We start from the raw sequence: 132,738 nt of genomic DNA, 5'->3' as shown, positions 1-132,738 counted from the left end.
CCATCAGAGCCGGATTAAAGGATAGGGCCCAAAATGGTCAGGGGGGGGGCCCGCCTGAGCAGTAGGGCCATTTGGGCATCTCCCTCACCTTCGCTGGATTCGCAGCAGAGTCATAATTTAATTTCAGCTCGCCTTTCTGATACCTCATCCAGAAATTTACCACCAGTGGCTGCCTCTCCACCACTCCAGTCACTCTACTCCTTCACCTTCCTCAGTTCAAATAGCAGTTTTATTATTTCCACTTCCTTACAAAAGAAAAAAAAAAGAAATCTCTCAAGGTACAACCTTTACCACCTGCTCAAACACACCTGCTCCACCAACAAACTACACAAGATGTTGCATTACTGTTAGTTCAACTTTTTCAAAATATTCTCCAGTACTTTTCCTTACAACTGCAGGTGTAACCTTCCTAGCATGTGCCCCCAAGTCAGTCTCCTGCAATTCCTACTACAATGTCATCTCTCCTTCTTCACCCCCTCAGTGGCAAAACTCCCCTAACCACTCCATTTTATATTCCTCAGATGAAGTTTTCCCTACTTCAACACTCTAGAAGTCCTTCCATCCAGTTCTGACCAAATTTAACAAAGTCCAGTTTCACTACCCAAGATGTTTCCTCTGTGATTTCAAATTGTTAAATGTATTCAAAAAATATTTAAAAATCTGGCTATAACATCACAAGAAGGATTGATAGATCAAAGATGTTGAAGTACTAATGAAATCTTTTGCTCCTAAGGGTTCTATTTTAGTTCCTATTCCTTCCGTCCTTCAAGGTCTTCAAACTAAAATTTGACAGACACCTTATTCCAGTCATCTTAATGCCAAGTATAAGGTCCAGACAGCTCTAGGATATGAAAAACCTCAGTTTTGCATGCTACAGTAAATTGGATAACGATCCCACAGAGAATATAGGGTAATTGATTCTTCAGGAGTTATCCCATTATAATCAGCTGGGTGTCATTACAGCTAAGGAATTCAAGTTTTGATTACATCTAACACAAAAAGAATTTATATATACAGTACTGTATATTGTACCAAAAATCCATAAATCAGTTACAAACCCCCCCAGGCCGCCCTATAGTATCAGGCCACAAGTCAATCTAAGGGGGTGGGGTATTGTATTGTATGCTCCTGCGGTCTATATTATATAAGCCAAACTAGCTGTTGGATTAAAACATGTTTTGCAGAACTTTTTTTTTTAATTGAATTTTAAACATTTTCATAAGAGATCTCTTGTTCATGAAATACAGAACATTTATATTCATTACTGTAACCAAAATTAATTCTTTCTTAGACTACAAATCATGGAGAGGAGAGCATGAATAAATGAGGAGCAAAATATCTAGAAACAATAAAGGAAAAGCTTAACAGCACATATAGTCCCATCCTTAAAAAATGACTATGATAAGATCTCATTAAACTCTCCCAGTTGCTATTTTCTTCAAATCCAGGAATGCTCAGTTGTTCTGGCATAAAAAAGCCATATTTCAAGCCAAGAAATTTAATCAAGCATTTACAAGGAAATGCCAACAAAAATGTTGCTTCAATAGCCAATACCTCAGGTCTCATTACTAAGAACTTCCTTCTCCTGTATGTTCCTTGAGACATCAGGGAAAATGGCACTTTTTTCCCAGAAACAGTAAATGAGAGCATCGAAAATATATTTTAAGAATTGCATTTAAGTCCTGTTCAAAGACTAAGGAAACCAATAAGGTAGCTCTTTCTGTTTCTGAAGATAATGTTGTTTCCAGTAATTCAGTGATGTTTAAAGGGCTTTCTCACCAGTAGGAACATCTAATTGTTTCTTAGTAGGTAGATAATATATCTGGTTCAAAGGAGGTATGAGTTCAGGCGAGAATTTCAAAAATTTCTACCAAGTATTTTTTTAAACATCTCATGAGGTATCACTCCTAAAGATTTCAGAAAATTCAATAACCGCAAATTTAACCTTTTATTGTTTGTTCAATATTTCTATTCAAAAGCATTTTTTCCTTCAGCATCTCATTAGTTACATCTTGTATCTTCCCCACTTTCTCATTAACCTTTTTAAACTCTAAGGTGAATTCTTCCTTAGTAGAAGACAAAGATTTCCCCAAAGCATCCACTGTACTCACAAGCTTGGTTAACTCCTGTGAATATCCAGCACCTGTTGAGTTCAGCCTCTTGAGAACATCCCAAATGCTCTCAAGAGTAGCCACGACAGGTCTCTTCTTTCCTGGTCTGGTCAATAGACCAGCTCCCAGGACTTTCTGCTCTCCTATCAGTTGAAAGGACTCAGCCCCCTCCCAAATGGGGTTTCCCCTGCCATTAATTTCAAGCAGGGACTGCCCGGCTGAGCCCCAGATGGAGCAAGGCATGGTGGTGGAATAGTTTCTTGAGGTGAGAGGGAAACCTCCAAATCGAAGTTGCTGGCGTCAGTTCCTCCCGCCGACAAGAGCTAGGAAAATCCTCCAGTTATACAGGGACCATAGAGGCGGCAAACTCCAAAATACTTTCCTAAGTCAGAGTTGAAGTTCTTGCCGTTGAAGGGTCCAGGTGAACTGCTTCTTTTCGCTTTGAATGAGACATATTGCTGCCCAAACAGGTAAAAACATTTTCAGGCTTGAACTGTGCTGTTAACCCCTCCACCTAAACTTCCACTATCTTAACTCCCCCTCTTTTGCAGAATATTTAAGCATCATTTGGACACAGAAGTCAGAAGCACCACTCATTAACCATTGGTTACAGTACCATCATTTTGTGGATCAGCTGAGATACATGGTTTTACTTAAAATACATTATCAAGCTGGTGATATCTCCCAGTCACTGATTTTCAAAGAACAAAGATTGATTTTTGAGTGGGGAACAGTTGAGCCCCAGGAACTAAATTATGAAATTGAATGGCCTATGCTGTATCATTTCTTTAACCATAATCTCCCCAACCCCGAAATGTCCTGTCTAAATTAGACTGTAAGCTCTTCTGAGCAGTGACAGTCTATTGTATGTTAAATGTACAGTGCTGCGTACACCTTTCAGTGCTTTAGAAATAATAAATAGTAGTAGTAATAGAGGAGGGGTTTTGCGTCGGAGCAGTTTTCCCAGAGTTGCTGATTGACTGTGCTTGATAAGGTGTATGTCCCAGTTGACTGGTTTGATTTAGCAACGGCGTCTAGTGCTTAGAGCCATTTTTCATCCTATATAATAAAAGGCTAACTCGCGCATGCGCACTCCTATTTGCGTGTTCCGTGCGCTGTAGGTCTGTGGTCGCAGGAGTGCGCATGCATGAGTCCCCAGCCTTCTTCCCAGCACCTACCTTGGCTGTCAGCAGCGGCGCCTCATCTCCTGTGGGGACCTCATGTGTGCTGTGTCCGTCCGTGGCTTGAGGCGTATGTGCAAGTTAGGTGCATCGGGCGACAGGAGCAGCGCTGGCGGCGGATGACGGGAGGAGGGCTCATGGTCCTGCCGCCGCTGCTGTTCAAAGCGGCCTGCACGTCACCGACTCCCCCCCCTTCCCGCAACAACCACTACTGCTCCTGTTCAAAGCGGCCTGCTGAGGTTCGCGGCCGGCTGCAACGAACCTCGCAGGCCGCTCTCCACATGGTAACACGATCCCTCTGACGCGATCGCTTCAGAGGGAACAAGCTACTGAGGTGGATAGCGGCCTGCGAGGTTCGCTACAGCCGGCCGTGAACATGAGCAGGCTGCTTTGAACAGGAGCAGCAGCGGTGGCAGGAACCATGGATGGAGGGAGGGGAAGAGGAAAAAGAAGGGCCATGGAGCAGGCAGGAAAGGGGGCTGTTTTGGTGGGAGGGTTGTGCTGAGTGCAGACAGCAATCATGGGGGGGGGGGAAACAGAAAGGGGCCATGGAGCAGGTAGGCATTGCAGAACAGGGGGAGAGGGAAAGGGGGCTGCTTTGGGGGGAGAGGTGTGCTGGGGGCAGACAGCAATCAGGTTGGGGAGGAACAGAAGGGGGACATGGAGCAGGTAGGCATTGCAGAACAGGGGGAGAGGGAAAGGGGGCTGCTTTGGCAAGCAGGGGGGACAGGGAGACAGAAAGACGGACAGACAGGGGACCAGGGAGAGACACAGACACAAAGAATGACAGAAGACAGCGTCCAAGGAAAGAGAGACAAATAAAAAAAAACCAGATATACAGACATCTACTCTGGGCGGTGGGAGGAAGGCAGTGCGGAGCGCTGCTGGCAGTGGCTGCCAGGAGGAGAGCTTCGAGCGGCAGAAGACTGTCCCCAAAGCCCCTGCGGAGAGTCGGCCCAACCTCTCCTTCCTCACCGACGCCGAAGAAGCTGCAGCTGGGGCAGTCGGGGCCTCCCCCGCCGCGCCAAATACACCTAGGCCCTGCTCCCTCTTACGCTCTGAGCACTCACGATTGGCTGAAGGGTGTCGTGCAGGTGTTGCAGATACAGGGGGCTGCTTTTGTTGGAGAGGTGTGATGGGGGGCAGACAGCTTTGCTCGGAGGGGGGGGGAGACAGAAGGGGGCCATGGAAAGACAGTCAGGGAGAGGGAAAGGGGGCTACTATGGGGGGAAAGGTGTGCTGGAGGGCAGACAGCTTTGCTCTGCGGGGGAAGACAGAAGGGGGCCATGGAGAGATAGGGAGAGGGGAAGGGGTATGCTGGGGGCAGATGGGAATGACACAAGGACACAGACACGAAGAATGACACACAAGAGGTCAGAGAGACAGACAGAAAGGAAGACAGCCAGCCAGCGTCCAAGGAGAGACAGCCAGTGTCCAAGGAGAGAGAAACAAATAAACACACAGACAGACAGCGGCCAAGGGGAGAGAAAGAAAGAAAGACAGACACACACATCTATTCTAGTACCCGTTAATGTAACGGGCTTAAAGACTAGTAGTGGAATAAAGAGTTTTGTGTTGTGTCAAGTATCAAGATTACCTCCGGAGATTTGTATGTATAGCCTTCCCCTTCAAACACTAATGAGAAACTCAGCCTGAGTAGAGAAGCACCCACTGACTTCATTAAGGATTTATCATTTTTGAGTTTTACAATACAGTATTTTTTTTTTTGGACACACGAGATTTTTCAGCAGTCATGTGTGGGATTTTGGACCTGATTAGCATTACCAACAGCACCTGTGAGAAAATTTATTACATTTTGTTCGAGGAGTTTGCCACCACCAAGAACAGCCCTCCAGAAGCAAAGATAAGTGATAATTTATTGTTACTTTATGAGCGACTGCTTATACATTGTAGCAGGAATTTGAATACCTTATAGGCATTGGAAGAACTTGGTGGTGCTATGATGGTTCCTCATCATGCTGGTCCTTTCCCTATATGACTTATGTATTGGAGCACTGAGCACACCATAATATAATTTGGCTGACTTAAGTTTTATGATGTAGGTTATTTTTGTTTTTTGTATTTTTATACCTCTACACCAGTGGAATCACACTCAAACCCTTTGCAGGGCCACATTTTAGATTTGTAGGTACTTGGAGGGCCTCAGAAAAAATAGTTAATGTCTTATTAAAGAAATGACGATTTTGCACGAGGTAAAACTTGTTATAGTTTATAAATCTTTCCTTTTGGCTAAGTCTTAATAATATCATTGTAATTTATAGCTAAAGAGACATATGTTAAGAAACTTTTATTTTACATTTGTGATTATGATAAACATACTGAGAGTCTCAAAATAGTACCTGGTGGACCGCGAGTTTAAGACCACTGCTCTACACTATATATATATAGTAAAACCTTGGATTGCAAGTAACTTGGTCTACAAGTGTTTTGCAAGAAAAGCAAAACATTTTATTAAATTTTAACTTGATTTACAAGCAATGTCTTGCAATACAAGTACATACAGTATACACACACCACATCATCACAAGTGAGCCGATGGTTCTTCTCTCTCTGACACTGTGGGAATGTAGTGACTCTTCTAAACGAGCGAGATCTTGCAATACAAGTACATATAGTATTTTGTATTAAGGTTTTTGGGTTGTGGAACGAATTGTCTGAGTTTCCATTATTTCTTATGGGGAAATTTGCTTTTGATACACGAGTGTTTTGGATTACAAGCATGGTTTCGGAACGAATTATGCTCATAAACCAAGGTTTATATATATATTCTATTTATGGTGACCAAGTTTAGAGTCCTAAACTTGAGTGTGGCTAGAGAACAAACCATTAACAAATCGATCATGTAATACCACAAGGGATTGGCCTGTCAGCTGCAGATCGCAGTCTGCTTTTTCTCCACACAGGCAGAGCTGAATCCTCAAACACGGAAGCTCTTGGCACCAAAAAACAGAAAATAGCCGAAAAAAACTGACTACAATAAAGTAAAAGGTAGAGCAGAACAGAAACACTCCTTCAGGCTCATGTGCAGAAGGAAAAAAATATAGGTAGCAGTAGAGCCCTCTGTGAAGTAGGAGGGATTCAGAAAAAAATCTGGAGTGAATTCCTGCAAGGCTCGAGACTATGGGGAAATTAACCACTTGTCTAGAATAACACACCTATTTCACTAAAATTTAGAATTAGGTTTAAGCTTACATTAGCTCCTTTTTATTTGGTCAAAGCACTAAATCAGGGGTGAGTAACCTTGGTTCTTAAGGGCCATAATCCACTCAAGTTTCAGGATTTCCCCAATGAATACATGAGATTATCTAAATGCAAGGGCATGCAAATAGGTCTCATGCTTAGTCATTGGGGAAATCCTGAAAACCCAACTGGATTGAAGCCCTTGAGGACTGGAGGTTGCCTATCCCTGCACATTTTTACCATCTATCCTGTACATCAGGGATCTCAAGTCCCTCCTTGAGGCCGCAATCAAGTCGGGTTTTCAGGATTTTCCCAATGAATATGCATTGAAAGCAGTGCATGCACACAGATCTCATGCATATTCATTGCAGAAATCCTGAAAACCCAACTGGATTTTGGGCCTCAAGAAGGGACTTTGAGACCCCTGCTTGTACACTGAGATTGGAAGGAAGGCAACAGCTTGTAGTGCCTCATGTCTCTAAACTGTGTTGACACCAGAGATGCAGCTTTTCCGTTGCTGGGCCAGTATTGTAGAATCATTTGCCAGAGACTCTGTAGCTCCTCTCTGACTTTGTGTGCTTTAAGAAGCAGTTGAAAACATCTCTTTAGGCCTTTTAACTTGAATTGTGAATTGTAGATCTTCTGGAAACATACCAGTTTCTTGATTATTGATGTGATATTTTGTGATTTTAATTACATTTTATTATAACTCACCTAGTCAATAAACAGGATAGAAATATGAAAAATAGATAATTCTTTACTATACCCAATTGGAGAACTGGGGTTGCAATATAGTGTTAAAATTCTACAATGCACAAGAGCTGTTGATTTCTATAGCCAAGCAGACCTCTTCCACTCACCATTGTCTTGAGTCTGCACCGTACTGGTTTTCTGTTTTATCCCAAGCAGTTTTTGGGGCTTCCTGCCCTATAGGCTGGAGCTGGTTTACTACTATTTATTATTTCTAAAGCGCTGAAAGGCGTACGCAGCGCTGTACATTTTAACATACAATAGACAGTCTCTGCTCAGAAGAGCACATATTCTAATTTAGATAGGACATTTCAGGGTTGGGATATTATGATAGAGGAAATGATACAGTGAGTATAGGTATCTGACAGTAGTGAGTAGGAGTTGAAAAGATTCAAAAAAGTGAGCTTTTAGCTTGGATTTATCTAAAGAGTAATTTTTGAATTTTTGAAACTAATAGGTTGAAGTTCCCAAATTATGGGTCAGATCAGTGGATGGAGTTGCAGAATGAGATGCTTGTCCTTACTTTGATCCATTGCCTGGTGGTAGTAGTAGTAGTAGTATACATAGGGCCTTTGAGCCAGTGCAATGTCACAGAACTGCTACGAAGCACCAGGATCCGGTCCTCAGCTACAGATAAAGGGGAATTTGGAGGACCCATTCTGAGACATGGAATTTACTGCGAGCAAAGTCTACCAAGAATTATCAAAATTAAAAGTAAACAAAGCTATGGGCCCAGACGATCTACACCCTAGAGTACTTCGAGAACTGAGTGATGTCCTGGCAGAGCCGTTAGCTGTGCTCTTCAATCTTTCCCTAAGCAAGGGAAAAGTTCCCCTGGACTGGAAAACTGCCAATGTTATCCCACTCCACAAAAAGGGATGCAGGTTAGAGGCTGAAAATTATAGACCGGTGAGTCTCACATCAATAGTGAGTAAACTAATGGAGAAGTTGATCAAGAACAGATTGGACACATTTCTGGATGATGAAAGAATAAGGGATCCCCACCAGCATGGCTTTACAAAGGGAAGGTCTTGTCAATCCAATCTGATAAGCTTCTTTGACTGGGTAACAAAAAAACTGGATGAGGCTGAGTCCCTGGATATCATGAATTTAGACTTTAGCAAGGCTTTTGATAGTGTTCCACATCGTAGGTTATTGAACAAGATGAACTCGTTAGGACTAGGAAAAACAATGACAGCATGGGTACAAGACTGGCTTAGCTGCAGACTTCAAAGAGTAATGGTGAACGGTATTCCCTCAAAAACGTCAAAACTGACCAGTGGAGTACCACAGGGCTCGGTCTGGGGCCCGATGCTATTTAATATCTTTGTTAGGGATCTAACTTAGGGACTTCGAGGCAAAATTACATTATTTGCTGATGATGCTAGACTATGCAACATTGTGGGCAGGGCATCAGAACCTGATAACGCAACCAGGCCCAGCACTATGGAGCAGGACCTGCTTTTATTGGAACAATGGTCCAGTACTTGGCAACTAAAATTTAATACCAAAAAATGTAAAGTAATGCACCTTGGGAGCGGAAACCCATGCAGAACAATGGTGAAAACTTAGCAAGAACCACTGCAGAATGGGACTTGAGAGTTCTCATCCGGGAAGATATGAAAGCTGCAAATCAGGTGGAGAAAGCTTCAGCAAAAGCTAGACAAATGCTGGGTTGCATCAGAAGGAGCTTTATCAGCCGAAAGCCTGAAGTCATACTTCCGTTATACAGATCCATGGTGAGACCTCACCTGGAGTAGTGTCCAGTTTTGGAGGCCACATTATCAAAAGGATGTGAAGAGAATGGAGTCAGGACTTAAAGACATCCCATATGAAGAACGTCTGACCACTGAGCTTATATTCTCTCGAGGAGCGCAGAGAAAGGGGGGACATGATAGAAACATTCAAATACATCACGGGTCGGATTGAAGTGGAGGAAGACATCTTTTTTCTTACGGGTCCCACGGCGACAAGAGAGCATCCGCTAAAACTCAAGGGGGGAAGATTGCATGGTGACACCAGGAAATACTTCTTCACCAAACGGGTGATTGATCGATGAAATAAACTTCCACGCCAGGTGGTCGAGGCTAGCAGTGTGCTCGACTTCAAAAGTCGATGGAACAAACAGGCGGGGGGGTTAAAGAGTTATGCGTAAAATATGGATACTCCAGGGAGGGAGGGTTCTTGAGTGGGCAGACTTGTTGGGCCGCCTGCCCTCTTCTGCCGTCAAACTCTATGTTTCTATGCTACTTTGTCCACTGAGACCCCATGTGGACTGTCTCTACCACGCCTGCTGCCTGATTTTGACTACACCTGTGCCTGCTCAGTTGATTCTGGACGCTCACTTTCCCTGAATAAGGGGTAGAGACAGCTTTTACAATCACAGTATATTTATTGGTATTGAAGGTTTACTTTTAGTACACAGGTTTGTACATTGGTTTATCACATTTAATTCACATAAGGTAAGCCCAGGGATGTTTCACAGTTAATACCCTTTCTGGGTTTATCTCTGTGACAGCTGGTGCCTTAAGGGTCTTTTCCCCAGGCTAGCTGTGTGACTGAGGGCTTTTCCTTCACTATATTCTTGGTTTATTTATTTGTGCTGTGTTGTCCTGAGCTGCCTCTCCCTCTCATTCTATCACTTTTGGGGCGGAGGAGATGATCATTTTGATTTAAAACAGAGGGAGGCAAGGGGGGTTATTTTGTTTTCATCATTTTAAGTGAAATGAATTTTTAGACATTAAAGTGGGGTCATGTTGGATAAAAGTTCATAAAGCATCGAGACAGTTTATTATTCATTGAGATCTTTCTCCAGAAAAGACTAGAACAGCAGCCTTTAATGAAATCAGGCCTTAAAATGTTAGAGCTGTAATGATTAAGTGTATTACAAGTTTTTTTTTAATATACTCTGCCCTTTGCAAAGGTATCAGAGCATTTTACAATACACTGTCATAACTACCCTGTTTCCCTAAAAATAAGCCCTATCCCAAAAATAAGCCCTAGTTAAGATTGACCCCCCCCAAAGCCCCCCCCACTCCTGAATGTCCCCGACATTCCCTGACTTCATCTCCAACATTAGTGCTGTCTGATTTGCCGAAAAAATCTGACTCATCAATTCAATTACCCTCCACCCTGGTGAGACCTGACATACCTCCGCTCCAAAGCCTCCTAAAGCAGTGGCAGCGCTCTGAACAGGCTGCTTCGTGGTCTTCCCCGCTGAGGCTTTCCCTCGACCATGTTATAGTGGGAAGGTCAGTGGGGTTCTGCTGCAATGGGAGGGAGGGATAGAAAGATGCTTCAGAGGGAAGGCCTGGCCCCAGCAGGGAAGATCGTGAAGCAGCCTGTTCAGAGAGCTGCTGCTGTTTTTGGAGGCCTCTGAGGTACGGTATTTGTCAGTCTCATGGTGGGAGGGTCAGTGGGGTTATGCTGCACAGGGGGATGGGAAGGAGGGATAGAAAGATGAAGCACATGGATATGGGTGAGAGGGGAGGAAAGAGGCCTCATAGGGGGGAGGGGGAGAAAGGAAAGAGGAAGAATTGGGGTGAAGGAGTGGAAGGGAGAGATTGTTGTACATGGAAAAAAAAAATAAGACATCCCCCCCAAAATAAGCCCTGATGCATTTTTTGGATCCAAAATTAATATGACACTGTCTTATTTTCAGGGAAACACAGTATTAAACATAGCTAATAGTTTGACCTGGACTGGGGTGGAACTATACAAATCACATTATTACACATTATATACATAGTACAAAACCTTTTTGTATGCATTGGGTGCATGGTTTTGGGTGGGTTTTCAATATAGAAAATTACTTGGACTATCATCTGGTACTTCTTGTTGAATGGCTCATTGTTACCTTTTGTGGTTGTGCACTTTTCAAGTTAAACAGATTTTTAAAATATACATATTACAAAAAAAACCAAACAAGCAGGCTGTGAGCCCAGTAGGGACAAAGAAAGTACCTACATATAAAATATGTAAACCACTTTGGTTGAACCATAGAAAATACATAACCATTACACTTTCTGCATTGATGAATTTTAATGGAATGGTACAGATGTTAATGAACCCATGCAGAATAGGAAATGAACTGCTCTCAAGACAACAGAAGACCTAGGCTGCTATCATCATCTGGAAGGGAAAAGTACACAGCAGCGATAAATTATTCAGTACCTGCTAAAACTGAAAGGTGTGTATTATTGCATGCAGGATATTTTTAACATTTCATTCTTGCCTATCTACCAGTTGCCTTTCTTTGCCGATGGAAAAAAAAAAGACCCTAGAGATGATATTAAATGTGCTAGAGAGGCAGACAGAAGATGAAGCTATAATTAAAAGCCTGAGATATGCTGGTATGCATGGGTGCCTGCAGCCACAGAAAAAGCACAAAAGAAATATCTAATTGTATAGTTTACCTTTATTTATGATCTTATCACTCTGCTCTCCATATACATATTATATCAGAACATCAAGCAGCCTCTGTACAAGGGCCAAGCACAAGAGAGCTACTGTCACACTCCTTCCCAACAATTCATTGGTACAGTACAAAATCAAGGTCCCTTTCTGAAAATGGAATAAGACCAATACAGTGTTATCAGAACCAGTTCATCGTCTGTGGCTTTCTTTGGTGGCCTCTATAATGGGCCCTGCAGAGAGAAAGAAGAAACTGAGGTTATTATACAGCAAGAATTGATCACATAATACAGACATCCTTTCCTTCCCAGAGACTGGTAGGGTGTGTATCCAAACCTTTGATTCCAACTGGATATTAAGCTTTAAATTGTTTTGTTCTGGATCTAAAGTACTGGTAAACATTAAAAATCCCCAACACCTTAAATTTACCAGTACTTTAGATCCAAGACAAAAATATATAAACTAAACTAAAACTTAGCTTTGTATACCAGATCATCTCCAAACAAGGAGCTCGATTCAGTTAACGTTATTTTAAAAAAAAATTAAAATGAAGGGAAGAAAAAAAGAGCCAATGAGTGGGAGAAGGCAAAGCTAGGAAAGATTTCTAAGGTGGTTAGAAAAAAAAAATTGTTTTTAAAGCTTTACAAAAAAATTGAAAGGAACTGGAGACCCTTAGGATATGGGGAATTCCATTCCATAATTCTGTTAATTTGAAAATAAAGGATTGGCTGAGGTTCCTAGTTGATTTTATTCCTTTGACTGAGGGAAAGGAAAGCTTATTTCGTTGGGTGCTTCTTGCAGGACAGGATCTATAAGCATTCCAAGATAAAGGGACAAGAGGAGCAAAGATACCATAAAGGATCTTGAAGGCAATACAAACAGATTTGAAATGAATCCTGCAATAGACGGGAAGCCAGTGAAGTATTAAAAGCAATGGAGACACATGATCAAATTTACTTTTTCCAAATATCAGCTTAGCAGCAGTATTTTGTATTAATTGAAGTCTATGCAGGGAGGTCTTAATTAAGCTCAAATAGACTGCATTGCAGTAATCCAACCGGGCTAATATAATGGATTGGACCAAAACAGAAAAATGCAGCTGGTGAAAAAGGCCCCTAACTTTTCTCAACATATAAAGACTGAAAAGGCACATAAGGTCAATTTATTTTGAAGGTGAAGGTGGAGTCAGAGCCTGTACATTTTTGCCAACTCAGATTCCGTAGACCTGGTGTATAGTTGTTCAGAAGCAAGGTATATTGGAACAGGCAAGGTGGTTCTTCAGTATGTAGCATTTGCAAAGAATTAACATACTAGAGGCACCTGAACATGAAGCAACAACACAATGAAATAATACCAGTTATGGTATTTTCTCCTAAGTGCAAAACCCAAACCCTTGCTAGATTCATTCTCAACCTGCGTTCTGAACACTTTTCCAAAGCATGACATTTTCTTTAGCATATTCCTCAAGTATCCTTAATCTTGAGGGAATGTTCTGAAAACTCAGCTTCTAAGAATCTTCTCCAAACAGCCATGCAGAACAAGGCTTTCCCTGCCAGTGAATCTAAAGGACCATGGTTTAAATTGTAGCACACTATGCCAGTGTAACTTACAAGAGGAAATGGAAAGCGACCCACTTCAGAACCCATTGCAGTGAATTTAATGCCATTTGAGACCTGTGCTAAAAAAGGATGAAGGATACAGTGGCCCAAGGAAGGAAGGCTCAAGGGTTTCACAACATCTTTATTTTCTTAGGCTGGAATCCTCCCACTTTAATGATATGAGGGAAAAATGTAACTGACACTAGGCTGTCACTGCCTGGCTTCCAAAGCCCTTGTAGAATGATACACCAGGACTGATAACTGTGTGGTATCTCTCAAGTTTTTCATGCCAAGTACCCCCTAAGAAATATCAACTAAGTAGCCCCAACCAAGCTCCACCCCAAACCTGTCCCATAATAATAGTACTAATTGTAATGCAATTTATTCCATCCATTTTTCATATATACACAATCTTATTAACAATACATAAATACTCCAGTTGTTGAGGTCCCTCAAGCTATGCCAGCTGAGGACTTCATCTGAAGATGGCCAGGGGTCCCTTTTGCCAAGCTTGGCAGGCAGCAGCAGCATCCCTGAGTCACAGATGCTGGCACCCCAGTGTCTCAGGGATGCTTTCCAGTGACTGTTACGCTTGGTGGAGGAAATTTCTGGTCGCCTTTGTCCTCAGCTGGCGGTGTTTGGAGATCCCCACCAGCCATAGCAAGGGTCAGCAAGTACTTCAACACTGGAGAAATAAATGCATTTCCTTTTCTGCCGAACATAACACAAACTAAAGAACAAAGTTCTAATAGTGTCACTGAGAGACAGAATGTGAGGAGCAGCAATGGGGCTAATGAGTAAACAATAAATTATTAATTTGTGCATGAGGATCTCAATGTAGATTATATTACATTACATTAGTGATTTCTATTACGCCATTACCTTGTGGTTCAAGGCAGATTACATAAGCATTGTCATGATATTGCTAATACATAAGGCGGATTACATAATTGTCATATTGCTAAATAAATAAGGCGGATAACATAAGAGTGTCATGATATTTGGAAATACATAAGGAGTAGATTGAACCTTTTTTTTTTTTCCTGAGATAATCTGGTTGTGTTATATAGGTTTTATGTATTTTTTGAAGAGTAGGGTTTTTGTTTCTTTTTTGAAGGTTTTGTAGTCTGTGGTCGATGACAGCAGATTGGTGAGTTGTCTGTCCAGTTTTGCTGCTCTGGTGCCAAGTAGGTTGTCATACAGGTTTTTTTGTTTGACATTTTTGTTGGTATTTTTTTTTTTTTAAATTCTTTATTCATTTTTATGTTGAATCAATTTTTATTTTCAAATAACAAAGGACAAACCAACAGGTAACAACCAGAGTAACAGAAGAGAACAATCAGATACAGAATATCAGATCCAACAATCCCCACCCAAACCACCCCCACCCCAAACCCCCTAGACCGAAGCAAGAAATAACTGTAGTGCAGTAGGCTTGGACTCAGATAACCCACTGCCAAAGACGAAGAGTGAACTCCAACACTGAAGAAGAGAGAAGAAAGAGAGAGAAAAAAAAAAAAAAAGAAAGGGGGGTGAAGGGAAGTATACCTGGCGCCCCATCAAGGATGAAATCAAGCCCGGGTCTCAGAGAGAGTTACAAAGAATTCAGAATGTCACTTCGAGCCCGTGGTGATAGTGAAAAAAGGTAAGAATCCCAGATCCGAAGAAATTGTGGCTTTCTTCGCAAGCTATAAGACGCATCCTTCTGCTCCAGCAGCAGCAGAGCATGCAAACGATTCCTCCAAGCCCAAAAGGAGGGCAAAGTATCTCCAATCCAAACAGATAGAATCACCTTCTTCCCCAAGACACCCACCCGTCTCATAAACTGCCGCTGACCCGGATCAGATAAACAGAAGGCCTCATACTTATCCAGCAAGAGACCAGCTGTAGAAAAGGGAAGCGTATTACCTAAAACCCGCTCCACATAAGATAAAACCTGCCTCCAAAAATGTTTGATTTTCACACAGGACCAAAAGGCATGGATAAACGAATGGGGTTGCTGGAGACATTTAGGGCACAAAGGAGAATCCGTATAACCCGAATAATATAACTGACTTTTCGTAAAATAGCCCCGATGAAGTACCCTAAATTGACACTCCCGGAGATCTGCATTAACAGACACTCCCGGGATTCTTGCAATCAAGGAAGGGAGATCCAAAGCGTCCCGAGCTATCCCCAGATCTTGACACCAACGAGCGTGTAATACGGCACGATCAGTCGGTCCCAACAAACGATAGAAATCCTTATAAAGACCAGAAACCGTAAACCCAGCTTCCAAATATGGATTTCTTTATTCATTTTATATTTTACATCAAGTGCACAGAAAATATCAACAATTAAATTAATACATCACTTGAAATTCCACAAATTTCTCCTTGACATTTTTGGTTGGCAGGTGTGTGAATAGTGTGTGGGTTCTCCTGTGTCTGGTTGATATGGATTGAGTTAGTCGGTTGTAAAATCAAGTAAACGAATATTACAATCCATGTGAGGGCACGAACCCAACACACCACACCATCATGGAATCCTCATATGTGTGATTATCAAATAATTAAAAAGTGTAATAACACCAGTGTTAAACCAGAATAATAATGACTTGTTAATATACATACACCAGAGCTGCTCCAACAGTCGGTCAAACAGGAATACTGCACAAACGGGCTTTTTTGTCCCGCTTTACCCTGGGAGCCTTGATGTCTCACACAGAGCCCAAATTGAGATAAGTAATTTTTTACACGTTTGTGCAGTATTCCTGTTTGACCGACTGACTGTGTTGGAGCAGCTCTGGTGTATATTAACGAGTGTATATTAACAAATCATATTATTCTGGTTTAATACTGGTGTTATTATTTGATAATCACACATATGAGGATTCCATGATGGTGTGGTGTCTTGGGTTGGTGCCCTCAAACGGATTGTAATATTGAACGAATATTCGTTTACCGTATTTTCGCGGATATAACGCGCACCTGTGTAAAACACGCACAGGGGTATAGCGCGCAGAAATCACGATATGTACCAAAACTTTTCTATACCGCGCTCAGGCATATAACGCGCATGATGCCCGACGCTCCTTTCGCCCGCCCTGACTTTCCGTGCGCTGTCCCGACTCTCCGTTCACCCCCCCTGACTTCCGTGCACTGTCCCCCCTTGAAGTCCTGTCCCCCCTTGAAGGTCTGTCCCCATCCTGAAAGCCTGATGCCCCCCCCGACGTCCGATACATCCCCCCCCCCCGGCAGGACCACTCGCACCCTCACCCCGAAGGACCGCCGACTCCCCAACAATATCGGGCCAGGAGGGAGCCCAACCCCTCCTGGCCACGGCGACCCCCTAACCCCACCCCGCACTACATTACGGGCAGGAGGGATCCCAGGCCCTCCTGCCCTCGACGCAAACCCCCCCCCCCCCCCCAACGACCGCCCCCCCCCCCAAGAACCTCCGCCCGTCCCCCAGCCGACCCGCGACCCCCCTGGCCGACCCCCCCACCCCCCTTCCCCGTACCTTTGGAAGTTGGCCGGACAGACGGGAGCCAAACCCGCCTGTCCGGCCAACTTCCAAAGGTACGGGGAAGGGGGGTCGTGGGGGTCGGCCAGGGGGGTCGCGGGTCGGCTGGGGGGGCGGTCGGAGGTTCTTGGGGGGGGGCGGTCGTTGGAGGGAGGGGGGTTTGCGTCGAGGGCAGGAGGGCCTGGGATCCCTCCTGCCCGTAATGTAGTGCGGGGTGGGGGTAGGGGGTCGCCGTGGCCAGGAGGGTTTGGGCTCCCTCCTGGCCCGATATTGTCGGGAAGTCGGCGGTCCTTCGGGGGGGGGGGGGGGGATGTATCGGACGTCGGGGAGTCGGCCGGGCAAGAGGGCTTGGGCTCCCTCTTGCTCCGATCGTGGATGCGGGTGCGGGTGGGAGCGCGTGCGAGCGGTCGTTCGGGGTGGGGGTGCGAGCGGTCCTGCTGGGGGGGTGAATCGGGCGTCGGGCGGGGTGGGAACTATGTTTAAAAACTTTTCTATACCGCGCTCAGGCATATAACGCGCGAGGGGTATGCGCGGTAGGTAAAATCGCGTATAACGCGCGCGTTATATCCGCGAAAATACGGTACTTGATTTCACAATCTACAATGAGATCCTCATACACAAATTAATACTTTATTGTTTACTCATTAGCCCCATTGCTGCTCTTCACATTCTGTCTCTCAGTGACACTATTAGGACTTTTTCTTTAGTTGATGTCTTAGTTTATTTGGGTTTTGTCAATGTTGATGGAACACAACACAAAGACATCCGTTATATACATTTCGCAAAGCTAACATATTTCAGTCAAAAAGTTCCTTTTTTTACCTTTATTATCTGGAGATTTATTTTTTCATCAAGTTGGTTCTAGTTTCTCTTTTCTGCTTTCCTGTCTTCTGCAAACTCTTCAAGCAGTTGCTGTCCATTGGTTCCTCCTATCATGGTCCAGAATTTCTCTCTTCCCTCCCTCTCATTGTACAGCATCCTCACACCCTTCTATCCTGGATCATTTCCCCTCTTTTTCCCCTCCCCACTCCTGCACAGCATTTCTTCCTCTCTCTCACTGTCTACCATCTCTCTCTCATTCCCTCCCTTGCTGCAAAGGGAGTAAGTAGAGAAAGAAAAAGAGAGGGATCAAGGGTGCATCTATCCCACCCCTCTACTGCCACATCCAACATTTCTCCCTCATCCCCCGGACCATGTGCAGAATCTTTTGCCCCACCCACCATTTCTCCTTCTTTCTCTCATTTTATTCTCTCCACCACTATGTCCAATATTCTTCCCTCTTGTATCCCTTTCAATCTGTCCACACTGTTCCCTCTCCACCACCATAGCCAACATTTCACCCTCTCATCCTTCTCTTGCCCATGCATCTCTACCTCACTCCTCCCTGTGCCCAAAAATTCACCTCGTCTTCCTTTCTCCATCTGCACCATCTCTTTCCCTCACTCACACACTCATGCCCAACAATTCTCCCTTTCTATTCCCTCCCCATCTCAGCATCTCTTTCTCTCCCTCCTCTGTCCCAAGTTTGTGCCTCCTTCCTCCCTCCCTTGTGTCCCAGTTTCATTCCCCCTCCCTTCCTTCTGTGTCCCGAGTTCATGTCCCCTCCTCCCTCCCTTCTGTGTCCCGAGTTCATGCCCCCCTCCTCCTTCCTTCCAGCCTTTGTCCCAACATGCTCCTTCCCCCTCCTTCCTTCATCCCATGTTCATGTCCCCTCTCTCCCTTACTTATCCCAACGCACTTGATCCCTTCAGGGCCATCCAGGTGGGCCTTCTTCTTTATGCCTTCAGCCACAATTGCTTCTTCGCAGGGCCGCAGCTCCTGCACATGGCAGACCCAGAAGCCTTCGCTCTGACGTTGGAGGGAAGGCTTCCAGGTCAGCTTCAGCAACATGCTGGGAGCCTACATGCGGCTTTGTGAAGGGGTGCATGCGGATGTAGGGCAGGAAGAAGGAGATGCTGCTGAGGCTGCTAATTCGAGAGGGGTACAGAAACCAAACTGATGGCGGCATCAGAAGAAGGGCGGGATGTTGAGACAGCGGCAGAAGGGCAAGAGATGACTGTGCCGCATACCGAATGTTGAGAACCTTTGTACTATACCAGTTTCTGGAACACATTTAGCCACTTGTCAGGATATCTGCAATAAAATGTGCCTATCTCATACATATTTTTTTTGTGGCTACTCTGAACAGATTAGGCTAAGAACCCCTTCCCTATATCAATACTCACCTTCTCTGCTATTAATCATCATCATCGTCATCTTCAGGAACAAAGATGTCATGCTCTTCCAAAAGGGCAGCAAAGCTCTTGCTGATCTGAGTGCCCAAGTAAAGGAAAGGAATGACCACACCAAACACTTTGAGAAGGCCAAATGATGTCTGTAAAGAAACAATGTATCACTGCCAGTGTCAGTAAGCACAAGGAAAGTAGGGAGCATGTCAGTGCACTTTCAGAACCAAACATAGTTTTACATCTAGCATTTCCTGCTCTAAGTTCAGCTGATGAGCTACCTGCCAACTTCATTTCATTCTGACCCAAGCCCTCAGTAGCTACTAATGCATCACCTGGAACAGTGTGTCCTGTTTTGTGCCTCATTTATCAAATCCCTCATGTTCTTAACTTTGGAACATCCCACTTCAGAATCACGCACAGTACAAGAAATTGATGGTAAATTTTTTCATTTTTGGCATTTCATGTCTTACCTGATAATTTTCTTTCTTTAGTCACAGCAGATGAATCGAGAGACCTGTGGGTTATGACCATCTATCAGCAGGTGGAGACAGCATTAAATTGACTTCTATCAAACAGGATGTCATGCTCCTTGATCAGTACCCAGTGCACATATAGTTAATAATCTTGTAATTTTCAGAACACATGTCAAACTCGATATACAGTATACCAAATAAACTGCATGCCCCTATATTTTATACTTAAATATTTTAGGATCATCAGGCTATTCAGATGAATGAGACATGACACATAAGAGGGGTTAATACCTTGAGACAGATAACCTGAAACATAAATTCATGTCAATAAGACCCCCAAACATGAGATAAGTTGGTTACTTTAAATATGTCAAATGTGTGACACTAGGATGCAATTTATATAGAGTTTAAATAATAGTAAAAAGATTTTAAAAAAAAAGAAATAGGGGAATCAATTAAATGCTGGTGAACCTAGTTTCAAGAATTTTATATAAACGGCTCATTGGATACCTCTGATGATCCTAAAATATTTAATTATAAAATATAGGGATACACAGTTTATTTGGTATATGCTCCTTGATCAGCCAGTATTTCCCATTACAAAGCAGAAAACTAATTAGTGAAAACAATGATATACGAGGGAATGCTGAATAGTTCTCAGTCCAAACAAGAAGGGAATGACGTGGAGCCATGAACCTTACAAGTTATTCCACATATTCAGCCCTAAGTTCAACACCCTTGCCACATCATGTCTGAAGTTTCTGTAGCCCTTCTAAAAAAATACTGACATCTGGTCACTGAAATACTGCTTTGCTGCTGCAATCACCTCAGAATCACTTTAAAATTGTCACTCTTTCAATCTTTAAGGTCTGGAAACAGAAAAAAGTCAGATGGAACAAGATCTGATAAGTAGGGTGGATGGTCTATTCACTGAAACCCCAACTGCATCAAAAAATCCATCGTTTTGCATCTTGTGAGCAGGTGCATTGTCTTGCAAAAACAAAACTCCTTTTCGCAGCTTCCCTCTCCTTTTTTCTTTCAATGCCTTCTTTAATCGACACAACAAGTTATAATAGTATTCTGCATTAACTGTTTGGTCCCTTAGAAAATAGTCATTACAACACCTTCCTGATCCCAAAACACTGAGGTCATGACCTTTCCTGCTGACTTTTAGGTCTTGAATTTCCTTGGCCTTGGAGAACCTGAGTGCCACCATTGCATGGACTGTTGTTTTGTCTCAGGATAATAGTGATGCCATGTTTTATCAACAATACCTAGTTGTTACAAAACGTTGGCACCAGCTTGCTGAAAATGCTGCAAAATTAACTTGAAGTGTCCACTCAATGTCGTTTCTCATCAGCATTTAAACATTTAGGCACCCACTTGGCTGACAGCTTCTGCATACCCAGTTGCTTGTGGATTATACACCCAACATGTTCCCTGGATATCTGTAGTGTCTCAACAATTGTTTTAGCTCAGTGGTCTCAAATTCAAACCCTTTGCAGGGCCACATTTTGGATTTGTAGGTACTTGGAGGGCCACAGAAAAAAACAGTTAATGTCTTATTAGAGAAATGACAATTTTGCATGAAGTAAAACTCTTTATAGTTTATAAATCTTTCCTTTTGGCCAAGTCTTAATAATAATATTGTAATTTATAGCTAAAGCAACATATGATCAAAAACTGTTTTATTTTACTTTTGTGATTATGATAAACATACCAAGGGCCTCAAAATAGGACCTGGAGGGCCGCATGTGGTCCCCGGGCCGCGAGTTTGAGACCACTGTTTTAGCTGATATTCATTGCTCTGCCAAAATCAAGTCATGGACATGGTCAACAATTTCAGGAGTTGATCTTGCTGCATCGTCAGCCTTGAAATTACCATGCTGAGTTTGCACACCACTTCTTCACTTCTGAATACAGATTGACCACCTTGAAAATAAATTGTTCTTACAATATAATGTTAGTTTATCATTTTATACTTTAAATATATATCCGCTATAATAAAACCCTAAGAGCGCAAGCGCACTTCAATCTCCATGTCCCGTGCTGCATATGCGCAGTGCCTGCCTCAGCTGATTTCCTGCCTTCTGTCCCAATCTCAGACACCAGTTGACTTCCTGCCTTCCGAGTACACTGCTGCTGCCGGGACGCCTCTTCTTCTCACCACTGGACCAGCAGCAGCCGCAGTTTCATCAAGCAGCCGCAAGGCATTTGCTAGGCTGGCCCACTTTGATAATGCAAGGCAGGCCGGCCTAGCAAAAGCCCTGAGGCTGCCCGGGCTAGCAGATGCTGGACAGGGGGAGCAGGGAAGGGAGAAGGGGTACTACTGGACAGGAGGGAGGTAAAAGTAAAGGAGAAGGGCTACTGCTGGACAGGGGGAGCAGGGAAGGGGTGCTGCTGGACAGGGGGGAGATAAAAGGAAGGGAGAAAGGCTACTGCTGGACAGGGGGAGCAGAAGGCAAAGAAAGAAAAATAAATAAATAAAGGCCTCAGCGCCCCATTGTGCTAAAAATTTACAGATCTATTCTAGCACCCATTAATGTAACAGGCTTAAACACTAATATATATATATATATATATTATTTTTGTCTTGGAGTATGATGGGCATTTGTCACTCAATGTTCGCATCATACATTCATGGATTTCCTTTAGAGTTTTCTTCCACAGGAATAGGAACTTCATGACGGCTCAGAGTTCCACACTTGAAAATTCCACTTTTCGCAGACATGGTTCAATCAATGATCTGAAACAATGTCAAAACATAGCATTATATAATTCTGCAAATTAGCACTTTGCAAAATAACACTCTTTTCAGCTACAGTGGCAAAAGAATGCTCAGAATTTAGAAAGCTGGTTGGGCTGAGAACTTTTCAGCATCCCTTCATAAGTAGAACGCCTTCCTCACAGCCACTAGATATGAATCTGACAACAATCAGAACTCAGTGATGCCAGAAGGCCAAGCATCTAAGTAAGAAAAGGAAGTAAGAAAGGGAGGAACTCTGGATTCATCTGCTGTGACTACAGGAAAGAAAATTATCAGGCAAGATAATTTTTCCTTCCTGGTTATCAGCAAGCACATAGACTTATGGGATGTAGCAAAGCACTCCTCATTAGGGAGGAATAGTGAAAGTTATGTGTAGAAGCCAGTGTCGTCATAAAGGAGTCTAGCAAGCTAGCTGCCACTTTGAGAGCCAGTGAAACTAAGTGACTGCATACATATTCTGAAGGAAGATATCCTCCACCCACAGATATGGGGACTAAAAGGGTAGAATAGAAAGAAGCCACTCACTATCGCTAACCAGAAGAGGATAATGGCCCACAGCCACCACATAGTTGTGGGTAACCAGACTAAGAAGAGCACGGATCAGACCAGAAGTAGAGAACAAGGGTTGCAATCTAGTCTAGTTTTCACTATTTCCCCAACAATACACATGAGATCTATTTACATGCACTGCCTCCATTGTATGTGAATAGATCTTATACATATTCATTTGAGAAATCCTGAAAATCAGACTGGATTGTGGCCCTCTTTCCCCACAGCAGCATGACAGCTATAGAGGACCAGAGAACCATAACTGAAGCGAAGCCTGTGCTCAAGCAAGGAAGCATGGACCACCATATCACTATGAAACTGAACTCCAAATCCAATACTGCAAGGATCTAAGCTGAACTAATAAAGCAGTGCAAAGGACCTGTGCTAAGATGAAAAGTACTTCTAACCTGGAGAGGCAGAAACTATACCTAGAAATGGGGCAGCCAGTACCTGTAGAGTGGGGGCGTCAAATGTCGGTCCTTGAGGGCCGCATCCAGTTGGGTTTTCAGGATTTCCCCAATGAATATGCATGAGATCTATTAGCATACAATGAAAGCAGTGCTTGCAAATAGATCTCACCGACACCGTAAACAGGCCCGGAACTTCCTCTCCAATGTCAGAATTGACGTCAGGGGCAAGGTTGGTGCCCGGCGCTTCTACTGTCTTGTTTACGGCATTGGGAAGAAGGGAGAGCTCAGAACTTGGTGGTGGTGGCTTGGGGGCCTGTTCCCTGATGGCAGCGGCGGTGGCTTGGGGGGGCAGGGAGAAAGAAAAAGAAAGAAAGGGAGCATGGAGAGAGAATGACAGAAAGAAAGAAAGGGGGCAGGGAGACAAAGAAAGACAGAAAGAAAGAAGGGGGCAGGGAGAAAGGAACAAAAAATTGGGGGAGGGAATGAGGTCTGGAGGAGAGGAAGCATACAGAAGGCTGAAAGAAGGAAATACATTTTGGATGCACAGTAAGAAGAAAGCACAGACTCATGAAATCATCAGACAACAAAGGTTGGAAAAATGATTTTATTTTCAATTTAGTGATCAAAATGTGTCAGTTTTGAGAATTTATATCTGCTATCTATATTTTGAACTAGGCCCCTTTTACTAAACCGCAATAACGTTTTTTAGCGCATGGAGTCTAAGAGCTTTGAGAGCAGCGCAGGGCATTCAGTGCAGCTCCCTGCGCTAAAAAATGCTATTGCGGTTTAGTAAAAAGGGAGGGGGTATATTTGTCTATTTTTGTAAAGTTGTGGTGACATTGCATAAAGTCATCTGCCTTGACCTCTTTGAAAAAAAACCAGGAATATAAATGATAATTAACATTTTCTCTGCATACAGTGTGCTTTGTGATTTTTTAAATTTTATTGTTGGTATATCATTTTGACTTGGTCATTTTAAAAGTAGCTCGCAAGCCCAAAAAGTGTGGGCACCCCTGCTCTAAGCTGTGCATATGTGCGTATGCACAAGTCAGAAAGGAAGCACATATGGGAGCAGGCTGCTTGTACTGAAGAATGTAAATAATGTTTATGGTTTTAAGGCAAGCTCCCAGTGTGCACTATTGTATGCTTGGTGGGCTGAAGCCTCCCTCTCTTTTCTGCTCCTCTTGTTTGTTCTAAGTAAGACTCCAAAAATTGGAAGTCAGAAGAGTCAGTTATGGTTCTCTTGACTCCCCCACCCATCTCCTGCTGTAATTTTAAATCTTTAGGCAGCAAAGAAGTGAGCCTGCTGCTGTAGGCCTGCCCCAGAAGCCTTCATTCTGCAGTGTCTCTCCTATGTAAGAGGAAATTGCTGCAGAATGAAGACTTTGGGGCAAGCCAATGGCAGTAGGCTCACTTTGTTCCTGCTGTCAGCTGCCCAAAGATTTAAAATTACAGCAGCAGGCAGAGGTGGTAGAGTCGGGAGCTGGAGAGGTTGTGCCACAGGATGATGCTGAAGAGGGGGGAGGGGGGAATGGAGAGAAAAACATATGCTGAACGGGCTGGGGGGGGTTTGGGAAGGACAGATGCAACATGGGCTGGAAGGGAGTTGAGGAGGCAGGGAAGAATAAATGCTGCATGGGCTAGAGGTGGGAAAGCAGGTAAAGACAGATACTGTCTTGAGGATACTGTCTCCTTCCTCCTTGAGGAAGGAGAATGGGACAGCAGCATGAGGGAGGATGAGGTGCTTAGGGACCTGGGGGCCACCAAGTGTACCCCCTAAAGTAAGCATTGCTTAGCCTAAATACCCCCAGCTCAAATGATCTGAGAAACTTGGAACAGGAGCAAAGTAGCAAAGACAACTTGCAAGACACCATCCATCTGCCTGCTTGCTCCTGTATGACAGAGCTCAGTTTAATGCTCTATCTCAATGGTCTCAAACTCGCAGCCCGGGAGCCACATGCAGCCCACCAGGTACTATTTTGAGGCCCTCAGTATGTTTATCATAATCACAAAAGTAAAATAAAACAGTTTATTGATCATATGTCTCTTTAGCTATAAATTACAATATTATTATTAAGACTTAGCCAAAAGGAAAGATTTATAAACTGTAAAGAGTTTTACCTCATGCAAAATTCTCATTTCTTTAATAAGACATTAACTATTTTTTCTGAGGCCCTCCAAGTACCTACAAAACCAAAATGTGGCCCTGCAAAGAGTTTGAGACCACTGCTCTATCTCCACCTGCTAATAGATGGTTATATCCCAAAAAAGTGTTTGGATTCATCTGCTGCCAACTAAAAGGAATTGATTTTTTAGCTCTTCAGCACATATTTTATGTTTTCCCTTTGATTATCCATCCCTTCCTCCATCCCTGTTTCTTACCCTACCCCCACCATTGGAACACTTGGGTTCTACATATATTTTCTTGTTGTAACCAAGGTTAAAAGTTTAAAAGTTACTTGAGTGTGAAAAACAGGGTTTAAAGAAGATTTTGGAAGGGTTTTTGAAGCAGAGAGTATCTGGAATGTATGAACTGTTTTTTTTCCTATTTTGAGAGGTTTGGTTTTGTATCTTTTGTATTGGTGCAATTTTGGTATTCTGTTGCTGATCTCCTGCATAGGTTTTCTGTCCTAGTGCAGAGATCAGCATCAGCTGCTTGAACATTCTGTTAGATTTGACAGTTGGGAGGGTGACTTGGATTTGTGCGCAGGTAGTTTGGTTTCTGTGCCATGTGAGAAGGTAATTATAGCTGGTTTCATTGAATTTTGAATAGGAATTGGAGGTTTTGATTGGTTTCATTGAATTTTGAATGGGAATTGGAGGTTTTGGTTGAAGTTGAGGTTTAATTTATAGATTCTGGTATTTATCCAAGGGTGAAAATATTTCTTTCTGGCTGATGTGAAGAATTGTTTTATCTGTGAAACTGTTTGATACTGGAAATTTGTCTGTGAGATTACTGTGAAATGTAAGAGAAATATTGGTGAAGCAAAGTTGTGAAACTGTTATTGAAACCTGATTTTTGTAAAAATTCTTAGTCTCTATGTAACAAGTCTGTGGTGCTGATTTCTGGAGAAAGTTTCAGTCTGATATCCTGTGAGAATTTTCTGGGAAAATGTTTGAAAGATTCTCTGAGTAACAAATCTGTGGTGCTGATTTTTGGAGATGATTTTGTAAAAGGTTCTGTGACTGATTCCTCTGAAATGTGATAAATTATTGGTGAAGGAAAGTTTGTAAACTGTTTTCGAAACCTTTTTCTGAGAATATCTGCTGTAAAGTTTATTGAGAATTTTATTTTTTTGTGTGTTGATTTGAGAAATAAGAAATTCTGGGGAGGGAAAAAATATAGGGAATATCAATTATCTGGTTTTTTTCTAGCTTAGAAAGTATTTTAGGCAATTTTGGGGTTATTAGATGTAGGATAGGGTTTTTCTTATTGATTTGGTTTTAGTTATAGTAGTAGGCTGATTTCAGGAAGAGAAAGTCTACTATCAAGAGAGAGTCTGCTAGCAACAGCGCGAAAACGTGGTACCCCTACATAGAAAGGACATAAAGCCTCAGATACCCTAACCTGAAAAACCTCCAAGAACTATACAGAGTGGAAGTAGAATTTCTTTGTCTAGATTTGCTATATAGCATTTGTTTATCAAATATTATTTCTAATTTAAATTCTGAATCCTTAGTGCTTCTTTATATCTATTTTGTTTATGGTTTAATTAACATTTTTATTTACGGGTTACATTACATTTTATTATTACATTCATTATTATTTTTTGATGTAATTCACTCCTTCTCCTGGGGAAAGGTATCAATTTAATCCTCGGTGTGCATGACTACAAAACAAATCTTATTTCAAGAGGGATACCTTTTACCTCAGTTTGAGAAGGAGGGGGTTACATTATATTTTGTTATCTTTTGCTCTTATTGTCCTGATCCAAAAATCATTCTGGTCTTCAAAAGTTAAGTCAACAATGTATTCAGTCCAATACGTTATCATCTTGTTTTACATTTTGTTTTATTTCTATTTATTGTCTTTAAAGTGGATTAGGCCAACAGACATACTACTTAATGGAAAACCAGAGAAGATTGCTATCCACTAGCGTTGTTTTTTTTTTTTTTTAAATCATTTTTATTAAGGAAGCAACAAGAGAAACAAGCAGAATGCATAGGTAAAATAGCAAAGACACCAGCGGCAGATGTGGTTTTTTAGGGTAGCTGAGCCTGCTACCACTCTTCCAGCCACCAAAGCAAAAAAAAAAAAAACAGAGTATGTGCCCATACCCGGGAGGACTGGGTGAAAACCGGATTTCTTAAGTGTATTAAAGATCAAATCCTGGTCTCCATCTATAGGTAAAAGAAGCTATTCTCAGAGGAGGCCCAACCATCTGGCAAGATTAAGGAGGTCGTCTAGGTAAGCAGCTTCTGGGGAAAGGTGGGGAGGGCCATCAACAACGAGTAGCTGAAGTCAATGCAAAACTGATCTTGGACAGTCACACAATCTCAAGGAGTCATCAATTCATGAGTTACGTGAAGGCTGTGCAATTTTCGAGTCCAATTACCAGGGTAAATGGCTTTTGGGAACTACTCCCGTCTCCCATTATGTCTTATTTCCCCTTCCCCAGAATAATATTTAAAATCATGATGTTGAGGAGGAGAGGGCAGAAGGAGGAAGTTCAAATTAAAGGCTTAAAATTGAGGGACGTAAGGCTACACGATCCACAGGCTAAGAAGCTGGCCGTGATGTCAGTCACAGACCAGAATGCATCCTAGAAAGTGCAGGTGTTATACTTCCTTCCGAGTTTCGGCCCCTCTACTCACTTTCTCCGGTTTCGGCAGAATGGCCCCGGTGCGGGTGACAGTGGCCGTCCGGACTGGAGTCACGACGGTGCTGCAGCGGTTCGTCTTCACAGTCGGGAGGCCGTTCGGGCGAGCTCCGGTGCGCAGGGAAGAGGCTGCCGACACCAGCAAAAAGCGGCCCACGCTCGGCGCCATCTTGGAACGAGGACAACACACCGCAGCCCGCCCCTCTGACGAAATGAAGCCCCGCCCCCGGCCTTGTCTAGGCGTTCGCGAGCGTTGCCCATGGCAACAGTGGAATGTGACGCTCCCAACTGACTCTGTTTAAACTCATTCCAAGCCTTTCCAGTGACAGCTCCTCGAAGGAGCAAACGTTGAAGAGGAGATGGTGAACATTTATTTATTTATTTCGTTTTCTATCCTATTTTCTCCTCCTTGCAATCTGCAGAATTCGACTGCACGACTCATCCTCCCTACGCTCATGTCACCCCTCTCCTTAAGTCACTTCACTGGCTCCCTATCTGCCATGGCATACAGTTCAAGATCTTATTGATGACCTACAAGTATGTTCATTCTGCTGCCCCTCAGAATCTCATGTCTCTCCTTATACACCTCCCAGAGAATTCCCTTCCTCAGATAAGCTGCTCTTAGCTTTACCTATTTCCTCCACTGCCAATTCCAGACTCCTTCCTTTCAACTAGCTGCCCCTTTTACCTGGAATAAATTACCTGTGTTTGTCTGTCAAGCCCCTTCCCTTCCCTTGTTTAAAAGCAGACTGAAAATCCACCTTTTTTATATAGCCTTCAATCCTTAACCCTACTCCTCTGCTCTCATACCCAGCCAGCTGATTAGCCGTTTCCCTTTAACTGTATCCATGACATCCTGTTTGTCTGTCTTGGCTGTTTAGATTGTAAGCTCTTTCGAGCAGGGACTGTTTTCTTCTTTGTGACTCTGTACAGCGCTGCATGCGTCTGTTAGCACTTTAGAAATAACACATCATTTTCATCTGAGTTAATGTTGGGTGAGTTTTGTAGTACTTTTCATGCTGATTTCAAATCTGTGTGTATTTTTTCTCTAGCACTTCACATTTTTGTGATAAGGCTCATTATATAATTATAAACGTTAATTGGGTATATCATGCTTTTATAAGATAAATGTATAAGGAGGGTTAACGACAATTGTCTTTTGTTTTTTTTATGCTACAGACATTATTTATGGTGATTAATATCAGTCTTTATCATGCCAAGACATTGTACTAATCGTCCAGATAGTTTCTGTTATGTTTGTGGTTCATTCACAACAAAAGCACGTCGCCCAATTACCATAGATCTGAAGAAGGTATACAAATTGTACTTTGGTTGTCCACTGGGTGACCAGGATAAGCCTTGGGCTCCACATATCATCTATACCAGTTGTTCCAAAGGACTTGATGACTGGCTCAATCGACGAAAGGCAGCGATGTCATTTACAGTTCCAATGATCTGGAGGGAACTGCGAAACCATATTAAAGATTGCTACTTTTGCCTTGTGAACACAAGTGGATTCTCAACTAAAACTAAGCACAAAATTATATACAGTGTTTCCCCGGTCGTTCGTGGTCGGCGGTTTGCAGTCCCGGTCATTCGTGGTTTTTTCCAACTGTGAACTGCCAACAAGGAGAGGGCAGCGGGAGAGGCAGGAGTGAGCAGCCGGAGCGCCGTGAGTGCAAGAAATCACTCGCGGTATGCTCCGACCGCCTCTTCCTGCACTAAGTCGGGCCTTATCCAATCAGGAGCTGCTTTGACACGCAGCTCCTGATTTGATAAGGCCCAACTTAGTGCAGGAAGAGGCAGTTGGAGCGTACCACGAGTGATTTCCTGCACTTAAGGTGCTCTGGCTGCTCTCCTGCTGCCCTCTCCCGCTGCCCTCTTCAGGCTCCCCCATGAAAAATAGTATTTGCGTTTTTTTGAGATTTGCGGGGGTTGCTGGAACGGAACCCCCGTGAATATTGGGGGGAGTACTGTATCCTACTCTGGATTCTGCTATTAGGCCTGTTTCTCATGATGACTCACTGCCTGTCCCTGTACCTCCACAAGATGGACTTGCTTCTGTGAAACATGATGAGGAATGTGATGATGATGCAGCAGCTGGTCACAATCCAGAATTATCTGATCCTGATTATGTGAATAATGAAGATTCAGAACCAGAGACCTTTATACAAGCTGAGCTCAATGATCTTATTCGTAATCTAAATCTTTCAAAAGAAAAGGCAGTACTTCTTGCTTCAAGGCTTAAGCAAAAGCATTTGCTTGCAAAAGATGTTAATATAATTCATTACAGAAAAAGGAATCATAATTTAACAACATTCTTCACTGTAAATGGCTCATTGTGCTTTTGAGCCATCTTGCAACAGACGTCCGTTTAATAAGAACAAAATAGCAAACACACTCTAGCTACAGATTCAGTTCAAATGCTGCAACAGGTACTTAATTGTTATCAGTTGGGAGATTAACAGAGGTCCTTAGGGGTATGAGACAGCAAACAACATAGTTTGAATGGGTAAATTCTTCATTTGCCCCGTGGTACCTCCTCCTCCTTACTTTTTATGTATATATTATTTTAAGTTTTTTTTTTAAATTTATAGCTTTAGTTATTTAGCTTTTTCATATTAAATGTACTTAGCTTTTAGCTTAGCATTCAGCTTCATACTATTTCCCCGAACGCCAACGCGTTTCGAATTCTTTATCAAGGCGACATGGGGAACTGAAAGCAAAGAAGAAAGCAGTCAAAACACATGATTTGAAAACTAGAATGGTAATAAAGGATACAAAAACATTCCACCATTCTTATGTTCAAAGATACCCCTAAGGACCTCTGTTAATCTCCCAGCTGATAACAATTAAGTACCTGTTGCGGCATTTGAACTGAATCTGTAGCTAGAGTGTCATTGTGCTTTTGTCATGACATCAACAGCTCTTCAACGATTTGTCACAAGTGCATTGTCCAGATGAATGGTGTCTCTTCATTGATTCTTTACAGAGAAGCTTGAAGGCAGTGTTACTGCACAACGGAAATTCCAAACCAAGTATACCAATTGCCCATTCTGCTCATCTAAAAGAGTCTTATGAGAATATGAAGAATTTACGAGAAGCGATCAGTTATAAAACATACCAGTGGAACATCTTTGGTGATCTGAAGGTCATTGGCATGCTAATGGGAATGCAAGGAGGATTCACTAAATACTTCTGTTTCCTGTGCTTGTGGGATAGCAGATCTACAGCTAAACATTATGTCAGGAGTGTCTGGCAGCTGAGGAATACCTATAACCCAGGGACAAGCAGTGTGAAATTTATGCCATTGGTGGATCCTCATAAAATATTTCTTGCACCTCTTCATACCAAGCTGGGGTTGATGAAGAACCTGGTAAAGGCCATGGATAAAGCAAACTTGCCAGGTTTTCAATATCTTGTTATGAAATTTCCAAAAATCAGCACTGCAAAACTGAAGGAAGAGATATTTATAGGTCCTCAGTTCAAGTCTGTTATGCAGGATGAAGATTTTAAGCAATCACTTTGGGAGGTATTAAAATGGTTAGTGGAAAACTTTCTGGGCAACCATAAGTCTCCTTCATACAAGGAAGGCGTTCAGAATCTCCTTGTCTCGTATCAGAAACTTGGCTGTTGCATATCATTAAAAACACACTTTTTGCACTCACATCTCGACTTTTTTCTGGAAAATCTTGGTATGATAAGTGATGTGCAAGGAGATCATTTTCACCAGGACATTCAGTTAATGGAGTGTCGCAACCAAGGTTTCTGGAATTAGAGTATGATGGCCGACTACTGCTGGATGTTGTGCCGTGACAATCCAGACACAACTCACAAAAAGAAATCATACTCTAAGCATTTTTGAAGAAATATTGGTTGCTAAGTGACACCGTCCAGTATAATTATGCTATGCTATGTGCTTATTTGACTTTGGACTGAAGATACTGCAACATTTCTTTAAGTTGATGCTGCAATTCTTAAAACCCTATAAACTAACATTAGCCATAACTTTAAAAAGTTTACGTGACTGAAAAAAACTAATAACAGATCTGAAATCAGCATGAAAAACTGATTTAGATAAATGATTCCGAAAAAAAATTTTGTTGCCTTGTGTAATTAATAATAGTAGTAGTTTTTCCTAAAAGCTCAGAACAGGTTACAGGTTGACAAACATAATATGCAGTTAACAGGTTACAATTCACCATAGTTACAATACAAGTTTTTATCCTAACTCAACATACTAGGATCCAATACCAATATACAGTTTACAGGTTAAATTTGCCATGGTTGCCTAATGTGACACATACTGAGGATCTAGTACCAATATACATTTCTTTGTAATCCATCGGTTGTGGTGGGGGAGTTAAAAGCTTCAGTGTCCAGGGAGGGGTAGTTTGTTGTGTGTTTTGAACCTACATATTGAAATGGTGTCTATGATCATATATTCTTTTAGAACTTCTAATTATTATTATTACTATTATTTTTTAGTTTCAGCTGTAAATGTAGTTCCATTACCTGTTCTGGTTACACTAACATAAGATGTTTTCCTCTCTGATAATGTCAAGTGTATCTTCTCAAAAGGTAGAGGTGCTATAGCTTGATTGTGAGACTACCAGAACAGATAGGGCAAATACTTAAGAGTACCTGATTAGATTGTAAATTGGTTGTGAACTGCTCAGATAGCTTCATCAATGGGCAGTATAACAAATATCTCAAGATATACTTAACTGAGTGGTACAAATAGCCAGTATAACTTTAATATCATATAATCCACTCTATTTGGGGAGTCTTAGAGTAGTCGCAAATTTAGGGCCTGTTTTACAAAGCAGCGTGGTATCGGCCCCGAAGCCCATAGAGATTTAAAGGGCTTCAGGGCTGTTGCCGCATGGCAGCCGCTAGCGCGGCTTTGTAAATCAGGCCCTAAGTGTGTTAATTCATATATCTACAGTTAGAATCCACACATTTGCTCCACAATTCAATCATTGGCCAAAACACCTGATTCTCTATCATTTTTATTTTGTGACCTTCAACCAATTTGATAAAATTCTTCTTGTTCATTTAAGACCTAAATTTGCATCTACTCTGGACTCCCCAAATAGAGTGGATTATATGATATTGAAGTTATACAGTATAACAAACACAAATAAAACTTGGATACTTGGGCAACTGAACTGAGAATTAAAAAAAAGAAACCAAACCCCACTACAAAAAGATAAATGCTGCTATTTTCAGTGCAATAGGTGAGACATTTGAGACAGATGGGTAGTATCCCCTTGATCGTGTGCCATCTGCAGAATGAATCCACTCCAGATATTTTTCTCTGTGCCTCTGCTGTACTTCATTGTGCTCTCTAGCTCCACCTACAGTTTTTCCCTTCTGGAGTGTGTTTGTTCTGCTCTCCACGTTTTATTATTTTATTCAGTGTGTTATTCATCTCTTTTTCTGGTTTGTGGTACTCAGCAATTATTCAGCTCTGCCTGCTTTAAGATCACACAGACTTTGGTCTGCAGCTGAGAGGCCAATCCCTGGTGGTACCTATCAGCCAGCCTCCATTTGCTTCATAGGAGCTTGGGGCTATCCCTATCTTTCTTATTCTGCTGAATGAAGGTTTGAGTGCAAGCTATTTGGCATCCATTGGAGACTCAGCGGAGATCTGCAGGGTGGTAATGTGGCCCTCTCTACACGTTTGCCAAGTTTTAGAGTGGATGTGAAGTGAGACAGGACTCTCTGCCTTTGGGTCCTCAGTCTTACGTTGGGTGGGAAGGCACTCGCGCATGTGCGGATTGGGCAGTTTACGAACTTTCTCAAGTTCTTAAAGTGGCGATGCACTTTTAAAGCTGTTTGTACTGGGGCTCCATGGATGACACATATGAGAATATGCTGCCTGCTTGTCCTAGGATAATATGTAATTACTAGGATAAAAGATAAAGCATGTAGAAATTACACTTCTATGGAAATAGCAGTCCAATTTGTAAAATTTTATCAACATTTATATAGTGCTCAACCCATCGACTCTCAAGCTCAGTCCTCCTTTTTCTAGAATTTACAACTCCCCAAACTGCAACCTTAAACTGTAAACCAAACTGCAACCTTAAATGCCCCTATCACTGGTGTGGAATTACAGGAGGCTATATCTTGCTAAGGCCCCTGGATGGTCTGGACCCGATGGGCTTAGCCCGGAATGTTATAAAATCTTATCTACTCACATTGCTCCTTTATTATGTCTTTTCCATGGCATGCTGGATGGGACCCCTACTGGTTCTGTACTAAATCATGTGGTTATACTACCTAAACTGGACCATTCTTTGGACCAGATGGGCCCCTTTCGCCTGATTTCCCTGTTAAATCAGGATATTAAACTTTTAGCGATCATCCTTGCATCCCGCTTAAATGCTTTTCTCTCTTCTCTTATTAATGAGGATCAAGTAAGCTTTGTCCCAGGCAGGTATGCTTTATGAACATTCTGAAAGTATTGGCAGTGCTGAAGAAATATGACCATTCTTCTCCCAATGCCCAGTCTTGATGTGGAAAAGGCCTTCAATATGGTTTATTGGCAATGTCTGTTCTGGGTCCTGTCAGAGACTTTTGTGGAGTGGGTGCAGAAGCTGTATACAAACCCAACAGCCAAATTGCTTATTAATGGTAGTCTGACCACATCATTAGAATTGAATAGAGGCACACATCAAGGCTGCCCCTAATCCCCCCTGCTTTTTCTATTTTTATTGGAGCCCTTAGCTATTCAAATACGGGTGGACCCCCTTTTTCAGGGCTTGTTTATAGGCGACAAAGAGAACATCAGTATGTATGCTGATGACTTGCTACTAGATGTTGCACAAGTGGATCATACTATGCCACAAATTATTAAAACCTTTGGGTCCTTCGGGCTTAAGAATAATTATGACAAAACCGAGGCCCTGCTTCCTGGTAGATCCTCTCAATTCACTGGCCATTGGCATAGCACAGACCCAACTTATTAGGTATCATATTGTGCAGGGATGCTAAAACCTTATATGACACCAATATCTCCTCTACAATTCTTAAAGTGAAGTCTCTATGTTTAAGATGGACTGAACGCCCACTCTCCTTGCTGGGGCATATTACCCTGGTCAAAATGGTCATATTTCCTAAACTTCTTTATCTTCTCCAAGTGTTGCCTATATGGATCTCCAGAAAAGATGAACTCCAGTTTCAATCTATTATAAGGCAATTCATTTGGCACTCTAAATCTGCTAGAATTGGGTATACAAAATTGGTCAAGTCTCACATGCATAGAGGGGGTGCGCACTCTGACTTGTGTTTATCATCACTGCCCTAATGTACTGGAATTATGAGCTTCTTCTCCTGTAGGCTTTTTTTGATAACTGTTGCTGACCAATGGTAGAGCATCCTCTCGATTTCATGTGGATGGTAAATTTTCACCCATCCTTTCTCCACTCCACCTTGCATGGAAAGGGTGGCGTAGGTGTCAGGGAAAGGCACCTCAAGCTTCCCCATTTCTCCCATGCATGGAGAACCCTGATTTTCCTCCAGAGGTAGGGTAACTAGATTTTGTTATTGGGGTAGGTACTGCAGGTGGTTGGGGGCCTTTTTCCCTCTTTCCTCCAAGTACAGTAAAGATGGAACATCCCCTCCTCACATTATTTTACCCATAAGACACCTTCATCATTTCTATACCACTCTCAAAATATTATTTGGGGATTGCTGGGACTTGGGGACCCTAGACAAAGAATTGACACAGACACCACCCACTCATAATACTCGCTCTCTTTTGTATAAATTATGCCAGGACTATCAAGGGGATAATTCCTTACAGGTTTTGGCTACTGACTGGTCCGCAGAATTGAATATGGAAGTGTCTGCCAAAGATTTGGAAAAGTTCTTTTGTAATGCTTTCACCTGTTAAAAATGCTTCCCTACAAGAGACTCAATCCAAAATTGGGAGAGGCTGGACCACTGGCGGGATGACAGCTGTATTAAGTGCCATAATTCATCTGGAACTTGCGCCATACCTTTTTGACTTGTCCAAAATTGGATATGTGGAACTCTATTTTCTCCTTTCTAGAGAAGACAGTTGGAATGGAACTTTGCTGCATTACTGTTAGGAGATTTACAACTTCTGGAGGAGTTCTGGAGGAGCAACAGCTGTGACCTGTGGCACAGAGGTTCCTATACGCCTTTATAATGCTGTGGGAAAAGATGATTTTACAAAATTGGATCTCTCCAACCGCCCCAGGCTTGCTGAATGGGCTCATAAAATGCAGGAATATGGCAATTTCAAACTGCTACATTATTCTAGTCTGACCTCTCTATTATGGTCTCAATATAGTGCCATTTAGACCAGCTTCTTAGCATTGAGCGCCAGAGAGAAGCAGACATCTTTTTGTTGTCTTACTACCTTAACCAAAATCTACATTATATGGCTATATGACATGTTTGCTTATGTTTTGTATATTATGCCAACTTGCTGTAGACTTGTTTATCAGAGCCCTTCACCTGATTGGCAGGTACGGTAGTTCCATCTTACAGAGCATGTCATGATAAGGGAATTCGTTTTGCTGTAGAGGTGTGGAAGCCTGATGTGCGAGTGTGGTGTGTGAATATGAACTGGGTACGGGGGGGGGGGGTCAAATTGGGTGATTAGGGTAAGTTAAATTTGCTAAAGAAAAGTTGGTGCAAACCCAGAAGCTAGGAAAGTTAAAATTGTTTGTACCACTAGCACATACTGTGTATATCACTGCATAAAAACAAGGCATATAATTCAAGAAAGAAGCAAAGACACTGAATTTTATTTCAAGAAAATTCAATTTCTGCTTTTTTTTAAATAAAAAATACACCCACCAATTAGAAATAGAGGCTGTGTTATCTTCTAAAGTTTTGTTATACACAATATAGAAAACCAGAGAACATACACTGTTTTTACAAAGATTTTTTTCAATCCAATTATCTGTTGCCAGTTCTCAAACATTACTGCATTCAAACCCATAAATACATAATATTAACAAGATGAAATAATCATCCCTAAAAGGCATGGTCTAAGCACCCTGTACCACACAATGCTGCAATCTGATACTGGACAAATCATGTGTCTCAAAGTCTCGAGTCTGTCTGGGAGTGAGAGTGCTGCATTTATTAGTACTTCCTCGTCCCTTTAGAACAATGTTCCGCAAATTTTTTTTTTTGCTCCAGCACAGTAACAGAGCAAATGTTTTTCTGTAGCACACAAACAACTCTGCCCCGCTACCCCTCCAACCCTGCATAGCTTCACCCCGAGCCCCACCCCACATAAACCTTGTCTTGTTTTCTCGAAGCTTGGGGACATGTCTGGAGGGCCTCCAAACATGCGCAGATGTCGATGCGATGATATCACAAGCATGCGCATGTCATTATTACGTTGACATCTGAGCATTCTCTGAGGCCCTCCAGACACAGCCCTAAGGGGGTGGGGGGAGGGAGAGAAGCCGACACTGGAAGTGACACTCAATATATGTCATATGTCATTCAATCACTGGTGGCACATTTGGAATCTCACCATGGCACACAGTTTGCGATTCACTGCTTTAGAAGCGGCTAAGCAGCCAGCACCATTATTAGCCCTAAGCAGGATGTCTTATGTTCTACACATACTATAGCCATAAGCACAAACAACTATTGGGAAGAAAATGAAAACAAAATCTACTGGTACTTGGCAGCAATCCTGAGGTTATTGGGTAACAGGCCTGATAGACCAAGTCCCAATTCAAGTGCTCTATTTTTTTCTTCAAGAACGGGGGTGGAAGGGAGCACCAAGCAAAGCAATTAACTAGGACTCCTCCACCACCACCACCACCACCACCACCACCAGGAACCTGCCCTTGACAAACCTTCTTCAGTTAACCTGTGTGTTTAGGAAGGCAGTGCTCACAGAATTGCAGGTAGATTTATTTTTGGATTACTTATAATTTCTAAAGCTGAGTTCAAAATGTGTTGCAAATCAGGGGCTCAAAGTTATCTCTCTGTCCAAATGGGTTTACAATTTAAGATGTGCATGAAGCAATGGTGGAGGGCACAAAATCACTTGGCCCAAAGAAGCAGATCTGAGCATTAACTTCCCTGGCTCTCAACCCACTACTCTAAACATAATGCTACTCCTCCACTCCTGGTAGGCCCTGCTTTATCCCAGACTACAAAGCACATTTGAAAATTGACTTGGAGGAGGAGAGATGGTAGAAATACCACAGGATTATTCAAAGTCACTACAATGCCCTGTAATATCTACAGAAAGAGCACAGGGATACAGAAAACACTACCAAGCTTCTGGCCACATGGGGTAGACCCAGCACTGGCAGCCCAACACTGCAACACAGAGCCATCTAGAGGTTACACCAATTTGCAACATGCAATATCCAAAATAAATTTACCTATGCTTGGTGTCAGCCAAAAGGTTGTTTCTGATGGTACAAAAACAAACCATGCATTTAAAATGTCATACTAGTCACTATGCAAATCCCACTGTTGGTGTTTCTGTCTCTATTAGTGTGATGCATATATTTCTAATAGCACAGCAGAAATGAGCAGCAGTGGCAGCCTCACAGTACCTTCACAGCAGGTGACTGACTCCACAGCACAGCCCTTAAAAGATGACAAGCCTGCATTCTTCAGAGGCGTGACCTGGAAGTCATACAGCACACAATGGATAATGAAAGCATAAGCACCAATACTTTCTAAACGTCAGTTAATTATCTTATTTTAAGGGCAGAATCTATCCCAAACTTGATAGCCTTATCCAAAATCTGACTTTTGAATAAAATTGACATTCAATCAAAAATTCAAACAGGTAAAAAACTCAAGATAAAGTACAGGGATACCACAGGAACATCTTTTTTTACACAGGAAGTTGAACATCCCTGGGGTTAGAGAATGACACGGGAAAAAAATCTGTCCCCGTCACCGCCCCGTCACCGGCCCACCATCCTCTGCACCGCCCCGTCACCGCCGATCCCTTCACCGCCCCGTCACCGTCACCGCCATCCCTTTCACCGCCCCGTCACCGCCACTGCCATCCCATTCACCGCCCCGTCACCGTCCCCGCTGCATCCATATAAGCCTTTTTCCTTTCACTCCCTCCTTCCAATTTGAGCCGGGAACACTAGCGATCGCACGGTCCCCGCGGCCACTACCTGCCTGCCCGGTCGATCCTGGTGTTTGGCCGGCTCTCTCCCTTCTCCTCACCTGGTTTGTGGGTTTTCTTTTTCGGCAACCTGCGCGCTTTCCCAGGGAGCCGCACACGCGCGGCTGCTCAGTGTTCGATCTTCTGCTCTGCTGCAACTTCCTGTTTCCGGTTGCGTCAGAGCAGAAGATCGAGGCTGAGCAGCGGCGGGTGTGCGCGGCTCTCTGGTATCGTGCGGGTCGCCGAGGAGGAGGATCTGCGGACTGGGGTGAGGAGAGGGGAGAGAGCTGGCTGGACACTGGAATCGATTGGGCGGGCGGGTGTGAGCTGCGGGGACCGCGCGATCCTTCATGCCTCACTGCGGGGAACAAGACCATTCACCGCCCCGCGGGCGATGAATGGCCTTGTCCCCGTCGCCACAGCGACTGCTAGTTTTCTTCCCCGTTTTCGGCGGGTGACCCGCGGCTAAAATGCGGTGGCCGTGGGTAAACCGCCACCGTGTCATTCTCTACCTGGGGTATCTTAAAAACATATTGACTGTCTTAACTTCCTATACCTTCAAAGGGTACAACATATTGAAATATTCATTTTAATAGTTGTACTGGGCATGCATCCCAGTAATAATTTATATGGGCTTTTATCAAATAGCGTTACTGGTTACCATGGGCCAGCAAGGTAAAAGCTCTGATGCTCATAGGAACAACGAGTGTCAGAGCATTTACCTTCATTTTCAACCTAGTATAGTTTTAAGCTAAAATTCTAACATTATTGGGCAGTGTCTACCCCCCCAGTAATAATTTAAACAGCTATTAAAAATGCACTATTTGTGAAAGGGAGAAATTATTGTATGTGTGGTTTTGAATTGTAATTCCCTTGGGGCAAGATGATAGGGTAGGTAATCAAACTGAAACAAACTATGCCCCCCCCCCTTTTAGCGCAGACCGGCATGCTGATGCTATGCGCTGCTCCCGATGCTCATAGAAACTCTATGAGCATCGGGAGCAGCGCAGAGCATTCAGTGTACCGGCCTGCGCTAAAAACCGCTCTTGCGGTTTTGTAAAAAGAGGGTTAAATGGAATGCATTTTTAAAAAGAAAAATGAGGAAGGGTACAGTAGTGAAACATTAGCCATATTTCTTTTTACCCCCAAAGTACATTTTATTTTTAGAGCCTTCTTGGTCAATTCTTGCTAGCCTGACTGTATTGCCTTTGTATTGGAACTCTATATGAAAACTAATCATTGAACAGCAGCAATTTTTTTAAAAAATTACAGTCCAACAGCAAATTGTTAACCACTTACAGCAATAATTAAAAATTAAAAAATAAAAATTTTATCAGCAAAACCTACAGGGAACAGAAACACTTTAAATGACATGGGTTGTCACTGTAATTATTTTTATATTCTATTTAGATTACACTTTGATAAAAGTTATAAAGCTACTTGTAGTCAAATTTTTATGAGACAAAGATCACCTTTTTTTTAAAAGAAGAAATCCAATCATTTTCTAAGAGGCAAAATTTAAAAGAATGTTTTGAGATTACTCCCTCCCTAAACTGCATATCTCCCCACCCCCTCCCAGTTTTGCTATTAATCCTGGGTTTAGCTCACCAAGATCCCTAAAGCTATGTAAACCTGAGGCAAAGGCAGGAGAAAAAGGCTGCGGTTCATAAGGAATTCTCAGTCTGTATCTACAGTAACATCAAGACATCTCAAGAATAAAAAGCAAGAAAAATCTGATATTGATATGCCTTGCTTCTCAGAGTTTTGTTACATTATGTTGCAGTGCTTGCTGTATTTGGTTATGAAAACATTTTCAATAAAAAAAAAAAGAGAAAATGGTATCCAGTATCTTCCTCCTGGGTCAAAAATTTAAAGTGGTGGACATATCTCTTCATGGTTTATAAAGAGACTTACCCTGTGGGCTAGGGACAGAACAAGACAGCAACAGAAGTGGAAGGAGGACTCGGTATTTGTTCTGTAATACAACCCCCAACGTAGTAAACTATAATCTTCTGAGACAGGAACTATTATCCTGGCATCCAATTCTTACTAGGAGCCATTAAGTCCATTATAGATTACAAACCAACCCAGAAAGCTTGGCATGAACAGCACCTTGCATTTGTTTACTGTAAGCAATGGATGACTGATAATGCTGCTAAAGCAGAGCCTCATCATGGAAGATCCATTTCTGTGGTGTTTTCAACAGACATTGGCAACATTTGCAGAGGAGAGGGGAAAGCAGTACCAAGGCAGTCAACTTTGAACAAGTGAGACTGCATTTCAGCACTTGCAGTGATGCGATTACATTGGAAAGAATGTTAAAGAGATTAAAAAAAACATACAATCAGCAGCTGTGCATCACATCAAGTACCTCAGCTTTTCAGGCTATCATGAAGTCACTTTCTTAAAAGCAAGCAAACAAAAAAATCCCTCCCTCCTCCAAGCTTAGCATCAATACCCCAAGTTAGAACCACCCTATTACAAAGTTAAAATGACAGTGTACTTTCAAGAGAAAAGCTTCTGATTTAATAGGGGATGTGGTCAAATGCTGCACACTTACTCATATTGTATGAAAGTACAGTAGTAGACCAGGGAATAAAACAAAGCAAGCTTTAAGATCAAAGATGAAAACATAGCCCAGAAGTGGAGTGGTTCTTTTCAGGAATGCTGTTAAAACTGCCTGGTCTTTGGCACATGCCAAGAACAGTTCACTGTGTGTGACTTGTGTAGTGTGGACAGCCACTTTCACCCAGCAGCATTCTATCACCCTTCACATGCTGTCACTTAAAACCCTGATTTGATTAGGCCATAGGATGTTGGTAGCACTTTTTAATCCTGACTAAGCATCACAGAAAGCCAAACAATGTTTTTAAAGTTCATATGAACAAATTAAAAAATTAAAAAAATAAAATTTTTGAAAAGTAGTTAAAGCTGAGTTTTGGGTTTTGTTTTTAGCAAACTAAACCAAAAAAATTGAAACCAAGAAATAAAACCCAAAACTTCTCAGAAGAGTTAAACCTTTGTGTGAAGTAATGCACTGCATGTCTGAAACCGAGGCACTCGAAAACCTGTCTTATCCTTTTCAACCTTTTGGAGCCTGGAATGAGCCAAATCACATCTAAGGACCAATGGTAGCAAGTCAGAACTTGCAGGCGCCAAAGGGTTAAATAACAAGGAAGCACACCGAATTCCAGAAGGAAGACTGCAGCAGGGTGGAGTGGGGAGCCTGACCTGTTACTGGTCTGTACTGTCCTGGATTGTGCTGGGAGCAATGGTGCTCTCTGTACCAGTAGAGGATGGGGGTTGCACATTGTCTGCCAGATTGTGGGCATGTTCCAGGAAAAGGTCCTTCAGAACACTCAGCTCCTTGGTCAGCAGCTTGATCTTGGCTTCCAGCCGCTCGTTCTCCTCCTTCAGCTGATTGACCCTCTGTAGAGTGTCCTGCGCCTTCTGCTTGCTTTTTAAGCGACTCTTCTTCACGGCCATGTTGTTGCGTTCCCTGCGTTGCCGGTACTCATCAGTGTTTCTCTCCAGCGGGGCGTTCTTTTTGCCATGCTTGCTTGGGGGTGTAGCCTTACCACCGCCACTAGGGCTGACCACTGTGAGCTGTGGCACCTGCTGCAGCCCACTGCCCTGAGTGGGTAAATGAAGGGTGCCCAATCTGTTCGCCTCCATGGTGCCAGTCTGCCCCGGAGGCTTGCTCATCAGGACGTAGCCACTGTCTCTAACACACTACTGGTGATCAGCCTCAATCTGGGTAACTCCTATAACAAAAAAAAAAAAAAGAATAATATTTGAAAATTCTGATAATTTGAAAGATAGTTCTCCTCTCTCTCCTATTAAAATCAAATCTATTCCAATACAGACAGTAAGTAGTATTAAGCTTCTAGGTATCACTTTGGATAAATCTCTCACTTTCCATGATCATATAAAGCACAGTTATAAGAAAATGTTTTATCGTTTACAAATAATACACTCTAACTAAATTTTTTGATATATCAGCTTTAAATACTTTAATCCATTCATTCAGAGCTTACAGGAATGGGGCAGGGGTAGGGACAAGGATGGCGACAAAACTTGTGGGGACGGGATGGGGAAATTGAGTTCCTGCGGGAATGGGGACAAATTTGTCCCTGTGTCATTCTCTAGTTTAGATCTCCTAGGATCAGGTTGTGTGCTGACGATAATGAGTTTAAACAAAATCTTTAAATTCTGGTTTCGCAACTCCCCATTTCCCAGGCATTATGTAGCAGAGGAGTCAGGTCATGGAGCCTTTTAGCATTTCACCAGATAATTGGCAGATGAGTAGATCCATGCAGGGAGTGGAGGCTTTTTCCAGTATTTTTATGTTTGTTTTTGACTAGGCTGGCTAGACCTCCCCCTCACTTTTTTTCTTGACAAACCACCACTAGTTTGTAGCCTCTTGGACAGAATTCTGTTATATGGGGACCGGAGTCAGAGGCTAATCAGGTTTTGGTGAGGAATAGACATCCTAGCTTCTCAATCTCTAACCAGTCCCTTATTAGGTTGACCTTTGGACCTAGTGCTCTGATGTTCATGTAAGCACAGGCAATTGGGGTGTATTTCATTCACATACCCTTTTTGGATAGAGAAGGGTTTTTGGCCGTGGACGGGTTCCTTGGTATGTATGCTGGTCTTCTTTCCCATGTTGGGGAAATGCTGTTGTTCACATGGGAGGAGCAGTTTATTAGGTTTCTGTTTTTATAACTTTTCCTGACTGGGTGGGTGTGAGGTCTATTGGCTGTTAGAACTACTGAGAGAGGGAAGAGGTTGTTTCCTGCAAATTTTCAGTTTGTTAGGAGTAAGGTGAGCAGTGGGATAATGTACATTTGTTTTACCGTGGGAGACTTAATTGTGTTTGTTAAGAGGGAGGGGTTGTAGAGAGATGTTGGATGAGGTGGTGTGGTCTTGGTGTGAATAGATGTTGTGGGTGGCAATAGTTGTTGCTGAGACTACCGCTTCTTTATTTTTTGTTATGATCTTTCGTTAACCCTTTTACAGGGTTGAAGAGGTGCTGCTGGTCTTGAGGGGGCGGGACTTGGTTCGGCTCAGTGCAGCAAGGATTGGTAGTGCAGCAGAATTACAGAAATTTTATGGATCCCTTAATAATTTTGACCAGAATTTGAAGTTCCAGATATCTTTCAGTAAAATGCAAATTCTGTACTTGGATGTACATATCATTCGGTCTATAATTTCCTGATTCACCCCGGAACCCTTTTTGAAAATCGGCATCACACTGATCACCCTCCAGTCTTCTGGTACTATGCTAGAGAATACTACTGCTGCTAACCAGCAACCATTACTCCCTCATCCTCTTTCTGGCCAGTTCAAAGCTTCAATTTATATGGAAATACTTTGTTATATGGAATACTTTTAAAACAAATAGGAGGAAATATTTTTTCACTCAGTGAATAATTAAGTCCTGGAACTTATTGCTAAAGGATGTGGTAACAGTGGTTAGCATATTGGAGTTTAAAAAAAGAGGTTTAAACAAGTTCCTGGAGGAAAAGCCCATAGTCTGCTATTGAGGAAGACAGGGGGAAAGCCATTGTTTGCCTTGAGATCAGTAGCATGGAATGTTGTCACTATTTGGATTTCTGCCAGGAAACAGGAATTTGGGCTAGATGGACTATTAGTCTGACCCAGTATGGTTATTATCTTCTTATGACTATTTGCCCTCACTAAATAGAACGTAAACACACAAATAGGGACTTTAGCTTGGTTATAACTACACCTGTATTGTATACATTTTGTTCTAGCATTACTCTAATTCACAGGAGCCAACTCTGGATACCAATAGGTGCTGAGCACACCCAATATTGAGCAGGTTTCTTCATTATGTCTAGGGAGGTGCAATTTTTATTGGGTTTAGCTCCCCCAATAATTTTGAAATAATTTTGAAATGCACCTGTGTTTTGATTAAAATTTTTTTTTTATTATTTCATTTATTAAATTTTGCAATATATGACAAGCAATTAAACACTTGTTTAAGCAAAGCGAAAAGGACAAAACAAGAGAATTCCCAAATATAAATTTATAATACAAGAACAATTAAATTCTTCTTAGACCCCAACTAATTTGGGGGGATTGTCCTAGAACAAGAAGGGACTTAATTAACATAAGCAAGAAAATTAAATTCAATCTCATGTCATTAACGGTAATAGCTCAACTCTATATACTATTTTAACTCTTAGAGATATTTTTCAAGTCCAAAAAAGTCCTTAAATGGTCCGGAACAAAAAAAAGTGTATTTCAATCCTGCATACTTAATTATGCATTTACATGGGTATCCCAGTTGGAAGTTGGCCCCCAAATCTTTTGTTTCCTGCCTCATTGCAAGAAAATGCTTCCTCCTTGCTTGAGGTTCCTTGTTGAAGTCAGGATATATCCAAACACATTGTCCCAAGAAGGAAGTTTGTGCCTTTCTAAAATACATTCTCATCATGGCATTGAGGTCTTGTGTAAATACTAATAAGGTAAGTAAAGTGGCCCTCTCGTCAATTGTTGATAACATTGTCTCCAATATCTGGGAAATATTACCAAGATCCATTGAAGCCTTCTGGATTTCCTGATTTATTACTACTTCTGCTTCAATCCCTCTTTTTTTTACAGGACAAGGTATATAGTAAATTTTATTTAATGGAGGAATAGTATCAGAGGTGAAGCCCAAATTTTCTAACAGATATTTTCTAAACATTGATTAAAATTTAAACTGTGTTCTGTATTCTAGTAGTGAATTACTACCTTTCTTTTTTAAATTTATAATTGCACTGCAAGACAAAAGAGGTGATTCAAAAAGATGTTCTATTACTGCAATGATCAAAACGGAAAGCTCTGAAGATCAGATACTTATATGCTAAAGACTAACACATGGGTTTTTTTTAAATTCCAGATACTCTAGGTACATTTTTCCCTGCAATATTTTATATATACTCTATATAAAACTTAGGCTAAAAAAAAAGAGATTAGGCTCTTATGTTGCTAATATCTTTTCTAGTAGATAGAGGTGTGTCATTCTGGACAATAGAGTATTCCCCCCATACTCATGAGTTGTGTAGAAGGAAAACACTCCAGGTTTTCAACTCCTCCTTTTACCAAGGACTCTTCTGTCCCCTTCAGTTTGACCCAAAACAGGCAATAGCCCTATATAGATACACATAAGAAGGGGTATGGGGAGACTCCCCAAAATGCAGTACTGTTCTGGCTTTGACAGTACAGTACCACAAACATGTTAAACATCACAATGGAAAATCATACAAATCGGAAACATTTATGGAGTTCAAACATTCCCCCAATGTGCTATAGCAATACATTATTCTTTATACCCTTGAAGAATGACTGAGATCAAAATCTCAGCTTTGACTTGAACCGTCTAATTGAGAGAGCAGGCAGGCGGAGAAATAACTAACAGGGTGAGATTCCAGAATGACACCCCTCCACTAGAAAAGATATTAGAAGGTAAGAACCTATTCTCTTTTTCTATTGCAATAGGTACACATTCTGGACAGTAGGGACATACAAAAGCAAAAATCTAGAGTGAGACCTCTGCGCCTGCTCTTAATGCTGAGGACCCAAATACGGTGTCCTCCCATTTGCTACTTCCACTCTATAGAACTTAGAAAACATATACAGTGTGGATCAGGTTGCTGCTCTACAAATCTCCTCAGGCGAAATTGTCCGAGTTTCCAAGGAGACTGGCAATTGTTTGTCACAGGCAATACGTATAGTTTGACTGGTGAGCACAAACAGATGGTCAGACAGTTGGAATGGATTGGTGACCTCTAGACAATGTAGGAAGACTCTCCTTGCATTCAGATTTCTCAAGGCTAGATTCTCAAAAATCTGTGTAAAAAACCTGACGGGCTGTCATCGCAGCTGTTATAGTACTGATTAAAAAAAACAAAAACCAAACACAAGTCATTCTCCACAAAATGCTCATGCAAATGAGGTTGGCAGGGAGTAACAAAAATTCACTAAGTTTGCAATTGCCCATCGCTGTTGATAGCAATGGGCACATGCGCAGAATAAATGCAAAAAAAACAAAAACTTGAGCCACCAGGACAAGTAACCCTCCATTGGACAGCGGGAGAGATGCAACCCCCCCCTGTGCCTCTGATGACCCCAGCCTTCTCCCCCTTACCTTGGTTAGATGGCTGGCTGGAGAGATGTCTACTCCCTCAAGCTAGCTGGCATGCCTCTTCAAAATGGCAGGCCTTCTCTTCCCCGGTGCATCCTGGGATGCACTAGGGAAGGGCCTAAGGCTCTGATTGGTCCATGTTGTTTAAGGCCCCTCCTATGGGTGGGGCCATATGCATCTAAGCTAATCAGAGCCTTAGGACCCTCCCATGAATGACTGTTTAGCACTGAGGAAGGAAAAGCTCCCAATTTCTCTCTCTCTCTCTTATATACACTTCCAGTTTGGAGCAGCAAGAACACGCAAGTTTACACAATTATCTCATGCCCTAGGAAACAAAGCTGTGCCATAAGCTTTCTACTTCAGTGTGCCTGCTACCTAGTCACACACTCTTTGCCACTATAGATACCTGTACCACATGTATTAAAGTATGTTTAATTTTTGTCAACAAAGCACAATCTTCAGGGCAATTTATACTACCAACTGTAAAACAGATTAACACTTCATAAGATGCAAATTAACTCAGTACTTTGCATGTTCAAAACCCCATAAAGTAAATCAGAGGATGAACATGGACAACAGAACCCAGTTCCTGAGAACTTTTCCCCCTTTTTCTCTCTCATTTAAATAAGACCAATGGGAGCATTTGCTGACTAAATTGATCAAATTGCCCACCTTCTTGCTTCTGTTTAACCTTTAGCTCTTATTCCTAGTCCCTTTACTTTTTTGCCCAGTTATTGACAGTATACTCAATTAGGAATGGTTAAGCAAGGGCAACTTTGCAAATCTTCAAAATTCAAAACTACATGCAACTCCACCACAATAGCTTGAATAAAAATTTTAACATATATAACGATTAGAACAAAAGTATTATAAAAGGAATTCAAAATGGATCAGAGAGCACAAGACGTCTTCGTCAAGCTCCTAACTCTATTTTATCTTCTCTTTCTCTCTTATTGTGTTTAGCTTCCCTAACATTTTTTCCCTTATATGGCTTCTTTACTATTTTTTAATTTGTATTTCTGCACCTAACCCTTCCTTTTGTATTAATTAATTTTGTCTTGTCAGTCATATTTATATAATTTGTTTTCCTTTGATTATTGTAACCCAATATTTTTATCTTTTGTTCATCGCTTAGAAGTCGATATAAGCGATTAATCAAATACATAATAAACTTGGAACTAGGACCCTTTCCTTCCTACACAGTTCCTGTAGTTTGCTGGCACTAATAAAAACCTAAGCTTCAGAATAGAGAATGACATGGGGATAAATTTTTCCCCATCCCCTCGGGAACTTATTTTCCTGCCCCATCCCCGCGAGTTCTTTTCATGTCCCTGCCCCATCCTCATCTGCACAAGCCTCAAACACTAAAATTGTTCGAGGCTTCTACGGTTAAGGCAGAGCTTACAGGAATGGGGCAGAGACAGGGACAAAACTCAAGGGGATGGGGAAATTGAGTTCCTGCGGGGATGGGGACAAATTTTTCCACATGTCATTCTCTACTTCAGAAGATCTCCCTGATGCTGAAAAGGTAACTTTACCCCAGCCAGAGGAGGAGGTTCTGCTCAGCCCCAAACTCCTCTAATGTTTCTTGAATTCAATGGTGGGGCAGCTGTTGCGGAAATGCCAGAGAGTTTGGTTGCTTGACAGAGCTGGAGAAATAGACAGTTGTGATCATAAGTGCAACTGATCCACAAAGTGATGTGTGGGGATCCTGTAGTCTCGTGAAAATGACAACTACCAGTGCAGGTGGAATCAATTCAGCGAGTACAGAATAAGCACCTGGGGCTGATAGCAAAAATTGCAATCTCATCTACAGTGGTGTGCAAAATTCCTGAATCACATGGTGAAATTCAAATATTTAGTCATTTGAGTCTCGGTTAACAGAATTTAAGCTACTAACTGAACATGATTTTGTCTGAAAAGTATAATTCCATGTAATTTCATGCAATTTATGGTAGGTACTTCCTTGATAACTGTGACTATTCAGTTACATCAGATTGATCAGAATGTTTTTTTTAACAGGAATAAGAGTTTGTGTGAAAACTGAATCGATATTTACCAATCATTAGTGTAGCTTTTGCAGTAAATCAGAAGTGATATTTTTGCAGCCAATCAGTACTAAGCTTCACTACATGGTGGGAAGTATAAATTTCTGGGATTCCTGCAACTGGTTATCATTCAAACTGATTAACCAGCAACATCAATAGCAATGAAGTCCAAATTTCAGTTCTTGTCAGAGGAAAACCAGGTTCGAATAGTGGTTCTTGGTGAAGAGAGATATTCCAGCAGGCAGATTACACAGAGGGTGGGATGTAATCAAAGTACAGTGATCAGGGTGCTTCAGAAGAAGGAGACAGGAGGAACACCAGATAGACAGTGTTCAGGTCAACCAAGAAAGACAAGTTATAGACAAGATTGAGTCCAAAGACACACATCTCTTGGCAATAGGAAGCAGATGTCCTGCCACTCTCTCGGTAACGGAGGTGACATTTGCTCAGCCATAGTTAGTACAAGCACAGTGAGGCCTAGGTGGAGTTTGGTTTGAGAGGGTATAAAGCTAGGAAAAAGCCACTACTGACTGTGCAGCAAAGAACGGCATGGGCTGTGCAATACGGCAAGTGGACAAAGGAAATGACAGAGAACGTGTTATTTAGTGATGAGAGCACTTTCTGTCTCTTGGGTGATCAGTGCAGAACATATGTACACAGATATCTAAGAGAATTCAAGCCTGAATGCCTTAACATGTTAGTTAAGCATCCTACAAAGGTCATGGTATGGGGATGTATGGCGGCAAGTGGTGTTGGTCGGCTTCATATTGTAGAGCGCATGGTGAATGCAGTGAAGTACATTGAAATCCTGCAGAAACGCATGTTGCCTTCAGCAGAAAACTTATTTCCTGGTGATTACTTCTTTCAAGATGATAATGTACCATGTCATCGAGCAAAAACTGTACTCAAATGGATGAGAAAGAAGGGTGTGAAGACAACTGATTGGCCTGCTCAGCCACCATATCTCAATCCAATTGAGAACCTGTGGCACAAGCTGTCACCAGAAATATATATATATATATATATATATATATATATATATAAAAAACTAAAAAACAGCCAACAACGAAGCAAGAGCTGATTGTGTCATTGATTAAAGCTTGGAATAGGATTATCACCCATGAGCATCTAGTGAAGCTGGTTGACTCTATGCCCGAAAAGTGTCAGCTTGTCCACAAGAGCAAAGGCTGACCAATCAAATATTGAAAGCAATAGACAGGACAAAACAGCCCTATTCATTACATTACATTAGTGCTTTCTATTCCGGGCTAACTATAAAAATAAAAGTAAAACTAATAGTAATAACACAGAATCTGTTACTACAATTTAATATCATACAGCCATATAAGCACAATACATTATCATTGCCAATGTTCAACAACATTTCTCTGGACTGAATTTATTTAAAGGCACATCTTTATCAAATATACATGTATAGTAACTGAACATATGATAGCAGAATGAAAATGAAATAAGATAATACACAACAAATGGTTACATAGCTTAAAATGCATCAAACAAGTCAAGTGATGCAGTTTTTGCACACCACTTTATGTTCTTGTTTGGTCTAGAGAGGCTCAGTGTTATACTTGAGCCCATCTGGCAGACAAATGTGACCCAGGAAAGAACTACAAGTACAAATTAAACCACACAGAGGTCTCCCTTGGGGTAAAGAGCAAGTAAAACAGCTAGAAGAAACTGCAACATAACATTAAAAACCAGAGGTCCTAGAACAGGGGTGCCCAAAAGGTTGATCGTGATCGACCAGTAACTCGCAAAAGCAACGCGAGTCGATTGCATAGACTCACATTGCCTTTGCATTCTCCCTGTTCCCCGATACTGTAATAGGCAAGACTGCAGAAGTGCTGGGCACACCAGCCTTTCCCCCTCCCCCTGGCGTCAATTCTGACATCAGAGAGGAAGTTCGGGGACAACCAATCGCTGCCTGGCAGGACCGGAACTTCCTCTCTGACGTCAGAATTGACGTTGAGGGAAGGCTGCTAGCCTATTACAGCATCGGGGAACAGGGAGAACTCTGCAGCAACGGCGGCATGGGGGCCTGTTCCCAGACGACGGTGGTGGCAGCTTGGCGAGAAAGAAAGGACAGACAGAAAGTCAGGGACAGAAAGACAGACAGGGAGACAGAAAGAAAGGGGGACAGAGCGAAAGAAAGAAAGGGGAGGGGGCAGGGAGAGAGGAAGAAAAAGTTGGACAGTCAGAAGAAGAAAGTGCAACCAGAGACTCATGAAATCACCAGACAACAAAGGTAGGAAAAATGTTTTTATTTTCAATTTAGTGATCAAAATGTGTCCATTTTGAGAATTTATATCTGCTATCTATATTTTGCACTAAACTGCAGTAGTGGATTTTAGATCCTATTAGTGTTGAGAGCAGCGTGGGGCATTCAGCGCAGCTCCCTGCACTAAAACCTGCTATCACGGTTTAGTAAAAACGGAGGGGGTATATTTGTCTATTTTTGTATAGTTGTTACTAAAGTGATATTGCATATTTTAAAGTTAGCTGCCTTGATCTCTTTGAAAAACCCCCAAATATAAATGATACATCTTCTCTGTGTACAGTGTGCTTTGTGTTTTTAAAAATTTTATTGTTGATAGATCATTTTGACTTGGTCATTTTAAAAGTAGCTCGCAAGCCAAAAAAGTGTGGGCACCCCTGTCCTAGAAACTCTGTGTACAATAGCTCTGTATACTCTAGCTCTACTGCAGTGCTGGGCCAGAGCCAAATGCTGACCACATACAACCTTAGCCCAGGATGCAGATGCGAACTTGAGAGCTCAAACTTCTACAGAACCCTGCCCAAGGAAGATATATAAAAAAAATCTATTAGACACCCTCAAAATTCCAGAGGAAGTACAGTACTCCCTGCGAACTTCCGAGTTCACGGCCCCAGTCATTTGCAGGGTTTTTTCGTCAGCCTATTCCGTGAACCAGGTCCCCCCCCCACCGTGTGCATTCTCTGGCCCCCCGATCCTACTGCACCAATTCAAACTGCCCCATCTGCTAAAACAATGCAGGGAGTGCAGAAAGAGTGAGAGGGCTGAAGGAGCAAGAGGTTGTTGTTAGAAGTACCTCCGGAGAGATCCCCCACCCAAAAAGCAGCATAGTGGCCTCTTCCGCCTCCGATCCCTGCATTCAATATTTGCAGTTTTCTGAAACTCGCAGGTGCTCCTGGAATGTAACCCCTACGAATTTCGGGGGAGTACTGTACTATTCTATACTGATGGGAGGGGCCTTGGGCATCTGAGCCAATCAGGGTCTTAGGCCCCTCCCCATGCATCACATGATGGACCGAGGAGGGGAAGGCCTACCATTTTGGATTGGCAAGCCTCAGAGCTGAAGGGACCGAGCCTCCCTCCTGCTCTCTTCACACAAAGGTATTGGGGGGGGGGGAATGGGACTTCAGGGTAGCATCTAGTAGCAAGAGGGAATGCATACCTTCTGCTTATTTTGAGCAGTGGGAGGGGGGATGGTTTAAGGGGGTGGCGCCTGGTGCAGGGGGGGCCTCCATTGGTAGATAGGAGTGGGCATTCCTCCTGCCAATTTTTTCTCGTGCTGGGGTGAGAGTTAGCAAGGCAGGAGGTAGTGGGCATCCCTCCTGCCGATTTTCACTGGTGTGGGAGGGAGGGGTCAGCATCCCTCCTGCTGATTTTTGCAGGTGTTGGGGAGGGGAGGAGTCGGTCCCTGGTGCGGGTTTATTGGGGAGAAGTCGGGGAAGACCGTCATTGGTGGGGATGCTCTTTTCTTTTTTAATGGGGCAGATACTGTACATGTGTAAGACATGCACAGCATTTGTACCCATTAAAAAAAATACTGGTAAGAGAGGTAAGTGACTGGTCTTGACCAGTCGCTTTTTTTTGTGCATCATCAAGCAATGTTAGCGTATCAATCGTTCGGGTAGTTTACATGGGGTTTTAATATTAAATAGCTAATTTGCATGGCCGGATCAAAAAATGGGTGATCAAGGGGAAAAACACATGGTGAGCCATTTTGTGCATCAGGTCAGCAAATGCGATCGTCGCTAAAGCAGTCAAAACTGATTTAGTGATAATCACTGACTTCATCTAGGCCTAAATCTGACTTGTTGACTCATTTTCAAAATGTCCAAATTGCCATTTTCAAAACATTTTTAGATGTCTGAAGTGCATCTAAATTTCAAGTTTTGGATGGCATTAGGCCAGACCTATAATTTTGACATTTTTCTGCAATAATGGAACGTTGCAGAAAACATCCAGGGCAAAACTTGGACATTTGAGGCTAGATCTGTTTCAATATTGAGTACGTGTCAAAAAAAGTGGCCAAACTGATCAGATAACCTTTTGAGGCATGAAGGCATGCCCCCCTTACTCCCCCAGTGGTTAATGACACCCTCCAAAGATGTGAATGAAAAAAGTACATGCCAGCCTGTATGACAGCTTCAGACTTTATGGCCAGTCCTAATAGAGTAGTAAGCAAGTCTCTGGAACAGCCTGGTAGTTGGTGCAGTGGATTGTAATGAAGGGCACTCAGGCCCATATTCTACTCTAATTAGTACACTTGTAGAAGTGTGAGCCCTTCAAAACCTACCTGTACTGACATATAGGTGACACCTGCAGGCACAAGGGCTACTGGTGAGGTATATAGATAGGTACAATAGGTTGTAGATGAGTTTGAGAGTTCACCATACAATGTAGGGATGTTATGGTGAGATTGTGGATCTGGGACATTTTAAAAACGTAAAGGTGGTTAAGAAACGGTGGAATTTCCCTGTTGCAGTGGCCAGTGAAACAGGGATTCCGTGTCAGGAGTGAATTTCAACTCTTTGAATAAGATGTTTTGACACTGGATATAAGAATACTGATCATTGATGGCCAAGTGGATTTGACCCACTGATCTGAGGAAGAAGGGTTTACCTTTTAAGTTAGGCTAATAAAAATAGATTATTTTTTCCTTTATGTTTTTGTTTTATTTATGCATATTATCTTGAAGAGTGGACTAACAGGGCCACCGCACTATTTCACTCAAATATCTTTTTAGTACGTTTTCATTGAGGCGGGATGTTTTATGTATCTTGGCAGTTAATCTGTGTAAGATATGACAAATATGCCACTATAACCTGTCAAACTGTTTTGGTAAAGCAGGTTATAAATATATATTTTAAATTAAATTATGTCTGTGTGTCAGAGGATATGATATTCCCTGATATTTATAAGCAGAAAAATATGTAAACTGTTTATTCAGATGTAACAAGAAATAAATTTGGTCTTATGGTGTTTTTTTTAATTTGATATTTCTTGAAAAGTTCAATTATATTTTGTAATATCAGGTATATTTTAACTATTTAAGAAATTTTCTATTTAACACTTTTTTTTAGTATATTCAGTACATTGTATTGAAACCCACTGAGACCTTTTCACCTCTCCACCTTTCCACCTTTCCTTCCTCCAATCAGGTTTGACCTTTATGCAACAAAGAAAACTTCCAGACAAATATGACCCCCCAAGTTAGATTACAATTAAGATGCATTTGATAGCACAATCCAACTAATCTTTTATGTAGAAGTAAGGTCTGAGATTGATTAATAACCTCAAAGTTATAACAAATAAAACAAAATTCCAATAGAAACCTTCAATTTCCAGTCTGCAAACATATCCACAGAAATACCTCCAATCAAAAGATACAAAACGAAATTAGTATGCATACTCTTAGCATTCACTACTCAAATTCTGGTATTATGTTAACAGTATTGATACAAACCCCATTACCTGGTACTTAGGACTACATAAAATCCTAGGGGGAGGGGGGACCTACACAACTTCTACCAAACCAATTTCACCCCAATTCTAAACTACCAAAAGCAGCAAGCAGAAAATATCTTTGTATAACCCTAAGAGGAGAAACAACTAGACTCTAGCAACATATTACATACAATCTGCTGCCAGAGAGCAGCAGCAGAACCTGCAAGCAGTAAAATGAAACTACAAGCTACTATCTATTAATCCTACCTCAAATGCTAATGAATAGTTTCGGCAACACACGTACACACTTGTCAAGCCAATAAAGTTATTGGGACCTCCTCTTGAATAGAGGGCACGAGCAGCCCCACCCCCACCCCCACCCCCATATGACCTCATCCACAGAAGGAAAGTTGCCTGGGAATTGCATCATCCCCGGCGCAGGCAATGAGCCGCCCCCAGGGGAATCCCGATCCGCCACCCAGTCTCTTCTAATTTAGGAAAACAGCCTAACGCAAGCGTTGGAAATGTCAGTGTCCGGACAGCACTCGCTTTCTGTCAGAGTTCCCGGCGCTATCAGCTTTCTCCGTTTACGATGGACAATAAGTATTTCTAAGCGTTAGAAGCGCACAGTAACATGTCACGAACCCCCTAACTATCGACAGCTTTTACTCAATAGATTAACATAAATCAACCCTGTCCATAGCGTATGGATGCCTCAATATAAAGGGGGGGGGGATGTGCCCAAGTACCCATCGAGCCAACCCCTATGAATGCATCCAGCTCTGCCTCTTGGGCAAAAAGCAAACTTTTGTCCCGAAAGAAACAAAGGATCTTTATCCCCGCCCCGGAACAGCTAACATTAAAGGGAACCCCACCTGTTTTAGTCCTCCCATCCGCGCCCGTCTTCCCCTTACCTGAAAGCTCTCCTGGAAGGGGCTGCAGCGACCTTCGCCAACACAGATTTCTGAAAAGATGACAAAACAAAGAGGAGAATGAGAACTCGAACCCCGCGTCCTCTCTCACGTTCTCAGCGCTAGTCCCGCCGGGGATTCCCTGCCCTCGGGACGACCAGAACAGCACACCGTCCCTCCCCCCCCCCTCACCTGGCTCAGCAGGGCTGGGGTTCGTGTAGCCACCCTTACCGTCTCGCGCCGCACGCAGGCCTCCGCCCAAAGCCACTCCTTTAGCACCGATGGGACGTTCGGAAGAGAACGTAATCCCCTTCGTACCGCTTACGCTAATAGATGGATGTACGGAAGCGACGAAAAAAAAAAAACCCTAAATATTTTCTAAAAAGTAGCGAAACCCCCAACGAGGTATTGCGCAATACTTCTTGCACGCGCGCGCACTGCGTTACTGACCCGGTAACTACTGCGCGCGCCGGCGTGGGAGGCGGAAAGTGGTGAAGGTGATGCAATCCGTCGCCGAGGACACGCCTGAGAGCCAATGACAGGGCACGTAGAATTCGTCCGCCCCTCTCCCAAGCTGGTTGGATGAAAGAGGCCTGAAGTGGCGATCCATTCATTGTCAGGGGTGGCGAAGTCTCCAATGAGGGAGCAGTTTCCTGTTATATGTATTTATTTGTATAAGAATGTACTTCTTATTGGATTTTAACATTTCGGGACAGGCTTTATTGGCTTGCTTGTGGCCAAAGAGGGAGCCACGGTGGTGAGGAGAGTAAACTTTCTCCTCCTCCCCTTTGCTTTGCATCGATTAGGCCCAAACACTCAGCCAAACCAAGGTTTATTAAGCTTGTTTTCCACCACCCCCTCCCCAGCCTGACCCGCCCACCTGTTGCACTCCAGCAGTGCGATGCAATAACTTTAAACTTTTTATATCATTACTGTTGTAAACTCTGCTTACATGAATTCAGGGATTAATCCTACTACTACTGAGTAAAGGCTGACAAACTTCTTTTGTCAGTTACTGTAACCGGGTTTTTTTTTTTTTTTTTTAAAGTATGACTCCTGGGGTAGGGGAATACAGTTTATTCATGTTTGTCCTATAGCTGGTATGGTGAGGGGCTGTAGAATATGAAAGAAATTAGAACAGGCATACATGTGCCTCATGGTTGCCCTAGTAACCAGGGTAAACATTCTGGCTGCTGCTGTTTGGCATTGTCAGTTGGGAGGATTGAAGATGGGAGACAGACGTTTGACTGATGGGTGCCTGAAATTGGCTTGTTTTAAGAAATTTAAAAACAAAGTTTGCAAGTCTAATTAAAGATTGAGCTTCACAGGTTTACTGGGCTCAAGGTATGTGTGTGTTATGTACACCAGATGATGATAAAGGGGAATTGTGAAGTAAAAAAAAAAATCAGTTTTGTCAATGTTAAGTCTGAGAGGCTATTATAGGATTTTTTTAACTGACTGGGGGCAAGATTCCCAAAACTTTAAGACAGTCGCTAAGCAGTTTTCCATCAGTTTAGTCTGCACGCATTTTAGCGTCTCTGAGATTAGCGAGATTTCTAGCAGTCTCTGGCACTATGAGCCCTCCGGTGGATTCTTAAAAATCACCGAGGCATTTTTGAAGAGCGGCATCAGCTTTTGGTGACAAAGCAGCAACTGTTCCGGGGGTGCCGTTACAGTGCCAGCACTTGTGTTCTGACTGTGACTAGAGAGTTGCGCGGGGACAGAAATCCCACCCGTCCCCACCCGTCCCCGCCAAAATCCCACCCATCCCCACCCGTCCCCGTGAGGAATCCCTCCGTCCCCACCCGTCCCCGTGAGGAATCCCTCCGTCCCCACCCGTCCCCGCGAGGAATCCCCTCCGTCCCCACCCGTCCCCGCGAGGAATCCCCTCCGTCCCCACCCGTCCCCGCGAGGAATCCCCTCCGTCACCATTCTTCCCTATAAACTTCAGAAATAGTTATTTTATTTAATTATGCTACTGAATTAAAGGCTCTGGTAGAGACCCATTTACAAATAAGCAAAGAGACTATTAATTTGGAAATATTAATTGGGAAGAATACATACTTTGTAAATGGGTTTCTACCAGAACCTCTAATGTAAATATAAAATATAAATACTCAGCTGATGAGAACCCACAAACTGTCAGCTGAGGACTTCCTTTGCAGTTGGCCTGGGGTCCCTTTTGCCAAGCTTGGCAGGCAGCAGTAGCGTCCCTGAGTCACAGATGCTGGCACCTCAGTGGCTCATGGATGCTGCCAGCGACTGCTGCGCTTGGTGGAGGGGAGTTCTGACCATCTCTAGAGGAGGTCCTCTGCTGGCGGTGCTTGGGGATCCCCACCAGTCACAGCAAGGGCCAACAAGTACTTCAACACTGTAGAAATAAAACCAGAAATGCATTTCCTTTTCTTTTGAACACAAAACAAAGATATCTGCCATATACATTTCCCAAGGCAGATGACTCTATGCAATGTCACCTCGGTAACAAAATACAAAAATAGACAAATACACCCCCTCCCTTTTTACTAAACCACAATAGTAGGTTTTAGCACAGGGAGTTACGCTGAATGCCTCGCGCTGCTCTCAATGCTCATAGGCTCCCTGCGCTAAAAAACAATATTGCGGTTTAGTAAAAGGGAGCCATAGTGCAAAATATAGACTGCAGATATAAATTCTCAAAACAGACACATTTTGATCACTAAATTGAAAATAAAATCATTTTTCCTACCTTTGCTGTTTGGTGATTTCATGAGTCTCTGGTTGCACTTTCTTCTTCTGACTGTGCATCCAATCTTTCTTCCTTTCTTTCAGCCTCCTGTATGTTTCCTCTCCTCCAGACCTCATTCTCTCCCCCAACTTTTTCTTTCTGTCTCCCTGTTCCCCCTTCTTTCTGTCTCTCTGTCTGCCCCCTTTCTTTCTTTCTCCGTGCCCTCCCCCAAGCCACTCGGTTTGCTGCCACCGCCATCGGGGAATAGTCCCCAAGCCACCGCTGTCCCAAGCTTTCCCTGCAGAAGCGTCGCGCTGACCAGCATTCCGCTCCCTGACGTCAATTCTGACATAGGAGAGGAAGTTCCGGGCCAACAAGGCATTTCTCCTCATTCCATCCAGCCTGAGCCCCATCTCTCCTTGATCCAGCATTTCCCTTCTGTGTCTGTCAGAATTACCATTCCACCTATTTTCCAGCATCACCCTTCTTTGTGTCCATCTCACCTATATCCCTATCTCACCACTTTTTCAGAATCTTCATTTGTCTCTGTCCTTGTCTTTACCCCATATTCACCATTTGCCCTTTCAATGTCTTTATCTCCCCCCCCCACACACACTTTTTCAGCATTACTTCTATGTCTCTATTTCACCTCCTCTTCATGTCCCCTCTGTATCTCTATCCTTATTCAGAAGGTCCTGCTTACCCTTTCTCTTCTTTGTGTCACTATCTCCATTTTCAGCTTTCCCCCTTTTTCCTTTGTTAATGCACCCTGTAGCCAGAATCTTTCCACCCTCTCTCCACTCCGGCCCAGCCCAGTATGAAATATTTCCTTTTGTTTCTCTCCCCTCTCTCTTCTCCTCCCTCACCCACGAGTCCTGCATCTGGCCCTCTCCCTTCTACCTGCACCTGGCAACACCCCCCTGCTCCGCGGCTCTCTTAAGCAACTCGTCAGCAGCGGTGATCAAGACAAGCTGCCGACATCGAGGCCTTCCCTCTACGAGTCCCACCTTTGTGGAAAAAGGAAGTTGAAACAAGCGGGACTCGCAGAGGGTAGGCCCCGACGCCAGAAGCTTGTGTCGATCGTTGCTGCTAAGTTGCCGAAGAGAGCCGCAGGTAGAAGGGAGAGGGAGATAGGAAGGCTGTAGAAGCTCCGGAGCATGACACCGAACCCGGCCAGGATGATTTCTTTTTCAGGCTGCTGCTGCCGCTGCCATCCCCCACCCGAAATGACAAAAAACAGCCTAATGCCCGCGTCGGGAAATAGCCATGTTGAGCAGTGAGCTCAGCACGTACACAGATGAAAGCCTTGCTTGCTGATTGGTCCGGCGGCACGGTGGGGCGGGGCCGCCGGACCAATCAGCAAGCAAGGCTTTCATCTGTGTACGTGCTGAGCTCACTGCTCAACATGGCTATTTCCCGACGCGACGCCAGACTTGCATCGCCAGAATTTAGGTAGGTTGTTTTCATCCCCGTGGGAGTCCCGTGGGCAAGGGGGCGTCCCCGTGGGAGTCCCGTGGGTCAGGGGGGCATCCCCGTGGGAGTCCCGTGGGCCAGGGGGCGTCCCCGTGGGAGTCCCGTGGGCCAGGGGGGGAACCCGCGGGATCCCCGCGGGACCCGCGGGATCCCCGCGATCCCCGTTCCCGTGCAGACCTCTAACTGTGACTAATGAAAAAAAAGTGTATCTATTTTTAGTGGAGGTAGTAAAATCACTCTTTTTTGAGTTTTTGGGAGAGACAGGCATGTTTCATACATGCTTGTTAAAAGCCAACGTTTCTTCTTGAGTGCGTGTATGATACCCGTGTCTTGTGTGTTTCTGGCTGTGGGTGTTGATTACATTTTACATTAAAAACAAAATACAAGATTTACCTGAATTATAGTATTTTTTTTTTGAGAGAAAGGCATGTTTTATGCGCGATTGGAAAAAGTCGATATTGCTTCTTCCTTCCTCTCCCATTCGTCCACTAATGCAGCAGGAGAGTGTTTGATTTTTTTTTTTGGCGCTTTTCTACGCATGTGCCCATGCAAATGTAGGAAATCTTTGCTGCTGTCCGCCAATCTTATTTGCATGTGCGATTTTTAAAGAATGTCTCGGGTTTTTAGATTCGGTATCAAAATGGCTACAGTAGCAAACAGTCACTTTTTAATGCAGGTTTTTGAAAATCCTGCCCTGTGTGAACTAAAGTGATGGAACTGCATGTTCTAGTCTAGTGTAAAATTGAACATTTGTCAGATATGTGAGAATATGTGTAAAGTGTGAGAGCACAATCTGAGTTTTTTTTAATGGGAGTGCTAGATAGGAGAAAATAAAAACAATCTATTTATTTACAAGGGCTAACCAGAATAAAATCAAAGTAATATCAAACAGAAGTGGAATATAGGAAACAGTTAGAGAGGCAGATGCAGATGTTACCTGAGTGGAATATTTACCTGGATCCTTGAAGACATTACTGAAAGCAAAGGTACCCAACATCCAAGAGAGCCCTTGGAAGAGGAAAAACAGCTAAGTCACTGAGATTCTTGAGAGTACCTGATACAGAATCCTCAAGGTGTCTGAGGTGTGGAATGTGATAGAGAGAGAGAACCCCACCCCTTTAAATATTCTAGTATTTTACAAGGATTCTAGTATTTTACAACGTGAATGTTTTATTTATGTGACTAGCACTTATGTGATGTTCTTGATGACAAAGATGTTTGATCTTGCTACTCTGTAATTGAAAAGTATAAGTTAATTTGTCACTTGCAAGTTTTGAAATTAGATTGATGATTAAATAATTAACAAAATAATAAAACCATATTTATAATGTTAAATTTCCTGGTTTGGCATTGAGATTATTTGGAGAAACCACTGTGACATATTCTAATAACATTTTTTAAGTGTAAAATCTTGTTCCACCACCAGGGGGTTTACATTGGTCAAAACCAAAGTTTATCACTGAAACTGTCAAAGATTTTGGCCAAAACTATCTGCAGCTGAAACTTATCTGGTTTCAGCCAAAGCCAAAACTAAAACCTTAAGTTTGGTTGTGTGAATGTGGACCAGTGAGGGCTGCTAGGATTTGTCAGAACTTGCAGCCTGGGGATTCTGGAACTTGGAGGCACAGCGTATGGCAGGTTGAAATGTGAGCTCCCTCCCTTAGATTCAATTTAATAGGAATTAATTACTTGTTAGTCTCTTTTTTTATTAAATTTTGAAGATTTATTATTGAAGATGACGTCTATTAAACAAAAGGCACAAGATAACTCAGGTAAATCTTCAGTGAAATCAAAAAGAGTAAAAGAAGACGTACAATCGCTAGATGCTTTGGATGTCATTGAAATAATGGATAAATTGGAGAATATAAGTATAACAATACTGGAAATGAAAAAAGAAATGAACATGAATGGAAAATTAGATGTCATCAATCATAGAATGAATAAAATGGAAAACAGAATTGAGAATTTGGAAAAAACACAGATGGAAAATAAAGAAGAACATAAAAAAAATTATTATAATGCAGAAGAAATTAATTGATCTTGAAAATTTTTCAAGGAAGCAGAATTTAAGAATTTTTGGACTTAAGGAAGGATATGAGGGGAACAATATTATTTCCTTTTTGGAGGAAATAATTCCAAAGATTCTTTTAATTAAAACAAAAATTCCTATTGAGATAGAAAAAACACATAGGATTGGTACTAAACATGCGCAAGGTAAGCCAAGAGCAATTATTGTTAAAGTACTTAGATTCCAGCATGTTTTGGACATTATAAAAGCGTCAAAAGAAAGTAAAAATATATCATATAAAGATTCTAAATTAATAATTGTTCCAGATTTGGCTAAGGAAACAGTTCTGCAAAGACAAAAATTCTTGCAATTAAGACAATCACTAAAAGAGATGGGGGCTAAATATGGTCTTTTTTTATCCATCTCAAATGAAGGTTACTTATAAAGATAAGCTTTATATATTCAGTGATCCTGAAAAATTGAGGGAATTCATCTCCTCTCAAGAAATACCAATGGAATGATCAAAGAAAATATATAAAAATGAAGCAAATCCGTTATTTAAAACTTTATTAATTTAAAAAAGAAAGTTTTGTCATCTATTTTTTATTAGTTTATTTCTTTAGTTTTAAAATGGCTGTCACAAGAAACTGTTAACTGCTTTAGAATTTGAAGATTTCATAAATTCTTTGAATAAGAAAAGTCTTTAAGAAGTGAAAATATACTTGCTGACGTCTGAGTGCTCTGAAGTGGAACCTTGGAAAGGAATGTCTCTTGTGATGAGGTATAATTAGAATGTGGATGATGGAGGAATGGTAACTGAAGTTGTTAAGCAGGGCTGTTAATGTCTGTCTGGATATCCAGAGGGATACGTGGAAAAGAAGAAGATCGATAATACTTACATAGTACCGGTTAGATATTAAAAAGGAAACTTGATGGACTGCATGCCGGCGGAAGAAACATCGTGGAAGTGAGGGCTGTGAGATCAGAGGTAGGAACGGTATTGGTGTGGAGAGGGGGAAGTCAGAGGTAAAAGCTGAAATGCATCAGATATTCATGCTTCCTGTTTACGGGGTGGTCATGTTACCGGGGAAAGAAAACTACGAAGAGATCTTTGCAGTTGAAAAACATACTTGGCAGGAAAATGCAGTCGGATATGACATGAAATAAGTTACTTGAAAATATGACTTTAAAGTTTAAGATTCCCATTGGATCTGGGCTTCTCCTGGAGTGTAAGTCCTGGACCGGGCTCCATGAAGATTACTAGCTGATGCTTCCCCCCTCCCCCACCTCCCTCATATTCGGCGGCTTCTTTTGTTTTGAAATGCTCTTCAGGACACAAATTGCAAAGAAGTTAAAGATTTCTTCAATATTAATGATTTTTTTTTCTCTCTTCTTTCTTTTTCTCTCTGACATTAGTAAAGCAATGATATTTTTGTGATATGCTTTTATTTATTCAGAATAGCTATTTGAAATTTATCTAATTGAACTTATTAGTTGATATTTGGTAACTGAAATGTATTTATATATGATTTTTAAGTTTTTAGAATCAATATTTATTGTTAGCATTCTATTTTAAAGCTACAGTATATCTAATTTTTCTATTGATGAATGATAAAAATTGAAAATAACTCATAATCTATTTAATTTTTATTAAAAAAAAAGATTTTTAAGGAAGGGTTACTAGAAACTTGCTTGTTATGGTGTTTTCAAGTTATCGTATGATTGATTGGGATGGGCTGTGGGTGGGTTTAGGGTCGGGATCTGGGGGCTTCTTATTTAAGTTAATGAATGTTAAGTCAGGGGATGAAAAAAGGGGAGGTAAATTAAGAAGAAATTAAATATTAATGAAAAGGTTACAATATAACAGATTATTTATTAGGATGTATGAACTTAGTAATATTATTTAAATGGAGATAAAAATTTATTCACTAAATGTAAATGGCCTCAACCATCCGATTAAAAGAAAAAGAACACTTATTTCTGAAGCAGCAAGATATAGATATTTGTTGTATCCAGGAAACTCATCTGTCTACCATCGAATCTAAAAAGTTAAAATGTGACTGAGTAAAGCATTGTTTTTTTGCACTAGCTATAGGGAAAAAAGCAGGGGTTGCAATTCTAATTCATAAAAAATGTAATGCCTCTTTTAAAATGAAAAATGTAGATCCATTAGGAAGATGGGTCCTTGTGGAAATAAAAACTATACTCTTCAAGAAATCCCTTAATAAATCCCTTAGAAATACCATGATAAAGCTTAATCCCCCTCTTACCATCCCCTCCCTAACCCCAGATCCTACTTTTCCCTCTCTTGGAAACCTTCTTTGATCTAACGTTGTAACCCTTCTTCCATAACTCTTTTTGTAATCCGCTTTGAACCGAAAGGTAATGGCGGAATAGAAATCTGTAATGTAATGTAATAATGGGAAATACTACCTTGGCATTGTTCAATATATATGCTCCTAATTTGAACCAATTAGTTTTTTTTAGAAACCTACAACAAATTCTAATACCACTGGCCACTTCTAATTTAGTTGTGGCTGGGGATTTCAATGCTGTTATGGATCCAATAATAGATAAAAAACCTAGTAGATGTATGAAATCATTAGGACTATATAATCCTAGTAGATGTATGAAATCATTAGGTCTAAATATCATGTAAATTGTGATTTACATGATATTTGGTGAATATTTCATTTTAATGATCGGGAATTTTCTTTTTGCTCTCAAGTCCATAAATCTTTTTCTAGTATAGATTATTTATTTGTTTCAGATTCCCTGGTTCAACAAGTAACACAAGCCTCTATTGATCCAATCATTCTATCGGATCATGGTGTGGTATGGATCATAATGAACTTAACTGATCAAATTAGTAGTAAAGCTCTATGGAGATTTGATAATACATTGCTTGCAGAACCAAATTTTGTTGAGAGAATTCAATCAAAAATAAATGAATACTTTCAATTTAATAATACTGTAGATATCTCTATAGAAACGTTATGGGATGCATTTAAAGCTTCTGTAAGGGGACAAATTATTTCTTTTTCAGTGTTTACTAAAAATCAAATTAAAAAACAATTTTCTAATCTCGAACAAGAGATAAAGAGATTAGAATCAAATTTGATTAACAATTGGGATAATTCTACTTTACAAGAATTTCTAAAAATTAAAGGGAAATATAATGAGATTTCTTCTAAAATGATAAGAAAAGATTTATTCTCTCAACAAACAATGTATTAAGGAAATTCGAATAAGGCGAGAAGATTATTGGTGAATTTTTTAAAAGCAAAAAAAAGGAAAACAAAGATATTGATGGTGAAAGATAAAAAAGGAAATACATATTCTCAAACTGATTTAATCTTGACACAATTTTTAAAATTTTATAAATCCCTTTACTCTTCTGAGTCTTATTCTGATAAGGAAAAAGAAGGATTAGAATTTTTAAATATAATTAAAGGAACAAAAATTCCTGAGCATATAAAAGAAAGCTTGGAAAAGCCATTATCATTAAAAGAATTACAAACAGCATCGGGGTCCCTTAGAGTTGGATCTGCTACAGATGGGGATGGTTTCTCAGTAGAGTTTTATAAATCTTTTCAAATCATCCTTTTACCTTATTTACTGAATCTATATCAAACACAATTAGAGAATGGCAGTATAAAAGGAACTATGGCAGAATCGGTTACTATTGTTTTGCCAAAGCCAAATAAAGATCCCACCTTGGTTTCAAACTACAGACCTATTTCTTTAATAAATGTAGATGGAAAAATTTTGGCTAAAGCATTAGCTTTACATTTGGCTAAGGCTCTTCACCATTTTATTGGAATGCATCAGACTGGATTTGTAGCTCAGAGACATTCTTCTAACAATACCAGAATGGCCTTACATATGTTAAATTTATCTAAAGATATTAATGATCCAGCATTCTGTGTTTCGTTAGATGCAGAAAAAGCTTTTGATCGAGGGAATATATCAAGCAATGGAATGGTTTGGAATTGGTTCGGGATTCATTCAAATGATTCAAACGTATAGCTCCCCTATTGCAAGATTATATATTAATAATAATTTTTTCAGAATGTTTTAAGTTGCAGAGGGGGGTTAGACAAGGTTGTCCACTATCTTCTTTGCTTTTTGATATTGTATTAGAACCCTTGTTATTAGCAATTCAACAATTAAAGGAGATTCAGGGTATTCCTCGTAGAGATCAGGAATATAAGGTATCTGCTTATGCGGATGATATTTTGCTTTATTTGAGGAATCCTGAAACAACGCTTCCAAATTTACTGGATTTGATTAATAAATTTGGAAAATTTTTAGATTATAAAATAAATTGGAATAAATCAGAAGTCCTTCCACTTAATGTTTATTGTTCAAAAGGATTATTTGATACATTTTCTTTTGTCTGGAAAGATGAAGGAATAAAATATTTGGGTATCTGGATTAAAAATACATTAGAAGAGACAATAAAAATACAGTGGAACCTTGGTTTACGAACATAATTTGTTCCAGAAGCATGCTCATAAACCAAAATACTCGTAATATCAAAGCAAGTTTCCCCATAGGAAATAATGGAAACTCGCTTTGATACGTACCCCTCCCCGAGGCCAGCGGCGCTGCTCCCCCCCCACCGCCCGAACAATTTAAACTTAACCCCCGTCTGGCACTGGCACGCAGCCCACAGGACGTGCTGGTGCCGCTAGATCTTCCCTGCTTCTGCCGGCCTTGAGCATGCATCTGCACATGCTCAAGGACTTCTAATTCTCCCTCTCACCAGCAAAACTTCAAGACTCAAAACAGCACTGGCAGGGCCATGAGCAAACCAGGAGAAACAATGTGCGGGGGGGAGACAGAGGGAGAGCCAGAACAAGACAGGGGACACCTGCAGCATACAGTCACAGCTACGTAGAAGTCATTCTTGCCCCCTCCCCAGCACCAATCTAGAACCCTCAAATATGGCAAACCTATCAAAGATCGCAGTTCAATGGGGGAATAAACTTCAGCGGCGAGTCTAAGGACCAGGACAGGACCCAGATTTAAAGAGGAGAGGGGTCTCCTAGGCCTCTTTCCCTCCTCCCATGAGCAGATCCCCCGACACATTGCTGCTCCCTCAGACAGGCTCTATATTCCCCGTTCACTCCTGCTCCCCCAGGAAGCCTCAGTGGCGCCTACATTCTCTCCTCCCCGACCGATCGGATACGTCGCTGCTCACCTACAGGAGTGCTCCGAACCAAACAAAAGGGCACAGCTGACAGCGCCATGCCACGTCTAACCCTGTGGGATCCGCCCACAGTGCCCTACCGCTTTCCCACTGGCCGCTCTACCGCTTTCCCATTGGCCGCTCTACCCTTTCAATCGGAGCAGCCCTCTTCTGTTTACCACCTCACCATTGGTTGGGATTGAAGGGGTGGTGTCTCAACCGCTCACTAAAGCCCGCCCCCCAGGCTTCCTGGCCCTTGTGAAGGCCGGTAAGGAAAGACGATTGGTTCGGTTGAATGCCAATTATAATGGGAGGAGCCAATGGGTGGTGGAGGGGGCGGGAGTGCTCAAGGCCGGCAGAAACAGGGAAGATCTTCTAGCGGCACCTGCCAGATGGGGGGTGGTAAGTTTAAGTTGTTCGGGTGGGGGATGCCGGTTCGCGCAGGGGGGAGCGATGATGGTTATCGGGGGGTGCTCACAAATCGAGTCAACACTCGGTTTGCAAGATACATTTTGCGAGAATGTTTTGCTCGTCTTGCAAAACACTCGCAAACCGAGTTACTCGCAAACCGAGGTTTGACTATAAATGAAAAACATATATTACAGAAGGTTACAGAATTATGTGAGCAATGGAATCCTTTACATATTTCATGGTGGGGAAGAGTTCAAACAGTTAAAATGATGATTTCACCTGTGGTTCGTTACCAATTGGGAATGATACCAGTGTTTTTTCAGGGGTCTTTTTACAAAAAAATTAATAGTACTCTTACAAAATTTATTTGGCAAGGTAAAATAGTTAGAGTTGCCTTAGTGACTTTACAAAAATCAATTGTAGAGGGAGGGGTAAATTTTCCAAATTTTTATAGGTATCATCAATCTTATATTATGTGCCAAGGTATGTATTGGGTCCTCCCAGAACTCATGGAAAAATTACCTGATTGGTTAAGAGTAGAATGGCAACTCATGTCTCCTATAAGGCTGTGTCATATTTTAGTACTAAAATGCCTAGGTTGTACAAAGATAATAAAATATTAATTGACACTTGGAAAACTTTAAAATTGATTGATAATTTAACTTCTAATCCAATTCATAAATCGACAAATCAAACAATATGGTTTTACTCCAAGATTCAAATTGGCGGAAGTAAGCTTATCTGGAAGCAATGGATAATAGGAGGAATACATACTTTTGATGATGTAATGTCTAATGGTAAATTGCTTGATTTTTCACAGTTGCAACAAAAATTTGGCTTGAATAAATCACAAAGTTATAAATGGTTGCAACTGAAGCAGGCCATTCAGGCGGGGTTCCCTTAATGGAAAAATCTTAATAATATAGTTTAGAATTCCTTTGCTTTCAGGCAGACTTTCTGGGACAAATTAATATCTGGATTATTGAAAAAAAAACAAAAAACCAAGAAATGGTCTTGACATTGGAGCATTGAGATTAAGCACGAAATTACGGCATCTCAAAGGCCACGTATTTGGTCTTGGAGGATGAGATGTACAATGTCTGCATCTATGAAACAAACTTGGTTTTTCTTGTTGCATAGAGTTTCTGGACCCCTGTTCGTTTAAAAAAATTAGTCTGATAGATGCTGGCATTGTAATCTTGAAGCGGAGACTTTAGATCACTTGTTGTTCTATTGTCCTTATATATTAGAATTTTGGAAATCAATATGTAATCAAATTAACACCCTGTTAGAAAATCATGTGGCATTATCTTATGACACAGTTTTATTTGGTGTAGAAATGAGAGCGAAGAAACAAATATCATCTAATAATAACAAATTATTGTTAATTTAAACTGGGATTGCCATTCAACAGATTACTTATAATTGGAAAAATTGGAGTGGTCTTAATTATTGTTTTTGGTGAAATTCTGTTTGTCATATATATAAAATGGAAAGGGCGTTAGCTGTCCAAAATTTAAGGATGTGTGGAGGCCATTAATGGATTTTTGTAAAGATTAAAAAATATTCTTCCCTGAATTAAAAAATTCAAGAAAATAGGGGAGGGAGGGGGATGGGTATTTTTTGATTATAATAGAATGAATATATTTTTCATAATTATATAAGGAAGGGAGATATTATTATATTTTATAAGGGTTGTTTATAAGATGTCAAGTGTATTTGAAAGTGAAATTGATATTTGTATTGATTGTACTTGATTTAAGATATGAAATGATTAAAGTATTAAAAAAAAAAAAGAACCTGCAATCTGCATCCTTCTACCACAGCCACAGTATCCAAGCCAGAATATATATTTTTTCCACAGATTTTTAAATTGGTTTTGAACAGACATTAACATCCATACATAACAGTTAATAACAGAGATGAAAATTAGAACAATCATATATCGCTGTGTAATAAAGATGGGAAATAACTGAAACAAAGCCAACGTTATTTATTTATTGGGATTTAGTAACCGCCATAAAGAGATTTACCCAAGGCAGTGATAAGCATGGACCAGGAGAGGAACCTTGGCACAATAGCATCTGAGGATCTCAAGGCTACGGAACATGACAAAGTGGATGCTGCATACACAGAGGAATCACCAGCATAAAGAGTTGTTAATGCCCCTGCACATGATGGCGAGGCCCCATTTGGAATATTGTGTTCAGTTCTGGAGGCCTTATCTTACTAAGGATGTTTTGAAGCAGTCCAAAGGAAGGCAAAGAAAATTAAATTTAGATTGTGCCAAGAAAGGTATGAATATGTATACCCTAGTGCAGTGTTTCTCAACACGCAGTACGTGGTACCCTTAGGGGTTTGTGGCCTGGCTGCTGCGGAGGATATTCCCTGCCCATCAGTAGAAGCTGCTGCTACCGCCGGGGACCCCGCCTGCCTCCCCCCCCCCCTGCTGAAGCCGCTGCCAGGGATCCTTCCCTGCCTGTCTGCCCACAATCTCTCACCCAAAGTCGACCCAGTTACTTGTTGGAGCCGCACTCACTCCCTCCGCCCCAGCGAACTCCGTGCAGAAATGGCACAGGCAGTGACTTGCATGCTGCACATAAATAGCTGATCTGGAAACCTTAATCGGCCTGTATCTATGTACAGAAATTGCCTCAAGGTTTATTTCCTATTATATGTTGATATATATACTGTATATGCATAGTTGGTGGGTAGAGAATTGCTATGCGGAATCAGTTTATATGTTAATATTAAAGATAATATTGTGGATGAAGGTTACTACTTCACTCATAAGGGGGGTCTTTGTTTGAGTTGCACTTGTCAAAATGGTGATGTTATTTATGATAGATTTAATTTGTAATTGAAATTAATTTTAAATTAATGGGCTATTTGAAATGAATTAAATTATATTTATTATTTTTATGGTAGGAATGAAGATTTTTACTATTCTTTTTAGAATTTGATATAAAGTAATTTATATGGGATACTAGAAAATGACTTGGGTCTTTCTTTTAATTCTATTAAATTGATTTTCTTGTGATAGTTATGAATTGGGTGTTTTATGAATGGAGTTATTTTCCATTGTATAGTATTTTTATAAGATATGCAAGGTACGTTAGATAGATTGTGAGCCCACCGGGACAGAGAGGGAAAATGCTTGAGTACCTGATTGTAAAAACCGCTTAGATAACCTTGATAGGCGGTATATAAAATCCTAATAAATAAAATCCTAATAAATAATAAATAAAAAATCCTAATAAATTGAATGTTTTTTAATTGGTATATAGAGAGGATTCATTTTGGGACGAATTAGGGTACGTGAGGTAGGTTGGTTTTCAACTGACTGGGAGGTTTGCATACAAGCTGGCGTGTTATAAGTTGGGATGGGTTAGGGGTGGGGGTATTCTATGTTTTGGGTCCTGGATGTGTATGGAAAGTTTATATATTTATTTAAAGGGGAACTTAAGGTCTATGTATTATTATGTCTTAATCAATTAGATTGGCTATAAAAGTTTATTCATTAAATGTCAATGGGCTTAACCATCCCATTTAAAGGAAAAAAAATTCTTAATTTTTTTGAAACAACAGGAGGCGGATGTTTATCTTTTACAAGAAACATATTTATCATATATTGATGCTGCTAAGTTGGTAGGGGGGTGGGTTAAATACTATTTTTGTGTACCTGCAGTGGGGAAAAGGCTGGGGTAGCTATCTTAGTTAATAGGAAATGTTCTGCGGTATTTGGTAATTCTAGAGTTGATCCTATGGGTAGATGGCTTCATGTTGATATGACTTCAGGAAATGATGACCAAATTGAAATCGAGCCAAATTTTTTTAAAACGCCAACAAATAATTTTGTCACTGGTTACATCTAATTTAATCATAGCTGGAGATTTCAATGGTGTCATGGATTCATTATTGGACAAACAACCTAGTAAGCAATTAAAATCACTAGGTCTAGATAATCTTGTACAGTCATGCAGATTAAAAGATATACGGAGGCTTTTTCATTTTAATGCTCATGAATTTACTTTTTGCTCTCATGTTCATAAATCATTTTCTAGAATTGATTACATATTTATTTCAGATAGTTTAATTCAACGGCTACAAAGGCTAGCATAGACCCGATCCTTTTGACGGATCATGCTGGCATTTGGATTGAATATCAGTTTAATGAAAAAGATTCTACTAGACCTGTTTGGAGATTCAATAATACATTTCTTGCAGATTCAAACTTTCTGGAGGAAATTCAAATGAAAATGAACAAATTTTTTCAATTTAATTCCTCAGAGGAAATCTCTTTGGAAACCATTTGGGATGCTTTCAAAGCTACAATGAGAGGGCAAATAATTTCATATTTGGTGTATATTAGGAAAATGCTGAAATTTGAATTTTTCAATCTGGAACAAGTTATTCGGACTTTAGAGTTGCAATTGGCCTCGAAATGGGAACAAAATACTTTGCAGGCCCTTTTGAAAGCTAAATATAAATATAATGAGATTTCCTCAAAATTGGCAAGGAAAGATTTGCTTTCTCAGTAGGCTCTGTATTATGGTAAACTCAAATAAAGTGGGACGATTATTGGCCAATTATCTTAAAGCAAAAAATAAAAATAAAGATTGTTGCCAGAAAAGATGTGAAAGATAATAATCATACTCAAATTGGAAATATTTTAAAACAATTTTCGGATTACTATAAAGCTTTATATTCTTCCAAGCTTTATTCAAATAAAGAAAATGAGGGTTTAGAATTTTTAAAACTAATTCATGGGCCAAAAGTTCCCAAGCATATAAAAGGAAATCTTGAGGCGCCTATATCACTTAAGGAACTCCAGACAGTTTTGAAATTCCTCAGAGCTGGATCTGCTCCGGGTAGTGATGGATTTACAGTGGAGTTTTTCAAATCATTTCAAATTATACTATTACCTTATCTTCTAAATTTATATCAATCACAACTAACTAAGGGTTGTATTTCAGGTACTATGATGGAATCATTAACCATTGTTTTGCCGAATCCAAATAAAGATCTCATTTACCAAATTTCTATAGCTATCATCAAGCTTTCATTATGCGGCAGGGTATGTACTCAATCCTTCCTGAAGTCTTGGAGCGTCTTCCAGACTGGCTTATTTTAGAATGGCAACTTATGTCCCCTTTACAATTGCACACTTTACATCTTGAAGGCTTGAATAGTGAAATAGAATGGCAAGTTTTTTGTAGTTCTTCTGCAGTTAAGTCCAGTTCCAGGTTTTACTATTCACTCGCTGACAGTTTGATCAGGCTCAGCTGAGCTGTGCGTAGCCCCTCCTTTCTTGGGACTATGTCAGCACATTTACCATTGGTATTTAAGCCAGCAGTTTACTCGGCAGCTCAACAGCCGTCATATGAATGAAGCAGTGAAGTAAAGTTACGCTATTTATATGGCAAGTACCCTTTTTAACTTTTTCATGTGTTGCCTTTTGAAGAGTTGTATTATAGATTTTCTCTTTAATAATGGTTGTTGTGCAATCATACGTGAGTTACATTTTATACTTTAATTCACAGATTACAAGGTGTTTTGTCTGTATCACACTACTCTTATTTCCTTGGCATTTTGAGCAGTTTACATCACCCTCTGGGTCCCTTGAGAAATAATTTTGAAACATGGTCCATGTCGGGACCTGCTGACACAGTTGAAAGCTAAGTGGGAACTTCTTTCTCTCTTTTGCCATTGAAAAGTAGTTGAGCATTTAAACAGTATGTTCATTTCAAGCTCTTTTTCAAAATAAGTCATACACAGTGATGGGGCGGTGGGTTTGGCTTTAGGAGCTAATGCTCTTGGTCAAATTTCACAATTCTGAGTGTATGTGAACACCTTACTTACTTTATAAGCTAGTTATATATTTTGCTTATTTGTATACTGAGAAGTCTTATCCAGTTATACAGTATTACTTTGACTTCTTTGCCCTTTAAGCTACAACACACACCCTCTACTATATGCAGTGTGACTTAGTCTGCCCTTTACAATTAAGCCATATTTTGAGTATCAAGTTGCCCTGAATCTACAAGGACAATAGTATTCTTTGTGCCACCTGGAAAACATTAAAATTCATTAACAATTTAACATCAATACCAGTACAACAATCCACGTGTCATTTTTTATGGTTGAACTCCAAGATTCAAATAGGCGAGTCTAAAATCCTCTGGAAGCATAGGCTGCAGGCAGGTATACGTACTTTAGATGATGTGTTATCAAATGGGAAAATGCTTGATTTTTCACAACTGCAACAATTATTCAGTATATCACAGTCTCAAGCATATAAATGGTTGCAGTTTAAATAATCAGTATAGCTTGCTGGGCTGTGCTTCCAGAAAGATTTGCTAGGGCAACAGGCAGCCAAGTGGTATAAATTCATATCTGACAATATGAATAAAAAACCAAAAACAAGCTTGAGAAACATTTGGAGCATTGAGATTTCTGCATTTCAGCATCTATGAGACAAACTTGGTTTTTTCTGTTACATAGAGTTTTTTGGATCCCAGTTTGTTTGCAAAAGTTAGATAGTTCCAAATCTAACAGATGCTGGCACTGCCATCTTGATGTAGGGACATAGTAGTAGATGACGGCAGATAAAGACCCGAATGGTCCATCCAGTCTGCCCAACCTGATTCAATTTAAATTTTTTTTTTTTCTTCTTAGCTATTTCTGGGCGATAATCCAAAGCTTTACCCGGTACTGTGCTTGGGTTCCAACTGCCGAAATCTCTGTTAAGACTTACTCCAGCCCATCTACACCCTCCCAGCCATTGAAGCCCTCCCCTGCCCATCCTCCTCCAAACGGCCAAACATAGACACAGACCGCACAAGTCTGCCCAGTAACTGGCCTAGTTCAATCTTTAATATTATTTTCTGATTCTAAGTCTTCTGTGTTCATCCCACGCTTCTTTGAACTCAGTCACAGTTTTACTCTCCACCACCTCTCTCGGGAGCGCATTCCAGGCATCCACCACCTTCTCCGTAAAGTAGAATTTCCTAACATTCCTGAATCTACCACCCCTCAACCTCAAATTATGTCCTCTGGTTTTACCATTTTCCTTTCTCTGGAAAAGATTTTGTTCTACGTTAATACCCTTTAAGTATTTGAACGTCTGAATCATATCTCCCCTGTCTCTCCTTTCCTCTAGGGTATACATATTCAGGGCTTCCAGTCTCTCCTCATACGTCTTCTGGCGCAAGCCTCCTATCATTTTCGTCACCCTCCTCTGGACCGCCTCAAGTCTTCTTACGTCTTTCGCCAGATACGGTCTCCAAAACTGAACACAATACTCCAAGTGGGGCCTCACCAATGACCTGTACAGGGGCATCAACACCTTCTTCCTTCTACTGACTACGCCTCTCTTTATACAGCCCAGAATCCTTCTGGCAGCAGCCACTGCCTTGTCACACTGTTTTTTCGCCTTTAGATCTTCGGACACTATCACCCCAAGGTCCCTCTCCCCATCCGTGTATATCAGCTTCTCTCCTCCCAGCATATACGGTTCCTTCCTATTATTAATCCCCAAATGCATTACTCTGCATTTCTTTGCATTGAATTTTAGTTGCCAGGCATTAGACCATTCCTCTAACTTTTGCAGATCCTTTTTCATATTTTCCACTCCCTCCATTGGATCACTTATTCTATTGTCCTTTGATACTCAACTTTTGGAGATCTATATGGGGGCAAATCAACTTGATATTGGAATCCTCAATTCCATTGACCTATGAGATGGTAATATGCGGAACATCATTACAGACCATTAGATAGGCATAGGAGTAGGCTCTTTATGATTATGATTGGGATAGTCATTCAAATGGTCACTAAAAATTTGAAAAATTGGGACAGACTCCATTTTACCTTTTGGTGGGAATTTTTATGTTTATATTATAAATATGAGAAAATTAATTCGGAAACATCGTGTCATAATAAGCAGTTTAAATTAACATGGGTTCCATTGACAAATGTTCATGCTGATTAATTGAATTACACCTTTATTTTTCCTTTTAGATTGCATATCCAGATGGATGGGGGGGGGGGGTTATATACTTAACAAGTGTTGTCTGGGATTTTAATTTCATGTATAATAATTTAAAGCCTTTCTTTTTGTTGTCAGTCTAGGGTGGGAGGGGATAATTATTTTGTATTAATTTCTGATTGATTGTAAGTGCTATCTCTGATGATAATTGTATGTATAATTTGAAAGCAGTGTTCTAGATTTGAAAATCAATAAAAATTTAAACATTAATTTTCTGTTCTCCTTCCCCTACTGGTGCTTTGGAAGCTCTTATGTCTTCTGCAGCTAGAATGGAGGTCATGAGGGCAGGGAAAGAGGTTGGGACTTGTATACCGTCTTTTTGTAGGGTGGAAAATCAAATGCACGCAAGACAAAAGCACACGGACAATTGCGCGATAACAACTCAGCACAAGACAATTGAGCGTAAGATAATCAGCGCGACAATTGCGCTCACGACAACTTAGCTCAGGACAATTGCGTGCAGCGAACTAAAATACATGTGCGCATGCGCAGGAAATTTTAACACAATCATGCGCAGATGCTCACATAAGTATGTGAGGAACGTCATTGTCATAGGTGACTGCGTTTTGTAAATGCATTTTTATCACTAAGGTTACCTAGCCTCTTTGTGCTGAGAATATGAGTCACGTGAATGCATGTTCATTACTATGGTTATCCCAGGACAAGCAGGCAGGTATTCTCACTAGTGGGTGATGTCATCCGACAGAGCCCCGATACGGATGTCTCACAAGCATGTCTTGCTTGAAGAAACTCAGAAGTTTCGAGATGCCCGCACCGCGCATGCGCCAGTGCCTTCCCGCCCGATGGTCCGGGCGTGTCTCCTCAGTTCTTTTTCTTTCGCGGAGCTGAGAAGTTCAACTTCAAGTCTGCGCCCATTGAATCTGGTTTTTGCCTTCTATATTGCTGCGGGTTGGGTTCTTTTGGCTCTCCCGTGAGTTTGTTTCTTTCTTTGATTTCTTTTTTCAAAAAAAAAAAAAAATAAAATTTTTTCTTCCGACTCCGGGTCGGCCGGGTGGCTGGGGCCCCGCGCCTTCGACCTTGCGACGGAGCTTTTCCGGCCTATGTCCCAGCCAATCACTAGTTTCAAAAAGTGTAGCAAGTGCCAGCACGCAATTTCGCTCACGGACCGGCATCGACGCTGCCTCCAGTGTCTGGGTCCGGATCACTTTCCGAAATTGTGCCGGCCTTGCTCCACTTTGACGGCGCAAGCGTTTAAGCGCCGCTGCCTGCTGTGGGAGTCCATGTTCAAGATGGAAGCTTCGTTGGATCCTACAGCTTCGACATCGACTGGTGCTTTGACTTCGTCGACAAAGCCCTCTGCCTCCCCAGCTGCTTCGGGCCTTTTGAAACCGGCCTCGTTCACGCCGGTTTCGGCATCATCCTCGGCGCCGGTGCCTTCCTCTGTCTCCTCGGAGCAGGTACCGACCCCCATAGTTCCACCGGTGGTGCTTAAAGTGCCGAAGGCTGGCAAGCAGAAGCACGCTGCACCGAAAGAGCGCGGAGACTGTGCGGAAGGGCCCCCGTTTGGTGCGGATCCCTCCATATCGGCTTCGTTGAAGTCCCTTCTGGAGGCTCAGTTTGTGGAACTCATGCACACCATGGGTCCCCGGCTAATTACCTCGATCCAGGGTGACCTCCCGGTTCCGGTCCCGAGGGGCGGGCCGCCCCCTCCCCCTCCTCCGTGCCGCTCGACCTCGTTGCTCGGCATGGAGGAGCGGCGGGCGGTGTCCGGCTCATCGAGGCGGTCCTCGGTTAGTGACATGCCTCCCTTAGAGCTGATTCCATCACGGAAGGCCCCTCCTGGAGAGATGCCTCCCTTGGAACCGATTCTCTCAAGGAAAGCCTCCCTTAGTGAACTGCCTCCTTTGGAGCCTATTACTCCGCCCCATGACACAGTGTGGCGTCCACCTTCGAGGCCTCCCAGTCCTGGGCATAGCAGGGGGCAGGACGAGTTCTTCCGGACCCCCTATCAGGCCTGGGCGGCTACTGGGGAGGCATCGAACCTTCCGCCGCTTCGATCGACAGCGTCGAGTCCTATCTGCTCCTTGGAGGCTTCTGGGGACCAGTATTCTCACAGGCGGGCTCGATCCCCGTCCAGGCATCGAGAAGGGCATCGATCCAGACATTCTTCGAGGCATTCCTCTCGACACTCGACAGTCTCGCCACAGAAGAAGTTGCCCCGGATGGGATATTCTGCTTCGGCTGGGTCTCCTCCGGGCCCGGAGTTCGAGGACCCTGAAGTTTTCTATTCGCCCTGTTGTTCACAGGCCTCGGTGGAGCCCGAAGCCTCGACTTTGTCTAGTCCTTCTCGAAGACCGGCGCTGGCGGACCAGCTGTCTTTTTCCTCATTCCTCAGACAAATGGCGGATGACATGGACATTACTCTCGATGCAGGGTCTCGATACTCAAAGGAGTATCTCGATACCATGCACTTGCCTCGTCCTCCGGCCGAGTCCTTACGCCTACCCTTGCACAAGCTCCTCGATCAGACCTTCATGAGGTGCTTTGAGTCTCCTTACTCTATCCCTGCGGTCCCTGGAAAGTTGGATGCTCGGTACCGCACAGTGCATCATAAGAGCTTCGAGGAACCTCAGTTTTCTCATCAGTCCCTCTTGGTCGAATCCTCGCTCAAGCGGTCTCATCCAGGCCAAGTGTATGCTTCGGTGCCTCCGGGCCGCGAGGGCAGAACCATGGATAAGTTTGGGCGATGCATATATCAGAATGCTATGATGACGTCTCGAGTCCTGAATTATAATTTCCACTTTGCAACCTATTTGGAATTTTTTCTACCTGTGCTTCGAAAATTCACGCCATACATCGAGTCTCAGGCTCGATTTGAGTTTGAGGAAGTGGTTGCTTCGCTGTCCCAGCTTCGCCTTCAGTTGATGCAATCGGCCTATGATGCTTCTCTCGGCCAGAGCAGCGGCCTGCTCTGTGGCGATGCGCCGTTTGGCCTGGTTGCAGACCATTGACATGGACCCGAATCTTCAGGACCGCCTGGCGAACATCCCGTGTGCTGGGGCGGATCTTTTTGACGAATCCATCGAGACTGTCACGAAGAAATTGTCTGATCATGAGAAGTCCTTTCAGTCTATTCTTAGGCCGAAGCCTAAGCCTCAGCAGTCTCGACCCTCTCGACCGCCATTGATCTATCAGCGGCGTTATCAGCCGAGGCAAGCTCCGCCTGCAAGGCAACCTGCGAAGCGGCAGCCTCCCCAAAAGGCTCAGCAAAAGTCCAGGCGTCTGCTGTCCCTAAGGCTCCTCAGCCTTTTTGACTGTCTCGTCGAGGGCATAACCAGTCTCGTTCTGCCTCCTCCTGTTTTTCCCATCGGAGGGCGCATCATCGTTGGGAGGCCGTGACCACCGACCTCTGGGTCCTTTCTATCATCAGGGAGGGATACTCTCTTCAATTCCATCGGGTCCCTCCGGACCACCCTCCAAGAGAGTATCCTTCCAACTTGACTCAGACCGCCCCTCTTCCTCAGGAAGCTCCGGCTTTGCTCCGGCTTCGTGCCGTTGAGCCGGTCCCTGTGGACCAACACAACCGGGGGTTTTACTCCCGGTACTTCCTTGTTCCGAAGAAGACGGGCGACCTGCGACCCATTTTGGACCTCAGGGTCCTCAACAAATTCCTAGTCAAAGAGAGGTTTCGCATGCTGACCCTTGCTTCTCTCTACCCCCTCCTCGAGCAGAACGACTGGTTATGCTCTCTGGATCTCAAGGAGGCCTACACTCACATTCCCATTCATCCGGCCTCTCGCAAATTCCTCAGATTTCGGGTGGGACATCTGCATCTGCAGTATCGAGTGCTTCCATTCGGCCTGTCTTCGTCTCCCAGAGTCTTCACGAAGTGTCTGGTAGTAGTGGCCGCTGCACTCCCAGGGTCCACATCAAGGCTCCCTCGGCGTCGGGGGTCATCTCGGCGACCCTGTCCACGATTCTGTTCCTGCAGAGTTTGGGATTCGAGATCAACTTTCCCAAATCTCATCTACAGCCTACACAGTCGCTCCCCTTCATCGGGGCGGTCCTGGATACCATACGTCTCAGAGCCTTCCTTCCTCCTCAGCGCATGGATGCTCTTCTTCATCTCTGCCAGTCTGTGTCTTCTCGCCAGTCCATGTCAGCGAGACACATGATGGTCCTCCTGGGCCACATGGCCTCTACAGTTCATGTGACGCCGCTAGCCAGACTCCATCTCAGAATTCCTCAGTGGACCCTGGCTTCTCAGTGGACTTAGGTGTCGGATCCGTTGACTTGACACATCATCGTCACTCCTGCTCTTCGGCAGTCTCTACTTTGGTGGATGACCTCTTCAAATCTATCCAGAGGTTTGCTGTTTCACTCTCCTCCCCATCAGAAGGTCCTCACAACAGATTCCTCGACCTATGCCTGGGGAGCGCATCTGGATGGGCTTCGCACTCAGGGATTTTGGACCAGTGCGGACCGACTCCATCAAATCAATCTTCTGGAGCTCAGAGCCATCTTCAATGCTCTTCAGGCTTTTCAACATCTACTTCACGACATGGTGGTCCTGATTCGCACAGACAATCAGGTGGCCATGTATTATGTCAATAAGCAGGGGGGCACGGGCTCGGCCTCCCTCTGCCAAGAAGCTCTCAGAGTCTGGGATTGGGCGGTTCGCCACAACGCCTTCCTCAAAGCTGTCTACATTCAGGGGAAAGACAATGTCTTGGTGGACAACTTGAGTCGTCTACTCCAGCCTCACGAATGGACGCTCCATTCCACGCCCCTTCATCAGATCTTTGCTCAGTGGGGGACGCCTCAGATAGACCTCTTTGTGGCTCCCCACAATTTCAAGCTGCCTCAATTTTGCTACAGGATCTACACTCCTCATCGTCTCGAGGCAGATGTTTTTCTGCTGGATTGGGGGAATCGCTTTCTGTATGCGTGTATGCGTTTCCTCCATTTCCTCTCATACAAAAGACTCTGGTCAAGCTGAGGTCCGACCGCGCCACCATGATTCTGATTGCTCCTCGGTGGCCCCGTCAACCTTGGTTCTCCCTTCTACTTCAACTCAGCAGCAGGGAGCCGGTACTTCTTCCAGTGTTTCCTTCACTACTTACTCAACATCAGGTATCACTGCTTCATCCCAACCTGCAGTCTCTCCACCTGACAGCTTGGTTCCTCTCAACGTAACTCCTCACCAGTTTTCCCAGGCGGTGAGGGATGTCTTGGAGGCTTCCAGGAAGCCTGCTACTCGTCAATGCTACTCCCAAAAATGGACTAGATTTTCTTCATGGTGTATTTCCAATTCTAAGGAGCCTCAGCAAGCCTCCCTATCCTCTGTGTTGGACTATCTTCTACACTTGTCTCAGTCTGGTCTCAAGTCGACCTCTATTCGAGTCCACCTGAGCGCTATTGTGGCTTTCCATCAGCCTCTGCAAGGGAAACCTCTCTCTGCTCATCCTGTGGTTTCCAAATTTATGAAAGGACTTTTTCATGTAAATCCTCCTCTCAAACTGCTTCCAGTGGTTTGGGATCTCAATGTTGTCCTGTCTCAGCTTATGAAACCTCCTTTTGAGCCTCTGAGAAAGGCTCCACTGAAGTTTCTCACTTGGAAAGTGGTTTTTCTGGTAGCCCTCACTTCTGCTCGCAGGGTCAGTGAGCTTCAGGCCTTGGTGGCGGACCCACCTTTCACAGTATTCCATCATGACAAGGTGGTCCTCCGCACTCATCCAAAATTCCTTCCTAAAGTGGTCTCTGAATTTCATCTCAACCAATCCATTGTACTTCCAGTGTTTTTTCCAAAGCCTCATTCTCATCCTGGAGAATCAGCTCTACACACTCTGGACTGTAAACGTGCTTTGGCTTTCTACTTGGATCGCACCAAACCACACAGAACTGCTCCTCAACTATTCGTCTCCTTTAATCCAAACAAGTTGGGACGACCTGTATCAAAGCGCACCATCTCCAACTGGATGGCAGCTTGTATTTCTTTCTGCTATGCCCAGGCGGGATTACCCCTTCCCTGTAAGGTCACCACCCATAAGGTCAGAGCAATGGCAGCCTCTGTAGCCTTCCTCAGATCGACACCGATTGAGGAGATTTGTAAGGCTGCCACTTGGTCCTCGGTTCATACATTCACCTCTCATTATTGTCTGGATACTTTCTCCAGAAGGGATGGACAGTTTGGCCAAACAGTGTTACAAAATTTATTCTCCTAAGTTGCCAACTCTCCCACCATCCCATTGGGGTTAGCTTGGAGGTCACCCACTAGTGAGAATACCTGCCTGCTTGTCCTGGGATAAAGCAATGTTACTTACCGTAACAGTTGTTATCCAGGGACAGCGGGCAGCTATTCTCACGTCCCACCCACCTCCCCTGGGTTGGCTTCTCTGCTAGCTACCTGAACTGAGGAGACACGCCCGGACCATCGGGCGGGAAGGCACTGGCGCATGAGCGGTGCGGGCATCTCGAAACTTCTGAGTTTCTTCAAGCAAGACATGCTTGTGAGACGTCCGTATTGGGGCTCTGTCGGATGACATCACCCACTAGTGAGAATAGCTGCCTGCTGTCCCTGGATAACAACTGTTACGGTAAGTAACATTGCTTTATGTGAAATGGTTGTATTAGCAGAAAAAAACAGGTGAAAATCCCACAGCAATAGAGAAAGACCAGGAGGGGAGAGAGGAGGGATAAAGCCAGTTAGCTTGGATCAAAGGAATAGACACTGCGGGCATAGGAATAAGGCACTAGGAGCAACAGACCACAATACTGCAAACACAATATAGGCTTGCGCACATTTACCTTGCGCTATAAAGTCCTGCGCGCTATTGTCTTGCGCTACAAAGACTTGTGCGCATCTGACCGCGTGCATTTGTCTCTGCGCATTTGTATTGCGCGCTAATGACTATGAACCTTTTGCAATTATAATATTTTCCCTATCTGTCCCGATAGGCTCACAGTCTATCTAATGTACCTAAGGCAGTGGAAGATTAAGTGATTTGCCCAGGGACACAGAGAGCAGCACAGGGTATGAATCCAAAACCTCAGGGTGCTGAGGCTGTATAGCTCTAACCACTATGCCACACTCTCCTCATGCACTCAACCCAATTTTCCTTCCCCTCAAAGTGCTGGTACTCTCTCAGTGCACCTCCTTTCAGCCTTCATCACCACTTTGACCCAGATGCACTAAAGCCAGCAATCATTATTAAACATGTTTTAACAGCTTTAGCGACGATCACATTTGTTGACCCAATGCAGAAAATGACTCATTGCCTGGGTTTTCTGCACGATCGCTCATTCCCTGATCCGACCATGCAAATAAGCTGATTAATATTAAAATAACATGTAAACTAGTAGAGCGATTGATGCTCTAACATGGCTTCCCGATGCACTAAAAAAGTAATCGCTTTTAGCAGTCCCCCCCCAAAGCTTACCTATCCAACCTTTTTTTTTTTAAATGGGCACAGATGCTGTGCATATTACACATGCACAATATCTGCCCATTAGAAAAAAAAGCACCTCCCCAGCCAATGAGGGCCCTCACCAACAATCAACACCAGCAACTGAACCCCTCTCCCTCCGTGCCAGCGAAAATGGCAGGAGAAATGCCTACTTCCTCCTGCCATGCTGAACCCTTCTCCATGCAAGAAAGAATGGCAAAAGGAATGTCCACTCCCTCCTGCCATGGTGACTCCCCCCTGCAGCAAAACAGCAGGAGGGATACCCACCCCCGCGCTAGGCACCCCCCAAACATCCCCTCCCCTCCCCCTCGTACCTTTTTAGAGAAATTGGAATGGGAGGGAAGCTCAGTCCGTTCCACTTTTAGGCTGCCACTTCAAAATGGTAGGCCTTTCCCTCCCTGGTGCATCTCTTCCCTCCCCTTGGGAGAGGCCTTAGGCATCTGAGCCAATCAGGGCCTTAAGCCCCTCCATTTGTATCCCGGGATAAAAGGGAGAGGAGTCTAAGGCCCTGATTGGCTCAGTCAGTCTTAAGACTCTGCCCCTGGTATCCCAGGATAGAGGGAGGGGCCTTAAGCATCTGAGCCAATCAGGGCCTTAGGGCCCTCCCCGTGCACCATTTTGAAGTGCCGGCCTATGAACAGGATGGGCTGAGCTTCTCTCCTGCTCCAACTTCTCTAAAAAGGTACTTGGGGTGGGTGGGTTGGGTTTGGAGGACCTCCAGTGGCAGCAGGGAGTGGGCATCCCTCATCAATTTTCTTTCACCGGGGGGGGGGGGGGGGGGGGGTAGCATGGCAGAAGAAAGTGGACATTCCTTTTGTTTTTGCTAACATGGGGTGGAGGCCTGTTCATGGTGCTGGTTCATAGGGGGAGAGCTGTCATTGGCATGGGGTGCTTTTTTTTTTTTTTAAATGGGACATATTGTGCGTGTTACGCACAGCATCCGTGTCCATGAAAAAAAAAAAAGGGTTTCCTGCCTCTCAGCTGTTCGGGCTTCCCCTGCCGGATCTCTGCATGTGTGAGAGTCGCTCTCACAGCAATCATCAGACAGCAGAGTCAGGGATTACAACGAATATCCGTGTGAATCATTTGTGTGCAGACTCTTTAGTGTATCAACAGCTCCTTCTGAATCATCCATAAAATCAGATCGGTGTAGACCCATACAATCTTATCGATCCTCTTAGTGCATCTAGGCCCTTATCTTTTCTAACCCTTTCAAACCTCTTCAGTCGTCTCTCATACATACACATCCTGGTGCAACTAGGTCAGGATTGAGATATCAATCATGTCGTTATTCAAAGCAATTTAACCAACCAGAAACAGCTCCTGGTCTGTTAAATTGCTTGTTTGGGGCTAACTGCTTTTTTTCAGCAGCATTTAACTGGTTCATGCCACTGAAAAAGTCCAGTTAGTGCCTAACTGAAAATTGGCTTGCTTTTTTTTTTTTGGTGGGGGGTGGGGGGGTTACTTAACTGGCTAAGATCAGCGCATAAATAGGACCACATAAAGAAAGTCAGTCTTAACTTTATGCAGTGTTTCATAGATAGTTGAGTGCTGAATATACTATACCCGGCTCCACCAACCCAGAAATTCATTGCTGTTGCCTGGATATGGCCTAATACTGAATTTCCAGGCATAATGCCAGCACCAGACAGGAACAGAGTGCTGCTGGCTGAATATCAGGCCTAGCTTTTCTTCTGCTATAATGAAGAGTGTTTTCAGTAGATGAACGGTAGTCTCATGTTGTGCTTTTGTATACATGCTTTCTAACACCAGCATGTCACAGCCAGCAATGGCTGCATTTGTCTGTTTCTTATTGTGTTGCTGTAATCCCTATGGTGTAGTGGTCCTAATGAATTGTCTCTCTGTTTAAAGTAATGGCCCACCTTATTTTGGTTTTGTCAGAATGTGACGATTATCCTTTCCCTCCCAAACATACACAATTACGGGATTGTTTCAAGAAACCAAATAAAGAGAAGCATGTACTGTTCCAGCATAAAAACCTGTAATCAGGCCATTTATTGTACACAATCAGAATACAAAATGAAGTGTGTTTTAAATAAACATAGCTTAAGAAACCTCCGCATGCAATACTATAAGATATTTGGAATGCAAGGATATCAACAAATATAACAGATTTATTCTATACGAGTTATTTCCCTTTAAAAAAACAATATACATTCAAAAAACTAACATGCAAAAAACTGTCTTAAATACCGCTAACAGAATATTTGGACATGTCTGAGGATTAATATGAGCAAGATGCCTTTGGGTTATAGGCAGGAATCAACAGAATCCAAGCTCCTGGAGCATAAACCAAATTTAACAGATTCCTTGGTAAGAAACAGCTCTGTATGGGAGAAAATACAGGAGTCACCAAAATTGCTGAAATGAGTAACAGCATGTACAGCTGCCCTGAAGTGACTCACTTTAGTGTATTCTAGTTAGTACATGTAGACCAGGAAGAAGGTTCCCACACCAATGCATTTCTGGTACATGTAGTTCTGACCTGTCAAGTCATGAATGGAGAGCTCACATTGCCCAGTTGCGAAACAGATGGACCTGAGGAGCCTCTCGCCATGAGGCCACCTCTCCATTTTTTTTTATGGCTAGCTTTATCAGTTGCTCAAGACCCAAAGGCATCTTGACAACTCAAACTATAAAACACCATATCTGATGCCGTTACTGGACGACACATCTTTTTTATTATTATTAAAGCTTTACCAATGGCACAGATGTCCAGTAACATCTGCTAAAAACTATTATTTAGCAGCTGAGGAATCCAGTTATCCAACCTTAGCATTTGATAGTGGTGGAACCCCCCCTCCCCCAGAGGCATTATTCCCCCAATGTTGCTGTAGTCTGGGCTGGATTCCAGCGTTTCTTCTATAAACAATAAACATAAGACTGTTGATGGGTCGTAGTGTTCTTAATGTTGTAGCCGTTTCTGTATTAAGTCCATTGCAATTCAAAACATCTCATCATCCAGCTTCTAACCCCAACCTATCCACACTCCACTAGAAGTGTAACATGCCCTATGACCAACTGGTCATTTAATACCTTATCCTTAAAAGAACTGTACTTTTTCAGCAACTCAGGAATAAAACAGCCCCATATGCTACAATATGCTGAGCAGCTCCTTAGAACCAAATTCTTGTGAAAATGGAGCTTCTTGTGTAACAAGAGCCCCTGCTACCATAACTGTAAAAATCTTCCCTAAGGGCAATGCCACTGAGTGAAAAGACCAAGCCCTCACTCACAGTGACAGGACAAGCCAAGCCAAACTGAGGCCTATACTGCAATAAGTCTTTCAGCTGTATGTCCTGAAAACATTCATTATAGTTTATGTGTACCATCACCCCAAAACAAAAATACCAAAGGCACACATTAAAGCCCTTTTAGGGGGGGGCAGATGTGTTAGGTTTTTTTTGGCTCAGCTTGCTACCTGTTGCTGGTAAGAACTGATGCAGACAGTTTTTCTTAGTTTATTTTGCCCATTATTGATTTTGGAACTGGCATTTTGTAGTTGCTGTAGAGCCTCTCTTGAAATAGAACTAAAAACCTGCCATGGGATAGTCCTTAAGCTGAAATTGACTCCCTTTACACATTTACTATAGAAAGACAGAGCAAAAAGTGCAACAGTAAAGTGCCAAACTGTCAGGAAGCAGCACTAGAAATATAAAGGGACTAGTATACCACCTTTTCGTAGTTACATGTCAAAACGGTTTACATATACAGTATACCCCCGTGAATTTGTGGTCCACGATTCGCAGACTCAGTAATATGCGAGGTTTTCCCTCAGCCGGCGTGCACTCTGCAGTGAGCACAGCTCCTCCCCCTTCCAGCAAACAAGTCGCACAAGTACAACTCCTCTCCCTCGTGCGCTGTCCCAGTGGTATCAGTCACAAAGTGGAAGAGTTTCTTTCTTGCAAGCTCTGTCTTGCAACTGTCCCCCAGTCGACCTTCTCTCCCACCATCCAGAACTTGAGGTAGCACCGAGCATGCGAGTCTGACATAAAGCAGTGGAAAGGAGTAGACTACAGGGACCATAGGCCCACCAATCTTGCCCAGTTCAGCATCAGCACACCTTCTCTGGTGCCCGTCCCCTCTGACACAAGAGCTGTCCCCCAGAAAAAGGAAGCAACCTCAGAAGAGGGTGGGACCTCAGAGAAGGGAATGATATAGGTGAAGTAGAGGCAAGTTTACATTATTCACGGGTTTTTGGAAATTCATCGGGGCTACAGGAATGTAACCCCTGCGAATTTCAGGGGAATACTGTATACCGGAACTTAGTTTATACCTGGGACAATGGAGAATTAAGTGACTTGCCCAGAGTCAAAAGGAGCAGCACTGGGATTCAATCCCACAACTTCAGGGTGCTGAGGCAGTAGCTGTAGCTCTACCTCTAGGCCACTCCTCAGCTGGTGGTTGTTCTGGTAAGCTGAGCAGTGCTAAAAGATTGTGTTTTCTGACAACGCATTCATGTCAATTTTCCAGCAAATGAGTAGGGCTCATTGGAGCTGATATTCAGAGGTATTTATCAGAATAACAATGGCCATTAGCCAGATAAATGCCTTAGCTGCTGTTGGCTGTGGATACTTGGCAGCATTATTCTTACAATGCATCTCATTCTTACAACACTGTCTGGATAAGGCCAGACAGTGCATGAGTGGAGCCAATGGTGATATTCAGACAATTATTTGGATGGCTACTCATATAAAGTTAGGACAGAAAATGGATGTTCAGACTTTCTGGCTAGCTATTCAAATAGTGGTGATGAACATTGTGAATTTAAATGTCACAGCATGCTGGTGTCAAAAACCAACTTCCATTGCAGAGTTTAAATACTGTCCCAACTGCTGGAGCTTTGAATACAGCCGAGAAACTTTCAGCAGAGCTAAGTGATCTCATTGCTGGAAGGACATGCCCGACAGCTCCTAGCTTTCACTGAAGTTCTGTCCTGGTAACTCATGCTTCTTGCACAAGCATGAGCACACTGTCAGAGGGAGCTGTGTGGAAAGCTAGGGGTGGCCAGAAATCTCCCTCTAGAAACAGTCACTGCACTCCGTTCTGCGTTCAGTGGACTGCGCTGTGGAATGGGTAAAGACTGTTCTGTCTTGTGTGCTCTTGCTATGATTCTGCCAATGCAAGACCATAGGGAAAACTATTAAAATCTGTTAACCAATTCTCCCAGCTACCAACCTAACAAAATCAGGCCATCCCCAAAATGTGTTCTACTTGTATTCATTCCTGCTTATCTTCAGTTTGCTTGCATTATGCAAATGTTCTATCCAAGGAACATACAGACAAAAATATGGCACAGGAATTTTGTCAACTACTTTAGATACAGTTGTGGAGTTCCATTCACTTTATATGAGGAACTAACCTAACCCACATCCCTAACAGAGAAGCATCTGGTTGGTTGCAAGAGCTTACTCTTGGACAGATTCTGCTGCCCAATTAACTGCTCCAAACTCCATTGCAAAATGTGAAAACAAGATATGCGCCCCCCTCCCCCCAACCCATTTGGATGAATCCAAGCACATCTAATAGAGTCCTCAACAAAAATTCCAAGTTTTAAAAATTGTAAACATTTTAGTGTTAACAAAACAATAAATTAAAGACAGCCACCAACACTGAACCTGCAGTATGTTGGTGGCATATTAAGCTGTTTAAAAGGAGATCCCAGCAGCTTAGTATCCCTGCACCACCACTTAGTGAGATTGCTTGAATAGTTGAAGAGAGCATTGCTTACCCTCTAAGCTGCTGCTGGTGTACAAAACCATCACCCACAATGAAAATGCCATCTTAACATTCCTGTGCATTTGCTCCTCCCCCCCAGTTGCTCACTTTAGTGGAGAAATCTTGGCAGTCCACCACTGATTTCTGTGAATGTGAACATTTGCCACTTTGTACAGGAGAATGAGATTTTGCAAATGGTGCCTATTTAAATAAAAAATAACCAATTTTAAAATAAATTTTACAGCATGCTCCCGAGACTAGCGCCTGAATCTAACAGTGCCATTAGAACCCACTGTACCACTAGAATCCCATTATGAGACTTGGGCTCAAAACCTGTTAAAAACCAGGGACAGATTGAGAATTGGAGTTGAACTGAGAGCGTTTGCTAACGGTTATGCCGCTATGAAGCCCTGTGAAAGATCCTTTTCCAATCTGAAGCTGTTTCACTATGAATAAGAAAAGTGTTGAGCAGATCTTCCTCTTGAGAAAGCTGAAGAGGAAACACATATTGTGTTAAGTGACATATTGTGTTAAGAGGAAGCCCTGAAGAATAAGCAGGAGATTTCAGATGAAGTTTTGGAAACTGGATTGATTTGGATTATATGTGAACTTTGGACTTTTATATTTTTTATGGATTGAATGTTTTTTTGGGGGGGAGCATTAAGCACTTTTTGGACTTGGAGGCACTAAGCACTTTTTTGGATTTGGAGCACCTAGCACTTTTTGGATTAGCAGCAACAGAAGCCTGGGACTTTTAACAACTTCAAAAACTCCAACAGAAATAAGTACCCTCCTCTCTTTTGATGTTGATTTAAAGCTTTAGTCTTTTGAACTATAGCTGTTTTAGAGGTAGGGAGGAGTGCTATGATATATATAAGCCTGAACTGGCAGAGTCTCGTGCTCTTGGAGTTCGTATGGGCTAACACTGAGCACTATTAATTAATTATTTAAGTATTTATTTATTATATAAGAAGAATGTTTTTAGAATAAGGAATTTTCTCTTTTTGAAGAAGACAGATTAAGAGACACCATTTTCAAAAATCACAACCTCCTGCAGCAAGAAACTGCAGTGAACATTTCCAGCAATATTTCCAACAATCCCCTTCCAAATGTTTATCCATTCCCTGATCTCCTAAGGACTGGCATTACTCAACTGTCAGGCCCTTGGATGGGCTCTGAATTGGCCAGGTGCCTTTCTACACAGACTGCCAGTTATGTGACTCCTTGAAAATCTGGGAATCAAGTATTACAGTGATATTCCTGGTAACAGTCATAGAATGGAACTGCAACCAACCATTTTTCTGATATTTACCAGTCAGGTGAAAACTTTCCACATGTAGGAGAACAAATTCTAATGCTTTAGAGCAAAAAGAAATCAGTTCTTGGAGCCACAGAATCTGGTGACTTTTCATCCTACACTGATGTTCTGCTGCTTTTAATGCTTACTAGCTGAAATCTTCACTAAATGGCTTCATCACAAAGTGGCCCACAAGTGCCAAAATCTCTCTCAGCTGCCAAGAGACTCTTCCATCAGGAGGTGGGTGCAAAACTCCCAATGATGAGCAGAGCTGGAGGTGCATGTGGCTGGTGGCAGCTACAGGAGGGGAATTGATATATAGAACACTGACCATGGAAGGCACTACAGGCATGGAAGGTACACAGTCCATACTGACTGTGGTCATAAGGACGTGGGACTGCTGATGAAAGGGGAGGGGCAGGAGAAAGAGGAAGCATGAAACCACCTCCCCCTCACTTGCTCCTTGCTTGTGCCCTCTCCTCAGATGCTTTTCCTCCCTATCCTTTTGTCCATGGAAAAATCTCCAGAAAACTGAGGGTACAACCGTCACAACTCTCCAGGCCTTACTGGATATTTAGGAATCCCCTTCTCCCCAGCTAAAGGAGAACAAGGCTTGCTCAGCATTCCCAATGTTGCCAGTGCAGTACACATCTTTACCTTAGTCATCCTTGCTCTCCTGGCTTTTCTGCCACTCTCTCCTCAGTTCTTTAATTTCCTTTCCATACCAGTCATGTAGCTTCTCAAAACAGAGAGTACCAGGACAGAAGGGGCTCTCTAAAATGAGTACCGGGAGACCTGGCACAGCAGCACCACCACCAATTTCACTGCCAGACATCGGACGCCTCCGAGGTGGCAAAGGAGGCGGCTTGGAGTTGGATTCACTGCTATCATCTGAGCCCATCTTCATGTTTAAAGTACTGGAGTGAATATAGCCATTAGGAAGCGCCTCTTCCACTTTGGAGTTATTCCAGAAAGCATAGCCATTTTCCTTCACTGGAGAGCCACGGGGGATGGCTTTGTCCTGAGAGGGGTGAAGTGTGGCATGGAGAACATTGTTTGGACTGGAGACAGGGCGTCTTCGGTAAATACCTGACCTTTTACGGCTCCTCTGGCTTCCTGCCAGAGTCTCCTGCATCTCTTCCAGCTGCTTCTCCAGCTCCCGGACCACAATCCGCATATAGTCAAAGTTGGCACGGGAGAGGGATTTCACCCAAGACTCCATAGCTGCCTGGCTGTCTGCTGCCAGGATATAGGGTCGCGATTTGGCACCTTCAAACTTGATGGCAAAGGCATACTCCTCAGCAGCCTCACACAGCTCTACCGTGCAGCCTTCTAGGATGATCACCCCTATTGGCTCCTTGCTATCTTTTTCTTCAAAATAGAAAAGCATATTGCCCTTCAAGACAAACCAGCGCTTTTGATAGGCAGTGTGACGGTCTCCCTTCTTGTACAAGAAGCCCACATTGTCTGCTGGTGAATCACAGGTGGCATAATAGGCTACACTCCGTTCATTCAGCTTCATCTTGGATGCTGTCCGCAAGACCCTAGAAAAAAAGAAAAGAGCTTTTTTGATTTCTGATGTTTCAAACTGAGTGCCTTGGTGAACAGATGGCTTATTTGTAGGTGAAATGGGTATGGGGAAATTTCCCATTGTACTGCTTGTGGTTTTGTGTCCTTATAAAGACCCTAACATCGGAGGGGTAGGGCTATCTTCTCATATTTCTTAGCTTTTCCCAATTTCCTGCTAAGCTGATGTTATTTCCTCTACATTTGGGTATTTGGAGTCTGTAAAGAAATTACAAAACAAACTGCAGGGGAAGAGAGGAAGCACAGAGGACAATGACACAAGTGCCTCATAACTGCACTTCAGCTGAAGTCTGAACTTATGTCACTAATTTGTTAAAATTAAAGGGAAAAAGGTTATGGACTTGATTTAGCACTTTTCTGGTGAACATTTTTCTTTGTGCGATTTGGGGGGGTGGGGGAAGAGAGGGAATACTGGGTGGCAGACATGTAAGCCTAAAGAAAATTGCCAAAGTAATCTTATAAAATGGATTAACTTTTAAGAAAAAAAAAAAGTGGGGAAAGCATGTGGAACATGGCTCATGGAATTCTTTCGAACTCCACTGCATGTGCATACATGTAGCTATGCTGTTCATCTGTTTCTTTGACTTAGAGGAGAAAGAAAAGGGGGCAGCTTGAATGGTAGAGTACCCAAACATTTTGTCAATTTGGGAAGCATTATAAAATTACATAAAATATGATACCATGGTGCTTATTTTAGGTGTCATTTGCATTTTTGGGATTTAAACTGGCATTTAGATGTCTATCATAAATAGATGTCTAAATACCAATTTTACAAAAGTTGAGATATGGACCTCTACAACTGAAGAATGTTCCAAATGGCAAGGGGTGTGATTCAGGTGGGACTAGGACAGACCCCAAAAGAGAGGTTTACTCCCTATTTCAAAATGGGAGTGAATGTCTTATGTCCAAAAAGATGGACATCAGTTAGACCTGCTATATTAATAATAATAACAACAGTTTATATACTGCAGGACTGTGAAGTTCTATGCGGTTTACAATGATTAAAAATGCTACAAATTGAGTTGAACAAACAAAGTTAAAAGCTAGTGACTAACAGCTCTAGAGATCAGTTATTGTGGAATAAGATTGTACAAATCAGCTACCTAAGTACTTCAGGAACAGATATGTTTTTAGGTGTTTCCCCATTTCTACTCACTGACTCAATGTTTACTCCACAGCTATAGATGTAGTTTGGGAGGGCTGAATTAGCTCCCCCCCATTAGTATGATCTGTTTACTCCTTGCCCCACACTCTCCCAAAACTAATGGAAACATTAGGAAACTAATGTACATCAATGCCCACATACTTCCCTCAAAATGCCAGCATTCACAGGACTCTCTAATCACATGTGTTCCCAAACCTGCATTGCTATCTTTGCTTCCCAATCTCACTATCCTTTCTCACATAAGCTTTTAAATTCAGGGACAAACACAAGGATTCCATCCTGGCACTGCCTATCCTGACGTAATAGACAAGGTTCAATCTACAACACAATCTTATCTTAGCTGCCACAATACATTTCAGGATGATATCCAGAAGCTGTATGGAACACTCTCTCTTTTAGATTCAAACAATTTTTATCGATGACAAAAGAACATCAAACATCATGAAAACCAAAGCAATACACATATTCTTAGACTGGATTGGCTGTAGCTAACAAAGAGTATTCCAATCATCAAAGTTTTATATATAACATATCTCCCCCCACTTCCATCCCCATGTACCCCTCTCCCCCCCAAACCACACCGGAGGTAACACAGCAAATCCCATATTCAACAAGTTCAGAAACCAGAACTCTTGTGGTCCCCGAACTTAGCCAATACCCCCAAAGTAGTTCTCCAAGTAACCAGCTAACACCTTACAGTTCAATACAGATCCAGTCACACAACATATTCAAAAGTAAACAGTGTCCTGAAGGGGGTGGGAGGGGGGGAGTGCAGAGACTGCAAATAAACAAAACTTTTTCTCAATGCCTGGATGCCCCTCCACCATTCTTGCTTCCCAGGTAACCAAAAGATGAAGCTGATTTCTCCACTTCTAGAAAGATGGTGCTCTGGGGAAGTCCAAGACTGCAAAATGCATTTGCGGGCCAGGAGACACGCCTTACGACAGAAGAGACAATGCCCTCCTAGGAATACCCCGAAACTCTCAGGGCACATCCCAGACCGATTGTACCACTGTGCCTTCCAAAGGGCTCACCAAAAGGTTCTGCAAATAGTGACATATGATGGACCAAAAATTTTGGATAAGCCAGTAGATTCAAAAGGAATGTGAAAGAGTATTAGGCTCCCTATGATATTTTAAACACAGAGGGGACTCTAATCCTCACATCTTATACAATTGCTCTTGGGTAAAATAAGTCCTATAAAGCACCCGGAGATAACACTCCCTCAATCAATTTTGGTAAGCCCCGGATATTACCCAACAGGTCCCAATGATTCAAAGACATCTGAAGTTCCCTTGTCCAAGCATCCTTAATAGGGACATCCTTACTTCTGTCAAGATTACGGAGTTCCATATACAATGAAGAAATGGAAGTGTTCGCAGGTGCCACCCCCAGAACCCTTGCCCCAAGTTACAGTTCGTCTTTTCAGCTGGGAGGGAAGCAATGTTTGACCTGAAAATAAGCAAACGTATTACCCACCAAATGCCCAGAGTCAGTGTTAAATTGTCCAGTGATCTCAAAGTACCAGCGTCAGTCAACAAATGCTTCACCAGGACTCCCCCCTGCCACTCCCATGCTGCAAAAGCAACATTATCCATTCCAGGTATAAAAGGCTACCCCGTAGAGATAATAAAATGGAGATGCGAGGATCCACCCTGCAATTTAAGCACCAAAAACTTCCACACAGCCTGCAAAGATCGTAACAGGACACTCCTCCCCAGGCAGTCCTGCCAGGGAGGTGCAACAAAGTAAGAAGAGAGTACGGGGCATACTAAGCTGCTTCCAATGAAATTGCCATGAATTGATGTTTCAGGAGAATCCAATCTTTCAAATGTCTTAATAGGCAAGCCCAATTGTATAGACCCAAATGAGGGAGACCAAAACCACCCTGGGACCCAGGTCCTTCCAGATAAGAGTATCTAAGTCTAGGTTTCCGTCCCTATCAACAAAATCGAGAGAACAGTTTATCTAAGGTCTGGAGATCACTCCGCAAAAACTTAAAAGGCAACGTCTGTAATAGATACAATCATTACAGAAATATCACCATGCAAATCAAGGCAATATGCCCCATTAATGAAAGCAGCAAGGCCTGTCACTGGTCCAATTGCTCAGCCATTTGTTGCAATGCTTTAGGAACGTTAAAGGAATAAAAAACTGAGCAGTCATAAATGTTAAGCTGGATACCTAGGTAGCAGAAAGAACCCTCTGCCAAGCCAACAGAAAGGTAGAACCCCAGAAAGATTTTACATTTGTGGTGGACAGGAGAGCCTCTGATTTAGAGAGATATAGGCTAAACCCAGCGAAGTCTCCATACTCCTTAATATTCTCCAATAGGGCATCTAAGGATCTCCAGGGATCTGTAAGATGGACTAGAACAGTGGTCTCATACTCAAACCCTTTGCAGGGCCACATTTTGGATTTGTAGGTACTTGGAGGGCCTCAGAAAAAAATAGTTAATGTCTTATTAAAGAAATTACAATTTTGCATTCAGTAAAACTCTTTACGGTTTATAAAGCTTTCCTTTTGGCTAAGTCTTAATAATAATATTGTGATTTATAGCTAAAGAGACATATGATCAAGAAACTGTTTTATTTTACTTTTGTGATTATGATAGTAACATAGTAGATGACAGCAGATAAAGATCCGAATGGTCCATCCAGTCTGCCCAACCTGATTCAATTTAAATTTTTTCTTCTTAGCTATTTCTGGGCAAGAATCCAAAGCTCTACTCGGTACTGTGCTTGGGTTCCAACTGCCGAAATCTCCGTAAAAACCTACTCCAGCCCATCTACACCCTCCCAGCCATTGAAGCCCTCTCCAGCCCATCCTCCCCCAAACGGCCATTTACAGACCGTGCAAGCCTGCCCAGTACTGGCCTTAGTTCAATATTTAATATTATTTTCTGATTCTAGATCCTCTGTGTTCATCCCACGCTTCTTTGAACTCAGTCATTGTTTTCCTCTCCACCACCTCTCTCGGGAGCGCATTCCAGGCATCCACCACCCTCTCCGTAAAGTAGAATTTCCTAACATTGCTCTTGAATCTACCACCCCTCAACCTCAAATTATGTCCATTTTCCTTTCTCTGGAAAAGATTTTGTTCTACGTTAATATCCTTCAAGTATTTGAACATCTGAATCATATCTCCCCTGTTCCTCCTTTCCTCTAGGGTATACATATTCAGGACTTCTAATCTCTCCTCATACATCTTCTGGCGCAAGCCTCCTATCATTTTCGTCGCCCTCCTCTGGACCGCTTCAAGTCTTCGTACGTCCTTCGCCAGATACGGTCTCCAAAACTGAACACAATACTCCCAGAGGGCCTCAAAATAGTACCTGGCAGACCGCATGTGGCTCCCGGGCCGCAAGTTTGAGACCAGTGGACTAGAATGTCATCCGCAAAAGCCATACAACTTTGAAACCACAATCCCCAATTTGAATTCCCTTTATATCAGGGTTCACATGCATATCAAGTAGCAAGGGATCTAAAGACAAAATGGGCATCCCTGCCTAGTTCCCTGGAAGATCTCAAAAAGAGATGACCTATGATTATTAACAAAAAGAAGCACCTGTAGAGAAGTATACAGCAGCTTAACCCTTTCAGGACCATAAGGATCGTAGGCCAATTTTTGTGGTTTTGACGACATTTTTATGGTAAAAAGGGCTTGCAGATGCCAAAAAATTGATTTTTTTTGTGAAATATCATTATTTTTATTTAAAAAAATCACACTTCTGGCTTATGGACAGTGTGGCAAGTGAATCTTCTCGTCAATCTAGCAACGACGCTAATGAATGAATGTCGGAACCAGTTTGTTTACATAAAGGCAGTATCATATGGAATCCGTACATATCAAATTTAGAACTGTAGACTATCCCAATCAAAATTTATAGGATTTTAAAGTTATGGGACAAATATGTCCCTTGGTCCTGAAAGGGTTAATGGCTGAAATAAAACGCCTATTAAACTCCTATTTAGCCAAGGTAGCAAATAAATAGTCCCATCTAACTTTATCAAAGGCCTTCTTGGCATCAAAGCTAACTAATAATGAAGACAGACCCTCCCTAGTATGATATTCCATTGATGTTAATAGTTTCAGCATATATTTTGCTACTGAACAGCCCCTAACAAATCCTGCCTGAGAATCATGCAGTAGATGGGGCAAAACCCAGGCCAGGCGATTAGATAAGATCTTAGCTAGAAGCTTCACTTCAAAGTTAAGAAGGAAGATGGGGCAGTAAGACGCCAGCTTAGTGGGGCCTTCTCCAGTTTGGGAAGAACTATAATTTGTGTTATATTAAGATACTCCGGCATTGCTTCCGCATTAATCATTAAAAAGATTGGCAAGAGGTGACACTATTTCCGCTTTGAAAAGTTTATAAAATTCTGCCCTATATCCATCAAACTCTGAAGCCTTCATAGTAGAGCTCTGCCCAATAGCCAACTTCACCTCTCCTTCCTGAATAGGAGTGTTCAACAAATTTTGCTGTGTATCTGTCAAGCCTGGTAAATCCAAGCCATCCAAATAGAGGTCACCCAAGAGACCCTGATCTGAAGAAGCCGCATAGAGCTTAGCATAAAACTCCTGAAAAAGATCACAAATTTTGGCATCATCCGTAACCAACTGAGAGACCGCAGACAGCATAGATAAGATTTTCTTCTTCCCTTCACATTGGGAGATTAGACGGGCCAATAGTTTAATGGGTGCAGCTGTTGTGCTCACATTATATATACACACATTTGTCCTAGTCATGACCATAATTTTTTTGTTTTCTCTATACATCTTGTCCATCTGTTTTCACTAAACTCCAAAGAAGAGCTATACAAGTTTGCTGAACTACATAAGCAATACTCATCACCCCAAGCTACTAGTAGAATCAGTCAAATTATTTACCTTTCCAAACCTAATATTTATATTAAAATGCAAACAGAAAAGCTAACATCTGGAGCTAGGACTAACTGGTCTAAGACATTGGAAAGGTGTAAAAGAAGGCAAGCACTGGGCATGTACGGATGCATACCCTGAGCTGAAGGTCAGCGCTGCAATCTCACTGGAGTCCTGTTAGGGGTCCTGGTGGCCCTGCCCCACCTCATGCCTCTCATCACCATAGAGTCCACCCTGCAAAACACAGGAGAGAGCATGTCACTCACTCAACAGCATAAAGAGTAACTCCAAGTCGTTACTGTACCTGGAGAGACTAGACAGTCTTGGAAAGAAGTAAAATCACAATATGGCTGCTCAGTATTTCTACATTATGTCAGCCCCTCCCCCCTCCAAAAAAAAAAAAAAAAAGGTTAGGAGATATGCCTATGTTTCCCATTGAAATACCATGAAAAGTTTCTAGCCAGCAAGTGGTGGCATAAAGTAAAGGTAACACACTGCAGGTATTGAGCTTGGAGGAATTTCTCACATCTCTGTCTGCTGATAATGCTAATCTGTCACTGACTAAACCTATCCTCTCTCTCCCCCAGGAGTACTACAGGAAATGCAATGCTAGATAAAATGGAAGCAATGAACCTCACTACCGATGACAATTCATGGAGCGGCATTAAAAGCAGTTTTCCCCTTAAAGTGTGTACTTGAGAAAATGAAATAGTTAAAAATATGGCATAAAAGATCCATAATCGCTTTTTGCAGCTAATTATACCTCTTTGCTTTCAAAGATTAAAACAGATTTGAGAGTGGTCGAGAGAGGAGTGTTTCTGGTATGGACGTATAGCTACTGTGTGAATGAATGTCTTTCAGTCATTGTCTATTCCAATCTCTGATAATCTTCATTATTGGCAGATAATTTTACCAACCTTTATATGGCATAACAGAAGACCCAGAATAATGAAAGCTATCTTATTAAGATATAACGTACTGGGTGGATTGGGAGTTTCTAGTTTACATAATTATAGAGCATCTCAGCTTAGACTTTTATGGGACTGAAGGATTAATAGTACTGTATATACTTGAATATAAACCAACCCGTATATAAACCGAGGTAACCTCACCCTCCTCCCAAAAGGAAGAAAAAAAGATTGATAAATATAAACCGGGGGAGGGAGTTAATATTCAAGTACCCTGCCCTACACCCAGCCCCACTCCCTGCCCTGTCCCTCCTGAATCCCGATGCCTTGCAAGCCTTCGCCGGGCCCACCATAAAACCTGGTGGGCCGGGACAGGATGGACCCTCCCGCCTCCTGTCCCAGCAGACTGTGCCTTCCTTTACCTTCCTCCTACCTCTTCCACGTATCTTTTACAATCCCCAGTGGTCCCAGTGAACCGGAGCAGAAGTGGCCATCCTACGTTCCTGCCCCATCGAGAACCACTAGTGATGGCTGCTTCAAGTTCTTGCAAGGCCTGTGAAAACTCGCAGTAGCCAATCACTAGTGACTCTCCACAGGGCAGGAGTGTGAGAAGGCCACTCCTGCTCTGGTTCACAGCTGGACCACCAGGGATTGTAAAAGGTATGCGGAGGAGGCAGGAGAGAAGTAAAAGAAGGCACGGTCGGCTGGGACAGGAGGCGGGAGGGATCCCTCCTGTCGTGGCCCACTGCTGGACCACTGAGGACTTTAAAGGTATGCAGAGGAGGTGGGAGTGTGGGTAAAAGATTTTCTGAGTCAGCAGGGACAGGAGGGATCCTGTCCCAACCCACCATGTCTTAAAGCAGGTCCGGCGGAGGCCTGCAGCAGGTCCAGGAGGGCCGATGGGTGAGCGCTGACCTGAATATAAGCCAAGAACCCCATTTTTGGGCCACCGTTTTGCCCCCCAAATCTCAACATATTGAAGAACAGCACTCAGACCTAGGTGGAGTTACACAAGTTATGATGGAAGAAGACCACAAAAATAAATATCAAATATTAGGAATCCATACATTAATCATATTTTAACTTGGTGGCCTTAATTTACTAAGCTATGGGGCATACAGTGAGAAATCTTGTTCAATGCCAATAACCCATATTTGTACAACTATACCTTTTATACTTAGTTCCTAAACAGTGTGCCAATAAAAGGTTTGAGATTTATCTGCAACTATTTTAAAATCAGATCTTGAAATCTTTTAAGCAGGTCCAAAACAAATTTCAGCTTACTGAAACAGATTTTTATCAGTACTTGCAAATCAGACGTGCTACATTATCTACGGAATGAAAGATGATTATTTCCATGATCTTAACCCCTCTAGAAAAACCTCTGGACTATACAGTAGGGCTAAAGGTCTCATTTCAAATCTTTATTTAGTCTTGCAAGGTAACACACATTTGAAAAATTAAGTTGTATGTATGGGATGATTCTCAATGGGAAGACTTGCTAATATAGAATTTAAGTTGTCAACAGCCAGCTGCCATAATACAACTCTAAAATTTTAATGTGGTGGCGATACTTTACGCCTATGTAGGTTCGTTCATACAATGAATCCAAGCCATAGTTCAGTATGCAGGATAGCTTGTGGGACCTTGGGAACATAGCTACCTATGTGGTGGTCATGTACAGTGACCCTTTTAAGAAGTTATTAGGGATGAAATTCATCACATTTTGGGTTGCTCTTGGACTCTTTCATCAGAGCTGTACTTCTTAGGTAAAGGCCTGTTGAACATGGACAAACCACCACAAAAAGTTAAGAACATAAGAAGTTGTCTCCGCTGAGGCAGACCAGAGGTCCATCTCGCCCAGCGGTCCGCTTCCGCGGCAGCCCATCAGGCCCATTGCCTGAGCAGTGGTCCCTGCTAGCTCTATAACCTATCTCCACTCCTATTCCTATAGTTCTAGCCTAATTGTTTGTTTGATGCAAGATGTAAAATTGCTAAGCTGTGGAAGACTACCATAACACAAGCACCCCTTACTACCGACAGCTTTTACATAAAATCCACTCTCTCTGTCCACAGCGTACGGTTGCTTCAATATAAAAATGGTGGTGAGTAGATGTGCCCAAGTACCCATCGAACCAACACCTATGAATGCATCCAGCTCTGCCTCTTGGGCAAAAAGCAAACTTTTGTCCCGAAAGAAACAAAGGATCTTTATCCCCGCCCCGGAACAGCTAACATTAAAGGGAACCCCACCTGTTTTAGTCCTCCCATCCGCGCCCGTCTTCCCCTTACCTGAAAGCTCTCCTGGAAGGGGCTGCAGCGACCTTCGCCAACACAGATTTCTGAAAAGATGACAAAACAAAGAGGAGAATGAGAACTCGAACCCCGCGTCCTCTCTCACGTTCTCAGCGCTAGTCCCGCCGGGGATTCCCTGCCCTCGGGACGACCAGAACAGCACACCGTCCCTCCCCCCCCCCCCTCACCTGGCTCAGCAGGGCTGGGGTTCGTGTAGCCACCCTTACCGTCTCGCGCCGCACGCAGGCCTCCGCCCAAAGCCACTCCCAAATACAGTTCGGGAGAGAACTAGGCCCTGCTCATACTGATCGATCGATGCACGGAAATGACAAGAAATAACTAAATAATTTAAAAAAAAGTAGCGAAACCCCAACGGGGTATTGCGCAATCTTTCGCGCGAGCGCACTGCGTTACTGACCCGGTAGGTACTGCGCGCGCCGGCGTGCAGGGCGGGAAGTGGTGAAAGGACTGTAATGCAATCCGTCATTGAGCAACATGCCTGCTATCCAATGACTGGACACTTGTAGAGTTTCCCCAAGCTTGTTGGTTGGGAGAGGTCAAAGGCGGAGAGTGAGACGTGGTCCCTTTCCGTAGTCAGGGGCTTCTCGGTCTCCAATGAGGGAGCAGTTTTCTGTTATCCTATCCTAAAGAGAGCAGTATTTGTATTGTTGCTGACTTGGATGAGGAAAACTGCCCTAAAGATTTTAATTAAAGGGGGTGAAAAACTGATCTAGCTAGGTCTGGAGTTCGACAAAACACATTTTTGGTGTGAACAAGAGGGGGGTGGCCCAAAAAGCACCTCTCCCTGAAGCTCATAGGTCAGATATTTGTAAGGAAGTTTAGCCTGGCAATAGGGAAAAGGAGAGCCAAAGGTTGCTAAGACACTATCTGTGTCTACTGTCACGTCTCCCATTGGTCAGACTTGCCTAAGGATTCTCAAAAAACTGTGTTAAAAAGGGACGGTTTGCTAATGCAGCTGTTTTGATAGCGCATTGAAAAAAGCGAGACATTCTCCAAAAATTGCGCATGCAAATGAGGTTGGCGGACAGCAGCGAAGATTTGCATGTGCCCATCGCTGGTGATAGCAATGGGCACATGCCCAGAAAAAAACACATAAAGAAACCCCCCCAAAAACACAACAGCGGGAGAGATGTTCAGTCCCACTGCCAACCAACAACCCCCCCCCCCCTTCACAGTAGTGGGAGAGATGCCCATTCTCTCCTGCTGCCAACCAACACTACCCTCCTGCAGTTGGAGAGATGCTGATTCTCTCCTGCTGCCAAGAAACCCATGCCACTGCCCAACTGCACCCCACCCTGCAGTGGGAGAGATGCCCATACTCTCCCACTACCAATAAATCCCTGCCACTACCCAGCTGCGCCCACCCCTTGCAACGGGAGAGATGGTCCCTCCTCCCCTGCACCGCATTGGTCAGATATTCCTAAGGAAGCTTAGCCAGCCAATAGGCAACAGGGAAAAGTAGAACAGAAAGTTGGTAAGTCAAGTGTCTCTGTAGCTACTGCTCCCCTCCCATAAAAGCACAGGACTTGAAGTTGATATCTCAAGCTATTGGTCCTGTTTCACTGCAGCTTATTGGCTGCCTAAGGAATGTCTGAGGAATACTCTAACTGCACAGAAGCCAGAACAGCTGAAGTGTATGTAGGTAAGGGGTTATCAGGGCAGGAAAGAGAGACTGAAGGAAGAGATATCCTATATTATAAACAGAGGAAGTTGTGACTGTGATCTGGAAAATGACTCTAAGGATTTTGATGAAACCGGTTTCAATCTACGGTTTTTGGAGCAAGAAAGTGAATTAGCTAGGTCTGGAATTTGGCAAAATTTATTTAGGGGGGTCAAAAGGAGGATTTTTACAATGTTCCTGCTTCCTTCTGCAGGCCATTGGTCAAGCATTCTTAAGGAAGCTTAGCCAGCCAATAGACTGCAGGGAAAAACAGGACTGAAGGTTTCTAAACAGGTTGCTAAGGCACTGTCTCTTTAGGTAATGGTCCTACCTCCCTTTGCAGGCCATTGGTCTGACATTCCTAAGGAAGCTTAGCCAACCAAGAGACTGCAGAGAAAAATAGGACTAAAGGTTTTTAAGCAGGCTGCTAAGGTAATGTCTTGGTAAATAATGCTCCTACCTCCTCTTGCAGCTCATTCCTAAGGAAGCTTAGCCAGCCAATAAGGAGAGATTGAGGGAACAGATATAGAACACAGCTGCAATTTAAACTGAGTGAAGAAATATAGAAGTGTAGGCAGCCAATTGGCTGCAGGAAAACCCCAAAACAGAAGGTTGCTAAGCAGGTTGCTAAGGCACTCTTCAGGGGTCTCAAAGTCCCTCCTTGAGGGCCGCAATCCAGTCAGGTTTTTAGGATTTCCTCAATGAGTAGGCATGAGATCTATGTGCATGCACTGCTTTCAATGCATATTCACTGGGGAAATCCTGAAAACTCGACTGGATTGCGGCCCTCAAGGAGGGACTTTGAGATCCTGTAGCTAGGGGGCTCTGATGGAAATGGAGGCTGAGGGAAGAGATATGGAATGTAAAAAAGGGCGAACACAGCTGAAATTTAAACTTGACCATACATTCCAATGGAATCTTAGCCAGCCAAAAAGGGATTGTGAGGAAGAGGCTGAGGGAACAAATATATAACACAGGTGAAATTTAAACTGAGGGAAGAGATATAGAATCTTAGACATCCAATAGGCTGCAGGAAAGAAAACAGAACAGAAGGTTGCTAAGCAGTTTGCTAAGGCACTCTCTCTGTAACTAAGGGGTTCTGAGGGAAACAGAGGCTGAGGGGAGAGATATGGAATGCAAAAAGAGAGAACATAGCTGAAATTTAAACTGATACAAAGATAACTGCTAAGCAGGTTGCTAAGGCACTCTCTCTGTAGCTAAGGGCTTCTGAGGGAAACAGAGGCCGAGGGAAGAGATAATGCAAGCTGGGAGAGGCATGGAAAGTGATACAAAGATAACTACAACCCAGAAGCTTAGCCAGCCAATAGGCTGCAGGATAAAAATAGCGCACAAAGTTGCTAAGGCACTGTCTCTATAGTTGTTGCTCTTGCATTCCCCTCCCCTGCAGTCCATTGGTGAGACATTCCTTCATTCATGCCAAACGGGCTTTCGGCTCAAATCACTCAACAGAACATTCTCTATTAGGTTTGGTTAATTATGTACATTCATCTCTTGGCGATAACAGAGATGTTCTCTTTTCTTTAGGCATGTCTGCTTCATTTGACTTGGTTGACCACGATATTCTATTACATCACCTAGAAGATCCCTCCGATAAGGCTCTTCAATGGTTCAAATCATATCTGACAGATAGGACCTACTCTGTTTCTTCTTTAGGTTTTCTTTCTACTTCACGTTCACCTCAGTCAGGTGTCCCTCAGGGGTCTGTACTAGGGCCTATACTTTTTAACATCTTTCTGCCCCCCCCCCCTGACTTCAGTTCTTCAATCTCTCGGATTTGCATTCTTCATCTATGCTGATAATATCCAATTGTTGCATCCTCTTGACATTAGCTGTTCTCAAGATTATTCTCTGATTTCTGGTAAACTTGATAAGGTTGCAAACTGGCTAACTATGAATAGATTAAAAATTAATTCACAAAAAACATCTACAATGTTGTTTTCAACTACAAAGTAGTTCAGATTTCCCTTGGTTTAGCTTGAAGAGTACTACTCTTCTGTATTCAACATCAATTAAAATTCTTGGTGTAATTATAGATAATACTTTATCTTTTCATCAGCATATTTCATTGTTTCTTCCTCTTTTTTCAAATTGAGGCAAATTTGTTCTGTAAGATCTCTACTAAATCAGGATTCCGTTAGAATTCTCTTACATTCTATGATTATATCCCAATTGGACTACTGTAATTCTCTGTTAATAGGACTTCCTCAGTATCAACTCTGATGACTTCAGCTTGTCCAGAATACGGTTCTTCACTTGCTTTATCGCCGCTCCATATTTGATTTTATGACTCCATTATTTAAAATTTAACATATGCTTCCAATAGCATATAGGATTCCTTTCAAATATAATGCTCTTACATTTCAAATTCGATTATCTGGCCTTCCTTTGTTTCTGCTAAAAAAAACACGGATTTTGTGAAAAACTCAAAAGTATCTAGAATACACTTTCACAAAAACAATATGCAATGTCAAGTGGAAGATAAACAGCACAGCTTAGGCTTGATTATAGTGTGCAGTTAAAAAATGGAGGAAAAAGCCTCAGACTGAGACCCTCCCACCTCCACAAAGGTAACAGGTGGTTAGGTGTTAACCTCACTGGCAAAAGCACTCCAGAATATAAAAACCTTAAGCAGAGCTGTTAGTGCTGAACGATAGAAGAAATAACTTTTAACTTATCTTCTATTGATCGGTACACCAACGGTGGCCAGCGTTTCACAAGTCTGCTGCCTTAGGGTGTAATGTATCCGATCAAACTTCAATAGGGACTCCAAAACGCATCTCCTGCATCAAAAGATGGCGACACCATGTCTGCACTGAGTTTAAGAACTCCCAGTAAGATGTCCTTTGTTTCTGTACAGTCATCTGATTCCTTACATGTTCCTCTTCTCAGCATTTGTTAACTGTACCATCATTTCGACAAATGTTCCTGGATGCTAACAACGAATCAAGTTTCTCAGTGATGGCCCTGAGCCTTTGGAACTCATTACCACTTTATCTGAGATTGGAAAAATCTCTTAAAGTCTTCAAGTCACAGTTGAAGGCTTATTATTTCAGAAAGGCTTTTGACTGTGAATCCCTACAGACGCTTCCTATTCCAAACAAAACAAAAAAAACTTTATCCCCTTAACCTCTTGTGTTTTTCTTTTGTTTAATTAATTTCCCTTTTCCCTTATAATTATTGTAATTCATCCTTTCCCTGACTATCCTTTTGTCCTAGTTTGTTTATAGTATTGGTCTTTCCCCTGTCTGGTTTTATTTTTTATTTTGTACCTATTGTTTTTAACTTTGTTAACTGCCTTAATTTGACTACAGTTGTTAAGAAATGCGGTATATCAAATAAACTAACTGTAACTAAAGAATTCAAATAGAGAATTTAGAACAGAGAATCAGCTTGGAGGGAATAAAATTAAGAGGGGCATAAATTAAAAAACAAACAAACATCTAAGTCCCCTTTTGGCCTAAGCCCCTAAACATTGAAAGTAGCAGCAGGGAAATGTCCATTCTCAAAAAAAAAGTCCAAAATGAGTTGTTGGTTTTTTTTTTTTAGAATGGCCTAACGCTACATTCAGCAGTTTAATCGCCTAGACCACTACTATGTCTAACCTTAAAACACATTCCCAATCAAAAAATTACCCAAGTCCCAAACGCCCAAAACAAGACCTTTTAGGTGAAGGAGGGGCCAGTCCTTCGCCTAAAAGCTGGATTCTGTAACTGGCGCCTGTCAAAAACAACCTGGTCACAGAATCCCCCACAACGATCAGAGCGGGAGAGATGTCTAACCTCTCCTGCCGTGATCGCGATCCCCTCCCCCCCGAATGGCCACGAACCAGCAGGAGGGATCCCAAGCCCTTCTGCTGACACCTCCGAACCCCCGACAATACCAGCAGGAGGGAGCCCAGGCCCTCCTACCAAAGACGCAGCCACTGAACCCCCCCCCCCACAAATAACACCGGCAGGAGGGATCCTAGGCTCTCCTGCCGAAGATAGCCCCCCACCCCCCGCAAACCCTGGAATCTCCCTACAACACCAGCAGGAGGGATCCCAAGCCCTCCTGCCAAAGATGGCCCCCCGTGAACCCCCCAACCCCCCTCCTGACAATATTGGCAGGAGGGAGTCCAGGCCCTCCTGCTGAAGACGGCCCCCTGCCATCCCCGCGAACAATCCCACCACCAACCTGGACCCCGACCATCACCCCGACCCCCCCCCACTAACCTTAATGTCCGTCCGGCAGGCCCACCATCCTCAGAATGGTGGGTCTGCCCCTTCCCGGTGCATTGTGAGATGCACCAGGGAGGGGCCTAGGGCCTGATTGGCCCAGGGCGGGCCTTAGGCGCCTGTGCCAATCAGGCCCTAGGCCCCTCCCTTGTGCATCCCACAATTCACTGGGAAAGGGCAGGCCTGCCATTCCAAGGACGGTGGGCCTGCTGACCGGCCGGACCAGGGACTCATCCGGCCAACATTAAGGTTAGTGTGGGGGTGGGGGTCCGAGGTGGTGGTGGGGAGACTGGGCTGGTGGTGGTGTACAGGGGGTTTGCAGGGGGGGTCATCTTCAGCAGGAGGGCCTGGGCTCCCTCCTGCTGGTGTTGTTTGGGGGGGGGTGAGGGGGCTATGTCTTTGGCAGAAAGGCCTGGGCTCCCCCCTGCCGGTATTGTCGGGGGTTCGGGAGTGTTGGCAGGAGGGCCTGGGATCCCTCCTGCCGCGATCGTGGGTTCGGGTTTGAGTGTCAGCAGGTGGGCTTGGGATCCGTCTTGCCGGTTTGTGGCTGTTCGGGGTGGATTGCAATCGCGGCAGGAGAGATCAGGCATCTCTCCTGCCGTGATCGTTGCAGTGAGGGTGGGCAGGTTGCCGGGGCTGCTGAGCTGATCAACCCCCTAAGCCTAACAAATACCAACTGAGTACCTCTGCCCAAGCTCCGCTCCAGACTCGCCCAAGCTCCACCCCTGACCTTACCCCCTAATAATAGTACTAATTGTAATGCAATTTCTTCCATCCATTTTTCATATACACATTCAATATAATCTTATTAATACATAATGGTAACCACAAAATAAAAATACCACAAAGCACACTGCAGAGAAAATGTTAATTATCATTTATATTCAGGTTTTTTTTCAAAGAGGTAAAGGCAGATGACTTTAAAATATACAATCAACAACTATAGAAAAATAGATAAATTTAGATCAAAATATAGACAGCAGATATAAATTAATAAAACTGAAACATTTTGATTACTAAATTGAAAATAAAATGATTTTTCCTTTTTCCTAGCTTTGTTGTCTGGTGATTTCATGAGTTTCTGGTTGCATTTCCTTCTGATTGTGCATCCAATATTTATTTCTTTCTTCCTCCTGCACGCTTCCTCTCCTCCGGACCTCATTCCCTTCCCCAACCATCTCTCTCTCTCTCTGTCCCTCCATGAATCCAACTTTTCTTCCTCTCTCCTTCACCCCTATTGGCAATATGTCTCTCTCTCTCTCTTACTGTCAATATGTCTTGAGAGATCCAGGCATATCTCCCACTCCATCTACTTCCACATCCAACATTTCTCACTCTCTCATCCCCCAGATAATGTGCAGCATTTTTCACCACTGCCCACCAGCCCCAGGCCCATTTTTCCTTCTATCACCTCTCTCCCTCCAAAACTATGTCCAACATTCCTCCCCCTTGCATCCCCTTCAATCTGCCCTCTCCACCACCATATTCAACATATCTCCCTCTCATTCTTCTAATCCCCATGCATCTCTACCTCACTCCTCTCTCTCTATGCCCAATTTTCCTTTCCCCATGTGCACTATCTCTCACTCACACACTCATGCCCATCAATTCTCCCTTTCTATTCCCTTCCTTCTGTGTTCAGTTCGTGCCCCCTCCCTGCCTTCCTGCTTTGTCCCAAAATTAAGTTGCATGCCAGGGATCCCTGCCTGCTCCGCCTGCCTGTACCCCCCTCCACTGAAGCCGACCCATCCACAGAAGCCACAGGTGCTGCTGGGGATCCTTGCCCGCCCACCTGTCCCTGCTGAAGCTGCTGCCGGGGATCCCTCCCTGCCTGACTGTCTGCCCACCTGCCCGCAGCACCCCTCCCCCCAAGCCAATCCTGTTACTTTTTTGGAGACGGACTTGCTCCATCCTCTCCCCAGCAGCAACTCCGTGCAGGGATGGCGCGTGCAGTGATTCATACGCTGCATGTGGCTGGCCCACAAGCCTTCCCTCTGACATCAATTCTGATGTCGGAGAGAAGGTTCTGGGTCAGCTACGCAGCATGTGAGTTGCTTACTGCATCCCTGCATGGAGTGCTGCTGGGGGAGGAGGGAGCCAGTCCAGCTCCAATAAAGTAACAGGGTCAGCTTTGGGGGTGGGGGGTGGTGTAGTGGGTGGGCAGACAGGCAGGGAGGGATCCCCAGCAGCGGCTTCAGCAAGGGGCAGGCGGGCAGGGAGGGATCCCGGTAGTGGCAGCCAGGCTGTGTACCCCCAACAAGCTGCCCGTATGTACCGCGTGTTGAAAAACAAGTTCAAGTTTCAAGTTTTATTAATTCTTGATAAATCGCCTATTTAATTTCCTAAGCGATGTACAATACAAATTAAAATATAACAGCTAATACAATAATAAATAAAAGACAATACACGAATAGGGAAGGAAAAAAAGGGAGAAGTTACAATTTCTTTTCAAGAGTTGAGGAACATATAAAGGAAAATAACATAAGGGGAATAGGACTTTAAAATAGCAAGTTAAAAGGAAATTTTGGTTGAAAAAATCATAGATTAAAAGCATCTTTGAAGAGATGCATGTTTTTTTCCAACTGTCTGTTTTTAAATACATATTTCTCAATTGCAGTTTCATTTTTGACATAGACATAATTTATTCTGTCATCATTCATTTTTCACATAAATTGACATTATGTTGTAGAATATCCCTGGGCTGCTTTTCTGCATTTACCTACGGTGCACTTCATTCAGTTTAAGGTTTGGATGGACCATTTGTGTCTTTATCTGCCGACATTTACTATGTTATGTTACTATGTTTATTTTTGTAAATTTTTTGTGCTATTCACGGTGTTCACATTTCCACACTTTACCCTTTTTATTTATATTACCGTAGTTCCTTGTTCTCCAGTGCATTGTTAATTTGCATTTCAATATAGCAACACCGTTTTTCAGGTTTTTATCACTGGATTTACAGCTGACGTCGCTGGTTCTCACAGGGTTAATGTTTTATGACGTCAATAATGTAAGTTCGTCATGCGTGGCTTGACGTTTTTAAAGACCTCCTCTTATGCACGCTCAGAGCTGCGTTTGCTTTCATTCGCTGGTGCACGGCGTGTTTGTTTGTATGAACGCTGGCGGTAAGTTTGATTTTTCTCCCCAGTGGCTGCTTGGTTTAATTTCTTTGCCGTCTTGGGGGGTTTTACTTGTTTTGTTAGGATCTCTTGCTTCAATGCTTTCCGTTGTTCAAGCTGTTCTTTTCTTATTCAGTGGTGCTTCTGCCTTACTGGTACTGGTGGTACTTTTCCTCTTGTTATCACACTAACTTTTTACCATCTTCTTCCTTTTTTTTTTTTTTTGCAATGGTTGTTTCCGGTATTTTTATTTGGCTGTAACTTGTGGTTTAAAACAATTATTAATAACCCCCCCTTTTTTGTTGCTAAGACACTGTAGAGTTTCTACCGCGGCCCGGAGGGCTAAATGCTAAGCGTCTCGAGCATCGGAGCATTTATTGTCCTGGGCCTAGAGTAGCGGTAAAAACTTAGTAAAAGAGGGCCAGTTATGTTAAGCGTGCTATATATGAAATGGATTAGTAGAGTTTGTTGTCAAAATTGTCTTTCTCTTTTTGATTTAGGCGTTGAATTTGCTTTACCCAAAAGGAAAACCCAAAGAAGCAGAGAAGTTTTTTGTTTGAAGGTCTAGTCTTCTCTGCTCCTTTGGGCTTGGTGAAGAGTTTTGGCTTCTCCTTTTTGTTTTCCTCTGCATTTGCTTTGCCACCAGCATTAGTTTCATGAACAGTTCATGGAGTTGGTTTTTATTGTACAGCATTGTTCATCTCATGATTCAGGCTTTCTCCAAGGTTGCTTTTTTTTTTTTTAGTTTATAACAATTTTTATTGAAAGAATCCAGTAAGAAATACAATAAGATAATACAAAAATACATTCATTACAATAAGAATCAATAATAATATTTCATACATATTTATATCATTCCTCCAAATTAAATTTCCATATGAACTAATCCATTCCTTTCTACATCCCCCTTGATTCCATCCCCTTCCCCCCTACCCTTCCCTCCAGATGAAATCTCCTAACCTGGATGAAAGTTGACAAAAATAAAGAAATAAAATAAATATCTGGAATGTAATTAGATAACCTTAGCTTCATCGTAAATAATTGAGAATTAAACTTCTTGTTCTTTGTGAAAGATTTTGACTATAAGGATCCCAAACCTCCATAAAAAGACAAGTTTTTCTAGGCGAACGTCGACCTTCCCAACTCTCAAATAAAAATAAACAATGCAATTGATTCCTCCAATGCCAGAAACTAGGAGATTCTTTCTGTAGCCAAAATTGCATAATACATTTATGCCCAATCATACATGCTTTATGAAATAAAAGACATTTCTTTTGGCCAAAACCCCCACAAGCTGCTGCTTTTCCAAAAATTATTCCCCTTGGAGAACCCACCATAGGATTACCCCATAAAGAACCCAAAAATAATAGGATGGCAGACCAGAATGATTCAATTAAAGGACATAACCAAAAAGTATGAGATAATGTGCCAGGATCTTTATCACATTTAATACAAGTTTCAAGTTTTATTTTGATTTGATAAATCGCTTATTCAAATTACTAAGCGAGTTACAGCAGAATAAAATAAACATACATTTTGACATACTTCTTAAAATTGACAGTAATAGGTTAGACAGACAAGTTTACAAACTAATTGATACACAAGCAATGAAGGGGTAAAGTTACAACTCAATGCTTAAAAATGAAGACAGAGCCATGGAGAAAACATAGGGGAGGGAATAGTATAAACCTGAAAGGTAACTACTTTGTCATTTAAGGAAAATTTAAAGATTAAAAGCATCTTTAAAAAGTTTTTCATATGTACGAGTAGGTAATAAATTCCACCACCAATTGTGTAATAAAGAAACTGAAATAGGTACATCTTCACATTGATAAAAAAATAATAATAATTCTATCATGAACTTCACAAGAAAAATTCAATCTCATCAATTTATTAATATAATTTGCCAATTGCATATATGCATATAAAGACCCAGGACCCCCTCCCACTGTAACAGAAAGGTCAGGAAAACTCTTAATCTTCCCAGTCTCATCCAATACTTGTGCTAAATAATAAATACCTTTAAACCCCCAATTTCTAAAAATCCTAGATGTCATACCAGGTTGAAAATCTCCATTACCCTGAATAGGTAACATATCTGTTATATGTGGGTTATATCTCCATAATCTAATTAAATTACCCCAAACTGACCTCATTGAAGATAAAATAGAATTACCTCTAAAATGAACCAGTAATTTAGATAGATGTATCTGAAGGAGATATAATAAATGAAAAGGGGAGCAAACTGATCCAAGATGGCCGCTGCCTATGCGATCGGGTAACGTGCATCCAACCCAAGCTCGCCGACTGTTTTACTTTATGCTGGTGACAGCTGTTTCCAGCTTAATTACATTCCTACCTGAATGCAATGCCGAAGAGGGGAGGCTGGAGCACTGCTGGTGCCTCATGGCAGTGGCGTACCAAGGGGGTGTGCAGTCCGCCCCAGGTGCATGGCTTGGGGGGTGCACAGCTGGCCAGGTCCGTGTCTTCCTGCACTTCCTTTCCCCCGGCCACGCCGCTACGATCCTACCTCCCCCCGCCGACAAGAAGTCTTTCTGACGTCAATTCTGACGTCGGAGAAGACGTTCCGGGCCAGCCAGGTAGTGATTGGCTGGCCCGGAACGTCCTCTCCGATGTCAGAATTGGGCCGGGGGAAAGGAAGGGGAGAGGCGCCTTTTTTTTTTTTTTTTTTCCTCCCCGCGGCAGGGAGGGCAGGATAACATAGTAACATAGTAGATGACAGCAGATAAAGACCCGAATGGTCCATCCAGTCTTCCCAACCTGATTCAATTTACATTTTTTAATTTTTTTCTTAGCTATTTCTGGGCAAGAATCCAAAGCTCTGTTAAAACCTACTCCAGTCCATCTACACCCTCCCAGCCAATGAAGCCCTCCCCAGCCCATCCTCCACCAAACGGCCATACACAGACAGTGCAAGTCTTCCCAGTACTGGCCTTAGTTCAATATTTAATATTATTTTCTGATTCTAGATCCTCTGTGTTCATCCCACACTTCTTTGAACTCAGTCACCGTTTTACTCTCCACCACTTCTCTTGGGAGTGCATTCCAGGCATCCACTACCCTTTCCGTAAAGTAGAATTTCCTAACATTGCCTTTGAATCTACCACCCCTCAACCTCAAATTTTGTCCTCTGGTTTTACCATTTTCCTTTCTCTGGAAAAGATTTTGTTCTACGTTAATACCCTTCAAGTATTTGAACGTCCGAATCATATCTCCCTTATCCCTCCTTTCCTCTAGGGCAGGGGTGTCAAAGTCCCTCCTCGAGGGCCGCAATCCAGTCAGGTTTTCAGGATTTCCCCAATGAATATGCATGAGATCTACTAGCATACAATGAAAGCAGTGCATGCAAATAGATCTCATGCATATTCATTGGGGAAATCCTGAAAACCCGACTGGATTGCGGCCCTCGAGGAGAGACTTTGACACCTGTGCTCTAGGGTATACATAGGCTTCCAGTCTCTCCTCATACGTCTTCTGGCGCAAGCCTCCTATCATTTTCGTCGCCCTCCTCTGGACCACTTCAAGTCTTCTTACATCTTTGCCAGATACGGTCTCCAAAACTGAACACAATACTCCAAGTGGGGCCTTTCTAATGATCTGTACAGGGGCATCAACACCTTCTTCTTCTACTGGCTACGCCTCTCTTTATACAGCCCAGCATCCTTCTGGCAGCAGCCACTGCCTTGTCACACTGTTTTTTCGCCTTTAGATCTTCGGACACTATCACCCCAAGGACCCTCTCCTCGTCCGTGCATATCAGTTTCTCACCTCCCAGCATATATGGTTCCTTCTGATTATTAATCCCCAAATGCATTACTCTGCATTTCTTTGCATTGAATTTTAGTTGCCAGGCATTAGACCATTCCTCTAACTTTTGCAGATCCTTTTTCATATTTTCCACTCCCTCTTCAGTGTCTACTCTGTTACAAATCTTGGTATCATCTACAAAAAGGCACACTTTTCCTTCTAAACCTTTAGTAATGTCACTCACAAACATTAACATAACATAGAAACATAGAAAAAGCAGCAGAAAAGGGCTATAGCCCACCAAGTCTGCCCATTCCAAATATCCCCTCCCCTGAATTCACTCCCTAAAAGATCCCACGTGAGTATCCCATTTTCTCTTAAAATCCGTTACGCTGCTGACCTCTATCACCTGGAGTGGGAGTCTGTTCCAATGATCCACCACTATTTCGGTGAAGAAGTACTTTCTGGAGTCGCCATGAAACTTCCCTCCCCTGATTTTCAGCGGATGCCCTCTGGTGGTCGAGGGTCCCATGAGCCAGAAGATATCATCTTCTGACTCGACACGTCCAGTGATGTACTTATACGTTTCAATCATGTCTTCCCGTTCTCTTCTTTCCTCGAGTGAGTACAGCTGCAATTTCTTTAGTCTTTCTTCATACGTGAGATCCTTGAGCCCCAAAACCATCCTGGTGGCCGTTCGCTGAACCGACTCGATCCTCAGCACATCCTTTTGATAGTGTGGTCTCCAAAACTGAACACAGTACTCTAAGTGAGACCTCACCATGGATCTGTACAGCGGCATCATGACTTCAGGTCTCCTGCTGACAAAATCTCTGCGAATACACCCCATCATTTGTCTTGCCCTGGAGGAAGCCTTCTCCACTTGATTGACGACCTTCATGTCCTCACTAGTGATCACCCCTAGATCGCATTCCGCCGTGGACTTAACCAAGGTCTCACCATTTAGTACATAAGTTCTACGTGGGTTTCTCTTACCCAGGTGCATTATCTTGCATTTTTTGGCATTGAAGCCTAGCTGCCAAGTAGTTGACCATTGCTCCAGCAGCAGTAGGTCGTGTGTCATATTATCAGGTAATAAGCTTTTGCCTACTATGTTGCAAAGTTTGGCGCCATCGGCGAACAGTGATACCCTTCCTTTAAGTCCTTGAGTCATATCTCTTATGAACAAGTTAAATAGAATCGGGCCCAGGACCGAGCCTTGTGGCACTCCGCTGATAACGTCTGATGCTTCGGATGGGATACCATTCACCACCACCCTTTGAAGTCTACCGCTCAGCTAATCCCCAACCCATGTAGTTAGTGTCTCCTAATCCTATCGATCTCAGTTTGTTCAGTAGTCTTCAATGAGGGACGCTATCAAATGCTTTACTGAAGTCCAAATATACCACGTCCAGTGACTCTCCGGTGTCCAGTTGTCTAGTAACCCAGTCAAAAAAGCTAATCAGATTAGATTGGCAGGATCTACCCTGGGTGAACCCGTGTTGGTGTGGATCACGCAGTTTTTCTTCGTCTAGGATTGTGTCAAGATTCTGTTTGATCAGTGTTTCTATAAGTTTACCCACTATAGACGTGAGACTCACTGGTCTGTAGTTTGCTGCCTCTGTCCTGCTGCTCTTTTTGTGGAGTGGGATTACGTTGGCGGTTTTCCAGTCCAAGGGGACCCTTCCTGTCACACTGAACAGGATCAGCCCCAGCACCAAACCCTGAGGGACTCCACTACTCACCTTTCCTTCCTCCGAGCCACTTCCATTAACCACCACCCTCTGGCGTCTGTCCGACAGCCAGTTTCTAACCCAGTTCACCACTTGGGACCTAACTTCAGCCCTTCAAGTTTGTTCAACAGTCTCTTATGAGGAATTGTATCAAAGGCTTTGCTGAAATCTAAGTAAATTACATCTAGCATATGTCCTTGATCCAGCTCTCTGGTCACCCAATCAAAAAATTCAATCAGGTTCGTATGGCACGATTTACCTTTTGTAAACCCATGTTGCCTCGGATCCTGTAACCCACAGTTCTTCAACCGCCGGTCCGCAGAAAATTCCTGCCGGTCCGCGCAGGACCGGCGAGATCAACTTCTTCAATTTCCTGCCAGTCCGCGCAGGACCGGCAAGATCGAGGAGCGCAGGGCCGGAGAGATAATGGGGAGCCTTAGACTGTGCTTTCTTCCCTCCCAGCGGCTCTCCTTACAAGCGCAGCGATTCAGGAAGGAAACCTTGGAGCTTTTGCTGAGTTGGGCCGCCTCTGATGATGCAACTTCCGCTTTCCTCAGAGGCGGTGCGACCCAACAAAGGACCCGAGGCTGCCTTACTGAATTGCAGCGCTGGCAAGTAAGGAGAATTGCTGGGAGGGGAGAAAGCTGCTGGGCATGGTGAAAAAAAAAAAAAAAAGGGACAGCTGCTACTGGACCTGGAGAGGGAGAAGGAGAGATGCTGCTGGGAGGGGAGGAGGGAAAGGAGTCTGGTAAGCTGCTGGGCAAGGGGAAAAAGGGACAGCTGCTACTGGACCTGGATAGGGAGAAGGAGAGATGCTGCTGGGAGGGGGGAGGGAAAGGAGTCTGGGAATCTGCTGGGTAAGGGGGAAAAAGGGACAGCTGCTACTGGACCTGGAGAGGGAGAAGGAGAGATGCTGCTGGGAGGGGAGGAGGGAAAGGTGTCTGGGAAGCTGCTGGGCAAGGGGAAAAAGGGACAGCTGCTACTGGACCTTGATAGGGAGAAGGAGAGATGCTGCTGGGAGGGGGGAGGGAAAGGAGTCTGGGAAGCTGCTGGGTAAGGGGGAAAAAGGGACAGCTGCTACTGGACCTGGAGAGGGAGAAGGAGAGATGCTGCTGGGAGGGGAGGAGGGAAAGGAGTCTGGGAAGCTGCTGGGCAAGGGGGGAAAAGAGACAGCTGCTACTGGACCTGGAAGGAGGGAGAAGGAGAGATGCTACTGGGAAGGGAGGAGGGAAAGGAAAAGGAAGAGCGTTACTGCTGGACAGGGGGAGGAGGGAAGGGAGAAGAAAAAAGGAAGGAAACAGCTTGCAGGGAGATTAGAGGAAGGGAAGGGGAGAGATAGGAATGAGATGGGAAGGGGGGTCAGCAGAGAAATTGAGAGGGACAAAGATGCTAGATCTGGTGTAGGAGAGAAAAAAATGAAGAGAGCAGTGAAGCTGGAGTGAATTGTGTAAAAAGGAGAGAGGAGCATAGGCTGGATGGAAAGGGGAGAGGGGCATAGAAAGAAGACAAATACCATATGGAAGGGGGAGAGGTCAGACAGTAGATGGAAGGGGCAGACGCTGGAAGGAAGAGAGTGAAAAGAAGATGAAAGCAGAAACCAGAGACAACAAAAGGGAGAAACAAATAATTTTATTTCTATTTTGTGATTAGAATATATCAGATTTGAAATATATATCCTGCTAGAGACATAACTGGGGACTGCAGTATTCTGTTAGCATGATATTTCTATGAACTTGGCTTGTTCAGTTTTCTTGATAGTAGAGGGGATATATGTGAAGGGGAGGGGAGACAGGGGTTTTGTTGGTCCGTGCTCTGTATATTTGTATTTATAAAATCACAATTGTTCAGAATATTGTTTCTTTTTATACTTTAATAAAATACGTTCAATATAAAATCATAATTGCGGCTTGTGCAGATGGGATCAGATGGTTTGCGGGGACCGAGCTTGCGGAGATGGAGCGTAAACGGGGTTTTTAAATTTTAGTCCTATTAGTTTGCCGGTCCACAAAATAATTCTTTTATTTCTGCCGGTCCACGGGTGTAAAAAGGTTGAAGAACACTGCTGTAACCCATTAGATTCAAGGAAGTACATTATCCTTTCTTTCAGCAACACTTCCATTATTTTTCCAACAACTGAAGTGAGGCTCACCGGCCTGCAGTTTCCTGCTTCATCCCTGTGACCACTTTTGTGAATAGGAACCACATCCGCTCTCCTCCAATCCCCAGGAACCACTCCCGTCTCCAGAGATTTGTTGAACAAGTCTTTAATAGGACTCGCCAGAACCTCTCTGAGCTCCCATAGTATCCTGGGATGGATCCCGTCTGGTCCCATTGCCTTGTCCACCTTCAGTTTTTCAAGTTGCTCATAAACACTCTCCTCCGTGAACGGCGCAGAATCCACTCCATTTTCTCGTGTAATTTTGCCAGACAATTTCGGTCCTTCTCCAGGATTTTCTTCTGTGAACACAGAACAGAAGTATTTGTTTAGCACATTTGCTTTTTCCTCATCACTCTCCACATATCGGTTCCCAGCATCTTTTAGTTTAGCAATTCCATTTTTCATCTTCCTCTTTTCACTAATATATCTGAAAAAATTTTTGTCTCCCTTTTTTACATTTTTACCCATTTGTTCTTCTGCCTGTGCTTTCGCCAGACGTATCTCTTTCTTGGCGTCTTTCAGTTTCACCCTGTAGTCCTTTTTGCACTCTTCTTCTTGGGTTTTTTTATATTTCACGAACGCCAACTCTTTCGCTTTTATTTTCTCTGCCACTAGTTTGGAGAACCATATCGGCTTCCTTTTTCTCTTGTTTTTATTGATTTTTTTTCACATAAATGTCCGTAGCCATTTTTATCGCTCCTTTCAGCTTAAGCCACTGTCTTTCTACTTCTCTTATGTCCTCCCATCCTAACAGCTCTTTCTTCAGCTACTCTCCCGTTGCATTAAAATCTACGTTTGAAATCTAGGACTTTTAAGTGTCGTGGCTGGCTTTAGCGCGGCAGGGAGGGAGGGAGATAGGTAGACAGGCAGGCTGGCTTTGGGGTGTTCAAAATCTGGAAGGTAGTGGGGGGAACATAAGGGGGCACTATGGACACGGGGCGGGGGCACTGGGGGCATTAAGGACATGGGAGGGAAGGAAGGAGGGAGGGAATAGAAAGGGACAATTGTTGGGCCTGAGTAAAGAAAGAAATGAAAGAAAGGATACACAGTCAATTAATAGATGTCCCCTTTTGATGAAAAAATAAATGGTCACGTTACCTCTGACTTATTTTCTCAGCAGCAGAGTCGGCAGCCTTGCTGAGGTGCAGGAAGGTCCCGCGCTGACTCGTCTGCTGGCTCTGCTCCAGAAGAAGTAAGTTACATCGGAGGGGGTGGACCCAGCAGACGCAGTCATTGAGGGACTTTACCACAACTTCCTGCGTCTGCCGGGACGTAACTTACTTCTGGAGCAGAGTCAGCAGACGAGTCATCGCAGGACCTTCCAGCATGCGGCTGCTGAGTCCGCTCCAGAGCAAGTACGTCGGAGTGGGGTGGACTGGCAGCCGGCAGCTACAATCATCGTGGGACCTTGCTGCATGAAGGGAGAGAAAGGAGCAGGATTGCTGGAATGAAAGAGTGGTGGAGGGAAAGAAAGGGGGCAGGGTGGTATGGAAGGATGGTGTTGATAGAAAGGGGAGAGACATAAGGGGGAAGGATATTGGAGGGAGAGAAAGGGGGCAGATGCTGACTGAAGAGGGGTGGATGGCGAGAGAAAGGGCAGACATTGTATGGTAGTAGGGAGCCTATGCTGCTTGGAAGTGCAGATGGGAGAGATAAGGGAGCAAATGCAGGAAGGAAATGGGAGGAGAGAAAGAGGGGAGCAGACGCTGGATGGAAGTGGACAGAGAGGAGAAGGTACTAGATGGAAGGGTTGGAGAAAGAGGGTACATGATGGAAGGAGGGGATAAATAAAAGGAGGGCACATGATGGGGAGAAAAGGATTGAGTTAGGGAAACACTGGAGGGGTGAGGGAAAGAGGTGGCAAGCTTTAGGTAGACAATAAAAAAGGACATTGATGAGAGGGTAGTAAGAACGTAATCTAGACAGATGCAGAAAATAAATTGAAAAGGAAAATGAGGGAGGAAAGGGATTGCAGAGGAGAGGTGTGGGAGAGGGGAGAGATGGAAGGAGGGAGGCATACAGTTTCTGGAAGGGGCATAGAAGGAGAGAAGATGCCATATAGGGGAAGAGAGACGGCAGACAGTGGATAGAAGGAAGAGAGTTACAAGAAGATGAGGAAAGCAGAAACCACAGAAGACAAAGGTAGAAAAAAATTTTCTATTTATTTATTGCTTTAGGAGACACGTGTCACTGTTTCTGTGGTGCACTGTATGCAGAGTCCACCTTCTTACTGGTTCAATTTAACCTTTGTCTATGTATTTCTATTTTATCCCCCCTTTTTACAAAACCGTGGAGCGTTTTTTAGTGCCAGCCATGGTGGTAGCAGCTCTGATGCACGCCATCTCCTTTGGACTCAGCAGAAGCGGTTGTTTCCGCTCTTCTAAGACTGATCGGTCGGGTCACACCCTGATGCAGCTAGTCGGTGAAACGCTGGCCTCCGTCGGTGTGCCGATCAGTTTAAGATAAGTGGCTTTATTCCTCTATCTATAGGTGTGCCGATCAGTTTAAGATAAGTGGCTTTATTCCTCTATCTATATTATCACACATGTGAAGCATAAGTTTCTTTGCTCGCATCAATTCATTTTTGAAGGTTTTGCCTGTGAGGTTACCGTCTAACCACCTTGAATTCCACGTTTTGTGGCGGTGGGAGGGCCTTTTCTGAGGCTTTTTCCTTCTTTTTGATTGAATAGCGAGGTGACACCTGCTCCACTGTGTTCCAGCAAAACATTATCTTTTAATGTCCTAACAATACAGCAGTCGACAATTGAAAGTGTTGGTTTACATACATATGCTAGGTACGCCACTGCCTCGCGGCGCTCAGGAGGGCCGACTCTCGGCAACATTGAGGACTTGCTCCGGAGGATGCAGGGAGCCGCATCTACAACTCCGGAGGTTGGCTCGCTGAGGATCCCGGGTGTGGGCGAGACCGGCGGGATTTCTCTTGGGCCAGATACTACTCTCAGCCCAGAGATTAGAGCACCGCCTCCCCCACCACAGATAGCCAGTTCTCCCAGGGGCGAGGAAACCCGAATGAAGTGGCGGTCCTATCCCCAGAGGCAGATTCAACACCAGGGAGTCTGGGAATGGAGATCCCAGTACGGGTAATCTCTGAAGAGGACTCTATGGAAATTACAGCAGCAGGAGGAGGTTTGACCCAGAAGGAACAGAGTCATGGATATCTTAAGGAAGTTGAGAGACTATGTACTTCAGTACAAGTTTCTTTTTGGGATAGGCCTGCTGAGGTGACCTTAGAAGCCCTTTGGGACCTGGTAGCAAATTTTGGGAAGACAATTACCCCAATTTCCAACAAATTGAAAATAAACTGATTCACCATTCAGAAGAGCTAGAAAAATTAAAAATGGATATGACTTCTTCAAAAAATATACTTCAAAAGACTCAGCAAGACATGGCTTCAGTAAAACAACTTCAGGAAACTATAATTAAAGATAATTTAAATCTTAGAAGAAAAGTAGAAACATTAGAGAACCATGTGCGTATTAATAACTTGAGATTGATAAATTTATTTTCCAAGAGTAAGCATGATTTCACCTAGAGACATGCTTAGGAGATATTTAATAGAAATTTTGGAAGTTCCAGAGGGAAACTTTCCACCATTCTCTCGGGTGTATTATCTCCCTAGCAAAATTCCGCATCAACAGCAACCTGAACCTACTCAAGGACAAGCATTAAATATTACTGAAATTTTGGAGAAATCAGACACGGAGGTGGTAACACCAGCAACATTAGTTGTTACATTGGCTCTATCTATTGATAAGTCATGGTTATTGAGACTATTTCTTAAGAATAAACAGAAGGAATTTCTTGGTTGTAAAATTCAAATGTTCCCTGATGTTTCAAGGGAAACGCAAAAACGTAGGCGTGATTTCCTTCTTTTAAAACCAGGGGTCATCTCACTAGGAGCTACATTTTACTTAAGACACCCTTGTAAGTGCATTGTTCGGTATCATTCAAATAAATATGTATTTTTTGAATCTCAACAATTGACTAATTTTATGGGTTATGTCCCGTCTGGACAAGGATAAAATTCAATCTTGAGCTCGAAAAAGGAAAATAGTAGCTTTGTTCCCGATGTATAGGACAGCATTACTTTGATGTATTGATTATATCTCTTCTTATTTCTTGCCAATATAATTCTTGGATCTAAAGAGGACTTGAGCTAATTTCACCATAATAATTCTTCTTGTAATTTTACTTAACTTTTTTGTTAAGTAAGGATTTATTGTTTAATGATTAATATGCTTTGGTTAAATTTGCTTTCTGTACAATATATTGTAATCAATAAAATATTGATAATATATTGAAAATATATTGAAATCAATAAAAATACTTAAATATAAATGAAAAGGGTGATAAAAGGCTTTTTCATATTCTATAGGAGAAAATAAGAGATCATCTAGCACCCAATCCCTAATATGTCGTAGCAAACAAGCCTTCCTATAAATACGAAGATCAGGAAGACCCATGCCATCCCTTGTCCCTGATCCTAGTAAAAAATCAAAAGATAATTTTGGCTTTTTACCGGCCCAACAAAATTTAGTGATAGCAGTTCTTAATTTCCACCAATCTCTATTTGTCAATTCTAGGGGAAGCATTTGAAATGTATATAACCATTTAGGAAAAAGAACCATTTTAAAAAGAGCAATATGCTCAGCTAAAGATAAAGGCAAAGTTTGCCATTTTAACAATTTTTGCTTTGTGTGATTCATCAAATCTGGAATATTAGATCTATATAAAAATTTAGAATCTATTGGAATATAAATTCCCAAATATTTAAATTTACCTTCCATCCATCTAAGTGGAAAATCAGTACCCCACTGCATTCTTAAACCTTCATTAATAGCTAATGCTTCAGATTTATCCATATTTAATTTGAATCCTGAAAAATCACCAAACTCAACAAAACTTTCCAATAAAGATTGTAATGAAATCCTATGATTTGTTAAATGTACTAAAATATCATCTGCAAAAGCAGCAATTTTAAAGGTAGAAGACCTGATATTCACTCCGCAAATATCTGGATTAGCGAGAATTTTATGAATCAATGGATCCAGGGTCAACACAAAAAGTAACGGAGACAAGGACATCCTTGCCTCGTGCCTTGTCCCACTGCAAAAAATTCCGAAAGGCAACCATTGACAAATACTCTAGCCTGAATATCTGAATAAAGGATTTTAATAGCATCCTGAAAATAACCTGTGATACATATTTAGTTAAAACTTTAAACAAAAAGTCCCATCTAACCCTATCAAAGGCTTTCTCAGCATCAAAACTAATCAACAAAGATGGTATATTCTTATAAAGTACCCACTCTAAAGAATATAATATAGATATAATATTCTTAACAGCTGTACGTCCATTTACAAATCCTACTTGAAGTTCAGCAATCAGATTAGGTAACAACTTCACCAGTCTATTAGCCAAAATCTTAGCTAATAATTTTGCTTCATAGCAAATCAAAGAAATCGGCCTATATGATTCTACCTTAGTAGGATCTTTACCCGGCTTTGGAAATACAATTATTTGAGCCTGACAAAGAGTTTTAGGTAAAATTTGTTTCTCAATCTGATTATTAAATATCAACACTAAAGGAGTCGCTATGTTATTACCAAGAATCTTATAAAATTCTGCTCTATAACCATCTATACCAGGTGCTTTACTTAACGGGCTTTATTGTATAGCCAATAATAACTCTTCTTCCCCCTATAGGACAATTCAAATGTGCCTGCTCCACCTGTCCAATACAAGGTAATTCTAAACTGGACAAATAAGTATCACTTGATAAGCCTGTATCTTGACTATTAGCAAACAAAGAATAATAACGCTGAAATATCATTATCTTTTATCATTATCTTTTATCAATATCATTATCTTTTATAAAAAATTGACCCTGAACCGATTTGAATTCGCGAAACCCTAGATGACAAAACATTTTCCTTTCACCAAACGAGCCAAGAATTTTCCTGATTACCATGTTTATACAATTGATATTGATAATATTTCACAGATTTAACAGCTCTCTGATAAAGGAGTTCATTTAATTAAATCTGTATAGCTAATAATTGAGCCGAATTATCATCTGACGGACATCTAGCTTGAATACCTCTAATTTTAATTAACTGTTTTTCTAAACGTAATATAGCCCTATCACAAGATTTCTTTTTTTGACTAGAATAAGCAACTATTTCCCCCCTCAATACCGCCTTAGCCGTTTCCCGAAACAAAGTAGGAGAATCTTTGTTGTGTTCATTATTAATCTGATAAGAATTCCAGCAATCAAGAATATGTTTTTGAAATTTAACAACATGATATAGATCTAATGGAAATTTCCATTGAGGAAGACCCAAAGATTCAGAAACCAAAGACAGTGTAACCCAAACAAAGGCATGATCTGAAATCGCTGTAGGTCCTATACCAGACTCTTGAATTTTGGAAAACAAAATATCAGAGCAAAGGAGATAATCCTGGAATGAGTATTATGAGCCCTGGAACAATGAGGACCGGAATTGCCTAACCAGATTAATTTGAAGGTAGGGTTAATTGATTTAAGGTTTGAGTAGTTCTATATGGAACAAGTAATCTTGCTAGATAATACTTCTGAAATACCCCCCTCCCCCCCCGATTGTGGGAGAGGGAAATGCATTACTCAAGTGCAGAAACTAGCTGTACATTCAAGATCTTCATATTAAATATACATGATATGCATATGCCTGCACTGAATTTATGCATCATTCATGGATACTGTAAAATTACTTGTAGCATTTTTGGACCAGTTATCTAGCCCTGTCCCAGCCAGAGGTCGGAATACTTGGTTAAAAGGGGGTGGGGTAGGATTCTGGGTGATCGCCCAAATGTCTACATTGCTAATGCTGCTTATTTTCTTGATAATGGACTGTACTAGGAATTTATTTTTAAAAATTCTTATGTACTTTTTGTTTTTGCTCTTTCAGAATGATCATGAATTGCTGACTTCTTTTGAGTGGATTGTGGCATTGGGTACACAAGGAATACAGCTTACCCCAAGGAAGAATGAACTCCATGAACCCTATTAAATTGGAAGAAGCAGAATAGGAACTGCTCCACTTGCATTCTTTGAACTCAGATTACACAGCCTTACCTAAGTGGTGGTCACTTACTATCCTATTCTCCACTTGTTCTCAGGTCAAACTGTGCAATCCTTGGGAGTTTAGTACAAGTTGTACTCTCTCTCTCTACTCAAAGTATTCATTGTTTTAGTCTGAGAGAGTTTTTAAAATCCATTGTCCTCCACAAGTATGGCACTAGTTAGATGGCAAAAACCTTTAAGTTTTTCAAGAGAGCGTTTAGAAAACATGACTCACGAAACTTCATTCAGAAGTACTTTTTTGTCTGATCCAGACTGGTGTGATCTTCTGTTTCATTATAAGTGTTTGACACGAGAAGAGCTACAGGGAGCCATGTTTGTTGAATATGTAAAACAGGAAATGATTCCCCGGGGCTTAAGAATGCTAAAGAAACCGTCGCTCTTCAGTGAAAATGAAGCATTTGTTGCAAAATGGAATGCTATTCTGAATAAATGCTCATTGGATTTAATGCTTTTAATTATAGAAACTACCGATAAAAAAATAGCTGAAACCAAAGATATGATATCTATTCTTAAAGATGAGCTGAAGTTTGACTATTCTTCAAGAAGTTACAAAAGGCACATGAAAGACCTTAAAGACTATATTGAGCAATACAGATCTAATGTCAGGCGTCGTAAGATCAAGAAATTCAGACGGGATGAGAGTGACTATAAAACTGGTTACGTATATCCTTGGATGGCCAGGAAAACAAAAGGTCCATCAAAAGAGTACTTTGACTTTACATCAGAGGAATCGGATAGTAGCTATGATTTCTCTAGAAGACGTTCTCGGCCTTTTTTCAGTGCAGGCAGAAGCACTTCTCAAACTCGTGGACGTTCTTCCTCCAATCACAGAGCTAGGCAAGCTAGTGAAAACAGGTGGCGTTGCTCCTGGAAAGAGTTTTGACCAAATTGGAGGTGGGATAACTGCAGATCCTATCTTCTTTGGTAAACTCGACTAGCTCAGACAAGAACCTTTTTAAAAGATGCCTTGATTTTTGATCCTATGATAATGAGAGATTCATCAAGAAGCCCAAACTCTCTCTTTATGTTGTGCTTCTCTTGTATTGAGAACAAGATACTGGATTGCTCAGGCTAAGTCCAGCTTGACATGCCTGCATACCTCCTTTCCCCCCAAAAAAAAAAAAAAAAAAAATCTTTAGACCCTTTGGGGCCAGATTCTGTAAGCGGCACCCGCCTTAAACGCAGCTACCGATCACCTGTCATTTGAGGGCGCCGGTTACAGAATGAAGCCTATTCAGTCAAGACGGGCAGCTGACATGTAGGCCTGGAAAACCTGGCTTACGTTTCATCTGATTATCTTTGCCACTAGACCGCAGCAGCCAATTGCTGCAGGGGAATTCCTCTCCTTTCTCCATCAGCTGAGTGGCTGGGACTCCCCAAAGCTGCGATTCTGTAACTGGCGCCCAAGTTGGATTGCATTTCCATCATTCTAAGGTGCTGGTTACAGAATCGTAGATTTTTGGGAGTCCCTGCTGCATAGCTGATGGAGGTGGGGGTGAATTTCTCTGCTGTGATCAACTGAGTGGTTGTGGCAGGGAAACCCCCCCCCCACACACACACACACACTGTCCCCAGCAGGAGGTATGTCCAGTCCCTCCTGCCGGCTCCCACCCGGACTCTCCCTGACCTTTTTCTGTAAGGCTAGCCAGAGGGATGCCCACTCTCTCTGGCCGACAAGCCCGCCTCTTCAGAATGTTGGGCCTTCCCAGTGCATCCTGGGATGCATTGGGGAGAGGCTGAAGGCCCTGATTGGCTCAGGTGCTTGAGACCCTTCCTATAGGAGGGGCTTGGGCATCTAGGCCAACCAAAGTCTTAAGCTTCCTTCCCAGTGCATTCTGGGATGCACTGGGAGTGGCCTAAGACTAATTGGGCATCCCTCCTGCCGGGGATGTTACAGAGGGGGTGCCAGCAGGAAGAGATTGGGCAGCCCTTCTATAGTGGGGGGGGGTCATGGTTGGCAGCAGGAGGGAGTGGGATCCCTCCTGCCAGCTGGTATGAGGTTTGGGGGTTCACTATTATGGCTGGGGGATTTCCCCCCCACACACACACACCCATCAGCTGAGTGGCAGGGACTCTCCAAAGCCGGGATTCTGCAACAGACACCCTAGATTGATTGACAGGCAATCCGACTTTGGTGCCAGTTACAGAATCGTGTCTTTGGGGAGTACCTGCTGATGGGGAGGGGGGAATTCCCTGCCGCAATCAGCTGCGGCAGAGATAGGCTTCTGAGATGTAGGCCAGGGTTTTCCAGGCCTACATTTCAGTCGCGTATCTTGGTGTGAATTGAGGCTGGGTAGCCACTTTAGCCCGCCTAATGCCATTTCCAGCGTTGGCCATGCCTACTCTTGTGTTCTGCAGCCTAAATTGGCTACCTAGCTGCAATTCCAGTGGCCATTTCAGCTGCCTTTTTATTTAGGCGTCAATAGGTGCTTCAACACTGCCCTTTCTGACTGCATTTTTCAATTACATGGGTATTGGCAGGGCGCCTACCAATGCCTAAATTTAGTCACTGGTTATAGAATTTCCCCTGTAGTCACCTTTGAGACTTGACATTTAATGCAGTGGTCTTCAATGCAAGGTCTGTGAGCTTGTGGCATCCCATGGAGACCACCTGGGTGTCCCGTGTACCTATCTGGAGTCCCCACACATGTAACATATATGAAATATTTGTATACTGGGCATAAGACAGTCTTTAAATCTTCTGTTTCCTGGATCCCAACATGGACTATGTTTCGGCTGATGCAGCCTTCTTCAGGGATATATTTAAAAGAGCCTCTGAAATGGTAGGTCTGTGCCTGCCTCATGTATAAACCAAACAAAGATTCACTGCTGAAATTAAGTTGCATTTGAAACGGAGGTTAAGAGCACAGACAGAATGAAGTGCAACCAGAGACTGGAAAAGATGATTAGAAAAAAAAATTCTCAATCACTAAACTGAAGATTAAAATCCACTTTTTCTACCTTTGTTTGGTGACTTTAATCTTCTGTCTATTTTGCACTATTCAAGTAGAAATGCGTTTCTTTCTATTTCTCTGGAGTTGTACTGTATGTAGAGTCTGGCGTCTTAGGGTTTTGTTTGTGTATATTAGGGCTTTTTAAATTTGTGGTCTTGTATTTTCATAGATGTTCTGCAAATGTGACAAAGTCCAGATGTTCTGACAGGAATGAATGTTGCGAAGTGTTATTGGGCTTTCCTTCAGCCTTTTAGATCCAAAACAGCCCTCATTAGTGAAGACCACTGCATTAATGTGACTTGTTTAATAGAAGATTTTTTTTTTTTTTTGTCTACTTAAGAGCAGCAGTGCTTTTGAAGGCCAGCTCAGGAATTGGTTATTAGGGACCCTTATACTAAAATGCACACTATTTTCTATGGGAAACTTTGCTTTGATAAACGAGCATTTTGGATTACGAGCATGCTCCTGGAACGGATTATGCTCGTAATCCAAGGTACCACTGTACTTGCATGTTAAGGCTATGCTTATCATGTACTAATGTGAAGGCTTCTTTGCCCTTTCTGTGCCCACACCACACCCTACTCTGAAAAATATTTCAAACGGTGTACATAATACATACTTTGTGCTTGCAGGCAGATTACTGCAGAACACAAGCCTGGGGTTGTGTGTGGTGTTTTTTTTTTTTTTTTTTTTAAGGTAAGCTTTTTCCTGTGCCTGTTAGGGTTAAGGGCCTCCTAGTTGAGGGATAATGGGCTGACTGTTATCTAAATTCCAAACCAAAATTCAGGACTCTAGTGAATTGCAAATTCAACAACTGGCAGACAAAGTGCAACAGAAGGGATTTCTTCTATGAAAGCAAGATTTTAATAGTAAATAGTCTTGGGGTACCGGGATTTTTGTATCTGATGTTTAAGAATTCACCAGCCTTCCTCAGGCTCCACTACCCCTCCCCCTCCCCCCAAGTTGTCCTATCCAAGTTAATGGAATGAGTCTCTCCAAATATCCATATGTGCATTCACATTCAGGACTCCCTAATGCATTTGCAACAATATTCACATAATGGCTTTACTCAATGTAGAAGCAGTTGATCCAAAATGCTGTCGATAGCATTAAAACCTTTGGAACTTGCATGTTTTTGTTCATTAGTTTAGTCTGTCATATCTGCCTCCCCTATTTTTTAGGGCCAGTCTGCTTTAAGATATATGGGGCAGCCATGGGAGCCGTTACAGCTGTATTTGACACATTTTGAAAGCTTTCTGGAGACATCTTAACATGGCTACAAACATGTAAAAAATTTGTGGTGTTCATGGCACCAGGCTGAATTAGTTACTTTTTAAATTGCTTAACTCGCCACGACCTGCCAATTTGCTTAATGTTTTTTTCCTCTATTTTAAAGACAGAATGGTACATCTACCTCCCGTTCCTCCAAGCCTAAAGACAATTTTTGTGCTGTGAAGTCTGTCGTCCTAAAAAAACTTGCTTGAGGACTTACAAGCAAGCCAATTACCTTGTTCAAATTCTGCAGTGGACCGTTGGGTACCAGATCCAATCGGACTACTTGGTTGAGGATATCCCTTGAGTTATGAAGACTGCACCAATATCTATTTGAAGAGGCATAACCAGAGTCCTCTATTGGTATGCATTTTACAATAGCGCATGTTTTTTTTATATATCTCGACCTTATAAGCTCAGTATGGTTCACAATAGGTAAGTGGCATTACCAGCTATAATGGTAGCTCATTGAGTTTTCACAGCTTCATGTGATTAGATGACAATTAATACATTACTGCTGAACTGAGGGGTATAGAGATACTGGAGTCTGATCATTATGTGGCTGCTTTTTCTTGTGATCATCAAAACAGGGCTGATCAGCATCCTCTAACGAGTGAGGAATATAAAAGACGTAAAACCAACTTGCAATTGAGCATGATTTTTCATCTGTCCTTGTCCAACTATATATAAGGTGGACAGCTCAATCTATTAACATGGAGGGATTGCTTTCATGAGAGACTGAATCAGTCTGAACAGCCAATTGCTTATTTCCAACAAGTCCACAACTACTGGGAGTAGTGATGGGTTTATTTGTTTAGTTTCTGAGAGGCTGACTACATCAGTGTCTCTTGTACTGTAGATACCAATATTTCAAACGATTGGGGATGTTAATTAATACAAATTTCCCCAGGTTCTATTTTGAACCAGCCCCTTCATTGTGGGTGCTTAGTTCCTTTCTACCCTCTGGAGTGTTGCATTGTTACTTCTCGGGTTTTTAAAGCTTGAATGGTCAGTGTGTTTACACTTTAAAGAACACTATAGGCTTGTTTTATTGCCTCTAGGCTCTAGTAGAACTTAGAAAATTTATTTTATTCCATTTTGGCTTTTGCTTTCTTCCAGAGTTATAATGAAGCATTGATTCTTCCAAGTGTGTGGTGTCTTGGGATACTATTTAAAGGAGTAGCAGCAAGATGAGTACTGTTTTTTAATTGCATTACTTAAAAGACAAAAAAATCATATAATAACATAGGGGCATGGACCTATGATTATACCCTTTATAGGGGTTTAGTGACTTACAAAAGCATTGTTCATTACCCCTCGTATGATGGTCCATGTCTCCTTTAAATAAAACTGTGACCAGTAAAAAGTTGTGGTAAAATATTGCTTATTTTTCATTCTTTATCTCCCCCCCCCTGTTTGTTGGTTGAGTGAAGTGGCTTGAATTGTATGTTACCTTGAGGTGGTGCTGCCTCATCCCTTTCCCCTCCTCCCTATCCTGGGAGATGCTAGAGCGCTTGAGCCCACTGATGGTTCTATTAGCACTCATCCTTCCACTGCTACGTTCTCTGGCTTTTTTTTTTTTCTCTCATTCTCATTCCACCTTTCCAATATTACTTTACACTGGCCAGACATTTTATGCCTCTGCCCCCTTAGTCCTTCCTGCCTGCTAGGCGAGACCTAAGGACATAGTTGTGTACTAGCTGTTGTCTTTTCCAACCCCTTCAAATTTTCACTTGAACAATCCTCTACTCTGATGCTGCTCTTACCTCCTTGTCCCTGTATGTTTATCTTTCAGAAGAGATGAGGGGATATAAAGCAGAAGCTATTGATTTCTTCCCTCCCCACCCCTCTTGCTCCTTGAGAGAAGGGGAGGAGTGATAGTGTTGAGAGAATAGATGCTTTTCTCTAAATATAGCCCCTCGTTCTTCCTGGTGTCTTTCCTGATCTTCTGTTCCCTATGGAAGGATAGGGTTAGGAGAACTGTTTCTAATCACCCATGCCTCGTAAAAGTGCCTATGTGGTACTAGCAGGAAAGGAGACTACCTTTAGATAAGTTAAGGTTTTCAAAATATTCATAACAAATATCCTGAAACTTGGATGCCCTAAACATGTAAGGACCCTAGTTACTCATTAGAACCATTGTAGACAGCATTGACCTGGCTGGCAGAGTGCTTTATAAAGGCAATACATATTTAACATCACATTGCATCACCTGATCTATGTATGCACTAGTTGTTTGTTGTGTACATGGAGTTTCCACCAATGGTTGAAGAGGCCATTATGATTTCTAAACTAGCTTACAAATAGTTGATTCCTGCTAGTTGTTTCTTGCATGTTAGAACCTCCATGATCTGCTCCTGTTCTTGGACTGTTGCTTACTAAGATGGCTGTCCTGCTAGATGTATTGGAATTTGCCAATGTCATTGGATATATTTTCAAAAGGAGTCGTGTTCAGTGAGTCTTTCATAAAATACCCAGAAAACTTCTCCCAAGGGAGGGGCCTGAGGCTTCTGAGCCAATCAGGGCCTTAGACCCCTCCCTGTGCATTGCATAATGCACCAGGGAGGTGCCTAAGGCCCAGTGTCATTGGCAAGACAGGAGGAGGAGGTATTTTTAGTACCTCCTGCTACCACCTTTTAAGGTATGGGGCCTGGAGGGAGAGGGGGGTGGGCCTCCGGTGGCAGCAGGGAGTGAGCATCTCTCCTGCCTTTTTCTTCCCAGGGGGGGTATTTCCTGGTAGGAGGGGCATCCTTCCTCCCATCCTGTTTTGGGGTTCGGGGGGGCTGTGGCTCAGAGGTGTTGCACGGAGGGGGGGCTTTTTTAATGAGACAGATGGTGCCTGTTTAACACATGCATAACATCTGTGCCATAAACCCCCCCCCCCCTCCACCCCACAGAATCCCTAACAGCAGTTACAGGAGGCTGCTTTCCCTGTCACTGTTAGGGTTCCATGCATGTGTCAGTCTCACCGAGCGACTGAATCTGTTGCATTTGCATGCAAATTATTTGCACCTCTGTGGAAATCATTTGTATGCAAACTTGATAGTGAATCAATTGCTGTTAGAGAATCGGCCGGAGAATCAGCCAACAGTGATTGAGTCACTATCTTTAGTGAATCTAGTCCTTAGACTTCATTACATTAGCTCAGCACCTAGCACTTGGCAACCAACTGCAGGTGATACTTTTGTATCTAAGCATTCCGTACTCCTGGTAGAATTCTGTGCAAAAAAATTCAAAATTTTGCAAGTTTATTTGTCAAAATTTAAATAATATTGTTGCTAATTATCCATAATTCCATTTAAAACATTTAGAATGGTTTTTCTTCTACCTTTTTTGGGCCTTGAACATTGCCAAAGACAAGACCCACCATAGGGATTTGTGTAGCTTGTTCCAAGCATAAGGTGCAGCTAGGTCGTAGGAATGGAATGGCAGAGAAAGAGAAGACCACAGATAGGAGGGACTTACAGCTGAGCGGAGTTCATGGGGGATCATAGGGGAATGCTAGTGAAGATAGTGAGGGGCAGCTGAGCGAG

General features: G+C 42.7%; 3 protein-coding genes and 1 long non-coding RNA gene across 11 annotated transcripts; 1 reads left to right on the top strand and 3 right to left on the bottom strand.

Annotated features, from left to right (window-relative positions):
* Window positions 1-11,640: 11,640 nt before the first annotated feature.
* SMDT1 (single-pass membrane protein with aspartate rich tail 1) lies at window positions 11,641-28,219 on the bottom strand. The gene is made up of 3 exons (XM_033935116.1): window positions 28,001-28,219; window positions 18,984-19,132; window positions 11,641-11,889 (listed from the first exon to the last, which is right to left on the bottom strand). The coding sequence occupies exons 1-2, from the start codon at window positions 28,172-28,174 to the stop codon at window positions 18,995-18,997; spliced, it is 312 nt and encodes a 103-aa protein (XP_033791007.1). The 5' UTR covers window positions 28,175-28,219; the 3' UTR covers window positions 11,641-11,889; window positions 18,984-18,994.
* An 8,543-nt stretch (window positions 28,220-36,762) lies between these two features.
* CEBPG (CCAAT enhancer binding protein gamma) lies at window positions 36,763-58,760 on the bottom strand. 5 transcript variants are annotated; one of them, XR_004538490.1, is made up of 4 exons: window positions 58,728-58,760; window positions 56,006-56,055; window positions 39,664-42,915; window positions 36,763-38,888 (listed from the first exon to the last, which is right to left on the bottom strand). XR_004538490.1 is itself a non-coding variant. In XM_033935115.1 (4 exons), the coding sequence occupies exon 3, from the start codon at window positions 42,854-42,856 to the stop codon at window positions 42,386-42,388; it is 471 nt and encodes a 156-aa protein (XP_033791006.1). In that variant the 5' UTR covers window positions 42,857-42,915; window positions 56,006-56,055; window positions 56,234-56,401; the 3' UTR covers window positions 36,763-38,652; window positions 42,383-42,385. The 5 variants fall into 5 exon arrangements, 1 of the variants encoding a protein (XP_033791006.1); XR_004538489.1 differs by lacking the exon at window positions 58,728-58,760 and adding an exon at window positions 56,453-56,560; XR_004538488.1 differs by lacking the exon at window positions 58,728-58,760 and adding an exon at window positions 56,195-56,399.
* Window positions 58,761-85,257: 26,497 nt separating this feature from the next.
* On the bottom strand, window positions 85,258-101,886 carry PHETA2 (PH domain containing endocytic trafficking adaptor 2). Of its 4 annotated transcripts, none has more exons than XM_033935111.1 (4): window positions 101,560-101,886; window positions 101,139-101,188; window positions 98,075-98,172; window positions 85,258-91,849 (listed from the first exon to the last, which is right to left on the bottom strand). In XM_033935111.1, exon 4 carries the CDS (start codon window positions 91,825-91,827, stop codon window positions 90,964-90,966), a length of 864 nt encoding a protein of 287 aa, XP_033791002.1. In that variant the 5' UTR covers window positions 91,828-91,849; window positions 98,075-98,172; window positions 101,139-101,188; window positions 101,560-101,886; the 3' UTR covers window positions 85,258-90,963. The 4 variants fall into 4 exon arrangements, with proteins under 4 accessions (XP_033791002.1, XP_033791003.1, XP_033791001.1 ...); XM_033935112.1 differs by lacking the exon at window positions 101,560-101,886 and adding an exon at window positions 101,330-101,553; XM_033935110.1 differs by lacking the exon at window positions 101,560-101,886 and adding an exon at window positions 101,369-101,553.
* Window positions 101,887-110,071: 8,185 nt separating this feature from the next.
* Window positions 110,072-130,583, top strand: LOC117353454. The gene is made up of 4 exons (XR_004537946.1): window positions 110,072-110,182; window positions 124,804-125,873; window positions 129,330-129,568; window positions 130,325-130,583. It is a non-coding gene; the product is annotated as an uncharacterized LOC117353454 (long non-coding RNA).
* The last annotated feature ends 2,155 nt before the right edge of the window (window positions 130,584-132,738 follow it).

The sequence above is a fragment of the Geotrypetes seraphini genome, chromosome 2 (genome assembly GCF_902459505.1).
Source record: "Geotrypetes seraphini chromosome 2, aGeoSer1.1, whole genome shotgun sequence".
NCBI lineage: Eukaryota > Metazoa > Chordata > Amphibia > Gymnophiona > Dermophiidae > Geotrypetes > Geotrypetes seraphini.
Note: the sequence above shows the minus strand (reverse complement) of the source record. Positions and strands in the feature narration are given on the sequence as shown.

Excerpts from the sequence above, each read along its gene's own strand:
- SMDT1 (XM_033935116.1), bottom strand. The coding sequence starts at position 28,174 with ATGGCGCCGAGCGTGGGCCGCTTTTTGCTGGTGTCGGCAGCCTCTTCC. Across the intron at positions 19,133-28,000 it reads TTCTGCCGAAACCGGAGAAA|ACATCATTTGGCCTTCTCAA; the intron begins GTGAGTAGAGGG and ends GTTTCTTTACAG.
- CEBPG (XM_033935115.1), bottom strand. The coding sequence starts at position 42,856 with ATGAGCAAGCCTCCGGGGCAGACTGGCACCATGGAGGCGAACAGATTG.
- PHETA2 (XM_033935111.1), bottom strand. The coding sequence starts at position 91,827 with ATGAAGCTGAATGAACGGAGTGTAGCCTATTATGCCACCTGTGATTCA.